The sequence below is a fragment of the Malus sylvestris genome, chromosome 11 (genome assembly GCF_916048215.2).
Source record: "Malus sylvestris chromosome 11, drMalSylv7.2, whole genome shotgun sequence".
NCBI classification, from domain to species: domain Eukaryota; kingdom Viridiplantae; phylum Streptophyta; class Magnoliopsida; order Rosales; family Rosaceae; genus Malus; species Malus sylvestris.
In genome coordinates this window covers 13,375,485-13,519,663 of record NC_062270.1, presented here as the reverse complement: position 1 = coordinate 13,519,663, position 144,179 = coordinate 13,375,485, and the positions used below count along the sequence as shown (strand labels likewise).

General features: G+C 37.4%; 6 protein-coding genes, 1 long non-coding RNA gene and 1 pseudogene across 19 annotated transcripts in view; 3 read left to right on the top strand and 5 right to left on the bottom strand.

Moving 5' to 3' along the window:
- Nucleotides 1-13,444: 13,444 nt before the first annotated feature.
- On the bottom strand, nucleotides 13,445-14,734 carry LOC126588336 (zinc finger protein ZAT5-like). Its single transcript, XM_050253415.1, has one exon. It carries the CDS (start codon nucleotides 14,554-14,556, stop codon nucleotides 13,576-13,578), a length of 981 nt encoding a protein of 326 aa, XP_050109372.1. The 5' UTR covers nucleotides 14,557-14,734; the 3' UTR covers nucleotides 13,445-13,575.
- An 18,358-nt stretch (nucleotides 14,735-33,092) lies between these two features.
- LOC126590051 (superoxide dismutase [Cu-Zn], chloroplastic) lies at nucleotides 33,093-88,323 on the bottom strand. Of its 7 annotated transcripts, XM_050255524.1 has the most exons (9): nucleotides 87,883-88,321; nucleotides 87,324-87,385; nucleotides 87,209-87,248; nucleotides 87,002-87,097; nucleotides 86,872-86,903; nucleotides 86,629-86,704; nucleotides 86,279-86,332; nucleotides 86,113-86,170; nucleotides 85,456-85,477 (listed from the first exon to the last, which is right to left on the bottom strand). In XM_050255524.1, exons 1-9 carry the CDS (start codon nucleotides 88,160-88,162, stop codon nucleotides 85,471-85,473), a joined length of 705 nt encoding a protein of 234 aa, XP_050111481.1. In that variant the 5' UTR covers nucleotides 88,163-88,321; the 3' UTR covers nucleotides 85,456-85,470. The 7 variants fall into 7 exon arrangements, with proteins under 7 accessions (XP_050111487.1, XP_050111485.1, XP_050111486.1 ...); XM_050255530.1 differs by lacking the exons at nucleotides 85,456-85,477; nucleotides 86,113-86,170; nucleotides 86,279-86,332; nucleotides 86,629-86,704 and adding exons at nucleotides 33,093-33,330; nucleotides 36,696-36,749; nucleotides 37,051-37,126 and having other exon boundaries at nucleotides 87,883-88,323; XM_050255528.1 differs by lacking the exons at nucleotides 85,456-85,477; nucleotides 86,113-86,170 and adding an exon at nucleotides 33,093-33,330 and having other exon boundaries at nucleotides 87,883-88,320.
- A 19,452-nt stretch (nucleotides 88,324-107,775) lies between these two features.
- On the top strand, nucleotides 107,776-110,222 carry LOC126588922 (uncharacterized). The gene is made up of 2 exons (XM_050254086.1): nucleotides 107,776-108,425; nucleotides 108,778-110,222. The coding sequence occupies exons 1-2, from the start codon at nucleotides 108,103-108,105 to the stop codon at nucleotides 108,788-108,790; spliced, it is 336 nt and encodes a 111-aa protein (XP_050110043.1). The 5' UTR covers nucleotides 107,776-108,102; the 3' UTR covers nucleotides 108,791-110,222.
- Nucleotides 109,013-110,222, top strand: LOC126590245 (uncharacterized; annotated as a pseudogene).
- A 1,317-nt stretch (nucleotides 110,223-111,539) lies between these two features.
- LOC126588921 (protein DETOXIFICATION 16-like) lies at nucleotides 111,540-115,101 on the bottom strand. Of its 2 annotated transcripts, XR_007611668.1 has the most exons (9): nucleotides 114,544-115,101; nucleotides 113,405-113,949; nucleotides 113,139-113,225; nucleotides 112,971-113,027; nucleotides 112,633-112,871; nucleotides 112,163-112,281; nucleotides 111,939-112,025; nucleotides 111,734-111,854; nucleotides 111,540-111,694 (listed from the first exon to the last, which is right to left on the bottom strand). XR_007611668.1 is itself a non-coding variant. In XM_050254085.1 (8 exons), the coding sequence occupies exons 1-8, from the start codon at nucleotides 114,823-114,825 to the stop codon at nucleotides 111,798-111,800; spliced, it is 1,473 nt and encodes a 490-aa protein (XP_050110042.1). In that variant the 5' UTR covers nucleotides 114,826-115,101; the 3' UTR covers nucleotides 111,540-111,797. The 2 variants fall into 2 exon arrangements, 1 of the variants encoding a protein (XP_050110042.1); XM_050254085.1 differs by having other exon boundaries at nucleotides 111,540-111,854.
- Nucleotides 115,102-123,242: 8,141 nt separating this feature from the next.
- LOC126588923 (uncharacterized) lies at nucleotides 123,243-128,867 on the bottom strand. The gene is made up of 5 exons (XR_007611669.1): nucleotides 128,689-128,867; nucleotides 126,776-126,790; nucleotides 126,566-126,647; nucleotides 125,227-125,291; nucleotides 123,243-124,801 (listed from the first exon to the last, which is right to left on the bottom strand). It is a non-coding gene; the product is annotated as an uncharacterized LOC126588923 (long non-coding RNA).
- Nucleotides 128,868-133,227: 4,360 nt separating this feature from the next.
- LOC126588920 (protein SOSEKI 3) lies at nucleotides 133,228-137,586 on the bottom strand. 3 transcript variants are annotated; one of them, XM_050254084.1, is made up of 7 exons: nucleotides 137,498-137,586; nucleotides 136,841-137,089; nucleotides 136,655-136,724; nucleotides 136,432-136,556; nucleotides 135,360-136,242; nucleotides 133,780-134,086; nucleotides 133,228-133,671 (listed from the first exon to the last, which is right to left on the bottom strand). In XM_050254084.1, exons 2-7 carry the CDS (start codon nucleotides 137,028-137,030, stop codon nucleotides 133,597-133,599), a joined length of 1,650 nt encoding a protein of 549 aa, XP_050110041.1. In that variant the 5' UTR covers nucleotides 137,031-137,089; nucleotides 137,498-137,586; the 3' UTR covers nucleotides 133,228-133,596. The 3 variants fall into 3 exon arrangements, with proteins under 3 accessions (XP_050110041.1, XP_050110040.1, XP_050110039.1); XM_050254083.1 differs by lacking the exon at nucleotides 137,498-137,586 and having other exon boundaries at nucleotides 133,228-133,669; nucleotides 133,779-134,086; nucleotides 136,841-137,490; XM_050254082.1 differs by lacking the exon at nucleotides 137,498-137,586 and having other exon boundaries at nucleotides 136,441-136,556; nucleotides 136,841-137,489.
- Nucleotides 137,587-144,084: 6,498 nt separating this feature from the next.
- LOC126588919 (DNA ligase 1-like) overlaps nucleotides 144,085-144,179 on the top strand; it is a 13,392-nt gene continuing 13,297 nt past the window's right edge. For all 4 annotated transcript variants that reach the window (XR_007611667.1, XM_050254081.1, XM_050254080.1 and 1 more), the window contains exon 1: nucleotides 144,085-144,179. This exon is cut by the window's right edge and continues 704 nt beyond it. The gene's annotated coding sequence lies outside the window, so the exon portion shown is untranslated.

Here is a 144,179-nt window from a genome sequence, read left to right as displayed (position 1 = left end):
TTAAAAATATTAAAAAAAAGAGAATTAAAAAATACTGAGGGTTATAATGATTTTATGGCGGTTAAATCCGCCAGGAAAAATCCGTCAGGACTTTATGTCGGATATATCCGACAGAAAGTAACTTTAATCCGACAGTAAATAAATTATGTGTCGGAAATCTTTTATCCGTTAGAATGACTTATTAACCGCCAGGATCGTCCAACACCTAAAGCTAATATTGTAGTAGTGAACCAACAGTTGAAGTCCAAACACACAAACGAAGTTACAGACTCCAAAAACATCTGCTGCATCCGCTGCTGCCATAGTAAATCTCGATCCATCTTTCCTCTTAATTTGTTATCACAATTAACATGAGTCCGTGACCATGAAAAAACCTAACCCACTAAACATAAGTTAACCGGCTGATTAAGTAGTAGTGAGTAGATACATAATATCTCACCAAACCAAATAATGACAGCCATAAGAACAATAAACAAAAAGATCACAACTTATGTGTCACACTCATGCAAGACCAGATTAACCCATTTTGTTTATAAATAATTTAGTTAAGTCCAAAGTGATTAAAAGTTCAAGTAATTAAGCCAGCAATTGGCTGCAATTTCAATTGCAACAAGAATGGCCGGCAAATACCCATTTGTGGACAGTGTGACAGCTAATTAGAGAAGTTTCATTAATTAATTTGTCTCTAAGAAAAAAATAGCGATATATATATGGGTTAGGATTCCGGACACATACTTTCGACACACATTTTTATGGAGTGTATTCCGTATTGTATTTCAGCAATATGAACCATATATATTTTAGGTTTTCTCTCAAAGATCATATCTACAAAAAACCACTCAAATCCGAAACCATATGATCATTGGATTAAATTTAGTGTTTCTTTGTAGAACCATATTTGTCTATTTTCTTCAGTACAAATGAACGTGTTAATGATTTTGGATTTGTCTAATTTTTGAGGATGTACTAAAATACAGACAGTTTGACTCATTGAAATACGTTACGAAGTGCGCTTTACAAAATAGATGTCAAAATGTATTCAAAAGTGCGTATTCCCGAATCCTAATCCTGTATTGTATATATAAATACATGTATGTTCATGTCAATGCCACTAAAGTATCCTTTTTGGGTGTCTTTGCTTTAGGTAGTTTAGCCTTGCATGCTGTGCCATTGGAGGAGCTAGAAGCCCGTGGCCATACAGCTGTGTGAAGTTGGAGAGCACGCCACACTACTATTTCAATATATCTAATTCAAGTATATGAAGTGAGAAGTGTCCACAAGTAGTCACACTTCATAACAAGGGAGCCAAAACTGACAAAAACACATCGTTTTCATAATGACATGCATGGATGGATCAATTTATGCGTCGATGTTGTGCTACCTCGCTGTGATTGGTGATGGTTTTTTTAAACTTTTTTTTTTGTGGTACTCGATAGTGTCTTAACTTTGTAATTGCATCAACAACGAAGTTTGTCTTTTCAAATACATACTTAAAAGATAGAAGTTAAATTCTATGACAACAAAAGAATGCTTTTTACTATAACTTTCAACTCCCGTGGGGTGATATGTCATATGTTATTATATAAGTGGAGTGAATTTTTTTTTTTAACTCTCTCCATTTGTATAATGACATATGACGTATGTGCCCCTATTTCGAGCACACTGAATAATCTCCCCTACTATAACGTCAATGACCAATGTAGAATCTCCCTCCACTTGTACATCTTTGTAGTTTTATTGAGCAAAAAATTTAAAGGCATCATGTAGCACCGCAACTTCGACAATGGAAATCGTAAAACTACCAAGATTTCTTGCACAAAATAAGATTTCCCCACTCATCACGAATAATTGTAAAGCCTCCGGCAGTACGTTGATTCATCACGGACTCATCCAAAATTTTTTTTTTGGGGAGGACTCCAATTAATCTTTTGATCGGTACTATACTACCACTGCCCTTGTTCACATCCTCTTCAAAAAAAATTATTTTCTAATACGAGCCGCCATAAGAAGAACGAAAATATATTTCCATGAGAATTAGAAAATATGAGGTCTTTTATATTTTTATATTTTTTTTATTTTTAAATTTCTAAAATGACTTTGAGTTAAAGTATCGCATCTTTACATATAAGCTAATTAATGGGGCATCTACTTTTTTATTAGGAAAAATAGAAAGAAAAAAAAAAGAAAAAAAAGAAAAGGCCTAATTTAGGCCATCTTTATGGAGATATAGATGTTTGGTATTCATAGGATCAGTATTCTAAGGGGGCGTTTGTTTGCCCTCACTAAATTTCCTTGGATTGGACTGGCTTAGCTGGGATTGCTAGCCAGTGTTTGGTGCGAACAAGGACTACCGTTAATGAGACTAAGTCGGACTCGCACCGACTAAGTCTTTCGTTAGGTCGTCTTAGCGAGGATCCCCAATAGGTATGGGATTGCTAATCCCGTTCCCAAATCTGATTCGTTTGCCCGTTGCATCGTCTGCAAGCGTTCTTCTCTGCAACACCGTTTGCCCACCCCCCATATCTGAAACAAAAGCCTCACCCACTGCCTAAATCTCAAAATCCAACCACAAAATTAAAAAAAAAAACGCAAAACAATAACAACAACCAAATCCAACCACCAAATTCAAAGTCCACCCCGTGCCAGAAAATTCCGAGATGGCTTTGCAGGCAGAGAAGCCAAATCATGTATCAGATGGAAGAGAGATCCGAAAATTTTTGGAAGAAAAAAAATGAGGAAGGTGGAGATGCTTAATGGCGGCAAGAGGGTGAAGATGATGAGCTTTTTTTTGAAGGATTTGTGATGAGCTTCACACCTGCGTTGTGCAGGAAAATGAGGGAGAAAAGAAGAAATGGACGGAGCCAGAAGGAGAAAAGAAGAGATGATTCCAGAGTGATAGTTTTCCAAGAGAAAAAAAGGTTAAAAGGTTGATTAAATAATAAAATATTATTATGTATGCATCAAATAATATAAAATATTACAATATATACATTAAATATTATAATATATTATAATATATGCATTAAATAATATAATATTATAGTTTGTTTATTATCCGATTTTATAGTCCAACACTGCACCAAACGCTTCACTAAGTTAGTCCATCTTAGTCTAGTCTAAGCCAGTCCAACTTAGTCCCAGCAGCTAGTCCAGTCCGAGACAGTCCGGTGCAACAAACGCACCCTAAAAGGCTCCGTGTAAGGCCGCGTAGCTACCCTTGCGATTAATCCCTAGTAGTTTAAAAAATATAAAAAAGGGCATCTAGGCATCTGCCTATCACGTCTAGGTAAACATCAGCAAGCTAGACGGGCTAGGTGGTTTTATGACTTTTTATGCTTTATTTTATTTTATATTTATTTAAGAAAATGACAGAAGGTGCGATTCTCACTTCGACAGAAAATAGATCACTTTCATTTTACGTTTTATGTTTTCAAGAAACTGTAAGATACTTGTCAAATACTTGAATGAACACTCATACATATATGCTTGTTTGGTAAAAAAAAAATAGAGGATTGCAATATTTTGTAAAATATTTGATGGTTTAAATATTAGTAATTAATGTATTTTTAGTGAATCATATTGTATGTGAAATACGAGTAGATTAATAGCTAGTCGCACTATTAACTAAGAGTAAGATAAACTAAGCATAGCCTTACGGCCTCATAATACAATTGGAATGGTTTTTTATTTATTTATTTTTTATAATGAGAATTTGACATTAGCTAAGCATAACCTTATTGACCTTGTTATTTTCTTCATAATAAACTATTTCAAAATCCATATGATTGATAATTTGGTAGAGTAGCCAATAAGGAGAATCTTTTATAAAAGAAGCAAAGTCACACTATTAATTAATTAAGTTAGTTAGCTCGTTTTGAGCATATAATGAATATTTAAATGTGGAGAGAAATAATGGGAGAGGATATATGACAAGGTAACCTCCCACCTACATGTGCCAATGTCAATGATTTCCCCCCTCTCTAACTGCATTTGGACACCTCCATTCTCACGCAATATGCCCACATGCTTCACTTCACACCATTCACCAAAACGTGCACTTAGCAAACTCTCCACAAGTTAAGCTAGTAGTGTGAAAGTAACACTCTCATTGAATTCATAATTTATAGACAAGCACATACCAACGACAAATTGTTGTAGACACGTAAATACTACTCACATATTGTCTATACATACGCAAATACGATGTAAATTTCATGTTAATAGCATGCGTAAAAGATTTTATAGTTCATTCACTTGCATTCGGCCAGGATTTGGCCTATGTTAACTGACGTCTTCGTAGATAATACTTGGACGAGTCTAGCTAGGGTTATATAACAATGCTTGACTACTCAAAGGATGAGCTGAAGTTCCTACTCAAAGTTGTTCGTTGCTGATTTATAGAACTCTATGTTTATGATCCAACCCGTTCATATTATAAATCACTCTATAAAAATTGCCTACAAAAAAAGTCAATTAAACTAAGTTTGTTAATTCATCAAATTGTACAGAAACAGATGAACGAAATTGGTAAAAGTATTACAAATTGTCTATGTATTTGCTATAATACTCTAAACGACCTTATTTTTAATTCACCTTTTGTAGAGATGATCTTTACATATTGATTTATAATATGAAAGACTATGATCATAAGCACAAAGCGTTTTAATTTGAACACAAAGAATTTTGAGTAAAAAATTCCTGCACATCATTGAACAGCCATTTCATTGTTTTTCTTGAAAATGTGACATATATGGAAAAGGAAATTCTTTGACATGTACATGGTAAAAGTAGACCTGGTAATTTCTTACACGACCCGTTACACACGACACGTAAAAGACACGAAAATAACGGGTTTCAGGTCAAGACGATAACTAATCAGGTCATTATTGGGTCACATAATAAGAACCCGTTAATGATGGGTCCTTAACAGGTTTACATGAAAGTGACATGCGGGTAACCTACTTCAACACGTTAAGAAAAATGTTATTTTGATGATTTTAATTTTTTAAACTACTAAAAAACCTTATTATAAATACAATAGCCATAGTGTATATGTATATATTGTATATTAAATATTAAATATGTATTATTGTATTATTATTCTATATAAATTTGAAAATTTTAATTTTATTCATTTATTTATTTCTATAGTATAATAGGCAAAGAGTGAGATTAAAAAAAATTATAAAACACATTAAAATAAAAATATCAAGTAATTTAAAAATACCAAACACATTAAAAAAATTATAATAATTAATTTACAAACGCGAAAAACGTTTAAAAAAATATGCAAAAGCTTGTGATCGCATCCTCTACGCTATGAGCATATAGGTACATCGTTGTTTGAATTTTAAAACCATACAAACCCTCATAAATAGTATTTTTAAGGAAGTTCAAAATAAATAAAATTCATAATTATTAATATACAAGTCTAAAAAATGTGAAAGCATATATAAACGTGCAAGGTTCTTCAACCTCGAAACGCAACTTCCTTCATTTTGCATATCCTTGAACATTTGGTAAATTATCACGAATGGTCCCTGAAATTGACTCACATCATCAACATGGTCCCTAAAATTGAAAATCAATCAATGTAATCCCTGAAAATGGTCATCGCAAATCAATGTGGTCATTTCGTCACAATTCCGTAAAAATTTTTGTTATGTGCTGATGTGACACATAATTGGGTCCCACAAATCTAGTTAATTATTGCCATGTAGATTAAAAAATATTTAAATATTAATAAAAGAAATTTGTCAAAATAAAATTTAAAAAAAAATTTCCGTGGTTTTCTTCGCTCAAGCTTGCTGCCATGGCATCCCTCTCCACCAAAAGCATCCACTCCCAGCAAAAGCAAAAAGAACCTATGGGGAAGGCGGGTTTTTCTGAAATCCTCCGCGACTTGTTAGAATTATTGGTGTGGGGTTGTCGATCTAGGCCTTTGGTGTGGCAGTAGGTCGGAGGATAAGGTGGGGAGAAAGGAGACGGAGAAGATGGTTTGATTAGGTGGTGAGGTGGTGCCGATTATGTTTCAATGGGTGATGGTGCTGATGTTTGAGTGCCAAAAATCGAGTCAAGGTAAGTAGGGCTGCCATGGCAGCCGAGCCTTCGTGAGGAAGATGATGGATATTTTTTTTTGACAAAATAATTGTTTTTTATTATTTAATTATTTTTTAATCCACATGGTAATATTTTAATTAGATTTGTGGGACCCAATGATGTGCTACATCAGCACATAACATAAATTTTGATATATTTGTGACGGAAGGACTACATTGATTTGCGACACCCAATTTTAGGGACTACATTGATCGATTTTCAATTTCAGGGATCATCTTGATGGATTTGGTAAATTTCAGAGACCATTTGTGACAAAAACCCTTTATAGTAATATACTAATTTTTTTCATTAGGCTCTTATTTTGGAGTATATAATACTTGAAAGGTAATTTTTTTTTAATGTTTTGGAGTAATATTTATGTGACAATGTGGTTGTTAGGAGTATTAAGATCCAATGGGTAGGAAATGGACAAGTGTCAAAAGATCATGAAGATAGTTAAGTTGGTTATATTGTTACTTAGAGTGTAAGCTACAAAGTGTGAGGATATATAGCTTGTAACAATTCATTTGTAACTAATAAGAAAAGATATAACAGTTCTCAACAGTTTTCTCTCTCTAATATCTTCGACATTCTTCTTCTCTCTCTATCTCTTTCTTCCTTCTTACTTCTATATAATTCTTTCCTTAGATAATCTCAGATGGTTTACATGGTATCATCGCCGGAACAAGCATAAAAGCTAATCTCAGATGGTTTACATGGTATCATCGCCGGAACAAGCATAAAAGCTTGACGGATTTGTCGATCTTGGTTTTCATTGCTTCCGCTATTGTGATTGGTTTCTGGTTTATTAGTATACTGTGATTGGATTTGATTCTTTTATGATATTTGAGGTATTTTCTCTATACTTCTCCATCCGGTTCTTCAATCTTCCGAACGTGCCTACCAACTGTTTGTGGTTTGGTTTTTGTCAAGATTTCGTGTGATTTCTTTACAATTTGCAACAATGGTGACAACTGCTCAGTTACAGATCTTGCAATCTCCAATTACTTCTTTGATTTCATCTGTTTCCAGTTCGGTTAATGTGAAATTGGATGAGACGAACTATTTAGCTTGGCATTTCCAAATGCAGCTCCTGCTTGAAGGTCATAGCATAATTTGTTTTGTTGATGGTTCAATGTCCTGTCCTGCTCAATTCAGTAAAGATTCCTCTGATGGTTCAACAATATTGTCTGGTGATTCTTCTACAAGGGTTCCAACTGATGATTACAAGATATGGAAGATGCATGATAAAACGTTGATGCAATTAATTACTGCAACCTTGTCTCCTGCTGCAGTTTCTTGTGTAATTGGAAGTACTAGTTCTAAAGAACTATGGACTCTTCTCAAAGACCAGTTTTCTACAGTCACAAGAACAAGTATCTTTCAACTCAAATTTGAGCTTCAGACAATTAAGAAGGGTAATGATTCTGTCACATTATATTTGCAGAAAATTAAAGAAGCAAGAGATTTATTATCTGCTGCTGGTGTATTTTTTGATGATGACGACATTGTGATTCTTACATTAAATGGGCTGCCTGCTGAATTCAATACCATAAGATATGTGATTAGGGGCCGTGAAACTGTGATATCACTGAAAGATCTTCGATCTCAATTACTTGCTGAAGAAAATTTACTTGAGAAAGGCTCTAATTCCCCTGTGTTATCTGCATTCATGGCACAAAGTAATAGTTTTCCTTCCAAGAATCAGTCTTTCTCTGGTTCTGGTACTACTCATGGCAGTTCTAATTCTACTGGGTACAAGGCATTCAATTACAACAATAAGGGTAGAAATCGGTTCAATTCCAACTTTACTTCGAAGTTTGGCAACAACAAAATTTTTCAACCGAACCATGCTCCTGGAATTCTTGGTACATCTCCACCAAGGGCTCAAAACTATGGTGTTCACAATCAACCATGTCAGATTTGTGGGAAGAATAATCATTTGGCTTCTACTTGTCGGTTTCAGAATACAACCACATTTCAAGGCTGTCAAATTTGTGGTAAAAACAATCACTTTGTTGATACCTGCACATATAGGAATGCAGTTGCTTCTTCAAGCTGTCAGATTTGTGGCAATCCTTATCATAATGCATAAACTTATTTTAAGAAGAATTCTAATTCACCAATGAATGCAATGCATGCTGCTACTTCTCATTTTTTAGTATCACCTGCACCTACACAACAACAAGTTTGGCTTATTGATTCAGGTGCAAATAATCATATGACTTCCGAGTTGAGCAATCTTTCCTTAGCTACTCCATATCCTGCAAATGAAGTAATCCAGACCGCTAATGGTGAAGGTTTAGCTATCTTTCACATTGGTTCCTCTCTCTTATCAACTCCAATGCAGCCTATAAAGCTCAATTCTGTCTTATATGTTCTGAAACTATCACAAAACTTGTTGTCTGTACATAGAATCTGTTTAGATAATAACTGCTGGTTGATCTTCGATGCTTTTTCATTTTGGATTCAAGACAAAACCACAGGGAGGACTCTCTACAAAGGGTTGTGTAACAATGGATTGTATCCCATCATCTCATCGTGCTCTCCTCCAGTCAACAATAAAGGCCCACCTGTAACTTTTCTTGACAAACAAGTCACTATCAGTATTTGGCATAAGAGGCTTGGTCATCCGTCCAATCAAATAGTTTCTCAGATGTTAAACACTTCTAAAATTTCTTGTGTTGCTGATAGTACTCCTTCTCTGTGTCAAACCTGTCTAGAGGGCAAGTTTAGTAAACTTCCATTCTCTCCCTTAGTTCCAAAGTCTGTAAATCCATTTGGTATTGTTCATAGTGATGTGTGGGGCCCTGCTCCTTGTGTGTCTTTAGAGGGATTCAAGTATTATGTGACTTTCATTGATCATTGTACCAAGTATTGTTGGATTTTTCCAATCTGCAATAAAAGTGACGTCTTCCCAACTTTTGTGTCATTCTACAATTTTATTTTCAATCAGTTTCATACATCCATAAAAGTTCTTCAAAATGATGGTGGTGGTGAATATACAAGTAAGGAATTTCAACAGTTTCTTCTTGATAAAGGAGTAAGTCACCAGATGTCCTGCCCTTATACACCAGAACAAAATGGCACTGCAGAGAGAAAACATAGACACATAATTGAAACATCCATTACCCTATTACAAACTGCTTCTTTACCATCTCTGTTTTGGTCCTTTGCCTGTCAAACATCAGTTTATTTGATTAATAGAATGCCTTCATCCATATTAGATCATAAATCACCATTTCAGTTGCTGCATAATACTCTCCCTGAGATCCACCACTTGAAAGTTTTTGGGTGTTCATGTTATCCGTGGTTACGACCATACACTAGCATAAAACTCGAACCTAGAACAACAAAATGTGTATTCTTAGGCTATGCTTCTAAGTATAAAGGGTTTCTCTGCTATGATGTGTCTAGTTAGAAAGTTTATGTGTCAAGACATGTGATTTTTGATGAAACTGATTTTCCTTACAAATCCTTGGTTCTCAAATATCAATCGGTTCCTTCTGCACCATTACCATCATTCATTCCTTCACCTATTCCCATACCTGATCAAAATAGTGTACTTGTCTTACCACCAACTCAGAATCCTTCCACCTTTGGTCAATCCCTTGATTCTCCTGACCCCTCAAGTTCCGATACTACATTGAGTCCTCTGTCAAATACTGATATGCATCAAGTCTCTCCTGAGCTCCAGTCCATACCCGAGGCAGCTACAAGTTCACACTCCGCCGAATCAGTCTCTAATCAATCCATTGGTGCAGCAGTTACACATCCCTTACCTCCTACACTTTCTGTGGTCTCTGAATTCCGACCTGAACACCTACAAGTGGTTCTATCTATCCCACCAATGAATCTCCACCCTATGCAGACATGGTCAAAGAGTGGTATCTCCAAGAAAATTGCTCTTTTAGCTGCTATACATGAACATGGAGGGGTTGATCTGAATCAAGTTGAGCCTGCCACATATAAGTCTGCATTAAAGTCCCCAGTATGGCATGAAGCTATGAAAGATGAGATTTCAGCATTGCATCATCAAGGTACATGGTCTCTGGTACCTCTACCAAGACATAAAAACTTAGTAGGCTGTAAATGGGTCTTTAAGATAAAAAAGAATGATGATGGTTCTATTGGGAGGTATAAGGCTCGCCTAGTAGCTAAAGGGTTTAATCAAGAAGAAGGTATTGATTTTGGGGAAACCTTTAGTCCGGTTGTAAAGCCTACAACAGTAAGATGAGTTTTAGCTCTCTCTGCACATTTTGGTTGGACATTGCGGCAATTAGATGTGAAAAATACTTTTCTCCACGGTATCTTGCAAGAGGAAGTATACATGACTCAACCACCTGGATTTGTTGATTTCAAGCATGAAGATTATGTGTGCAGGTTGCATAAATCTTTATATGGCTTAAAACAGGCACCAAGGGCCTGAAATGAACGGTTTACTCGATTTCTCCCATCCTTGGGATTCAAATCCACATATGCAGATTCTTCACTCTTTGTAAAGGTTGTTAACAGTTCTGTGGTGATTTTACTCCTATATGTGGATGACATTATTATTACTGGCAGTGGCACACAAGCAATTACTGAGGTCATTCATTCCCTTACCCGAGAGTTTGATATTAAAGATTTGGGACCCCTCCACTATTTTCTGGGGATTCAGATTTTACAGAAGCCAGATGGTTTATTTCTCTCTCAATGCAAGTATGTTACAGAGTTGTTCACTAAGGCTGATATGTTACTGTCTAAACCATGTGCTACTCCCTGTTTGCCATACAACAGATTGCTCAAAGATGATGGCAAACCTTATAATAATCCGGCCCTTTATCGCAGTTTAGTTGGCGCTTTACAGTACCTAACATTCACTCGACCTGACATTGCCTTTGCAGTGCATCAGGTGTGTCAGTTTATGCAAAATCTTATGGAGTCCCATTTCATGGCAGTGAAACGAATTCTTAGGTACTTAAAAGCTACTTAAGGCTGTGGCATTCATTATGTCAAGAGTTCCCTGGATATTACTGCATATAGTGATGCAGATTGGGCCGGGGATCCTAATGATAGGCGATCGACTACTGGAATGGTTGTATTTTTGGGATCTAATCCTATTTTGTGGTCATCTAAGAAGCAACAAACTGTTTCTCGCTCATCCACAGAAGCTGAGTATCGGGCTTTATCTACTACAACTGCTGAACTTGATTGGATTCACCAATTGTTACATTTTCTGCAGGTTCCAATTGTCGAAAAACCAATTCTCTTCTGTGACAACCTATCTGCTATAACACTGACCTTAAATCCTGTTCAGCATCAACGTACCAAACACATAGAGGTTGATGTACATTTTGTTCGCGAGCGGGTAGCAAAACAGGAACTGCAGGTGCATTTTGTCTCTTCCACCGAGCAGTTTGCTGATATACTTACCAAGGGCTTATCTGCTCCTCTTTTTCAAACTCATTGTGCCAATCTCAGGCTCACATTCTTTGCCCCTGAGCTTGTGGGGGGATGTTAGGAGTATTAAGATCCAATGGGTAGGAAATGGACAAGTGTCAAAAGATCATGAAGATAGTTAAGTTGGTTATATTGTTACTTAGAGTGTAAGCTACAAAGTGTGAGGATATATAGCTTGTAACAATTCATTTGTAACTAATAAGAAAAGATATAACAGTTCTCAACAGTTTTCTCTCTCTAATATCTTCGACATTCTTCTTCTCTCTCTATCTCTTTCTTCCTTCTTACTTCTATATAATTCTTTCCTTAGATAATCTCAGATGGTTTACAGTGGTATGCATATACTAATTTAGTACTATGTTTCCTCTTTTTTTTTTTGGTCAAATTATGTTTTTCATTTTCATTATTTATTGATTTAAAAAATATTTTTTTAACGGGTAATGGGTCAAATCATATTTCTTGATAATATTAACGGATCGATTTCAGATCAGATTATATTACATGTTTACTTTAACGAATGTTACATGACACGATCCGTTGAAATATCGGGTATGACACGAAAAATACCACACGCGAGGTCTAGGTGAAAGAAAGAGTACTAAATAGGAAGTCTAAATGATGGAGAACTTGATGATTTGAAAAGCAGTGAGCTATCACAACAAATATACGAGGGGATTGTGGGACCTAACGAAGCATACACAAAGAGAGTGGAGTGAGAGTGGAGATTGGATAAGTCGAAGCTAGCTAGCTAGCCAAACCCTAAAAACAAAGGAGAGTGTGTGGTGTGAGAGAGCTGGAGTATCTTTCTTTGGAATATCAATGAATGTGGCATGGTGTGGGCCCCACTAGGAGAGATGATGATTGATGATCTCAAATATAGTTGAAGTGACTTGCAAAATAAGGGATCACACAGCAGCACAGCAGCACAATTTGGTAAATTAGGTACAACTGTTTAGAGAGTCTTTGTGTTGTGTATGTATAATAATATGCGTTAGGCTTGGAACTAACTAAAAAACCTCAGTTAGATAGATTTTTTTTCTTGTACTCAGAATGCAAAGTGGTGCATCATATGTTATAATATAAGTAAAGACATGCGCACTGAAAATATATCATTCCTTCATTTTATATTATAATATGTGATATACTGATTTGTGTTCCGAAGACATGAAAATTTTCTCCCTAAGGTGGTCCGTAAAATTAACATAGAAATTGATTATTATTGTTGTTTATTATGAATTAAGCTAAAAAAATGAGAATGATAGAGAGATACAGGTGGATACATGTGGCATGGCAGTTGCCAACTCTGCTTTGCTATCCATTACTTCTTGTCATTTAATGGAACAGACTGTGAAGCGAGAGGGAGAGAGCTTTTATAGGTTTTTAGTTTTATTATTATTATCATTATTATTATAACACCAATTCAAGGAGGAGGAGGTGGAACCTAATCCATGACTTTTGGTTGTGGTGCTGGATGCTGCACTGCTGCCCAACCCTAGCCCTTTGCTGCTGCCTTCCCTCCCATGCCACCACATTTTCCATCTCTCTCTCTCTCTCTCTCTCTCATAGTGTTTATGTGCATAGTTCTCCCACTTAAAAAAGGAACATAGAAAAAGGGAGAAAAATTGTAAAAAGAAAAAGATGCCTCATCACTCACTTTTCGTGAATGAAAGGCAACCATGAACACTAACCACTTACTTACTCAAAGTATTCAACTTCAACCATTTAGATGATCCAACCATTTCTGAGTGACAAAGTAATATTCTAATTGAATTACTCTGATTTATATGAACAAGAATAAGAGGTTTGGTGCGAGAAATTTGTACTGTCATGACCAATTGACGTAATTCACATCTATTACATGATCTAACATATGGTAGTAAAAAAAATTAAAAAGTAGAAAGAATCGATCAAAGAATTTATATTCCACAAAAAATACCCAGCAACAATAAAAATTGAAAATAACAATGCTTATAATTCACATTGAGATGATCTACTAATAAAAGATTCTCTCTTTTTCTTATTTTTTTCTCTCTCTTAATACTGACAATCCACCAGAGCAGGGGCGTTGAAGACAAGGGTAGTCTGTTGGGTAGGCACAAACTGAAACTTAGACTCACTATGATGGTGATGGTGATGATGATCATGATCTTCTGGTGCAGGAAGGTTTAGATCCAGTGGGAGAACATTTCTCTGCAGTTTGGTACTTGTGCCAATCATTTCATTGCTACTATTACTCACAGCCACATGTGTAGCAGTAGCACCACCAGGTCCACCACTAGTAGAGTTACTATTGGTTGCCGCAGCTGCTGTTCTGTGCCTTCTCATGTGGCCACCAAGTGCCTGACCAGATGTGAATTCAGACCCACAGATTGAACACTCATGAATCTTAGGCTTGTTACCCATTTGGATTGGAATTGCAGGAGATGGGCTGCTCTTATATTTGATGAACTGCTTGCTTTGATCTTCAAATTTCTCAAAAGTTGTTGCTGTGATGGAATGGTGGGTTGGTGGCGCAGCCGCTGGTGGTGGCGATTTTTTTATTATCTCCTCCGTGCTGCTCATGGACTTCGGTTTTTTGTGACTTGCTCTGTGGCCACCAAGTGCTTGAAATGAAGGGAAAGTTCTGTTGCATGTTTTGCACTCATAGACAAAAAAACCAGCCTTGCCCATGTTAATATTTTGTGCTAATCTTTCTTCAATGATCTGCTTTGGATTACCATGATCACCCTGAGCCAAGAGGATTAGGCAATTTGCCATGTCCTCTTCTTCTTCCGTGCTCTCATAAATCTCACTAGAAGTTGTGGGAGATGTAAATGAATTTCCATAATAGTTGTACTCGTGATCTCCTCCTCCAATGGTACCATCGCCACAGGCACTCGATGAGCTAGAGGTCACCGCTGCGGTGACTACCCCATTCGGGGACTGAGGCCTCTGGCGCTTGGTACGCTTGCCTTTGATTGTGATCATCTGTGACGCTTGCTCATTAGTCACGACTAATTCTTCTTGGCCCTCCATGCTCACAGACAAAAACCCCAGAATTTGGTTTTGACCAAAGAGAGAGCTTAGAGAAAGAAAATTAGAGGTGAGAGAGGAAACCGTGAAAGAGGTTTGATGAGAACTAAGAAAAGGAAGGGCTAAGAGGGAGTGAGAGGGAGAGGAGAGAGAGCAATGAAGGGAAGCAAGGAAAGAGGAGTGAGTGCGGTTGTTATATATAGTGAATGGCAAGAAAGTTTTGTGGGGTCAAAAGCCGCCCCTCCGCTCACAGTTAACCATAAATAAGTCTGCCACCAAAATCTTCCTTGCGTTTCCAACCTTCGAAGTGTTACTACCAAGAAAAGTTTGTTCTACTTTCAAGCGAATATATTGTACGTCAACACATTATTTCAATTGGAGTCATGTTTTCTCCTCTACCATCATGAGAGGGTTAGAGAGAAAAAGGAAGAGATATATAAATTTACTGTTCATATTGTTCATCAAATCTCTTTTTAAAGTCAAATTTATATGTATATATAAGATTTATTAACGTAGTTATTCTTTATCATGATAAAAAAAATATTACATATGTAGTTATAATATAGGCAGTATAAATATATAAGGCGTGTAGTGTTACTCGACCGAGTATTAAAAGGTAGATGTGTAGACTTTTAATGATTAGGTGGTGGGTTTGTTGTTTTATAGCTAAACTAAAATATATGACTCGTCGGAGTGCATGGCAAAAAGTTTTGATTTCCTCCATTGTTTATTGCTTACACAATAATACTAAGAGTGTGTTACTGAGTTTTAGTGAGAGAAAGAGGGAGAGAGATCGAGGAAACTAAAATTAAATTTAGAACGGAGACAGTTCAAGAAAGGTTGGTACAAACGTTTGGAGTCGGTTTCACACTCTCTTTCCCATATCACATAGTAAGCCAACTAAGTCACGAATAAACACACCGATTAAAGCAAAGGAGGATTGCACGTTAAAAGCATGGCTACACCTCATTCACTTCATGTCTTGTTAAAGAAAAGTAGCACTACATCTTCATATATATTGAGTAATGGGAGATTCGGGTAGCTTTCAAGCAAACCCCTTATTACTTTTTTTTTCTCTCAACTATTCTTTCTATGTCACTTGCTCACTCATCTAAAGCTCGTGCCCAATGTATACCAATAGCCTACATATATAGCTCTAAATAGTACCTACATATATGAATGAGGCTGCAGCACCAACGAAGCGAGAAAGCTTCCGTTTTGATCGTAACATTGCTATGTAGTATTGTCAGTTCAGTCATACTATAATACTTGTCTTGTTTATTAATACTATACCTTAAATATAAACTTGTCGTCCACTCATTTTATGACCTACGGATGAAATTATTAACATCACGTGACAGTGTCATATTAACATCTAAAATAATTTATCATTAAGCCACCAAGCGCCCAGCCTAGCAAGAAAAGAAAGGGATCTATACATCATTTCAGTAGTGTGCACATGTAATTAAGTGCCCACGTCAAGTAGGCTTTGGTTAAGTGATATATAAGTAGGGCATGTTTATCATACAATACAAGTATATATGCAAACTGGCATTTTGTGACTAGCTAGTTATGTTATCTTGTTTAAAAGCAGTAGTTTGAGTGCACTTGCAGCTAATTAATTTGTGATGTCTACAAAATACCCTCTTTTTCATTTACTTGTTAATTAATTCAACCATTCATTAATTGTTCGTTTGGGTTTTTTTGTTTTTGTTTTTGTTTTTTGTTTTTGTTGTTGTTGTAAAAAAAAAAAAAAAAAGATTTTGTTAGATTAGACGTTAGATTAGCCATCGACGGAGCTTGAACTCACGCCGTTATGCAAGGGCTCAACACCCTTTCCATCACTGTGGTACAGGGCCACTTGCTGTTCGTTTGAGTTATTAAGAATTAACTAATGCATATGATTAAGTTTGAAGGTTAGTTAGCACTAGCGGTATTCTTCTCTATTTGTATGTGAGACATTTTAGATTCGACTTCCGTGAATGACGAGTTTGATACCAATTCTTATGGGTACCCATTGTTGTTGTTTTTTTTTTTTTTAAGTCTGAAGGTCAGTTGCCAATCAAAGTCATTTAAAACACAAGGCAGTTTGACAAACCAAAAAAAAATATAAACTCATGATTACATCTTATTGAAACATAATTAGTCCTATATAATTATTTTTCATGCTGAGAAAATTATTTACAGTTCAAGTCCATTGTTATTATTATTATTATTTTTTAATTTATCACTATTAAACGGAAGGGAGGAGGAGAAGTGAAGTTTATTAAGGGTAAAAATGTAATACAGTTAGTAATATAGTTAGGTAGTTAGTATTTGGTTAAAGTAGTTAGGATTTCTATATAAACAGTATGTGTAATCTTCATTTGATAAGTGAATACATAACCTATTTCTCTCTCTAAACTCTCTCTCCCTCCTATCTCTCTGTTCATCTTTCTATTCATCCTTTCTCCTTGTTTTTCCCTTCAATTCACAACCATTGCAATGTAGTTAACATGGTATCAGAGCCACCAGGCTCACGCCATAATTCTGATGGTTCTGTTTTTTCATTAAATTTCATCGTTTTCTAGTTTTATTTTCTCTTCACATTTTCATTAGAAATTTTGTCAAGTTCTTCGGTGCTTCCGCGATCGTCTTGTTTCTTTTGGGCTATGAACAGAGATTGTTGGTGATATTTGGGTCGTCAAAAATTGTTTCTTCAGGTCAAAAATTGTTCCACTCTAGTTCAGGTTTCTGCGACTGGGAGCAGAGTTTTCTTTGATTCATTGCTTCTTCTTCATGTTCTCTTGCTGATGAAAGGCGAGTGTGCGTGTTGCTCATCTGGGTAACTGCCGCAATGTTGTTAGGGGTAATTGATCACATGGATTAGTTGACATCAGAAGACCTATGTGCAGCCCAGGTGTTTGACGAAATGCCCAGCTAAAAAGTTTTATGTGAAGGTGATATGGAGTCATTTAGTTGATTCGGTGGTGATTCTTTCTCTTGTTCGTCTGGGAATTTCCCTTTTGTGGTTCTGTGGTGTTGATTGGAAAGTGGGAATTTCTCTTCCGTGGTGGTGATTCTTTCTGCTGTCAGGTCTTGATTGTTTGCCAAGGTAATTTGAGTCGGTGAATCTGGTTTTGAGTTGGTGCATCTGAGTTTTTTCTTGACATTGCTGGATTCCTTAGGTTATATGTTTCAATTCCCTGCAAAAGTGTGTGATTCTTTGATTTTGTGAAGTAGTCGATTGATTTCTTTGAGGCACGAAGCCATTATTCTTTGTTTGCGGCATGAAGCCATTTCAAGTTTGTTTCTTTGGGCACGAAGCCATTACCGTTTGTTTGTGGCACGAAGCCATTACCGTTTGTTTGAGGCACGAAGCCATTTCAAGATTGATTTTTTATTTTTATTTTTTTTGGCACGAAGCCATTTTTCTGTATAGATTAATTGATTGAAGTTTGTGGGCATGAAGCCATGTTTTCTGTAAAGATTAGTTGGTTAGAGTTGTAGCTGTTGAAAGGCTTGGTTTACAGGGGATTGTAAAATTCTCCATCTATTGTTGGCATTACTTGTTGGGCAAGTGACATCCTTTGGTGGAGAGGAGACTCCATTTTCCCATCTTTTGGTGAAAACAAGGAACTTAGAAGTCTTTGGATCAGACTTGACATAACCACCACAAAGAGATTGATTGTGCAATTGAGAGGGCTGCTGTTGTTCAACTTTGAATGGTTCAACTCAGTCTTTTGTTTTCTGGTTTCATAACAGTGATTGCAATTGTTCTTCCAATCTTAAACTGGGTTACCCCAGTTGAGATTGAGGGGGAGTATTAAGGGTAAAAATGTAATACAGTTAGTAATATAGTTAGGTAGTTAGTATTTGATTAAAGTAGTTAGGATTTCTATATAAACAGTATGTGTAATCTTCATTTGATAAGTGAATACAAAACTTATTTCTCTCTCTAAACTCTCTCTCCCTCATATCTCTCTGTTCATCTTTCTATTCATCCTTTCTCCTTGTTTTTCCCTTCAATTCACAACCATTGCAATGTAGTTAACGAAGTTTCAAACCTAGGATGCATGAGCGGAAATCCAAAACTTTATCTCTAGGATATTGGACCCTTATTAGCTCAAATGGGAACCTCCTATTATTCTAAAGAAGGGTTCTATTATCACATAAAAGTTGATGTATAAAAAGGGGTTAAGAGGGTTTGGAAACAGAAATATAATACGGCATCAGTTAGAACACTTCCATGTGAAAGCATATATATATTTTTTGGACCACGGAAATTGTATTAAAAAATATAAACAAGATTTCTTGGGGTATTTTACATAGTCGGTGATGAGATTTTTGAGGTAGATCATGTAGGAATCTGGAAGAAAATAGTACGTATATACCACCACTCTAGTGTATAATTGAATAACAACGAGAGAAATAAACATATATTGTCCTGCGTTGGTGTCAATTCTAAAAAAAGTAAATTTTGAAAATATGAGTGTGTTCACATTAGTTTTAAGATAAAATGATGAAATAATTCCTAATACATTACAACAGAGACTAAGTACTCGGACTAAATTGACCTAATCAAGAAAGTTGAGGTTTTATCTTAAAATTTATTGGCAATAGCACTAATAAGAGTAGTCCAACTCTTTAAATTAATGCTAGGTCTCTTAACCTTTTGATTTAGTAAAACATACTCCACGATCTCACATGCCCCTTATGTGTGGTGACACTCAAGCCAAATAAGTGAACAAGTATTATGTGATGTGGAGCACAAATGATCATTCGGCTTATCACATGAGACAACATGCTCTGATACCAAGAAAATTTAAGAATCCACCCTAAATTAATTGGCAATAAGAGAAATAGCTCAATTCTTTATAGATAAATACAAAGTGCTTACCTTGTCATTGTGACAACACTCACATTCTCACACTAGATTACCAACTTTTATCATGACCAAGATCATCAACTTCTTCATCGATCTTTATCATTATTATGGGCTTGTTTGGAACTGTTTTTAAATGACTAAAAGCGTTTTTGGTGAAAATGAGTTTGGAACCAACCTTAGTGGAAAAACAAGTGCTTTTGAAATCAAAAAATATTTTCTTTAAAATCATTGTTAATTATTTTAAAAACAGTTTCAAGCGAGCCATAAATCTTTGATTAAATTGATTTTTCAACTTAACGTGCATGGTTCCTTAACAACAAAATAAAGACTTGCTTTGCAACTTATTCAATTAACCTCAAAAGTGTTTCATTTTTCTTCTTGAAAATAGGTAGGTTCTTCTTGAAAATAGGACCAGGAAGAGGAAGGGGGGGGGGGGTTGGTGGGGAGGGGAGGGGGTGTGTTTAACATATTGCACGATTCTGGACTAGCTCTTACTAAGACTAAAAGTATAGAAGATTAAACTAATTCAATTGCAATACAAAAGCTTGTTATTAAGCTAGTTTTTTAGGGCATTTTTTTTACAGAGAATATAAGATGTTTAAGATGTTTTAATCGTTAAATCTTATTTAAAAAAAAAAACAAGATTTAACGTTTAAAATACTGAGTATATGATATTCCAAAACATCCTTGAATTTTTTAATTTTTTATTCGATGTTTGACTATTACATGGTTCAATTTTCATGACAACCCCGTTAGAGATTTTTTAAGGGAATTTTAATGAAAAATCATATTTTTACACTAAAAAGTCAATACTGATATTATTTACTTTACTCTTTATTTTGTCCTTATCGTTAAAACTCAAAGTTTTCAAACTCTTTTAATTAGTTTTCCTATTTTTTAAATTAACAATGTAAGTGGTACAAGTCACAACGAACTCTCTGTAAATGTTGAGGAGTAAAACTTTTAAAATCAAAGATAAGTCTGAGAATAATTACCAAAGTTTAGGTACCTTCTTCGGGACTTCATCTAGTGGTTCATGTACCTGTTGACCCAGTTATTTATTCCCAAGGAGCCCCCTTCCTCATCTGCTACATTATTTGTTTGATATGTATCATTTCTCATGTATGCTTTCCTCAATCACTATAGTTTTTCAACTAAACAACGAGAGTAACTTAGTCTTTAGAACCATATTTTTAGTTAATTAAGAAGAATGCATCTGTTGTGCAAATACATATTTGGCATATTACGTTATTAAATTATTAATTTAATAAGACTGCAAATTTAATCATAATTTTAGGTTTTTCTTTACATCACAACAACAATATTATTATTATTTACTGAAATCATATCGCACTCGTCTGTTTATTTTATTATAATTAAAGTAATTAACATAAATAATTATTCAAAGGTAACTTTTGTTGTGTACAACTAAATTTTGTATATATTCGACAAAAAAAAAAAAACTAAATTTTGTATATACAGGGTCTTTTGAATTGACAGTTACAAGATTGCTCCATTTTACTGAACTACTAATATCACTACAATACAGAGTTGGCCCATCAAAAATCCTAATTTCCTTTTTGGAAAACCATGAAATTCTTCTCAGGTTTTTATTTTTTTGTTGGTCTGAAAATATACTTATATATGATGTGTGATACACTGTCAGTCAGAGAATCTGTAAGGAACCCATCTAACCGACAAGCACATATATGCCTTTCTTCCTCTCTAGTCTGTAACGAGAACCTCCTTGCATTGAAAATTAGATCGACATTCCGACTGTGGTGTTGTTTTTTTTTTTCTTTTTCTTTTTCCTTTTTAAACAAACGATGATATTTACACTAAGGGAAATATGGTGGGCTTAGTCTCACAATGAGCTAGAAATAATGTGGTTCAAATTTGCCTTTGGCGAGAATCGAACCTGAAACCTCTCACTTACAAGTAAAGAAGAATATCATTAGACCGTAGTACTAAATGATCCATAGAATGGGTGCACCCATATTCCTATAGAAAAATAGGGGACAAAAACACCTTATTCATAAGATAAGGGGAAAAAGATGTTGAACAAATAATTTGTTTCGAATTTCCCTCTAAAATTAAGGACTAGTCCCTGAAACACCATATATTCCAAAGTCAATAAAAAGATATTTGGAAGCTTCTTAATACAATTTCCACTTTGTTTCTTATTCTTGGATTACTCGTTTTTCCAAACCTTGCCCCGAAACTTGTAGTCCGGAGTTATGGTACAGAAAAACGGCAGGAATATCTTCAAGGCTATTAAAAAAAACCAAAAGGTCCTTCAATTTGATTGTTGATTGGATTATACTACGTACCTAAAACTTGGTATGACATACCTGATACCTGAACAATGAAGGCATTCCATTAACATAGAGGAGTTGTCTATCCCATACTAATTCCTCTCATGTTCATTCTTTCTTATCTCAATACTATGTAAGTAAACATGCCCCAAGTGTTATTTATTCTTAAGTTCTATTATACGATGACTGTTCAAAATCACAATTACACCTTTAGGGTAGAGAAATTTTTGTGAGTATTGGACACACGGTCACATGGTGTTACCATTTCATGTGTCATAATACGAGTGAGTGACAAACTTGACATCTCCACACTACTAAACTATATTAATAAAATGCAAAATGCACATGCTGTAGTTTGAGTGAAATAATAACAATACCACGTGGAATGGTTTCAAGTAAACTGATAAATTACATGCTAGGGTGGCCAAATAGGAACTAAGTATATGCGCTTTAAATGATCCTTTTTGTGGGTGCGAAAACAACTCTTGTATATTTGATACATATAGTTTGATGGTGATTACATGCATTTGTGAAAGTTACCTTTATAACATCTTATACTTGATGAAAGGATGAAACTCTTGATTGTTTTCCTTGTAGAAAGAAAAAGTATACAAGGATATGACATCCAAATAGGTATTAAGGGGATCGAGCAGTGAGGCAATTAGCAGGCAAAGGAAGGCAGAATATTCTTGGCGTAACAGATACACGTGCTTAGTCGTGTGAGGCACGTAAGTTAAGTACTACTATGTGATGCTGCTAAGTGCTGCTGCTGTTGCTGTTTTTCGTAAAGCATAAAGGAAGGTGGTTTGTACCAAAAATAAGATATTTTCCTCTCTGTGCCAATCTGTACTGAGATTACTTGAGAAAGATTACGGAAAAATATGGAATATTTGAAGAGAATAATGGTATATATTTATGGTCCAATGGATGTAATTTGCAGTAATATCATCTTTAATTTATGTGCTCATATGCTAAATACAAAGGGTTTGGCTCAACTCATTAGTCATAAAATGACTAGGACTGAAAAATGTGGCTGCATCAACTTCAAAGATTTTTTCTTTAGAATCTCATTTGTCATCCAATCAATTTAGATTGAATATTTTGCCAGAGTTACAACCCTAGTAAAATATGTTCATATTTTGCATCAATATTCTCATGTCATTTTCTGCTTAATTATTATAACCCAACAAAATATTGGGGCATATATTTGGGTCCTGATTCGTATGTGAAGCCAAGGCACATTTATAATCACATGGCTCATCTAACTCAACCACTCAACCAAGATAAAATATGTTTAGAGGGACTTCTAACTCAAGTGGAAGAATATATATGTATTCTCTTACATATACTAATTAGTGCTTGATTCCTATCCTTTTTCATCACTGAAGAAGAAAAGGAACAGACAATTTTCATTAGGGGATGAAATATTCATTATATATTTTGAGATTTATTAATTATGTCAAAATTTTGAAGCCACCAGTATCTGCATCAATACTGACAAGGGATTTATGTAAATTTTCGGAATGGATTACACGATAAGGCATCGAACTAGAAGTCGACATACCATAAAGCATTTTGATTTTAATGTTTCTCGATCTAGTTGTTCAATCTTTACTTAAATTTTAAAAAGGAATGATATGAGATAATTATGCGGGAATGATACCTAAATTGCTTAGGTATGAGAAGAATCTTGATAATGATAGCTTGTTGAAATTGCAAATGGAACACATATTTTCAACAGGAAATCTATTTATTTTTTCATTCCTCGTGTGCTATGGTGAACGAGGATATGTCAGGAATGAAAATGATAATGGCTTTCTCATTCATGGTAAATCTATAATAAACATAAAATTTCAGAAAATGTTAGACGTTTATTGCATTTTTAAATTATTAAAAAAAATTCAAAATTAGTTATTTAATGCCAAAATTAGAAACATAGGATTGGTTTTGGTTGAAGTAAAAACATTTCAGTTATAACTTACACCCCTAACCATGTGGATTGCTTCTCATTTTGAAAGTCATTAATCCTTTTGTCATTTTTAAGGCATCAACAACCCAGTGATGACCGTCCATAGATTGATGAAAAGGTACCATACTCTCTACGCCAACATTACAAAGAGTTAGCTCAATATGTATAGTTTGAGTGGTCAAAGAAAGCTCCCCAAGAGAAAAAAAAAAAAAAACGAATAAAACTATAGCATGGTGCACATATTTATCCGGATTTATATTTGGTGATTGCAACTTGTTGGGCACGTTGTTTGGAGTTGGAGAAAAGTGTGTGCGTGTGTGTGGTGGGGGGACCCTAATAATCCAATTCAATAGTTTTGTCAATTGAGTAATAATGTGATATTCTTTACAAGGAAGGTGATGAAGTATTGTGGGGGACTTGATAGTCACTCCACTTTTTTTAACAGTTGAGATGTCACTGAGGGTGTGGGAAGCTTGTGACTTGTGAGCCACTCATAAACCCTTTTGCTTGCAACCAAGCACGTCCTCATACGAAAAAAAAACCAATAATAGCTAGCCAAACAACCACACTCCCCTTCTTATTTTAGGTTTTGTTTTCTTGGTTGTCAGTGAACTAACTGTCTTTGCAATTTGAATATATAATCCAAACAATGTGTCCCTCATAAAGTCTTCATGATATTTTGGTGGGTAGTGTACACCATGCCTGGACATTGACAGGCTAAGCAAACCATATGCACTAGTAGTGTTAAATTTATTTTACTCAATTTTTAATGTTGAGTGAGATAGGTGCATTTACTTACTACATAACTTACCAAAAAAGATATAAACCCACTTTTCTAAATGTCTTTCACATGAATTTCACTTTTATAGAGATGTAGATGTATTGAAACTAGCAGAAACGATGAAAAAATTTGTTTATGATAATTTGATATGTATTATTGATACATTTTCTAACAACTTAAACTTTTGGAATATAATGAGCGTTTAATATAGTATCAAAGTTTTGCTTGCAAATAACTCCAACCTTCCTGATCTCTCCCACATTTTTGATTATTTTCTTACAAATGGGGGTTTTATCTATATATGTATTAATACAAAAACTCGCTACCTTTTCTTTTACTTGACAAATCTTAATTATAGTCCAAATTAATTACTTAAATCTAGCTAATTTGGCCAACACTGCTAGAACAATCCAGCCCCCACTAGTTATGACGTAACTATATTTTAAAGATCAAGAATAGTAGGGCAACGATTCTTGGCACGGAAAGATTTATGTGGCCAGTTGGCTGAGGTAAGTAATGCAAGGGGGGCAAATGCATGCAGCCTTTAATTTGGTGCTGTTGCCATTGGATGGTGGAGGAAAGCAAAGCATGCATTCCAGTAGGAGGATGGCATAATTCAATCCAAGCCGCAGAGGCGATGTTAGTGGAGGTCCTGCTTGGAGAAGATAATATATATATAATGGATATAGAATTTACTCAGATTCAGACTCTGTATGGTTTCTGTTTTGAACTTTAACCTATTTTTGCAGGTTCCACACTAAACAAAAGTTACGTGGGCATGAGAAAAAGATAAAACCAACAAAAACGGATGACCTTTATTTTGCATCCTTCTGATCCGAGTTCATGTATTTAATTATCTGTTTGGTGTTTGGCGTAAGATGCGTATTTGAGATGATGAAAGAGACGACTTATGTAGGTAGTAATGCAGTAGCTAGTTTAGAAGTCAAAATTTGATTAAAACTTGATTTTAAGTCCTCTTAGCTTAATTAAGGTTTAAAAGTTCTTATAAGATAGTTTCAAGATACGATTAGTTAGGACTGAAAAAAAAAGTATAAAGATGAGAAGAAGGTGAAATGAATAAGTTTGTTTTTTTTATATACAAAAATAAAAATGAATAAAACTATAGGTAGCTTGTTAATTAAGTAATTACTCAAAGTGTTCGGATGCAAATTAAGTCGTAAACTAAACAAGTTTTTTTAGGAGTTGGTTTGCAATGCTAGGAAAATTTAAGAGTATCAGATACGACTCGTGGTAAAACAAAAATATTAGGTAGGAATTATTGTATCATTTTTACCTACCAAAAAGGAAAAAAAACATATATCATCTTCACAATACATTAATTATTTTTTTGAGAAAATGAAAAAACAGAAGAAAATATTCAATGGAGATACGTATTGCATGCAACTACTAACAAATTATTTTGATTACATTCCAACGTCACGAAAGATGACCCAGTGCAGCAATACAGTCTTTAACTACATACCAGCCAAAACCCTAATCAGAGCTTTAACGGTGCCAAAAGCAATCTGCCGAATCAGATCTCTCTCTCTCTCTCTCTCTCTCTCTCTAAACTCCCTTTCTGGTTGAGTAATTAGTGGGACTAGTAATAGTGATGACTTAGTTTAGTACTACTCTACTTAAAGTCTTGGTGTTTGATGGAAGTTATAACTAATGCAACATAGCAAAGAAGATTATAATCATAATTAATCATAAGATAAGGAGAATAAAATGAGTTGATCAGGTTTGATTAAAAAAAAAAAAAGAGTTGATCAGGTTTCTCTCTAACCACAACCACAAGGAATTTGTTTGTGCCAAACTTATATCTTATATTAATTAGGCTCTTACATACATATACTTTTATATAGTTCTATTCTATTATCAGTAAATAGTCTTATTTGAAGGACACTTTATGGGATTCATTATTTATGTTTTATAAAGATCTGAACTATTTTATATTTAACTTATCATCATTAAAAAATGTTAGATAAATATGAAACAATTTAGACATCCAATTGCAGTGAAGAAAATTGTTGAATATAATGCTTCCAAGAAACCCTAAAATGACTAATATTTAATCCTCATATAGTTTCCGATTTGAGAAATCTGTTGTGGAAAATATATCAAATGAAAGACTTAAAGATAGACAGTTTAGATTGTTAAAATACAACTAAAATTATCTACAAGATTGTTCCTCAAATAAGCTTCCATATTTGAGAAATTCAACTAAAGCTCACTAATACTTTATGTTTTATTATCCTTTGAGTACTACACTCTTAAAATACAAATTGTATCTTTGTACCAGCCTCATTTCATTGTTTTGACCACTTTGCCCAACCATAAAACAAGTAAATCCTAATCACAGTCCAACACGTTAATGGGGGGAAAGTAGTCTGAAAAATGAGTTTGATCTTTGTGTGGATTAGGCTTATGTGTTTACATTTTAAAGTGATTTCCAATTAATATATTTAAAAAGGTAAAAAGATTGAAATCCCCATCTTGTGCACGTCACGTGCCATTTCCGTCAATCTAAATTGACGGAATAGTAGACGTGTCGTTAAGTAAACTACAGTCACAAACTAGAACAATTTGGGTCTTTTACGACTTGAAATATACGGCGTACAGTACTGGCATGATACTTGCACATAATCTAGCATTCACAGCATCACTTTTGTGCAAGTCGTTAAATAAAAATATTTACGGCGTAACTGTTGTGTGTCGTATTTGACAATTTACACGACACACTTTCCTTCTCTTTTAAGGCATTACGTTATGTCGTAAAGTGATTTTTTTTATATATTTGGGTCCCTACCTTTTATGGCATGAATGATACGTCGTAAATAATAGTTTCTAGCTTCATGCCTAAACTTTCCCACTCTACACCTAACAAAAAATGCGCGGGAAATTATAGCGCCAGAATGAAATATCAAACAAGTGAAATTCTAGACCATTCCACTTCACTTTCCCCTTTCTTTCTCTCTGCCTTTTAGATTGCTCGTTTCTTTCACACCACTGTGACCCAATAGGATACCCATATTTATTTACCCAAACATCGAAAGTTTAGAACCCAAGAGATCCATTCCACCAAAACTCAAATCGACACCTAAATCTTCCTCTCCCAAAACACACGAGACTGCCGTTTTTCTCCCAGTGTTCAAAGGTTGAAGTTTTTTTATTTCAATTTTTTTATTTTATTTTTATATAAATTTGGTTTTGAATTTACAGGTACTTTTCTCTAGCAACCCTTCCACCTGCATATTCACACTCCACAGACTCCAATTTGGGTTTTATTTTTCTAAATCTATATGTATTTGTGCATGTCTTTATTATTCTGTGATTGAGGATTCTTTAACTTGATTTATTATTACATATGGAGGATTTCTTTATTCAGTTTTCTATTTGCTTTTTATTTTTCAATATTTTTCTTTTTGCTGTGAATTTGTAGGATGAAATTATTTTTCTGGGATGCTTCTATTTTTCTTGCTGTTTAAAGGTAAAATCTTTCTGGCTTGTTGCTTATACAAGTTAATAAAAAAAAAAAAAAAAAGGTTTAGTAATTTTAGGCTTCGTAGATGCTTTGAAATTGAACCATACATAATTGTTTAAGCTACCACTTTATACTCTGCAGTCAATTCCAAGAGCTATCATTTATGTTTTATGGAGAAGCAATTTTATTGTGTGAGGTTTTCTTTGAATCCAGAGTAGTGAGTGCCCTGTACTTGAGTGGCTTTAAAAATAAAAAACATAAGTTACTGGTTATGGGATATTAGGATATTAATGCTCTCAATTGTAATGTTTATCTTTTAGTTGCTCTGCATTGTAATCCTACATGTCCTGGAGGCTTATCTCCTCATGTTGCTTATGTATACCAATACTTGTATCACTCATATGAAAATCAATGAATCGATTGGTTTTACTAATGATGGAACTTGTGCTTATTGGTTATATTTGGTTTTTTGGGATCACTATCTAATCCATAGTTTGTAATACAATTCAATATTTTTTGTCTTTTTTGTGTTTTTGGGCTTCTACATTTGGATCTTTCTGAATGTTTGGTTAAATCATTTTTTTAATATTAATTTTCAATTACAGGTTGGTACTTGGTTGCTTGACTTCTAACCCTTTTTGTAGATTTTCTGGTTTAAAGTTTCAATGTATATTTCATGTATGTTTGTACAAGAGTGAGTCCGGGTATTTATGAGAAGAGAGAGGGAAAAGAGATGGGAAGGATGGCTACAACAAGTAGCTGACAAGAAAGAAAAAGGCGTGTTGCATACCTAAGACATTATCCCAATTAGTCTCCTCCCTTAAATCAAGGGAAAAGTGATTTACATACCCTTACTTTAAAGATTACAATGAGCCTTACCCTAGAGATTTACCCTAGGGGTCACCTTGGTAGTAGACTCCATATGCAACATTAGTCATATGCAGCATCATTGGATGTAGCATCACTGATGTAGCATCAATCATATGCAGAATCACAACACTTTTATTAGCTCATATGAGGAATTGAGTATTTTGGGTTTCACTATTTTTTTAGGAATGGTCTCTTCGTGTATGGTCAGGTCCACTAATATGGAAAAAATGGTCCAAAGATCCAAATAGCCTGGGCAACAAATAACATTTGTGAATCCATTTATGTCCTTTGCAGGTCAATCATGCTATTCGTTAGATCACCACCTATATTTCCAAATGCAGTGACAAATATATACAGGTTAAGTGATTTAATAACTTAAATAAGTGTTAATATCCCACTTTTAAGTGTATTGTAGGAAATGTATCAGCACTTTTTTTTTTCTTGTTATAATGTTTTTTTTTGTAAGTTATAAACTTATATGTGCATTTGAACAACATTTGGGTTACCTAATATTTTTTATTGAGTGAAACAATTTTTAATAGGTATGCTGGAATATATACATTCCTTCCCAAATCTAGAGCGGTAAGTAATGGCGCCCAATGAATTATCAAATCTGAGGCACCAAGTATTTAAAAAAATTTAGACTAATATTAATCTAGACTATTCCAATTCAGTTTCCTCTGAAAGTGTTTTAATTATGGTGTTGGGGATTTGTTAATTTTGCTCTCTCTGTATGATTTGGTTGGGATTGCAGAGTGACTTGGGTTTCTTTGTATGCATGTCCCGCACCTCCAGGTCACATGGGGTACTCAACAAGGTTCTACTTTTGCAAAGGAGGTTGAGATGTTACAGACTTACATTGATACTACAATCCAAATAATCTGTTTTGAAAATCCAAATAATCTGTGAGTATGTTGTAGTAATAGTAGTAGAATAACACTGGGGCATGGCCTAGTACTCCGTGAGTCTGTTGTAGTAGTAGTGTAGTACTTTGTTTAGTTTGTACTATTGGATAAAAATGATAATTTGATTGAGTTCCTTTGGTATGATTTATATTCACTTATTTATTCTATTTCTTTTTACTATTTTTCAGGTTGCATTCAAGTCTTTGGTGAATTTTTAAATGAAGAGGTTGCAAATGTAGCGGTAATGAGTGGAAAAGTTTATACTTAATTTTATTATTAAAGTCTTTATCAATTTCTAAGTTAGCATTTTGTTTTGACTAGCTCTTAACTTACCAACCGAATCCATCTCCTTTGACTAGCTAGAGTATCTTGGTTGGGCACTTTATCCGTTCCTAGGGCCTACTTTCCAAGGACGAAGTTGAGACAGGTTGGGAACTCTCTCTTTCTCTTTTTTTGTTTTAGTTCCCAAGAAAGTTGATTGGGTTGAAGAAAATGGAACAAAAAGAAATGAAAAAAAATTGAAATTTGTTGGTGTTTCTGCTTATGTTGAATTTGTAATATATTAAGACCCAAAAACTAGATAAATGGCTAACTTTGATGTAAATTGATAACAGCAAGCCACTAGGTAAAAAACAATGAGTCACCTTAGAGTTTTTTGGGATATCATAATTGATAACCATATCCACTGATCGAATATCCAATCTTCTACTTGCCGTATCAATTCTTGATGCATGAAATGTTAGAGACTCATTAATTTATATACTCGCAAGTATATGATTTTTATGCAGGTTATAAGGAATAGTAAAATTGTATAGGCATAATTTGTGTATATTTTAGTCATTTGATACATGTATGAGTGTAAAACAATAAAACTGTGAAGGCATACTTTGGGATTTAGGTTTGTATGACAATGATTAGGTTTTCTTTTAGTATCACTTTTCTTACTTGAGATTAAATGTGTATTTCTACATATAGCAGTGCAATAGATTTTCTTTTGCTCCATGTCCTTATGTCTATGCAGATAGAGATATCAATTAGTGTGGTTCAAGCATTAGGAGCAGTATTTCACTCTCAAAGGACTTCATTGGGAGGTGTTCAAGGAAAAATGAAGTCTTTCAAGTGACAAATTTCTTTGTTATTAGAGGCCTATTTGGTATTTCATGTGTAGTTTGATATTGACCTTAGCTATGTTCAACTTGTAATACATTTTGACAATATGATTATTTATGAAATTATTGTATTATAGTAAATGTGTAATTTTGTCGATTCTTATATATATATAAAATTAAAATAAATGTAAATTACTGTATGCAAAATCAGCAGTAATTGTTGATGCTAGTCTTCGTTTATGATGTACGATGTATGCCGTAATTGCTTTCATAGTATTACGACACTTAACAAACGTCGTATCAAATATAAATTACGGCACAGAGGTATGCCGTAATTGTTTTCGTAGTATTACGACACTTCATTAACATCGTATCTAATACTAATTAAGGTGCGCAAGGCATGCCTTAAAGAGCATTTATGATACTTCATTAACGTTGTATCTAATACCAAGAACATTTACGACGTGTTTTGTGTAAATTATTCACGGCTACTAGAGAACGTCATATTTGACAAAAATCTTTTATGATAGGGGTTTTTATTGCTTGGGGGCTCATGCCGTGAATAACCGTTTACGGCATCCTTTGTGCGTCGCAAAAAACCAGTTTTGTTGTAGTGAATTTGCCCTAAAATCATATAGACTCGAGTAAAATTTGACCTAAACTACTGAGATCAAAAGTGAAATTTAACCAATTTAAATTATTCCGTGATGCCTAAGTAAGATAGCTAGGTCGGGCAGTTCCTATTGATGAGATGTTTGTTGGATCTGGTACAGGTGTAGTAGTTTGTTGGCTACACTTACCAGAATGATGTCATGAATCAGACCAGTCACCACTCACCAGCTACGTGATGTTTAAAAATACTGGCTTAATTAGCCTACTAAGCCTACTGTGTCTGTTAGTTTAGGAACCCAGGTGTAAAGCAACTCGTGATTAAAGATGACTAATCACTATCAACAACAACAGGGTTGGATAGGGTTCGTGGTGTCAAGTGTCCCCTTAATAGAGGGTTCACAATGGAACTACGAAAATTTAGCATAGCCACAACAATGCTAACATTGTTCGGCTTGTAGCTCCGGTAATTAAAAACATTAATTTACTTTCATATCACAAGCCTTGAGTTCAAATTTACCGGCGTAATTTCACATAAACACATGTTGTTGGAAATTTTGAGTAGAAAGTTCATTATCCTATATTGGCCACTACCAAAATGTTCTCTCACTTTATAAGGCTTTGTCATTTATAGATAATGATTGGAGTGATGAATCATGGAGAATGAATTTGAGCTCAACCTTGGGGGTTGGGTTTTGGGATGTACTAATTATATATATATAATTAATTATCAAAAGATGGACCATGGAGAATGAATTTGGGCTCAACCTTGGGGTTCTACAATCCCAAACCTTCTTACTGAGAGAATCACAAAAAATTTGCTAGAAGTCAGTTTAAATATTAATTCGTTGTGTTCATATTTTGTTAATTTATTTGTTCGCATTTATTATTTATTAACATATATAAATTTGTCATTGATTGTTAATACTTATCCAACACATGTAAATATTAGGTTTTTCGCGAATTTAAGTTACTTGGATTTGTTAGTTTAATGGATTTCTCTTGAGAAAATCAACGGTACAGAGTCATTTAAACTCATGTTTACTGTTAAAGAATTTAATGTGGACTCCATTATTATGAGTTGTGACGAACTGCCGATGAATCTTTGACACATTGCACCTTTGTCAAGCAGCTGAACAGATTGTTATGCCACTTGAGGTGCCAAGAAGTAAAAACTTCAGCCTCATTTGGTTGTACATTTGAACCAAAAATAGAAAAAACAAAGTGCAAAACTGAGCCTCCTGCCCTTTTACAACTCTTCCCTTGTCCAAAATAGAAAGGCCAAAACAAAATTAACCCTCCCTCCCTTTCATGTTTCATCTTTTCCTTGTGCCAAACTAGATAAAAAATAAACGCAGGTTTCTAGCAGTTAGGTTTTCATATTCCATTCGATGACTAGCTACGCCATTCACAATCCAATTCCGGTGAACTTCGGAAAGAACACTATAGAATTGTGCTCAATCTTGTCAAACGGAAGTTCATTTATACGTCCTCCTTGCACATGGACCATGAAAATCTTCCATGTACCATTCTAATTTTATCGAATGCACATAGCAACTTCAGTCAACAACGCATACTTAACTCAAGAATTGTGCTCAATCTTATGGATGAAAGAGCATTATAAATCCAATTTAGCTGCTTTCAAAAGTCAATTGCATGTTCTTCATTCATATTGTAACCATAGCAACTCAAGTTTATTGAGATCAAAATACTCCACAAATGGTATGATGAATTTGTCCACAATGTTACATTACACCCTCAATAGATTAAGCTCTATATGAGAAACTCTAGAACCACAGCAGCCAATTCTTCAGAGCAAACTGATTGGCAAGGACGTTCCGATTACACCGGTGTCAAACCAACCACGCCTGCACGCACAAGATCATAACGAAAAGTGAAATTGAGAATTTAATGAAACCATGGAAACAAGCAAGAATATAGTGATTGTGGGATGAGACAAAAAGAAATTTTAACCCCTATTGACACTTGAGGCAGTATGCATCTGTAGAACTAAAGCAACTTATGTTTTGACGTTCTAAGCACCAAGGGTATCCAGAAAAACTCAGAAACTATATTCCCAATTATCATCTAGTTAACCATACTTCATCCTAATTAACTAGTATATGACTGAAATACGTGTCGCCCCGGATATTTTGATGAGGGAATTGGTTCCATAACCTGGAGCAAAACTAATAGTACGTTTAACTTGGTCCATAAAAGCATTGTTCCCCTGGGCAATGACATTCACAGTACAACAGATAAGCTCAGAAGTTAGGGAGCAGAGAACCATATACTGGACATATAGTACTAATTATATATATATAATTAATTATCAAAAGATGGACCATGGAGAATGAATTTGGGCTCAACCTTGGGGTTCTACAATCCCAAACCTTCTTACTGAGAGAATCACAAAAAATTTGCTAGAAGTCAGTTTAAATATTAATTCGTTGTGTTCATATTTTGTTAATTTATTTGTTCGCATTTATTATTTATTAACATATATAAATTTGTCATTGATTGTTAATACTTATCCAACACATGTAAATATTAGGTTTTTCGCGAATTTAAGTTACTTGGATTTGTTAGTTTAATGGATTTCTCTTGAGAAAATCAACGGTACAGAGTCATTTAAACTCATGTTTACTGTTAAAGAATTTAATGTGGACTCCATTATTATGAGTTGTGACGAACTGCCGATGAATCTTTGACACATTGCACCTTTGTCAAGCAGCTGAACAGATTGTTATGCCACTTGAGGTGCCAAGAAGTAAAAACTTCAGCCTCATTTGGTTGTACATTTGAACCAAAAATAGAAAAAACAAAGTGCAAAACTGAGCCTCCTGCCCTTTTACAACTCTTCCCTTGTCCAAAATAGAAAGGCCAAAACAAAATTAACCCTCCCTCCCTTTCATGTTTCATCTTTTCCTTGTGCCAAACTAGATAAAAAATAAACGCAGGTTTCTAGCAGTTAGGTTTTCATATTCCATTCGATGACTAGCTACGCCATTCACAATCCAATTCCGGTGAACTTCGGAAAGAACACTATAGAATTGTGCTCAATCTTGTCAAACGGAAGTTCATTTATACGTCCTCCTTGCACATGGACCATGAAAATCTTCCATGTACCATTCTAATTTTATCGAATGCACATAGCAACTTCAGTCAACAACGCATACTTAACTCAAGAATTGTGCTCAATCTTATGGATGAAAGAGCATTATAAATCCAATTTAGCTGCTTTCAAAAGTCAATTGCATGTTCTTCATTCATATTGTAACCATAGCAACTCAAGTTTATTGAGATCAAAATACTCCACAAATGGTATGATGAATTTGTCCACAATGTTACATTACACCCTCAATAGATTAAGCTCTATATGAGAAACTCTAGAACCACAGCAGCCAATTCTTCAGAGCAAACTGATTGGCAAGGACGTTCCGATTACACCGGTGTCAAACCAACCACGCCTGCACGCACAAGATCATAACGAAAAGTGAAATTGAGAATTTAATGAAACCATGGAAACAAGCAAGAATATAGTGATTGTGGGATGAGACAAAAAGAAATTTTAACCCCTATTGACACTTGAGGCAGTATGCATCTGTAGAACTAAAGCAACTTATGTTTTGACGTTCTAAGCACCAAGGGTATCCAGAAAAACTCAGAAACTATATTCCCAATTATCATCTAGTTAACCATACTTCATCCTAATTAACTAGTATATGACTGAAATACGTGTCGCCCCGGATATTTTGATGAGGGAATTGGTTCCATAACCTGGAGCAAAACTAATAGTACGTTTAACTTGGTCCATAAAAGCATTGTTCCCCTGGGCAATGACATTCACAGTACAACAGATAAGCTCAGAAGTTAGGGAGCAGAGAACCATATACTGGTTCCTTTCTTCCAATGTTGTGCATAGCTGTTGTATGCCTAATGTAAAGCCTCTCCATTATATGTGCAACGGCAACGTTATTACTAGAGACTATCATATAGAGCACTAACCGATGGAACAAATAATGAAGGCTAGGCTGCCGTTACTATAACCAGATTGAAATGCACAAGATAGTCAGTCTCAACCCAATCCCCCTTGCACCCTTTGTTTACTAACTATTTACTAGAACTACAATTTAATTGGAGAGAGAGGACTAGAGAGTGATTCTCCAAATGGTTCCCAAAACCTTCTTTATGAAGCTAACGATGAGAGAAATTAATCCTAGGACTTGATGAACCAATACCAAGACCATTACATAAGCAGAACGGCTTCATGAATGCACCCATTAGGATCTAGCCATTTATCAACATATAAGTATCTCAGATGACCCATACACAAACTATTTGCCCCAAACCCATGCCAGAGTGCCCAACAAAAGATGTCATACTTGAAGTCACCTATCAATTGGATTATGTCCTTCCAGTATTATAGACTGCAACGGCAATCCACACGTTGGGCCAAATAACAATTTCCACCCGTAAGTTGGGACAAAAAAGAACTGGAATTCATCACTCTAACATTTTTAATTAAATTAGTTTATTGACTATTGAGACAATTACAAAATTTCGGATATAATTCAACAGAAAAATATGACCAGTATATCTTTTTGCCTATTTATTTAGAATTATTTATATGTGATGCTAGTTCATCTTCACATTAGAGTACAACATACTCAACTCTCATCATCCATAAATACAAGTATAACAGCGATTGCTAATAATATCAAGGTTTCTCAAGACCCTTATTAAACATAGAAAATGCTTAGAGGTCTTGAAAGAGTTACTAATGCTATATTATAGTATACACACACACAGAAATACATGCATAAATTATACCCTGAATTTACCTAATAAAATTTTAATAGAAGGTATAATGTTTCCTGAGGCTCTCTGCATAACAAACTTGTTGATCACAATTTCACATTTTACAGTACCTTAACACAGGTAAGTCATGGACATTTTCTTTTTGTTTATCTCTCATCATAAAAGCATACAATAGAGGAAAATTTAATGTGCTACATCTAATGGAAAAATTACGCACAAAGGCCCATGTATAATGAAATATTACCCTATTTCCCGAGAAAAATTATTCCTCGTCACCAATTTATCAGATTCTTCCAACACAAACTAGATAAAGGAGCAACATACAGCATAGAATCTTTTTTTCAAACAGTAAAACAGAAAAGGGATTAAAAAGAAAAGAGAAATAAATGTGAAATCAAATTTTCTTGCTTACCACATGCCAATCTTCCACCTGCATTGCCAGTGCTTAGATTAAGTTCGTGTCCACCTACAAGTGCAAACCAAATGTGATTGAGGAAGTAAATAAGAAGAATGAGAAAGAACCATCAAGGGTAGTAACTTGCTTCTCTGCATTCCCCAACAAATAAAAAGGGAGGGGAAGGAAACAAATGTTTGTTGTTAAACTTTCTTGTCATTACCCACCCACATGCTTTGCTCAAAAGGATAAGAAGAGTTAGTTTCTAGTTCCAACCATGCGCAACCATTGCATATAAATTTTTCTCCACGCGTGCTTTAAATTTACTAACAAGTTTCTTCAACAAGTTGATTATAAACTACTTAGTACTTACCCTTTCCAAGGTCATCCTCAAGCTCATGAACAACAAGTGCTCTTCCAATTACAGAATTAGGACCAGTTAATGGTATCTACAAAATTTAGCCAAAACCAAAATATGAGTCATCAAATACTACTAAGGTGAATACAGTACCAAATGAACATAAAAATGTCAGACACCAAACTAAAACCTGTATGGAAATAAAGATAAACATGCCCTGAAGGTACACACATTCTTATGGGAAAGCATTACCCAGCTCAATGATTACCTGGTTATCCACGATTGTTGCCTCTGCCATCCCTGCATCCCCACAATATCTCTCTTAGTACATTAACTGGGTTGTGTTGAAATATAAGTGTTTTAGCTGAATAAATTTGTATTTAGCTTCAGTTTACAGATTTAAATGTGAGCCATTGGATTATATTCTAATTGGACAACTAAGATATAATCTTAGAGTTAGTGATTTGTGTTGATGATAAGTGAATTTTATATTATATATTTAACCCTATTCTTAGTATATTTTGGTTCATATTTTGGAAGAATTTTGATACTTTGAATTGTATTTCTAATATAGGACTTTTGACTTCCTCTGGAGCAAAACATGGTCAAATTGACGAATTTTGGAGTAATTCCAATTGGAGGACGTTTGTGAGTCACTTGGCGTGATTATATCAAAATATCAGATTTTTCCATCAAGCGGTTATTTTCTGGCAATAAAATAAAGGAGCGATGCACAGTGCTGCAATAGTGAATTTTTGGGCTTGAATTGCGTTTTTGGAGCCCAAGATGACCTCGGATGGGTTCATGGCCTTATGGAGATGTGTTCAGAACGTCTTGATCTCAAAACAAGCTAGCATGGGCCGGATTTGGAGGATATCTGAGACTAAAACGTGGCTGTACAGTTACCTGGCAGATTCTCCTAGTTTAATTAGGACTTTGTTTTCTAAGATATTTTATTATTATTTAGTTTTCTAGTTAGAATAAGAGACTTATGCTTTAGGGTTTGTGCGATGGCTTAGCAAATATATTGCTTGGCCGTCTACAGTTTTTCTCTTCACTTATTATTATTCAACTTCAGAGACAAAGAACTTTGCTAGGGTTCTTGGAGATTTTATACTTTAAGGTGCTTTCATTCCTTTTATTCTTAATAATATTTTTTGTGATTGCAATTATGAATATGCGTAACTAATTCTTCTTGCTAGGGCGATGCCTTGAGCCTTAGCATGAATATATAATTTTTATTTAATTGCTTATGATTGATTGCATGCAAACTTTGAATTATTGACCATTGTTTTAAACTATCTAACTATCTTGATGACTGGCCACCATTAGGATGTTTAGACAAGTAATTGGATGCAATTCGGTCGGAATATCACTGGAGGATTGAGTATTGCTTCTTGTGATTGATAATTGTAATTTCGTCTAAGGCGAATATCACGCTCTTAGGGGTTGCATGGTTCTTTAAAAGGTTTTCATAAAACTTAATGATCTTGCATGTTCATATTTGATCTGAATATCATAGACAGATTGCATGTTAGATATACATTTTTGCTTGAATATCACGAGGAGAATATATATTAGGAAAACCTAACCTTCAAAGTGGCATGTGTAAATCATGAGTAATTGGTAGAAATTCGTAGGATTGTTAGGTGATGGTGGAAACCTAGTGCTATCATAAATTGGTATTTAAAACTCTTTTCTTTTGTCATATTAGTTTTTAATTAAAATTTGTTTTTAATATTACCCAATTTCAGAATCTCTTTTCTCAAGTTTTAATTCTAAGTAGCTGATTAGGAATTGTTTTTATATAAATTATGAAAATAGTCCTTGAGGAGAACGACCTTGCATGAGCATCTATACTACAACATCCCTGTATTCTTGCAAGTATTTTGTGTGATTTTGCCCCTATTTGCATAGATGGTAAAAATCCTATCAAGAAATTGGTGCCGCTGCCAGGGATTGTTTTAGATAATTTTTGCTTAAACTTTTTCTGATTATTTATTTATTTAATTATTTTTCATCCAAAAAAAATTTCAAATTATTTTAACGCTTTCGTTTTATTGCAGATTTTGCAAACTGCATGGTCTAGACTAGATCAGGAACTGCCCAGATTGCACAGTTTGATCCAAAACCTGAACGCACACTGCACAGACAGAGGCGAGAAAATAATTTGGTTTGGGATTGTTCACTACAAGGCACGTTTCTGCAGGAATTGTTTGCTGGTTTTGTGGACAGTAAAATTACAATGGCGTTGCAATTGCCTGCAGAAGGCAGGCCACTTAGAGAGTCGTTGGATGCCCGAGCCAATGATGTTCCTAATTGTATTGTGTATCCTAAACAAGAAGAGGGTGATTCATTTGAGATCAAGCACCATATGCTTGAAGTTCTACCTACTTTTCGTGGGCTGCCTAACGAGGATGCGAACTTACATATTGCAAAATTCATCGTGGGTTGCAAAAATATTTTGATCAGGGGTTTTTCTGCCGAGGCTATTAAGTTACGTCTTTTTCCTTTTACTTTGAAGGATAAGGGAGAAATTTGGTTATTCACTCTACCGGCTAATAGCATTACTACTTGGAAACAATTGCATACAAGATTTCTGAACAAATATTATTCAGCATCCAAGACATTGAATTACAAGTGGGAGATTATGACATTCACTCAAAAGCCAAACGAAGAATTTCATGAAGCTTGGGAGAGATATACAGAGATGTATATAAAGTGTCCACATGCTAATATTGATCCAGATACACAAATGAATATTTTCTTTTGATGGGCTTAATCCTACATCTAAAAACCATGTTAATGCATCAGCTGGGGGTTAATTGTCAAATAAATCTGCAAGAGAAGCGTTTGAATTATTTGATATGATGGCTACGGAATCTCAACAATGGGCAGCAGAACATTCATAGAAAATGGGCATTTTTGAGTTATCAGCAAGTTCTCCTAATATGTCTGCACAAATGGAAAAAATGGAGAAGAAAATTAATGCAAAGTTTGACATTATTTTACAACATATAGCAAATTCTACACGGCAGCTGCCACCTGCAGCAACAATTTGCATTATCTGCAGCATGGCTACACATGACATATTGGGTTGTCCACATAAAGAATTTTACCTAGAGCTTGTGGAGCAACATGTTAATATGATGAACAACTATCAAAGGCCTAAGAATGATGCATATGCAACTCATTACAATCCAGGATGGAATGATCATCTTAATTTCAAATGGGGTGACAATCAAAATAATACAAGACCATTCCAATAAGCACAAAAACCTTTTGTACCATCCAAACTATCATTGGAGGATCAAATGGCTAAATTGGCAGCAACAACACAAACATTCATGGAAGGCAGCAATAAAAGATTTTAGAATATTGAGGCATCAATTAAAAGTTTAGAGTTACAATTTGGGCAGCTAGTTGCATAGATTTCAGATAGAGAAAAATGAAGGTTTCCTAGTCAAACGGTGCTTAATCCAAGAGGTACAGAGGATTGTTGTGCAATATGGACTTTAAGGTGTGGCAAAAGTTATGACAACTGTGAAAATGGCGTTGAACAAAATCTGCCAGCAGTGAAAATCTCTACAGAATCTGCAAAAACAGTGGCAGAACCTGCCAATTTTGCAGCAAAACAGAATCTGACTGGTGCAGAAATTGTCCCAAAACAGGTTCCTGAGCCTGCTTAGATACCTCCATTACCATATCCGGAACGATTAATACCGAAGGCTAAAGATCAGCAGTTAAAAGACTTCATACAAACATTGGCTAAAGTTCAAATTACTTTACCATTGTTGGAAGCGATTAAAAAGATTCCTTCTTATGCCAAATTTTGGAAAGATGTTTGCACTAAGAAGAAAAAGCTCGTGGAAACAAAGAAAATTGTGCTCACAAAATAATGCAGTGCAGTTCTACTGCACAAATTGCCTCCAAAGAAGAAAGATCCAGGAAGTTTTACTATTTCTTGTAGTATTGGCAATTCTGATTTTAAAAGTGCGTTAATTGATTTAGGTGCTAGTGTAAACTTAATGCCTTATTCTGTTTTTAAACGTTTAGGTGAAGGTAAGTTGAAGCCAACCTCCAACATTATTCAATTGGCTGACCGTTCAATTACCTATCCTAAAGGAATCGTCGAAGATGTTATTGTTAAGGTTGACAATTTATATTTACCAACTGATTTTATGGTGTTGGACATGGATGAAGATTTGACAACACCCATCATTTTGGGATGACCCTGCATGGCAACAGCCTGGACTCTTATTGATGTTGAAGCAGGAACGTTAACACTAAGGGTTGAAGATCAAACAATTGTTTTCAATTTGTTTGAAGTCACCACACATTCAGGTGATAAGCAAGAATGCATGCGTGTTGATGCATTAGATGGTTTGCCTAGTGCCAAATTTATGACCACATCATTAATTGACCATTTGCCCATAAAGACTCAAGATGTGATTCGTGAGTGTAATAGTTAAGTGCAGCAGCAAAAAGTTCAGTTGGTTGAAGTGCAAAAATCAAAAGTAGAACCAACTTTGTTTGAAAACTATTTAAGCCACTAGATTGACCAAAAACATCCAAATGTCAAGGGCAAGAATAAAAAGTTGCAAAATATTCCAAGTTGTAAAAAAATACGGCTTAGTAGAAAGGTGTGGTTGTTAAATTCTAGTTTCAAGTGAATTTTAGGGAGACAAGAGTCTCGATGGAAGAGACCTTATATGGTCAAGCAAGTTTTTCAAAATGGTAACGTGGACATTGAACTAGAAGGCAGGGGTTGTGTGCTCAAGGTCAAAAAGTCTATACTAAAGCTATTCCTAAGGAAGTTTAGTGCATGCAAGTCACTGACTCTGAAGGAACCGGTAATCTGACCACCAGGCTTCTGCAACGTCTAGCTACATACTTTAAATAAAGCGCTTATTGGAAGGCAACCCAATTTTCTAACTTTTTCCTTACTTTGTTTCATTTTTATTTCATTACTTTCAATTTCTAGTTGCATTTAAATTCCTAGGTTGTCATTTAGTGTTAATTAAAAATAAAAAAAAACAAACAAACTAAAACATGAAATAAAAATTAAAAAATTCAAAAAAAAAATTATTTGCTTTTACTTGTTTTATTTTTGTTTACTGATAATATCTTCTACATTTTATGTCTGATTTCAACACTTGATTTTTATGTAGCCAGCAAACAAGAAAAACAAGAATTCATGCACAGAGAGATTATTTTAGACAGAATCATGCATCCAGTAGCAGATCGACATCAACATCAACCCCATCTGTAATACACAAGCAGGGATGGGATGTTATACCTTTATATTTTGCTACGTGGCCATTCTTCCTTGTAGGCCGATAGTTTGGTCAGTCCAATGTGTTTTTGCCAATCTGGGGTCATTCCTGCAACACAACAATCATGTGTATGAGTTATAGTGGAAATGTTCGTATATCATCAAGTTTGTGGTACTTCTGGGATTTGTCGCTTTTACATTCGAAAGTGCTACGGATGCCACAGATGCCAGTATTTAAGTTTGGGGGTAAATGAGGCAGCATTTTTGCATTTGGGGGTCATCTCTGGTGGAGAACAAAATTTTTACCTCTGCATGACTCGGGTCTACGATGTCTTCCATGTTTGCCTTGTCCTTGCTGCTGTTCAGCTTCCAGCTTGAAAACCTTTGCACACAAACGAGACACATAGATTATACACTTGCAGGATGGAGTTATATGAGACATGGAAATCACCACAATACGCTGTTTGAGTGAAGATGTGCACTTCTGTGGGATGATTGGAGTTGCATTGTGCTCTCATTTCTATGGCAGAAACTAGCTAGTTTCAGATTTTTGCAAATAAGAGTGCGCGGTGTAAATTGGCTCAGATTTGCAAGTTTGGGGGACTTCATACGGATAAAAACACATGCATGTGTTAGCTCTTGCTACATTTTACCTAAATACATAAAGCTGAAACGAAAGTAACATAAATTGAGGAGGATTTTTACCTTCAGCATCTTAGGTTTTGGAAGGTTATGGAAGGCTACGAATACAGCGCTTAGAGAGGATGAAAGAGCTGCTGTGAAATGGAGGTTTGAATTGATGGTTGGGTTTGAGAGTTTTGAACATGGGAAGAGCTTCGAGAGAGTCTCTTCAGATTTTCTAGAAAGAGAGAAGGAAAACTCTTTTCATTATGGAGAGAAATGAGGGCTGAGAGAAATGAATGTGTTCTTTCAGTTTCTAAAATACAAAATAAAAATGAGAGAAACTTCAGGTATCCAAAGCATTCAGCATGGTTAAAGTATCGTTCGTTTGGAATCCTAAGAGGTTCAATGCACTGATGCTTGCCACGTGTCAAAGGTTACCCGTTTCCCCGTGATTTGTCAGACATGTGTGTTTTGAAAATGAAAAAAAACAGAGAGCCGTTTGGCTTTGGTTTTGATGACAAGTAAAGAGCTTTGGGCTCGAGGAAGTGCAACAAGGAATCCAAGGTGTGGTAAACAATCAATTAGGGTTATGATGTACGTGTGTGCAAGTGTATGAGTCAATGCCTCAACTAATTGGGTTGTTATGTGTTTGCATGCCATTTTCTTCAAGGCCCAATGTTTGTCATGTCCAGGTGAATCTTTTCCTTTTTTCCTGTTTGTTCTATTATTTATTTATTTTTAAGTTCTTTGTTTCGTTTCTATTTTCCTTTTTCTTTTAGGTTATTTGGTCTAGACTTTTGTTTTATCTTTTGGAGTTTTGTTTTTTTTAGTTTCTATTTATTTTCCACACCTTGAGGACAAAGTGTGAAATAAGTTTGGGGGTGGGAAAGTAAAATTTTAGGATTTTTGTTTTTGTGTCAGTTAAATTTTTTTTCGCTTTTAAGTTAATATCCATAGATTATTTTAAACGTTAGAACAAATGGACAGGGTGAAGATTAATCCCCAATAGAGTCTTTTCTATTTATCGTTGTTTGGACACTAATTCATGAATTATACTTTGAAATTTGCATATCACACCAACATGGTTTGTGGGGAGTGAGATTGAAACACTTACTTTTTCTCTAAGTGTATTTATATTTTTGTTCTATATAAAATAGAGTTAGTATGTGTTATAAAGTAATAATTGTCTCATCCGAGGTTTTGCCTAGTAACTGGGCCAGTCCTGCCTAATCAGCAGTGACTCTCACGTCAAACGGTAGAGTTTTGGCATGAGGCAGGGTGGTTAGTTGGTTTCGTAGCCTTTCCAACTCGGGTTAATAAGTCCTTAGGGGTGTTCTACACCTAGTGCCCTAAAGCCCTAGTCGTTTGAGAATCATTGACCTAAAGCTCGCTACATGGGTTGGATAGAAAGCTACATGGGAATCATTGACCCTAAACATTGCACGACCATTACTGTTATTGAAAAAAGAAAAAAAAGAAAAAAAATTATTATGAAAAAAAAAAGAAAAAAGTCCGAAAAGAAGAGAAAGAAACATATATGTGAAGTTAGCGTGTGAAGTATGAATAAAGGGATGAGAGGTAAGAGTTTTGGTCGAGTCTCCTTAACTATGTTGGTTCACTTTACACCAAAGGAAATTTGTGAATTCTTTTCTAATTGATTCTAAATGGCTTAGACTCTGTGGTGGGATTGGTTGGAACTTTTGAAAAGATGTTCTGATTTTTAACATTTTTTATGGATTGCAACTTGAAAGTGAGAATTTGGTTTTAGCTAAGTTTTAGTTTTAGTTAAATGTCTAGTTTGTTAGTTTTTATTTTTGTTTTCTCATTTTATTTTGCTTGAGGACAAGCAAAAAGCTAAGTTTGGGGGTATTTTGATAAGTGAATTTTATATTGTATATTTAACCCTATTCTTAGTATATTTTGGTTTATATTGTGGAAGAATTTTGATATTTTGAATTGTATTTCTAATATAGGACTTTCAACTTCCTCTGGAGCAAAACATGGTCAAATTGATGAATTTTGGAGTAATTATAGTTGGAGGACGTTCGTGAGTCACTTGGCTTGATTGTATCAAAATATCAGATTTTTCCATCAAGCGGTTATTTTCTGGCAATAAAATAAAGGAGCGATGTGCAGTGCTGGAATAGTGAATTTTTGGGCTTGAATTGCGTTTTCAGAGCCCAAGATGACCTCGGATGGGTTCGTGGTATTCTGAAGATGTGTTCAGAACTTCTTGATCTTCAAAACAAGCTATCATGGGCCGGATTTGGTGGATATTTGAGACTAAAACGTGGCTGTACAGTTACCTGGCAGATTCTCCTAGTTTAATTAGGACTTTATTTTCTAAGATAGCTTATTATTATTTAGTTTCCTAGTTGGAATAAGAGACTTATGTTTTAGGGTTTGTGCGATGGCTTAGCAAATATATTGCTTGGCCGTCTACAATTTTTCTCTACGCTTATTATTATTCAACTTCAGAGACAGAACTTTGCTAGGGTTCTTGGAGATTTTCTACTTTAAGGTGCTTTCATTCCTGTGATTGCAATTATGAATATGCGTAACTAATTCTTCTTGCTAGGGCGAAGCCTTGAGCCTTAGCATGAATATGTAATTTTTATTTAATTGCTTATGATTGATTGCATGCACACTTTGAATTATTGACCATTGTTTTAAACTATCTAACTGTCTTGATGACTGACCACCATTATGATGTTTAGACAAGTAATTGGATGCAATTCGGTCGGAATATCACCGGAGGATTGAATATTGCTTCTTGTGATTGATAATTGTAATTTCGTCTAAGGCGAATATCACGCTCTTAGGGGTTGCATGGTTCTTTAAAAGGTTTTCATAAAACTTAATGATCTTGCATGTTCATATTTGATTTGAATATCACAGACGGATTGCATGTTAGATATACATTCTTGCTTGAATATCACGAGGAGAATATATATTAGGAAAACCTACCCTTCAAAGTGGCATGTGTAAATCATGAGTAATTAGTAGAAATTCGCAGGATTACTATGTGATGGTGGAACCCTAGTGCCATCATAAATTGGTATTTAAAACTCTTTTCTTTTGTCATATTAGTTTTTAATTAAAATTCTTTTTTAATATTACCCAATTTCAGAATCTCTTTTCTCAAGTTTTAATTCTAAGTAGTTGATTAGGAATTGTTTTTACATAAATTATGAAAATAGTCCTTGAGGAGAACGACCTTGCATGAGCATTTATACTACAACATCCTTGTATTCTTCAAGTATTTCGTGTGATTTTGCCCCTATTTGCATAGAAGGTAAAAATCTTATCTCATAGGGTAGATTGCATGAAGGTTGGATTTGAGTTTTGTATCATAAAGAGACAATCTCTCTCTCTCTAATGGTAATATACATTTCGCACGGTTTATGTGAGGTGTGAATGAAAAAAGGAAAACTTTATGTGAGAACCTTCTCTTAGCAACTCTCTGAGATTTTTTTCAAGAAATCTTCATCACCATTTTCGATTCATTTCTTACCACAGAGATCATAGTCTCTGAGATTCTAACATGGCCTCAGAGCCAGGTTTGGTCGCTTAACACTGGGGAATTGAATCTGTGAAGGAACAATTTAAAATTTGAAGAAATTGGTTGCGAGATCTGTGTCTAACATGGCAGGATTTGGAGGTGGTGAGTTGAGAACGCCGATCTTCACCGGTGAGAAATATGAGTTTTGGAGCATAAGGATGAAGACTATTTTCAAGTCTCATCGATTATGGGAGTTCGTTGAAAAAGGAGTAAAGTGCTCAAATTTGAAGGGAGCTGATGAATCTGATGCAAAGAAGGAGAATGAGGAATCGAGTGATACTGCAACTCTCATGGAGAAGCTCATGTAAGATGCCAAGGCGCTGGGGCTGATTTAGGGAGTAGTTTCCAATGAGATTTTCCCTCAGATCTCTCACGAGGAAACCTCTAAGGGGGCTTGGGATATCTTGATGCAAGAATTTCATGGCAACAAACAGGTTAGAAGTGTTAAATTACAAGGTTTTCGTAGAGAATTTGAATGTACAGAATATAAGATGATGAGTCCCTGTCTGTTTATCTTACAAAATTGTTTGATCTGATAAATCAAATGAGAAGTTATGGAGAAGAACTGTCTAAAGAGAGAATTGTGCAAAAAATGTTGATTAGTTTACCCTCTGCGTATGATCCTATATGCTTTGTGATTGAGCACTCAAGGGATGTAGAAGTGATTGAGGTTCAAGAGGTAGTTGCCTCATTGAAAAGTTTTACACAGAGATTGAAGAGACATAATGAGAACAAGATTGAGAGAGCATTTGCAAGTCTAAGTGTGAATTCCAAACCTGCCAATTCTTCTAGAAATCAAGGCAATCGATACCATAAGAATTGGAAACCAAAATTTTAAAAGTGGGATCAAAAGCCTGCTTATCAATTTAAGAAGCAAATTGCAGCTGTAAAAGGTGGTAGAAACCTTTGCAGGCACTGTGATAAATACCATTATGGAGATTGTTTTCTTAAAGGCAAACCAAAGTGTTATTGTTGTGGGAAAATTGGTCATATTGCAAGGGACTGCAATAATAAGAAAGGTGCTCAAGGTGTTCAACAGCTAAATTTTGCAACTCAGGTTCTTCCCACACCAACCATGTTCTATGTAAATAATGCAGTTGACAAGAAGTTTATTGAAGATGGATGGTATGTGGATAGTGGTTGTAGTAACCACATGACTGGCAGAGAAAATGTGCTAGTTGATATCGACAAAAGCATAAATGCAAAAGTAGAAATGGGAACTGGACAATTGGTTGATGTTATTGGAAAAGAAAGTTTGGTGGTGGACACTATGATGGGAATAAGGTATATCAAAGAAGTAATGCTTGTCTCAGGTCTTAAGGAGAATTTACTAAATGTAGGGCAGATGACGGAGCATGGATACTTTCTGATTTTTAGAGATAATAAGGCTGAAATCTATGATGACTGGTCTCGTTCTAATATGGTTGCTAAGGTGCCAATGAGAGGAAACAAAAGTTTTCCCTTGAAACTTCACACAGATTTGCATTTTGCATTAAAAGCAAGTGTGAGTAAGTCAACTTTGATCTGGCATAGAAGAATGGGGCATCTGAATGTCAATAGTTTGAAGTTGCTACAGGAGAAAGAAATGGTGCTTGAATTGTCAAAAATTAAGAACACCAATGAAGTGTGTGAGGGGTGCATTCTTGGGAAACATTGTAGAGATTCCTTTCCAAGAGAGACAACAAGTAAGACCACTATTCCACTGAAATTGGTACACACTAATGTTTGTGGACCAATGCAAACTGTTACAAAGGCTGGAAATAGGTACTTTCTCACTTTTATAGATGAGTGTACTCGGATCTGTTGGGTTTACTTTCTGAGATACAAATATGAGGTGTTCAATGTCTTTAAGAAGTTTAAGGCTACTGTTGAATTGCAAAGTGGGTATAAGTTGAAGAAACTGAGAAGTGACAGAGGAGGAGAGTATACATCTATTGAGTTCAACAGGTTTTGTGAAGAAATAGGAATGGAAAGGCAACTCACTGTGGCATACTCATCACAGCATAATGAAGTGGCTCAAAGGAAGAACAAGACCATTGTGGAGATGGCTAAGTGTATGATGTTTGAGAAGAAGATACCTCTGGAGTTTTGGGCTGAGGTATTTAACACTGCAGTATATGTCTTAAATAGGTGTCTAACTAAGGCTTTGGACAAAAAAAAAAAACTCCATTTGAAGCCTATAGTGGAAGAAAGCCAGGAATTAAGCATTTAAAAGTGTTTGGTTCTCTGTGTTATGCACATGTCCCAGAACAACAGAGGTAGAAGCTTGACTTGTCTAGCACAAGGTGTGTGTTTTTGGGGTATGGAAGCTGTGAGAAAGGTTACAAGTTGTATACCATTGAATTTGGGAAGGTAATTATATCTAGAGATGTAGTATTCAATAAGGAAACAAGTTGGGATTGCAGTACACAGAAGGAATGTAGTATTTCAGTTCCACTCACTGAGATGTTTACTGAGAAAGAAAATGAGACTGGTGAATCAAGCTTAACTTGAGCTGAGATGTCAGAAATGAATGGTAAGGCACCAAGAAACATTGATGAAACACAAGTCAGAAGTGGTACTACTGGACAAAGTGAAAGTTCAGGTCCACAGGATTTCGATCATACTCCACTGAAATATAAAAGCATTGTAGAAGTGTATGAAAGATGCAATTTGTACATTATTGAACCTAAAACTTTTGAAGAAGCTGTTAAGGATGAAGGATGGCAGAAAGCAATGGAGAGTGAAATTGCAATGATAGAGAGAAACAATACTTGGGAGTTGGTTAGTAGACCATCTGATAAACCAGTAATTGGTGTTAAATAGGTTTACAAAATCAAGTTAAACCTTGATAACTCAGTGCAGAAAAACAAAGCCAGATTGGTTGCAAAGGGATACTCTCAAAAGCCTGAAATAGATTTCAATGAGACTTTTGCACCAGTTACTAGGCTTGATATAATCAAAACATTGGTTACATTGGCAGCACAGAAAGGGTGGAAATTGTTCCAAGTAGATGTGAAATCTGCATTTTTGAATGAAGTATTGCATGAAGAAGTGTATGTTGATCAACCTCCTGGATTTGTGATCAAGAACAAGGAAGATGGAGTTTACAGACTCAAGAAGGCATTATATGGTCTTAAGCAATCTCCAAAAGCTTGGTATGAAGAGATCAACTCTTACTTCACTAAAGCTGGTTTTCAAATGAGTCTTAGTGAAGCAACACTATATGTAAGGATTGCATAAAGTGGAATACTCATTGTTTCTTTGTATGTGGATGATATCATATACACTGGAAGTTTACAAGAGTTGATGATGAAGTTCAAAATTGAGATGATGAAACAGTATGAAATAACTAATCTCGAGATGCTGCACCACTTCTTGGGTTTAGGTGTGATACAAACTGACACTTGCATTTTCTTGCACCAGAAGAAATATGCAAAGACACTATTGGATAAATTCGGTCTCAAAGATTGCAAATCAGTTGCTACTCCTTTTGCAGTGAATGAAAATTTGTCTAAGTCAGATGGAAGTGAACAAGCTGATGAAAGCTTATATAGGCAGATAGTTGGAAGTTTGTTATATTTGACTGCTACAAGGCCAGATATCATGTTTGCAGCAAGTCTGTTAGCAAGATTTATGCATGGTCCTACTAGAAAACATATGGGAACTGCTAATAAAGTACTTAGGTACATTCAAGGCACACTTGATTATGGTATAACATATGAGAAATGGAAGGAAGCAATGCTTATTGGCTACTGTGATATTGATTGGTCAAGAAGCGAGGATCATATGAAAAGCACATTTGGATATGCATTTAATCTTGGTTTAGGTGTATTTTCTTGGGCATCAGTCAAGCAAAGCAATGTTGCACTATCCACTGCAGAGGCTGAATATGTTAGTGTAGTATAAGCCACTTCACAAGCAATCTGGCTGAGATTTGTTCTCTCAGATTTTGGTGAACAACAGGTTGACGCTACACTAATTCTATGTGATAATACCTTAGTTATAGCCATAACCAAGAACCATGTGCATCATCATAAGACAAGGCATATAAACAGAAGATTTTATTTCATTCGAGATGCTTTGCAAGATGGAGAGATCGATTTACTATACTACAAAACTGAAGAGCAAGCTGCAGATATTTTTACCAAGGCATTGGCTAGTGATCGATTCGAATACTTGAGAAGAAAGCTTGGAGTAATCTCAGCTAAACACTTAAAATGGAGTGTTGAAATATAAGTGTTTTAGCTGAATAAATTTGTATTTAGTTTTAGTTTACAGATTTAAATGTGAGCCATTGGATTACATTCCAATTGGACAGTTAAGATGTAATCTTAGAGTTAGTGATTTATGTTGACACATGTAACTATCTTATAGGGTAGATTGCATGAATGGTTGGATTTGAGTTTTGTATCATAGAGAGAGAATCTCTCTCTCTAACAGTAATATACCTCTCGCACGGTTTGTGTGAGGTGTGAATGAAAAGAAGAAAATTTTCTGTGAGAACCTTCTCTTAGCAACTCTTTGAGATTTTTTTTCAAGAAATCTTCATCACCATTTTCGATTCATTTCTTACCACAGAGATCATAGTCTCTGAGATTCTAACAGGTTGTGGTATTGAAAAGAACAAGTTTGTAAAGGGAATTAAAATATGAAATTACCATCGGTATTAGCAACTATGTTTCCCAGGTCACCCGCATGACAGACTTCATCCTCAGGAGCACCATGTGTCAACTGTTTAGGATTGAAATGTGGTCCTAGTAAGGGAAAAAGAAATTCATTAGAATGGCATCAAAATAAAATCACAAATATAACTACATAATACTATAACCATAAAATTTTAAGCTTGAAATGATATAAAGCCCTACCTGTGGATATGCATCCATTTTGTCGTATCACCATACTCATGCTACACAAGAAAGAAAAACACTTAGAAACAAGTTTACTAATCCAAAGATGAAGAACCTAATTCAAAAACACTCACTAAGTGAAACCCATGAGGCCCGGGGGTAAGTCCAGTAATACGAACATTCACGGTTGTAGGACTTGATAACAGTAAAACACAATCACCAGTAAGCAGTCATTACTCCATCAAGATTATGAGTTCAGATAACACAAGATTTTGAGCATAGAATCAGACCACTCACACACAATTAAAGGAACCATTGAAACAGCATTCAACTAAATTAAATATAATCCAAGTTTGGGAAATTTTGAGTACTCACATTTTCAAATTCTCAACTCACAGAAGTTAAAACTAGAAAAAAAGAAAATCTATAGATTAAACTCTTGCCTTGAGTCCAAACAAGTTACTCACTACCCAAAATCCAGAATTCAATTTCAATTAACTGCGAAAATATCGAACAAACACATAATCTTTTCCACATTTCGATTCTCTTAGACATAAAACAATATGAAATTAAACCTAGCAGAGTTGACCATTTAAAGACATAAACCAATTTTCCGAAAACCCATGTCGGAAAAAGGAAACAGATATCGATAACACAATCATTTACATAAGGGGGTAGAGTTATATAAAGATACCATTGTTTTCTTGGCTCAAGGTGACGACTCATTCGACATTGGAAATGCCCTTGAGGACAGTGACGACCATGGCGAAGCCAGGAATTGAAGGGGGGGAGGGGCGAAGTTAAAAGAGTGCAAGGTTCAAAAGAATAGCAACAACCAAATCATTTTATATAGTAATGTCTTCCATAATTTATTAATATAAACAAATTACAATTGTTGCCGACTAGGTTTCATATCATGAAAATGTCGCATAATAGGCTCATTATCAATAAAAGCAAATACATCTCTGTCTATGTAAACAAGCATGCTATCACTCAACCATTGATCTCCCATTTTGTTACGCAATGGTGTTTTCACAATCTTCATAGCAGAGAAAGCTCTCTCCACAGAAGCGGTTGCAATCGGTAACACCAAAGCGAATGTAAGAAGCTTATACACTAATATGTAGCTTGCACACCTCCCGGTCTTCACCAACTCCTTTGCAAGATCAACAATTCCTCTCAATGATGAAAACTCACTATGCATCTTCATATCGTGAATGTAATTGTCAAGTTGAATTGGAAGATTCATGAGGTCTATACAATCAAAATCTTGAGGATAAAGTTGAGCTAGACGAACAATTTTTGCTTTGTCAAAAGATGCAAAATTATTTACCGGACTCAAACATACTATACAAAGAAGCAACTCGGTGTTTACCTCATTGAAGCGATCATTCAATTCCTTTAATTGTGTATCAATGACTTGAAAATAGAGGTCCACACGGTAGTAATGGAAGTTTGTGAGTCTTGGAGCTTTACGCCTTGATTTTCCAGGTACAAAATGCAAATCCTCCATGTTAGGAACGACAATATCATGCTCTTGACAAAACTTTTGTACATCATCAAGCAAGTCCCCAAAGTCATCATCTCTCAAGGATTGTAGTCTTTGCTTGCATACTTCCACTAACGCCATTGCATTCACAATATCTTGATCTTTCTTTTGTAATGCTTGTGATAACTCATTTGTAACTCCCAATATGAGTCTCATAAAAAAAAGGTGAAACACAAAATCAAAAGTTTGTATGTTATGGAATAACTGACTTGTTTCACCAAAATTGTCTTGGTTGGTATCATCTTTAATCCATTCAAGCACCTCCACCACGGCTTCAAACATGACAATAATACTAACTATAGTACCATAATGTGAGTTCCAACGTGTATCACAAGGATGCATGAGACTATTTTCTTAATTTAACCCTCTACCCGTTTCAAGATCACCAATATCAAGAGCTTTCTTAATTTGTTCTTGTTGTTTCTCTCTAAATGCATCACGATGCTTACCCGATGATCCAATTGTATTGACCAAAATACTAGCATTGTTGAAGAAAATGGTGACACCCTCAATTCCCTTTGTAACGACTACAAGAGCTAGTTAAAGTTGATGTGCAAAACAATGAACATAAAATGCTTGAGGATACTTGTTCAAAATCTTTGTTTTAAGGCCATTTAGCTCACCTTTCATATTACTAGCTCCATCATAGCCCTGTCTTCGTAACTTGGACATACTCAAATTTGTTGTAGCAAAGAATCTCTCAATAGCCTTTTCAAGCGAGCTACTAGTTGTAGAAGAGACATGTTGCACACCCAAAAACTTTTCAATTGCTTCTCATTTTTTGTTCATATAACGCAATACCACTGCCATTTGCTCTTTAGTTGAAGAATCACGTGATCCATCAACCAAAAGAGAAAAAAAATTCACCTTCCATATCTTTAGTGATTGCATTTATAGTTTCAATGGCACAAGCACGAACAAGATCTTTTTGAATATCAGAAGAAGTATATTTAAGATTCTTGGGAGCATTCTCAAACACAAACTTCCTAACTTGCTCATTATGCTTGGAAAGAAATTGCATAAGCTCCAAATAATTACCTCTATTGTTTGATTTCAACGATTCATCGTGACCACGAAAAGGCAAACCTTGTCCCAACAACCATCTTGTGCACTCAAGTGAGGCACTCAATAAAGTATGATAATTATTGCGAGCTTCATCGGTTTGCTTAATCACAAATGTTTCAATGTGTTGTTTTTGTGTCATCAAATCTTTAGCTTGTTGTACAACTTTATTATGAAGACTTCCAACACCTTCCTCATGGGCTCGAAAATTTTCGGGTCCTTTCCTCTAATTTGTAAACCCTTTCTCAATGAAGACATCACTTCCAGTGCTACCCATTTGATCGAAATCACATTTGAAAAGATAGTAATAACGACAAAATGCAGCATCTTTTGATATACTATACTTTAACCACTTCAATCTATCAAACCAACCGGTGATAAAACATCTTTTGTTGCTAACTTTTCTTGGCATAATGTGGTCTCTAGGTTGACAAGGATCATTTTGGAGATACTGTCTACGAATTGCTTCACGATAATTAGGTAGATAATCAAGCATTCGATGTCTATATCCAGGGTTTGCATGAAGATTAGCCATTATTTCATCCAACTTAGTGGGCTCACTTTGTTGTGAACTACTCGGAATATTCAAAAGAGGAATTCTTGGAATATTTGATGGAGGAGGAGGATGACTACTTGGAATATTTGAAGGAGAAGGACTACCCGAAATGTTTGAAGGAGGATTTAAGCATTGTTTCTTATAGTATCGTTCCATTAAGTAACTGTAAAATGGAAAGAAAAAAAATTCTTAGACTCTTAATCCTAGAGTAGACTATACTAATATGCATAATAACCCAACCAACAATTCAATTAATCAATACCAATAAGCATATAAATTATTCAATAAATAAAAAATTCATTCAACTAATCATATGAATACAACTAATCAAAAATTCAAATTTTAATTTTCACCCTAAAAAATAATTTCATAATTTCATATCAATCAATAATCATAGAATCATATCAATAATCAATAACCAATAACCATATTAGTGCATTACCATATGATTCTATACTAATTAAACAAAATTCATATTAAATAATTAATTAGGGTTGGGGATTATAAATTTAGGAATTAAAAAATTTACGTTTGAAATTGAAGGCTAGAAGTTGGCTTAGTAGCTGGAGTGGCTAGTGTTAGCAGCAAAAAGGCAACAGAAATCAGCCAATAGGGATTTATTTTCCATTCCATTGGGGTTGGGCATTGCTGGGATTTTAGGAGCAGCTTTGCACTCTCTCTATCTCTAATTGGCGAAGGGAGAAATTTGGAATGGTAAAGCATGACACGCATGCTGACTGAATGAAGGAATGGGGGACACGCCACGCAGTCCCCCCAATACATATATTTTTTTTTTGGTTTTTTTCAAACATTGAAAGTTTCATGTGGAGGGGCCTGACTAATTTGAAATAGAGATGGGACATGGAGGGCCTGACTTTGGGACACGCGGGCCAGACTTTAAATTTTTTATTAATTTTTTTTACCAGGACCAAAACGACGATGTCGTTTTGGCCTAGATTTAAAAAGAAAAAAGAGAACCCAGTCTGCTACTGCACGCAGCAGAACCAGTTCCGGTGCCAAAACAGACATGGAGGGGCTGGGTTTTCCGGTGAGGGGATGGGCGAAACCTCGGCTGCAGCTGTGTTTTCCGGTGAGGGGAGGGGCGGTCGGCACTCCTCATCCTTCTGTGGCTTTGCCACTGGTGACGACTTTCTTGGTTGCGACGAAGACTGTAAGAGGCTTAGGGGTGGTGGCGGAGGCGGCGAAGGACATGGATTGGGATTTAAGTGGGAGCTTGAGGGAGATGCCATGGAAGAAGGAATGAGGAATTAAGTGAAGGTTAGGGTTTTGGAGTTGGGAGAAGAGAGTGGGGGATGAAAGCATCAGTCTGAGCTGCCATGGTCGCCAAAGCTGCTTGCATTGTTAGTTTTGGATTGGTTGGTGGTTGGGAGTGGTTGAGATGATAAAGTGAGAGTGAGGAGTTGCCACTCAGGAGCCTTGGTGTTTTATCTGGGACTTTGGTTCCTTCTGTTCAACATTTTTATGAACATTCTGGGTTTAACAGCGCTCGGTTTTCAGCTCTAAAAGTGGTAACCATACTTTTTATTGTTTTTTTTTTTTTAAAAATTCATATTAAATACCATTTCGGAGTCGATTGTTTTATTTATTTTTATTTTTAATTTTGGGATAGTGAAATCGAATTTTGAGCTTCTGGTGAACACGTCACAATTCTTAACCAATTGAGCTACACTTCATTTGGTCAAATTTTTAGTTTAGATACCCGCAAAAGATTTGCTGCTATGTCTTTATTATGGAAACATAAAGTAGTCATACTTAATCAAAGCATGTCAGGTGAATTGTAGTATGAGAATGATAAAGTTAACTTTAACGGCATGAAACAAAACTAAAATCTCAACCCAAATGGGCAAAAGCCCTTAACAATCATCCCATAAAGGCTAGATCAATTGTCAAACACTTAAAAAACCAACTAAAAAAAACCCTAACTGCTCCCTTTTTTCTCTCTTTTACAGAACCCCTAATTTCCCCTGCTTTTGACGCCGACTTCTTCCTTTGGTTAGGGTCGGCAAGCCCCCTTGGTCTTCTTGCTTGTTTTCTTCTTCTCTTTAGTCTTTAGTTTGTGTCCTACATTGCTAATTTTTCTTTGCTATTTCCCATGCATTTTTTCACCGGTTTTAGCTATGAGTTTCCCATTTTGCTACCTTACTTTTCTTCTCCTCCTCCCTTTTGCCCTTGTTTCACTAACTAATTCTATTTCTGCAACCCTTTTCTCTCACATCCATCTATCCCTTTTTCCCTTACCGACACCTCTATCTGCGACCTCTCCTTCACCTCCTTTTATTCTTACTAAAAATCAGATCTTCGAGTTTTGGACTTGATTTGGGATGTAAATCTTTACTTTACTACCTTTGCTTTACCAGCATGCTGGAAATTTTGGGCTAAGTGTTCTACGACTTCCGTCGTATTAAAGGTATTTTACACATCCCCTTGGCCCTCCCCACCCCCGTGTTATGTCAATTTGGTTTGCATTTTATAGGTGTTGTGGTTGGCGGACAGATTTAGATAGTTTGGTCTGTTGCAGCGCTCTAAGATTTGATTTTTGTTGTGAATTTTCTTTCTTTTTTTTTTGGGTTACTTTAGTTGTGCTTGACTCTCTGCGGATCCTCCTTCACTATGTTTCCTACTTGGTTGTCACTTCGATGGTTGCTAGCGAGAGTTTGGCTGAGGCGGGCTACTTTTCCAGGGTTGATTTAGGTTGTTTTTTTCTTTGTCATCTGTTTTAAGTATCAGGCCTTTGTCATTGTGGGATTGGGTCTCCCACTTTTTGTCTTAGACTATTGTTGGCTTTGTAATTTGCTTTAAGTTTAATGAATTCTAACTTTATGTCCAAAATAAAAAATAAAAAAAGTTGCCAAACACTTTAAGAGAATAACTTGACATTTAAGTAGGGATCACTCCTCTCCCGAGAGAAAAGGTCAACTACTTCGTCGTAGCTCAGCCCGAAAAAAAAAACACCCTAACAAGTAGGGGAACGCTCCTTAGAGTGTCCCTAAGGCCTCACACTTTCTTACATAACTCCATGCTAAAGACTACCTCCTTCATGTAGTGTTCAAGATATAGTAAAACATTCATATGTCTCCTGCTAGTCATCCACCAAAGTGAATATTCTTGCACTTGTAGAGGAGATATTATCCACACATCGGCCTACATAACATATGTTGTTAGACTTCTCCTTTAGTAATAGTCGTGCCATTTTTTCTAAAACGTCTTCTAACTTAGGCATTGGAGGCCCTTTGACAAACATCATATTGATATTAGTCAAATAGTTTATGGGTTATATTTTTACTAGGTTTTCTAGTCAATCTGCTTGGACATAAATTTGCATAATTTTGCTCTGAGAATTCTTAAAAATATTCAACGCGTGAGTGAAGAAAGTTAGTTTGATTAAGTTCTTATTTACCGACTGTTTTTTATTTCTTTTTCTTTTTCTTGTAGATAATCACGAGCAAGACTCACAACATGCGTTTTTCTAAGAACACTATGAGGGCTACATAATAACTTTAGACACGCCCTACGTAGTGCTATTAGAGTCCGACTTTGCCATCCAACAACACACGAACAAGCTGCACTTGCAGCAGGACACACAACCCAACCTACGACAACAGTGTGACTTGTTGCAAAAGGCCCTACATTGCAGGCCATGATAGCGTAAACCACACAACGCAAGCCACTATAGCTCGTGTTGTCATGACCAAGGTCGTGACACACCTTAGAACAATTAATGTGTGTTTGTTTACACTCACTAACATTCACTAGACTAGACTGGACTAAACATTAGGATAGTCCCTTGATTGTTTGTTGCAAGGACTAACTTAAATGAGACCAGGCGAGACTCGCCTAGACTAAACGCTTCACTATGCCGTCTTAGGGAAGCCCCTTAAAATCGGGCAGACTACTAAGACCAGATCTTCTTCGCCCTTCCCCGCTTCGCTTCTGTTTTCTTCTTCTTGGAAAACTCCTCTTCGTGCGAGGTCCTATAGATCTGTGGTCCGTACAGGCGAAGAACATCAGCAGAAGCTCTTTTCTGCTTGGAAACTCATTTTCTAAGAAACCCATTTCGTAGGTTTGCGTTGAAGATGAGAAGGATCTCGAGATTTGGATCGTCAATTTGAGATGCAGGATTTTGTCTACTGGGTCTGTGCAGGCAAAGAACATGGCAGAAGCCGTTTTCTGCTCATAAAATTATTTTTTGAGAAACCCATTTCGTGTGTTAGCGTTGAAGATGAGAAGAATTTCAAGATTGGGGTCTTGAATTTGAGGATCATGATTTCAGATTATTTTTTTGATTTGCAGAATGCAAGCCTCCAAAAATGGTTGAAGATTTTCTCAAGTCATCACTTCCCAATGTTTTTTTTTCTCTTCAGTATTACTTTCATTTTGGTTGGTTCTCTGATTGTTTAATTTGTATATTTTTTGTGTTAATCTAATTGTTTGCTAAGAAAAGTTGATGGGAAAGATTGAAAATTCAAGTTTTTGATTCCTTGGTATACTGCGTAATATTGTTTTTATTTATCAAGTGCATTTTAGTTTGTTAGACAAAAAAATGGAAAGTTTTCCCAATTAAAAATAAAAAATAAAAAATAAAAAATAGTCTTATCTAATCCGACACTGCACCAAACGTTTCACAATTCTAGTATTGTTTAGTCTATGCCAAGCCAATCCAGCTTAGTCCCTGAAGCTAGTCCAGTCCGAGATAGTCCGGTGCAAAAACGCACCCTTAGGGGTCGTAGAGGACCTTGCAATGGGTGTTACTATTTTTCATTGCTTTAATTATTTCTTAGTGAATGACCTTGATATAAAATATGGTGGCCCCGATGCCAAATTGACACCACTATTGTAAAAGTTATGGGAATGAATGTCCACATGCTTTAGCTAAAAGTGAGGAAGACTTGAGAATAGTAGTGTAATTGTTGTTGTATGATGTTTTTGAAAAAGGAAATCGTTTCCTTTTTTTGGTTCTTCACGGATGTGGCTTTATATAAAGAGCACTTTGTGTGTGATCACAATACACAACAAAAGAAAAGAAGTGAAAGCAATAATATCAATATCCCTCCTTCCTCTCTTTACCTGTAATATTTTTGTATAATAGTTACGAAACTAAACAATGTGATACATTGCACCCTATTCGCTCCTATCCCTAGCAAAGGTTATCTCTTTAACTTTTGCCTATTTATAACACGTTATCAGCATGACTCTTTAACCCTAACTAGTTCTTATTTCCCTTTGTCAAAAAATGCTTCCTCCAAGGATCTTATTGTTCTTCTTCCTCCTCTGCCTCACTTGCTTGATGTACCCTTGCCAAGATCTGCTAGCACTGTGCCTGCTTCTAGTTCTCAATATAACAGTTACTTATAATTTTGATTTCTTATTTGGTGTAGCTCTTGATTACTAACCCAATGTTCTTTTATTTTAATTTTACTACGATCAAAGATGGTGCGGTATAATCGCCCATCTTGAACTGCATATTTAATTTTACTGCAATTTTAGGTGGTGCAGTGTAATCGCCCACCTTGCTCTACATATTTAAATTTTCCTACTACTTGAGTGGTGCAGTATAATCGCCCATCCTACGCTATATTGTTTCAATGAGAGTGGTGTGGTACAATCGCCTTGCTCATTAATCCAAACAATGTGTCCCTCATAAAGTCTTTGCAATTTTAGGTTTTGTTTTCTTGGTTGTCACTGAACTAACTGTCTTTGCAATTTGAAATATATAATCCAAACAATGTGTCCCTCATAAAGTCTTGATGATATTTTGGTGGGTAGTGTACACCATGCCTAGACATTGACAGGCTAATTAAGCAAACCATATGCACTAGTGGTGTTAAATTTATTTTACTCAATTTTTTATGGTGAGTGAGATAGGTGCATTTACTTACTACATAACTTACCAAAAAAGATATAAACCCACTTTTCTAAATGTCTTTCACATGAATTTCACTTTTATAGAGATGTAGATGTATTGAAACTAGCATAAATGATAAAAAAAATTGTTTATGATAATTTGATATGTATTAGTGATACATTTTCTAACAACTTAACTTTTGGAATATAATGAGCATTTAATATAGTATCAGAGTTGTTTGTACCATACTTAGGGCCTCCGTATTTAGATCTCGCATAAATACTTGGGAGACTCAAATGTAATTATGTAATAAAGGAAGGGGCAAATATGTAATAAGTGAGGAGCCCTTATTTTATAAAAGGACTCCTCACTCTCCTCATTGAGAGAGGCCAATCCTTAGGCCTGACCCTCACCCTCTCAAAGTCTCACATCCCCTCTCATATTCAGAGAAGCTCATCCTCACATAAGGAAGCTCTCTTGTGAACACGGAAAATTCCTGAAACGAAATAGACAAGAACAACGTGCACAAAATAATATTTGTGTTTGATGATTTTGGGTTACAATCTCTCTCAAATTTGATCCTCTGATTCGATCTCCGTAAGGTGTTGATTTGTGGATGTTTCGTTGATCCAAGGGCCGTCGAGGCTTGATCTTGGATGAACTGTTGGAAGTTTCTTCAAGGGGCCGTGGGCTTGATCTTTGAAGGTGGATTTGAGCGGATCTTCAAGGAGTCGTTAGGGCTTGATCTTGAGGATGAGTGTTTCTTCAAGGGCCGTTAAGGTTTGATCTTGAATAACGGTGATGAACGGATCTTCAAGGGCTTTTGGACTTGATCTTTGAATCGGTGGATGATTGTTGATCCAAAGGGCCGTTGGGGCTTGATCTTAGGATGAACGATGAACGAAGAACACTTTCTTCGAGGGCTGTCGGGGCTTGATCTTGAAGAATAATAATGAACGGATCTTCAAGGGCTTTTGGGCTTGATCTTGAAGATGGATGATTGTTGATCCAAGGGCTGTCGGGGCTTGATCTTGGGATGAACAGTTGTGTGGATTTATTGATGTTGTTGATCCAAATGGCCGTTGGGGCTTGATCTTAGGATGAACAGTTGTGTGGATTTGTTGATGTTGTTGATCCAAAGGGCCGTTGGGGCTTGATCTTAGGATGAACAGTTATGTGGATGGGGCTTGATCTTAGGATGAACAGTTATGTGGATTTGGTGATGTTGTTGATCCAAAAGGGCCGTCGCGGCTTGATCTTAGAATGAACAGTTGTGTGGATTTGTTGAACACTTTCTTCAAAGGCCGTCGAGGCTTGATCTTGAATTGGTGGAAGTTCTTCAAGGGCCGTTGGGGCTTGATCTTGAAAGAGGATTTGACGAAGAACGAAGAGGGCTTTCTTGATCCTTCGGGATTTGCTTGAATTTGGGAGGTTGGATGCTTGAAAGCTTTAGAGTTTCAAAGCTTCAAGGATTTTGGATGTGTGGGGAGTATTCTCTTCCATTTTGGGAGTAGAGAAATGTATTTGTGACTTGGTTCATGATACCTTGATGTAGAAGCCTATTTATAGGCTTTGAGAATGAATCACCACCACAAAATATTTTTTTCTTTTCCAAGCACCATTGCCTAATTTCCCACTTAATACAATTTTAAACTTGAAGTGGTAATTTTATGGCCTAATTTTCCACTTAATATCATTTTAAACTTGATATGTGCATGCTTTGTCATTGCCCAAAATGAGAAGAAAAACTTGTGTAATCCTCCAAGGGTATTTCTTTTTATTTTGTTGAGTCACACACCATGTGTACAATTTGTATGACACGTGGCATATGCCATGTATGCCTTGACACGTCAAAATTTTAATGCGTTGGTGAACATTTATTTCACCGCAATTTCGATGTCTACATCTCTCTCCCTCTCAATCCTCTCACAAACAAAGAAATACAATATCAGTGTGGGTGTAGCCCAAACATTGGGGTGAACCACGATACATCTTGTGTTATTTACTTTCTTGCAGATTCACGGTCGGATTTACGTTGTTCCAAGACCTCCGGTTTTATGCATCAACATTTGGCGCTGTCTGTGGGAATCGACACAAAAAACTATGTTGGTTCTCTTTCATTTTTTCATCTCACCACCGTGAAGACCTCACCACACTCCACCGTGAATCTGCACAACCCGAGATCCTACTCGACCTGCAACCAGGGATTTCAAAGAGACCAGAATATGCAGATGCACAGGAGACGCCACAAAGCCGCCAACCAGTTTATCTTCCTCAACAATCTAGCTAAAACCGAGCACACGTCCATGTGACTTATGAAGGAGGAGAGGACGACATCGGAGCGTTTCCAGCCGAACTCGCAGAGGGCCTGACCCAAATCCGCATTTCATGAAAACCCAATTTTTCACGGGTAGAGGACAACGTCATAGAGGCGGGAAGGCCGCAAGAGCCTAGTGTGGGCTACACCGAAGACTGGGCTCGAAGGTCGTGGCCCCACCGACATGGGCCTTGTCAAAATCAGTAGTGGTGTGATGAGTTCGATGGCATAAATTCAAATTCGAGAGAAATTTGGGATAATCTCACAATCCCAAGACTTCATCATCTCAAAAAGATGTTCACTAGCATCAAAGATCGGAGATGGTGATTATTTAGGAGAACTCTCTCTGCAACTGCCTCTCTCGCCTTATCCCTTCACTTTTCCACCTCCCTTCTTCAAAATTCCCCAACCATAGCTGGAAATCCCAGAGCCATTGTATCATGGTGGAGCATTCCGAGCATCAACACCTCCCACTGCGCCCTCACCAACGCCGCGGACCACCACGAACCGCTATGGACGACCGCGTAGCTTAGCTTCAGCAGCGACCGTGGAATTCGGTACAATTTCACCTGCGTTTCAATGGCGAAAAAGGAGAACAAAGGAACGAGTTTTTGCCAACCTCAGCTTAGCTGTTGAAGCATCATTTGGCTGCTCTCGCATGCGTGCCAAAAAACGGTGCACTATTTGCTGTCGGAGCCGTTGCTGGAGCCACCGCTGAGAGCGTCACGGCTCTACTTGACCACATCAAGATTCTTATACAGGTTTTCTGGGTATTGGAAAGGCAACCTTCCTCAGGTTTTCTGCTGGTTAAATTTCTCATTTAGTTACAAATTAATTTTGAAAATTCGCCAGAAAAGCCGAGAAAATCATTCACCATGGGAAGCAAATTGGGAAGGAGGATAGTCCACTTCGCTAACCCTTCGATTCTCTATTTTTCTACGATCCATGATCACTCACCTTAAAGACAAGCTCATTTGCTCAAGCTCCGACTCCGGCAATCTCTCTAGTGAGCTTCACTATTTTGCTTGGTTTGTTTCTTCTTCTGGTGGTGGGCCAAACGACGTCGCATTTGGGCTTCGGTTCGCACGTTGTAGACGTCAACATTCTGCTGCCTCTCAGAATGACTCGTTCGGTCGAGTATCGGCTCCAGGGGAGTGATGATTGCTTCAAATGGGTATAGATGGAGGAAGGATGGTTAAAAAGCAGTGAAGGTAAAGCAGGTTCCTTTAAACACACAGCTGGAAAATGGTCCGGCACCACGATGATAAAGGAATTCAGACATAATGATGCCAAGCTGTTTGTCATCCCACTACAAGGTCCCAGCACCAACCAGGCCGAAAGCAAAAGAAAAGAGAAAGCAAAAGCAAAAGCAAAGCAGAAAAACAAAAGCAAAAGTGGAAAAGCATGGCTACCCACTAAGACAATGGCAGAAAGCAAAAAAAAAAAAAAAAAAGAAAAGAAATGAAAAAGAAAAAGAAAAAGCAGACGGGGTGATGACATAATTATGAGCGTGACCCATTGAGCAGGCCCTGCCCCCCGCAAGCACATGCTATCCCACTACCCAACCATCTGCCATACCCACATTCTACAACAGCTTTTTATTTTTGAATGATGTAATTTATTTTTCTTATCTTTCGGAGACATCTGTATAAACCCCATCAGAGGGTAATAAAAATAAAAAAAATAATAAAAAAAAAACGGCAAGCCCAAAATAATGGGCTGCAATGTCATGTGGAGGGTGAAGGCCCGTATGCCTAAAAAAGTCAGGCCCTCTATTATCACCAACCAGGTGATCAAAAGTACGCCCAGTACTCCAAAATTATTGGGCAACCTGCCGTTATTATCACCAACCAGGTGATTAAAAGTACGCTCAGTACTTCAAATTATACATGAGCATTACTCATGTCAATCATACATAAACATTCATGAGCATTACTCATATCAATCATACATAAACATTCGTGAGCATCACTCATGTCAATCATACATAAACATTCATGAGCATCACTCATGTCAACATCCATGAGCATCACTCATATCAATCAACATAAACATTCATGAGCATCACTCATGTCAATTAGCTTCAAAAGCTTCATTTACAAAAGCTCTAGCTTCAAAAGCTTCATTTACAGAGCTCTAGCTTCAAAAGCTTCATTTACAGAGCTCCAGCTTCAAAAGCTTTACTTGCAAAGCTTCACTTACAAAACTTCAGTGCAAGGTATACAAATACCACCTCCAAACAACCGCCACTTCGGCCCTTACATGGATTGAATTTGAAGTCTCCAGCTAACAGACTCTATTGACCGAAGACTTGGGGGACTACATTATGTACCATATATTGGGCCTCATGAAAAATACTTGGGGGACTTAGCCCAGTATTTATGTACTAAGGAGCGAGCCCTTATTTTATAAAAGAGACTATCTCACCTTCATTAAAGAGCACCCATTATTTATGTACTGAGGAGCAAGCCCTTATTTTATAAAAGGGATTGCCTCACCTTCATTAGAGAGCATCGCCGCGAGCATCACTCCTAACCCATCACTTATGTATTGAGGAGCGAGTCTTTAGTTTATAAAAGAGACTCCCTTACCATCAGTAAAGAGTATATCCGCCTGCTGAGCAACCGCCTCGCCGCGAGCATCAACTCTTAGCCCATCACTTATGTAATAAGGAGCGAGCCCTTATTCTATAAAAGGGACTCCCTCACCTTCAATGCCACAAGCCGAGCCAACCAAGGCAACAAAAGCAAAGCAGCCTCACAACATGTGCTACTTCTAGTTGAGCATCATTTCAGATTGGGCATCGCCTCATATCGAGCATCAGTTCTAAACGACATCTAGTTACTTCACACATGGACTGAATTTCAAGTCTCCAGCCAAAAGACTTTCTTGACTGAAGGCTTGGGGAACTACTGTTTGTACCATACTTAGGGCCTCCGTATTAGATCTCGTATAAATACTCGGGGGACTCAAATGTAATTATGTAATAAAAGAAGAGGCAAATATGTAATAAGTGAGGAGCCCTTATTCTATAAAAGGACTCCTCACTCTCCTCATTGAGAGAGGCCAATCCTTAGGCCTGACCCTCATCCTCTCAAAGCCTCACATCCCCTCTCATATTCAGAGAAGCTCATCCTCACATAAGGAAGCTCTCAATCCTCTCACAAACAGAGAAATACAATATCAGTGTGGACGTAGCCCAAACATTGGGGTGAATCGCGATACATCTTGTGTTATTTACTTTCTTGCAGATTCACGGTCGGATTTACGTTGTTCCAAGACCTCCGATTTTGTGCATCAACAAGAGTTTTGCTTGCAAATAACTCCAACCTCCCTGATCTCCCACACATTTTTTATCATTTTCTTACAAAATGGGGTTTTTATCTATATATGTATTAATACAAAAACTCGCTCTTTTTCTGTGTGCACCTTTTATTTTACTTGACAAATCTTAATTATAGTCCAAATTAATTACTTAAATCTAGCTAATTTCACCAACACTGCTAGAATAATCCAGCCGCCACTAGTTATGACGTAACTATATTTTAAAGATCAAGAATAGTAGGGCAACGACTCTTGGCACGGAAAGATTTATGTGGCCAGTTGGCCGAGGTACGTAATGCAAGGGGGGCAAATGCATGCAGCCATTAATTTGGTGCTGTTGCCATTGGATGGTGGAGGAAAGCAAAGCATGCATTCTTGATCTGTCCAGTTGGAGGATGGCATAATTCAAACCTGATCAACTAATTTCGCCAACACTGCTAGAATAATCCAGCCCCCACTAGTTATGACGTAACTATATTTTAAAGATCAAGAATAGTAGGGCAACGATTCTTGGCACGGAAAGATTTATGTGGCCAGTTGGCTGAGGTAAGTAATGCAAGAGAGGGGGGGGGGGGGGGGGCGCAAATGCATGCAGCCTTTAATTTGGTGCTGTTGCCATTGGATGGTGGAGGAAAGCAAAGCATGCATTCCAGTAGGAGGATGGCATAATTCAATCCAAGCCGCAGAGGCGATGTTAGTGGAGGTCCTGCTTGGAGATAATATATATATAATTTACTCAGACTCAGACTCTGTATGGTTTCTGTTTTGAACTTTAACCTATTTTTGCAGGTTCCACACCAAACAAATGGGCATGAGAAAAAGATAAAATCAGCAAAAAAGGATGACCTTTATTTTGCATCCTTCTGATCCGAGTTCATGTATTTAATTATCTGTTTGGTGATTGGCATAAGATGCGTGTTTGAGATGATTAAAGAGACGACTTATGTAGGTAGTGATGCAGTAGCTAGTTTAGAAGTCAACATTTGATTAAAACTTGATTTTAAGTTCTCTTAGCTTAATTAAGGTTCGAAACTTCTTATAAGATAGTTTCAAGATACGATTAGTTAGGACTGAAAAAAAAAAGTATAAAGATGAGAAGAAGGTGAAATGAATAAGTTTGTTTTTTTTATATACAAAAAAATGAATAAAACTATAGATAGCTTGCTAATTAAGTAATTACTCAAAGTGTTCGGATGCAAATTAAGTCATAAACTAAACAAGTTTTTTTAGGAGTTGGCTCGCAATGCTAGGAAAATTTAAGAGTATCAAATACGACTCATGGTAAAACAAAAATATTAGGTAGGAATTGTATCATTTTTACCTATACCAAAAAGGAAAAAAAAAAACATATATCATCTTCACAATACATTAATTATTTTTTTTGAGAAAATGAAAAAACAGAAGAAAATATTCAATGGAGATACGTATTGCATGCAACTACTAACAAATTATTTTGATTACATCCCAACGTCACGAAAGATGACCCAGTGCAGCAATACGGTATTTGACAACACACCAGCCAAAACCCTAATCAAAGCTTTAACGGTGCCAAAAGCAATCTGCCGAATCAGATCTCTCTCTCTCTGAACTCCCTTTCTGGTTGAGTAATTCGTGGGACTAGCAATAGTGATGATTTAGTTTAGTACTACTCTACTCAAAGTCTAGGTGTTTGATGGAAGTTATAACTAATGCAACATAGCAAAGAAGATTATAATCATAATTAATCATAAGATAAGGAGAATAAAATGAGTTGATCAGGTTTGATTAAAAAAAAAAGAGTTGATCAGGTTTCTCTCTAATCACAACCACAAGGAATTTGTTTGTGCCAAACTTATATCTTATATTAATTAGGCCCTTACATACATATACTTTTATATAGTTCTATTCTATTATCAGAACCTTTAAATAGTCTTATTTGAAGGACACTTAATGGGATTCATTATTTATCATTTTAAGATCTGAGCTATTTTATATTTAACTTATCATCTTTAAAAAATGTTAGATAAATATGAAGCCATTTAGACATTCAATTGTAGTGTAGAAAATTGTTGAATATAATGCTTCCAAGAAACCCTAAAATGACTAATATTTAATCTTCATATAGTTTCCGATTTGAGATATCTGTTGTGGAAAATATATTTAATGAAAGACTCAAAGATAGATAGTTTAGAATGTTAAAATACAACTAAAATAATCTACAAGATTGTTCCTCAAATAAGCTTCCATATTTGAGAAATTCAACTAAAGCTCACTAATACTTTATGTTTTATTCTGCTTCGAGGACTACCCTCTTAAATACAAATTGTATATTTGTACCTGCCTCATTTCATGATTTGACCACTTTGCCCAACCATAAAACAAGTAAATCCTAATCACAGTCCAACACGTTAATGGGGGAAAGTAGTCTGAAAAATGAGATTGATCTTCTCCATATTTATGATCTTTGTGTGGATTAGGCTTATGTGTTTACATTTTAAGGTGATTTCCAATTAATATATTTAAAAAGGTAAAAAGATGGAAATCCCCATCTTGTGCACGTCACGTGCCAATTCCATCAATCTAAATTGACAAAATAGTAGACGTGTCGTTAAGTAAACTACAGTCACAAATTTGCCCTAAAATCATAAAGACTCGAGTAAAATTTGACCTGAACTACTGAGATCAAAAATGAAATTTAACCAATTTAAATTAAGAAAAACTAATTAAAATAGCTTAAAAACTTTGAGTTTTAACGATAAGGACAAAATAAAGGGTAAAGTGAATAGTACCAAGATTGATTTTTTAGTATAAAAATGTGATTTTTCGTTAAAGTGAACAGTACCGAGAATTTTTCGTTAAAGTTCCCAAATTAAAATACCAGGAGCTTTTCTTTGAATTATTCCGTGATGCCTAAGCAAGATAGCTAGGTCGGGCAGTTCCTATTGATGAGATGTTTGTTGGATCTGGTACAGGTGTAGTAGTTTGTTGGCTACACTTACCAGAATGATGGCATGAATCAGACCAGTAGCCACTCACCGGCTACGTGTTGTTTAAAAATACTGGCTTAATTAGCCTACTAAGCCTACTGTGTCTGTTAGTTTAGGAACTCAGGTGTAAAGCAACTCGTGACTAAAGTTGACTAATCACTATCAACAACAACAGGGTTGGATAGGGTTCGGGGTTCACAATGGAACTACGAAAAATTAGCATAGCCACAACAATGCTAACATTGTTCGGCTTGTAGCTCCGGTAATTAAAAACATTAATTTACTTTCATATCAGAAGCCTTGAGCTCAAATTTACCAACGTAATTTCACATAAACACATGTTGTTGAAAATTTTGAGTAAAAAATTTATTGTCCTACATTGGTCATCACTACCAAAATGTTCTTTCACTTTATAAGGCTTTGTTCTTTATAGATAGTGATTGGAGTAATGAATCATGAAAAATGAATTTGGGCTCAACCTTGGGGGTTGGGCTTTGGGGTGTACTAATTAATTTTATATACACTAGCATATGGGCACACACAAAATGTGTGAGAAAATTTTTTGTTTTTGGTTTTTGAAATAGAATGAGAGATGAAGAGAGTGATAGAGAATGTGAGAGCGAGAAGTTTTTAATTTTTTTAATTTTTTTTAATTAGAGATATATTAGGATTACATGTAGGTGATGCTTTGAAAAAAAAAATAGCAAAATTTGGTTGTGTGAAATTACATTTCTGCCCCATATTTCTTATTCATGTTCTGTTTTAATTAGAGGGTTAAACTGGTAATTTCATAGAATTTTGGTTGACAAAGAGTGTTTTATTAATTAGTAGATATATATAAAATTAATTATCAAAAGATGGACCATGGAGAATGAATTTGAGCTCAACCTTGGGGCTCTACAATCCCAAACCTTCTTACTGAGTGAACCACAGAAAATTCGCTAGAAGTCAGTTTAAATATTAATTCGTTGTGTTCATATTTTGTTAATTTATTTGTTCGCATTTATTATTTATTAGTGTTGATGCACAAAATTAGTGAGGACTTTGGTACGTACAATAGAAAGTGTTAAGTTTGTGACCTTCGCTAGATTGCTCCGGTCACTAGTGTGGATAAGTATGTTAATGGATAGAGACAGGGAAGCAAACACAAGATGTACGTGGTTCACCCAGATTGGCTACGTCCACGGAGTAGAGGAGTTCTCATTAATTTTGAAGGGTTTACACAATTACATAGGTTCAAGCTCTTCTTTTGTGTGTACTAGTGAATGATTTAGTACAAATGACATTCGGAAATATTGTGAGAGAATGATCTCTATTTATAGAAGAGAGTTTCTAGTTTCACTCTGACATTGACAAGTGCCGTTTTGTGATTGGCTTCTGATGTTGACACGTGTCGTGCTATGATTGGCTTCTAATGTCGACACGTGTCGCGTTGTGATTGGCCTCCTGGTTGGAGGGAAACTCTTCTGGGTCCTTGACAGTATAACGTTGACCGGTGCTCAGTAGTTTCAGGATTGGTCAAGTCTGATATAAACAGTGCTTCCCTAAGTTCCCGAGTGATGGAAACTCCTCGGTTAGGGACTTGCAAGATCCAAGCCATTGAGTAATCACGAAACTTCTAAGTACCGAAGTGTGGTATCATTTTCACTTGCCTTATATGTCTCATATGTAGATATGGCATCTTCTCTGGAAGTACTTTTCCTCCATCCAGGGGTGGCATCTTTAACTAATGAAGATGCACAAGGTAATGTATCAATTTCACTTGAAGCTTACTTGTAGTTTCAGGCTTGGTCAAGTGCGATACAAACCCTATAATAGGACTCCCCCAAGTCGCTGAGCCAGGAAATTTGCCGAATGAGGTAACAAAAAAGGTAAGCAATCAGACTTCCAAGCAAGCAACCTGGATCAGAGGTTCGACTTCGGCTTCCGGTTGATTATTCTCATTCTCCTTGTGTCGTAAACAGCAACAAGGATAAGGAGAAGAAAATGGAGAAGAGATGATATGAGATACTTTTGCTTTTAAAGAAGTAAATTTCCACATGCTTATTCTTGAACTGGGCTGGAGTGTTTTCTGGTTTCCTCCAGAGTATAAGGCCAACTCAAGAATTTGAGGGTCAAAACAAGTCCATCAAATCTAGAGTACATTCGACCCTGATGATATGGAATACTTTTGCTGTTGACAAAGTAATGGATGTATCGGCAGGTGTTCTGTTACGCTTGTCTCCACATGCTTCCTTGTATCCTTCTCACTTGCTCTATCTGTTCCTCAGGCAAATGTGATATCTTCTCCGGAAGCATAAGATGTTAAAGATGAGTAATCGAGAGCAATGCCAGGTAAGTAATCAGGCAAGGGGTTCTAAGCAGTCAGTTCCTGACTAGAAGCTTGATTCCAAGTGCTGACTGATTGCTCTCTTTCTCCTTATCTTGCAGGTAAGAACAAGGCCAAAGGAAAAGACATGGAAAAAGCATGATATGAGATACTCTTACTTTTAACCATGATGATATGAGATACTCTTGCTCTGGTGTGGCTTGTTTGCAGAGGTATTATCAGGGGGAAAATAAGCTGAGTATTTCGAGAGACTCTGCTGAGAGTGCCCTCTCGGATGTGAAGAAAAGTTGAGCATTTTTTTTTATTTGCAGGTCTGCCTGGCTATAGAGGATGAAGGTTGACATATATAGGAATTGTCCCAATAACGAGTGGTAACGTTATTTCTTTACCTTTCTCAGTCATAGCAATGTAGTGGGAGCTGCAAGATTCACGTGTTTTAACTTTGTCAGAGCACTTTGAAAAAATGGTCTGTGGTATCTGGAAAGCTGATGTTGCGTGTGAAGATTACAGATAAGCTTTATCCAAAGAAATCTGGCTCTCGAAGTTCAGAGAGCGGTGCCTCTTCAATTTTCAAGCAAGCAATCATGTCGGGAACCTGGCTCTCGAGATTCGGAGAGCGGTGCCTCTTCGATTTTTGAGAAAGCAATCCTGTTGTGAGTCTGGCTCTTGAGATTCGAAGAGCGGTGCCTTTTCGATTTTTGAGAAAGCAATCCTATTGGGAGTCTGGCTTTCGAGATTCGAAGAGCGGTGCCTTTTCGATTTTTGAGAAAGTAATCCAGTTAGGAGTCTGGCTCTCGAGATTCGGAGAGCGGTGCCTCTTCAATTTTTGAGAAAACAATCATGTTGTGAGTCTGGCTCTTGAGATTCGGAGGGCGGTGCCTCTTCGATTTTTGAGCAAGTAATCCTGTTGGAAGTGTTTTCTCGAATGTGAGTAAAGGTTGAGCATTTTTACCAATCTACCTTGTCACGAAGCACAGAGGTTGACACATATAGGGACTTTCCAATTATCAACCAGTGGTGTTATTCCTTTACCCTTGTGGGTAATAGTAGGGTAGCTGGACCTTCAAAATTTATGTGTCTAAACTTTGTCAGAGATCTTTGGCAAAGTTATCTGTGGTACCCGAGAAGCTAATGTTACGTGTGGAGAGTGGTGCCTCTTCGAAATCCGAATAGTGGTGCCTCTTTGATTTTTGAACCAACGGCCATGTTGCCCTTTCTTTTATAAGGGCATCAATTGTGTGCAAGAAGTACATTCAAAGAGTTATTGCTTGTAGGAATTTTCCCTTTATTTTTGTACTTCAAAGATTTATTGCACCTCATTTCTCTTTCATCATTTTTTAGAATGTCTGACCCATCCGACCGTCATTTTGACTTAAACTTTGGTGAAGAGGTAGCCATGCCTTCTCAAGACAACATATGGTACCCATCCTTCTTATCCCTTACCGGTCCTCTTACCGTTGGGGACTCTGTAATGAAGAATGATATGACCGTTGTGGTAGTGGCCAGGAACCTTCTCACTCCAAAAGATAATAGACTACTTTCTAAACGGTCTGATGAGTTGGCTATTAAGGATTCTCTAGCTCTCAGTGTTCAGTATGCAGGTTTTGTGTCTAATATGGCCCAACGCCTATTTGCTCGAACCCGCCAAGTTGAATCATTGGCAGCTGAAGTGATAAGTCTCAAACAGGAGATCAGATGGCTCAAACATGAGAATAAACAGTTGCACAGGCTCGCACATGACTATGCTACAAACATGAAGAGGAAGCTCGACCAGCTGTAGGAATCTGATGGTCAAATTTTACTTGATCATCAGATGTTTGTGGGTTTGTTCCAAAGGCATTTATTGCATTCGTCTTCTGGGGCTGTATCACGTAATGAAGCTCCAAATGATCAACCTTCGGTGCCACCTTCTTCTGGGGTTCTGCCTAGTACTGAGGCTCCGAATAATCATCCTCTGGAGCCTCCACTTTCTAGGGCTCTGCCGACTGCTGAGACTTCTTCTGAGCAACCTTTGTGGCCTCTTGTTTGTTTATTTTGATTCATGTATATGTACACATTTGTAACTTATCGAAGATATCAATAAACAAGTTTTGCTTCATTTTAACGTATTGTGTTAAATACACCAAGGCCTTCTTCACTAAGTTCTTTGAATTTTTCCTTTTGTTGAAGCTTGTATGTTGAAGCTTTGTGAGTGAACCATGTAGGTTGAGGTAGTGCTCCCTTAATTTCCCGAATGAGGAAAACTTCTCGGTTGGAGACTTGAAAAAATCCAAGTCACTGAGTAGTCGTGAGACTTCCGAGTATCAAGGTGCAGTAGCATATGGTAGAAGTCCCCCAAGTCTCCGGTCGAGAGAGTTGACGAATGAGGTGTCTTGCTAGTAGCCAAGTTTCCCAAGTAACAAAACTTCACCATTTTCCTTTCTAAGTGGTAGCCCAAAACTTCTCCTTCATATATATTTGTTATGAAAGTTGTTAGGCCCAAAGAAGATGAGGCCTAGGAAATTTTGTTTTTATTTTGTTTTTTGATTTTTTTTTTCGAATTTCAGAAATTTTGAATTATCGAATTTCCAAAAAAAAAAAAATATATATATATATATATATATTTATATTTTAAGCTTTATAGGTGAAGCTTTGTAGGTTGAAGCTTTGTTGGATACTATGAATTGATTTTGCTTCACACTATCCTGATCAAGATAGTGTGAAGCTTTTATAGGTGAAGCTTTTGTGTTGAAGCTTTTGTAGGTGAAGCTTTTGTGGTGGGTGAAGCTTTTGTTGGTGAAGCTTTTGTGGTTGGTGAAGCTTTTGTGGTGGGTGAAGCTTTTGTAGGGGAAGCTTTTGTGGGTGAAGCTTTCGTTGTGGGTGAAGCTTTTGTGGTGGGAAGCTTTTGTGGTGGGGGAAGCTTTTGTGGGTGAAGTTTTTGTGGGGGAAGCTTTTGTGGGTGAAGTTTTTGTGGGGGAAGCTTTTGTGGTGGGTGAAGCTTTTGTTGGTGAAGCTTTTATGGGTGAAGCTTTTGTGGTGGGTGAAACTTTTGTGGGTGAAACTTTTGTGGTGGATGAAGCTTTTATGGGTGAAGCTTTTGTGGGTGAAGCTTTTGTAGGTGAAGCTTTGGAGTTGAAACTTTGTAGATGAAGCTTTAGAGTTGAAGCTTTGTAGGTGAAGCTTTGGAGTTGAAGCTTTTGTTGGGTACCATGAATTGATTTTGCTTCACACTATCTTGATTAAGATAGTGTGAAGCTTTTGAGAATTTGTAGTTGTCCTCCATTGATGAAGTTTTTGTTGGTGAAGCTTTTATGGGTGAAGCTTTTGTGGTGGGTGAAGCTTTTGTGGGTAAACTTTTGTGGTAGGTGAAGCTTTTGTGGGTGAAGCTTTTGTGGGTGAAGCTATTGTGGGTGAAGCTTTTATGGGTGAAGCTTTTGTAGGTGAAGCTATTGTGGGTGAAGCTTTAGTAGGTGAAGCTTTTGTAGGTGAAGCTTTGGAGTTGAATCTTAGTAGGTGAAACTTTGGAGTTGAAGCTTTTGTTGGGTACCATGAATTGATTTTGCTTCACACTATCTTGATCAAGATAGTGTGAAACTTTTGAGAATTTGTAGTTGTCCTCCATTGATGAAGCTTTTGTTGGATTTCCCTTTTTTTTTCTTTTTCTTTTTTTGGAAACTAGAAATTTGAAAATGTGGGAGAGACAACATATGCAAATTTTACTTCCACATTGTTGAGCAAGAGATTGTGATGCAAGCCACACCTTGTAGTAGTCGAAGGTTTGGATGAACCATATAAATTGAATTTTCTTCGAACAGTCTTGAATTTGCTTCGAAGGTTTGAGAATTTTAGTTGCCCTCCATTGATGAAGCTTTTGTTGGCACCATAAATTGGTTTTTCTTCACACTGTCTTGATCAAGAGTGTGTGAAGCCTTTGAGAATTGTGGTTGCCCTCCATTGATGAAGCTCTAGTTGGCACCATAAATTGGTTTTGCTTCACACTGTCTTGATCAAGAGTGTGTGAAGCTTTTGAGAATTGTGGTTGAACTCCTTTGATGAAGCTTTTGTTGGCACCATAAATTAGTTTTGCTTCACACTGTCTTGATCAAGAGTGTGTGAAGCTTTTGAGAATTGTGGTTGCCCTCCATTGATGAAACTCTTGTTGGCACCATAAATTGGTTTTGCTTCACACTGTCTTGATCAAGAGTGTGTGAAGCTTTTGAGAATTATTGTTGAACTCCTTTGATAAAGCCTTTATTGGCACCATAAATTGGTTTTGCTTCACATTATCTTGATCAAGACTGTGTGAAGCTTTTGAGAATTATTGTTGAACTCCTTTGATGAAGCCTTTGTTGGCACCATAAATTGGTTTTGCTTCACATTATCTTGATCAAGAGTGTGTGAAGCTTTTGAGCATTGTGGTTGAACTCCTTTGATGAAGCTCTTGTCTGCACCATAAATTGGTTTTGCTTCACACTGTCTTGATCAAGAGTGTGTGAAGCTTTCTACGAGTTGTAGTTTTTGCATTGTTACAGAGGGGAAATGTCTGAAGCAGATGTAAGAGGGCTGAATAGCTTGATCTTCGTATGTCATGCACTGACGTTGTTGTTGGCTTGTAATAAGACTTTGTTGGCGACTATAACTCTTGTTGGGTATAAGTGCTCCCCTAGTTGAGTTGTCAAGCTTGAGGGTTTTTTATTATTTGTGAATGCTAGGAGTTCATATGTACAAGTTGTACCACTCGTCTTTTGGTAGGTGGAATGAATGGTGAGTTTCTTTCATCACTTGGTTGGTGGTACAAAGGTGAGTTCCTTTATCACCTTTCATCACATTTCATCACCTGGTTGGTGGCACGAGTTTGAGTTCATTCTTCACCTGGTTGGTGGCATGAATGGCAAGTTGCCAAATGATATTAGAGTACGGGTTATACATTTCATTACCTGGTTGGTGGCATGAAAGAGATTACGGGTTGTACATTTCATCACCTAGTTGGTGGCATAAAGATGAGTTCCTTCTTCACCTGGTTGGTGGCATGAATGGCAAGTTGCCAAATGATATTAGAGTACGGGTTGTACATTTCATCACCTGGTTGGTGGCATGAAGGAGAGTACGGGTTATACATTTCATCACCTAATTGGTAGCATGAAGATGAGTTCCTTCATCACCTGGTTGGTGGCATGAAGATGAGTTCCTTCTTCACCTGGTTAGTGGCTTGAGTGGCAAGTTGCCAAATGATATTAGAGTACGGGTTATACATTTCATCACCTAGTTGGTGGCATGAAAGAAAGTACGAGTTATACATTTCATCACCTGGTTGATGGCATGAAGAAGGGTATGGGTTGTACATTTCATCACCTGGTTGGTGAGAATAAGGGCAAGGTGTCTAGGCACATTGTAGCAAGTGTCGAATGACACAAAGTATGCAAACCCTTTCAAAGCACAGTTGGCTTATGTATGAATGTGTTGGAATGTATGATTGAACGAATATATTGTGAAGTTGTTCGTTTATTTGTATAGTCTTGTTGACATATACTTAGACTTTGTTTCATGTTGAAGCTTTGAACCCGAGTGTTTCATTGCTAGGAATGTAAGAAGATTAGGATCGAGTTGTCTAAATCACCTCTTTATTGAATTCATGCCAAATAGTCTTCGTTACATAGGATGCCGAACGACTAAAGCTTAACACTTGTACAATGTGAGTTTACTTATAATAGTACTTCAAATGATCAGTGTTCCATAGATGGCCAATGGTCTTGCCATCGGAGCTTCTAAGCTTGTAGGAGTCAGGGCGACTGATGCCAACAACTTCAAAAGGTCCATCCCAGTTTGGACTAAGTGTTCCTTCACTCGGGACTCTGTCGCAGAGTAATCTTTTCTTCAATACCCAGTCCCCAACTTTGAAAGAACGAGGTTTGAACCTTGAGTCATAGTAGTTGGAGATGCGCTGCTTGTAAGCGACATTCCTCAAGTGAGCCTGGTTTCTGTGTTCCTCAACTAGATCTAAGTTGAGGGTAAGTTGTTTGTCATTTTCACTTTGCATGTAGTTCTGGGCTAGGAACGTTGCTTGCTCAAGCTCAACTGGGACAACTGCCTCTGTACCAAAGGCAAGTGAGAATGGGGTTTATCTTGTTGATGTCCGATACGAAGTGCGATATGACCAAAGAACTTGGGGTACAAATTCTGGCCAACAACCTTTAGCCTTGTCCAAGCTGGTTTTCAAAGTTCGCTTGATTATTTTGTTGATGGCTTCAACTTGTCCATTAGACTAGGGATGAGCTGGGAAGGCAAAACATAAGTTGATGTTGAACTTAGAGCAGAACATCCTAAACTTATTGTTGTCAAACTGTCGCCTGTTGTCAGTGACTCGCATTGGGAATGCCGAATCTGCAAAGGATGTTCTTCCATACGAAGTCTTCTATTTTTACCTCAGTAATGGTTGCCAAGGGTTCTACTTCGGCCCACTTTGTGAAGTAGTCAACTGCAACGATTGCATAGCGAACCTTGCCCTTCCCTGCAGGCATTGGGCCTATCAAATCAAGTCCCCATTGGGCCAAGGGCCAAGGGTTGATCATAGGAGCGAGCGGCTCGGGAGGGGAGTGAGGAATAGTTGCGTAGTGTTGACACTTATCACATGAGCGGAATATTCTGATGGTATCTTGGTGGAGTGTTGGCCAGTAATATCCTTGGCGAAAAGTCCTGTGTGCTAGGGATCGAGATCCAACATGATCTCCGCAGACTCCTTCATGTATTTCCCGAATGACAGTTTTCGCCTCTGCGGGCGTAAGGCATCTTAGGTATGGTAGGTTAAAACCCCGCTTGTAGAGTTGGTCATTAATGATTAAGTAATGGGTAGCCTTGTATCGAATCTACTTAGCTTGGACTTTATCATTTGGAAGGGTGCCATGAGCAAGGAATCTATAAATCGGGGTAATCCAACTATCCCCTTGTTGTAAGTTGCACACTTCCGCAGCCATGGTGATTAGTGCTGCCAACAATTCGACCTGAATTTTTCTCCCAATCTTGTCTTCTATCGCTGAGGCGAGGCGAGCCAAAGCATCTACATGACTGTTTGTCGCTCGAGGAATTTGGGTGATCTGGTAGTGGAAGTGCTTGAGCAACAATTGTGTTTGTGCCAGATATGATGCCATGGAGCTATCCTTAGTGTCAAAGTTATTGGTGACCTGGTTAACCACCAATTAGCACTCACTGAAGATATCAATTCGTTTAACCTCAAGGTGTTTGACCAAACGTAAGCCTGCTATGAGGGCTTCATATTCGGCCTCATTATTTGACGCCTTGAATTTGAAACGAAGAGCATACTTCATCGCCACTTTGTCAGGGGTTGTAAGGACTAGTCCTACTCCACAACCCTATTGGTTGGACGAGCCATCAACATATAGAATCCATGATGGGACTGTTGGTTATATTTTCTGAGCTTCCGAGGGTAATGAAACCACTTCTTTAGGCGTAGAAACAATGACAACAGGATATGTGAAGTCGACGACGAAGTCTGCCACTGCTTGGCCCTTCTCAGTTGGCTTTGGTTGGTAGGAGATGTCAAACTCACCTAATGTTATCGCCCATTTGATCATTCACCCGGAAGTGTCAGGACTTTGGAGTATCTGTCGAAGAGGATGATTGGTAAGCACGATGATGGAGTGTGCTTGGAAGTAAGGGCGAAGTTTTCAAGCAGATATGACCAATGCTAAAGCCAATTTCTCAATGTTGGAGTATCATGTCTCCGTATCTTGTAAGGCCTTGCTAACATAGTAGACAGGTCGTTCGACATTACCATATTTCGAATGAGAACGGAACTTACTGCTGAAACCGATACCGATATATAGATAATGAGAGTGTCACCAACCTATGGTTTGAAGAACAGATAGGCTTTACTCATGTAGTCTTTGAGGTTCTTGAATGCATCAGTACATTCATCAGTCCATTTAATGTACTTCTTACTTCCCTTAAGTGCTTTGAAGAAAGGAGCACATCTGTCTGTGGTCTTAGAGATGAACCTAGTTAAGGCTGCCACCTTACCAGTAAGGCTCTGGATGTCTTTTGAAGTTACCGGTTCTTTCATATCAAGGATTGCTTTGATCGTCTTGGGATTAGCCGCAATGCCTCGTTGGCTTATTATGAAGCCTAAGAATTTGCCAGAGCCTACGCCGAAGGCACATTTGTTGGGGTTCAACCTCATTCGATACCTCTTCAGAATGGTGAAAGTTTCAGATAGGTTGGTGATGTGTTGGTCAACACGTTTGCTCTTGACTAGCATATCATCAACGTAAACTTCCATGCTCTTTCCAATCTGTTCGGTAAACATTGAATTGACCAGTCTCTGATAAATCGATCCTGCATTCTTTAGGCCGAAGGGCATGACTTTATAGCAATATAGTTCCCTGTCAATAGTGAAGGCTGTGTGTTCTTGGTCCGGAGGGTTCATGAGGATTTGGTTGTATCCTGAGTAAGCATCCATAAAGCTCAGGAGCTTACACCCTGCCATAGAGCCTATAAGTCTGTTTATGAGAGGAAAAGGAAAGCTATCATTCAGGCATCCTTTGTTTAGGTCGGTGTAATCGACACACATTCTCCACAAGACCTTTTGAAGCAGAAGACTTTCTTTGGTCAGATTTTTCTTAACAAAGACAACATTTGCTACCCACGTTGGATAATTGACTTCGCGGACGAAGCCTATGCCTTTGAGTTTTTCAACTTCTGCCTTCATTGCCTCGTACCGTTCAGCGTCATAAGATCTTCACTTCTATCTCACTGGCTTGGTTTTGGGGTCAATACTTAAACAATGACAGATGATATCAGGAGAAATGCCTGACATGTCCTCGTATGACAAGGCAAAGACCTCGGTGTTCTCTTGCAAAAAAGAGATCAATGCCAACCGAATGGGTGGTGACAAGGTGGTGCCAATCTTCACCATGCGATCCAGATAATCTTTTGAGATAGAGACCTTCTCCAACTCTTCAGTGGGTTGTGCTTACTGGGTGAAAGAGTTATCTCGAGGATCGTCGGGTTTACTGTTGTCACCGTGAAGATCCAAGTTGGCTTCGTCTGGGCTGGTCTTTATAACTTGGTCATGTATAAAAAAAGGTTTCCTTGGGCACAGGCAGATGTTGTTGCTTGACCGAAGTGTTTTAACATGAGCGTGCACTAAGTTGATCTCCTCTGATGTAACCATTGCCATAGCGGGTTGGAAATTTCATCAACAACATATGTGTAGATACCATGGCCTTGAGATCATTGATGCCTGTGCGTCCCAAGATGACATTGTATATCGTTGGGCAATTAACCACCAAGAAGTTAGTGGTAATGGTAGCTGTGTAAGGGCCTGTACCAATGGTGAAAGGTAAGTGTATGCTCCCCAAAGGTTGCACGATATCACCGGAGAAGCTTATCAGAGGAGAAATCGAGCGATCGATCAAGTGTTCAGCTACATTAAGTGCCTTGAAAGCTTCATCAAACATGATATTGACCGAAGCTCTCGTGTCTACCAAGATTCGTCATACTTCAAAGTTGGCTATGTGAGCTTCCACGATCAGTGGGTCGTTGTGAGGGTAGATGATACCTCTTTCTTCCTCAGGGTAGAAACATATTGGATCCCAGTTAGGCTTTTGATACTTGCCTCCCCTGATGTCTTCCAAGTGAAACATTTGGTGGCCAGACCTTAAAGCACGTTCATATTTTTCATGGCCCTGTTGGAAGATTTAGATATGGGTGTGCCACCACTTATGGAATATATCACATTCACCTGGCGTTGGTTACGATTACCCTTTGGAGGGTGAAGGAGAAATTGATCAATTTTTCCTTCACGTGCCAAAGCTTCAATATGATCACGAAAGGTGATACACTTCTCGCCGTCATGGCCGTTATGCTCGTGGTAGCAGCAAAACGTGCATGTGTTCTTCGTGAGCTTGTAACCCGACTGCCTCGGCATTAGCTTTGGTATCATGTGTGCTATGCTGGGGTAAATGGCCACGCATGTGGCATTCAAGGGTGTGTATGTCTCATACCTCGGGGTAAAGCCTGTCCTAACACGTGCTTGGCCCACTATGTTGACCGCCTGGGGGCGGGCATTATCGTGGCGATACCCTTGGTTATTGCGATAGTGTCCCTTACTTTTTTTACTAAAATGAGACTGGTGAGGATGGAAATCTTTCCTTTTGCCCTTAGATTGATATATCTGTTGACTTAACGAAGTATTAAGTAAGGCAGAGGGAGGCACCGCTGCCCTTTGGAAGGTCGAGGTCTTCTCATTTGGTTGGATCTGGCTTCCATTCCCTACTTGCTGATAAGGGGTGGCTGTGTGGAGTTTCCCTTGGTATGTCCTTGCCTTAGCGGAGGCATGGTTATAAGCCTGGGCCATCACCTCAGAGTAAGTCTTCCAAGTGTTGGCATTGATCATGTACTTAAAGAAACAGTCACGTAGCCCTGCCGTGAAGGCTTTGAATGCAGTCTTGTCGTCTGCCTTAGCACAACGGGAATACTCATGGCTGAAGCAGCCAACATACATACGTAATGACTCGTCTGGCTTCTGGCGAATAGTGTACAAGTCATCCACAGAGTGCAAGCGATCGGTCTGGAAAATGTGTTGAGAAACAAACAATTTCCTCAATTCCTCAAATGAGTTTACCGTCTTAGGTGGAAGACGGCAATACCAGTTTAGAGCTCCACCAGAGAGGGTAGAGGGGAAGAGAAGACATCGATCTTCATCCGTGTGCATCAGTATGCCATGGTGGACTCAAAAAGGTTAAGGTGTTCAATCGGGTCCTTCTTTCCAGTATAGAGTTGCAAGCCAAGCTTCTGTTTTGTCTTTGCTTGGAGAGGGTGTCAAGGATCCTCCTTGTAAGAGGGCCAGGCCTAGGTTGGTTCCAATCAGGTATCTCAACTTGTCGTTCGACCTTCAACTTGTATACTTCCTTAAGAAGTTGTAGGACAAAAGGGTCATGAGTGGTGTCATGTACCACTGGAGCTTTCTTTCGTAAATCTCCATCTCCTCTTGGAAGTATGAAGGTTTGATCAAGACCATGTGATTTTTCCCTGGACTCGCCGTATTGACTTCTAAGGTAAGTCTGTCGGAACATCTCTGAGTCCCCTATACCTTCGTGTTTCTCTATGACTTGTTGCCCTTTCCCCAAATTAGTAGCCGGCCTGGGACATGGGAGGGTACCGAGTCTTTTAGAGACCCTTGGGTCATTGATCTTCGAGCTTACATGGATGGGATTATCTCGACGTTGCTTTAAGAAGTCTCGACAGTCGCGAAAGATGACTTTCGATCCTTCCACTCCTTCTGCAAGGAGGTGCCTTCCTCCTCTCCTCCTGCTTCGGGTCGAAGCAGCTGGGTTGAGAGAAGTCTCATGTTGGTTGCCATTTCGATGAGTAGCTCGCTCCTCAACGGGAATACCCATGTCGAGGGTAAATAACCCTCCGTGTTGGGGGGCACCCAGTTGATAGTTGACTTCCACAAGGGTGATGAGCTCGTGTGTTTTAGTATATCTAGCCTCGTGGAGCAACTCGAAGACCTTCTCATACTGCTCTTGGAGGATCTCATTCTTCATCGTTATCTTGTTGTTATAAGCCTCCAGCTCATCGACTTTAGCTTGAAGAGCAAACTTCTTTTGTTCCTTTTTTCGTTGCTTCGCACCAGGTGCAAGAGGGGTGTCATTCTGTGTGTTGTGGCTTCATTCACTCCCCATGTTGGAAAGGGATGCCTGGTCAAAAGAAAGTGTACGAATGGTGAAAACCAGTTTAACAAAGCTGAAGAGAGTGGGAATAAGTGTCGTTCTCACAAACGGCGCAAAATGTCGATGCACAAAATCAGTGGGGACTTTGGTACAACAGAAAATGTTAAGTTTGGGACCTTCGCTAGATTGCTCCGATCACTAGTGTGGACAAGTATGTAAATGGATAGAGACATGGAAGCAAACACAAGATGTACATGGTTCACCCAGATTGGCTACGTCCACGGAGTAGAGGAGTTCTCATTAATTGTGAAGGGTTTACACAAGTACATAGGTTCAAACTCTCCTTTTGTGAGTACTAGTGAATGATTTAGTACAAATGACATACGGAAATATTGTGAGAGAATGATCTCTATTTATAGAAGAGAGTTTCTAGTTTCACTCTGACATTGACACGTGTCGTGTTGTGATTGGCTTCTGATGTCGACACGTGTCGCGCTGTGATTGGCCTCCTGGTTGGAGGGAAACTCTTCTGGGTCCTTGACGGTATAACGTTGACTGGTGCTCAAGAGTTTCGGGATTGGTCAAGCATGGTATAAACAATTAGCATATATAAATTTGTCATTGATTGTTGATATTTATCCAACACATGTAAATATTAGGTTTTTCACGAATTTAAGTTACTTGGATTTGTTAGTTTAATGGATTTCTCTTGAGAAAATCAACGGTACACAGTACACAGTTATCTAAACTTATGTTTACTGTTAAAGAATTTAATGTGGACTCCATTATGAGTTGTGACGAACTGCCGATGAATCTTTGACAAATTGCACCTTTGTCAAGCAGCTGAACAGATTGTTATGCCACTTGAGGTGCCAAGAAGTAAAAACTTCAGCCTCCTTTGGTTGTACCTTTGAACCAAAAATAGAAAAAACAAAGTGCAAAACTGAGCCTCCTGCCCTTTTACAACTCTTCCCTTGTCCAAAATAGAAAGGCCGAAAAAAAAAACTAACCCTCCCTCCCTTTCATGTTTCATCTTTTCCTTGTGCCAAACTAGAAAAAAATAAAACGCAGGCTTCTAGCAGTTAGGTTTTCATACTCGATTCAATGACTAGCTACGCCATTCACAATCTAAATCCGGTGAACTGCGGAAAGAACACTATAGACTTGCGCTCAATCTTGTCGAACGGAAGTTCATTTATACATCCTCCATGCACTTGGACCATGAAAATCTTCCATGTGCCATTCTAATTTTATCGAATGTGCACATAGCAACTTCAATCAACAACGCATACTTAACTCAAGAATTGTGCTCAATCTTATGGATGAAAGAACATTATAAATCCAATTTAGCTGCTTTCAAAAGTCAATTGCATGTTCTTCATATTGTAACCATAGCAACTCAAGTTTATTGAGATCAAAATACTCCACAAATGGTATGATGAATTTGTCCACAATGTTACATTACACCCTCAACAGATTAAGCTCTATATGAGAAACTCTAGAACCACAGCAGCCAATTCTTATAGCAAACTGATTGGAAAGGACCTTACACCGGTGTCAAACCAACCACGCCTGCACACACAAGTTCACAACGAAAAGTGAAAATTGAGAATTTAATGAAATCATGGAAACAAGCAAGAATATAGTGATTTACGTTTTGACACCTATTGGCACTTGAAACAGTATACATCTGTAGAACTAAAGCAACTTACGTTTTGACGTTCTAAGCACAAAGGGTATCCAGAAAAACTCAGAAACTATATTCCCAATTATCATCTAGTTAACCATACTTCATCCTAATTAAGTAGGATATGACTGAAATACATGTGTCGCCCTGGATACTTTGATGAGGGAATTGGTTCCATAACCTGGAGCAAAACTAATAGTACATTTAACTTGGTCCATAAAAGCATTGTCCCCCTGGGCAATGACATTCACAGTACAACGGACAAGCCCAGAAGGTAAGGAGCAGAAAACCATATACTAGTTCCTTTCTTCCAATGTTGAGCATAGCTGTTGTATGCCTAATGTAAAGCCTCTCCATTATATGTGCAACGGCAACGTTGTTACTAAAGCCTATCATATAGAGCACTAACCGATGGAACAAATAATGAAGGCTAGGCTGCCATTACTATAACCAGAATGAAATGCACAAGATACTCACTCTCAACCCAATCCCCCTTGCACCCTTTGTTTACTAACTATTTACTAGAACTACAATTTAATTGGGGAGAGAGGACTAGAGAGTGATTCTCCAAATGGTTCTCAAAACCTCCTTTATAAGGAACAATGAGAGAAATTAATCCTAGGATTTGATGAACCATTACCAAGACCATTACATAAGCAGAACAGCTTCATGAATGCACCCATTAGGATCTAGCCATTTATCAACATATAAGTATCTCAGATGACCTATACACAAACTATTTGCCCCAAACCCATGCCCGAGTGCCCAACAAAAGATGTCATATTTGAAGTCACCTTATCAATTGGATTATGTCCTTCCAGTATTATAGACTGCACCAGCCATCCACATGTTGGGCCAAATAACAATTTCCACCCGTAAGTTGGGACAAAAAGGAACTGGAATTCATCATTCTCACGTTTTTAATTAAATTACTTTATTGACTATTGAGACAATTACAAAATTTCAGATATAATTCAACAGAAAAATATGACCAGTATATCTTTTTGTCTATTTATTTAGAATTATTTATATGTGATGCTAGTTCATCTTCACATTAGAGTACAACATACTAAACTCTCATCATCCATATATACAAGTATAACAGCGATTGCAAATAATATCAAGGTTTCTCAAGCCCCTTATTAAACATAGAAAATGCTTAGAGGTCTTGAAAGAGTTATTAATGCTATATTATAGTATATACACACACAGAAATACATGCATAAATTATACCCTGAATTTACCCAATAAAATTTTAATAGAAGATAAAATGTTTCCTGAGGCTCTCTGCATAACAAACTTGTTGATCACAATTTCACATTTTACAGTACCTTAACACAGGTAAGTCATGGACATTTTCTTTTTGTTTATCTTTCATCACAAATGCATACATTAGAGGAGAATTTAATGTGTTACATCTAATGAAAAAATTACGCACAAAGGCCCATGTATAATGAAATATTACCCTATTTCCTGAGAAAACGATTCCTCATCACCAATATATCGTATTCTTCCAACACAAACTAGATAAAGGATCAACACACAGCATAGAATATTTTTTCAAACAGTAAAACAGAAAAGGGATTAAAAAGAAAAGAGAAATAAATGTGAAATCAAATTTTCTTGCTTACCACATGCCAATCTTCCACCTGCATTGCCAGTGCTTAGACTAAGTTCGTGTCCACCTACAAGTGCAAACCAAATGTGATTGAGGAAGTAAATAAGAATGAGAAAGAAACATCAAAGGTAGTAACTTGCTTCTCTGCATTCCCCAACAAATAAAAACGGAGGGGAGGAAACAAATGTTTCTTGTTAAACTTTCTTGTCATTACCCACCCACATGCTTTGCTCAAAAGGATAAGAAGAGTTAGTTTCTAGTTCCAACCATGCACAACCATTGCATATAAAATTTCTCCACTCGTGCTTTAAATTTACTAACAAGTTTCTTCGACAAGTTGATTATAAATTACTTAGTACTTACCCTTTCCAAGGTCATCCTCGAGCTCATGAACAACAAGTGCTCTTCCAATTACAGCATTAGGACCAGTTAATGGTATCTACAAATTTTAGCCAAAACCAAAATATGAGTAATCAAATACTACTAAGGTGAATACAGTACCAAATGAACATAAAAATGTCAGACACCAAACTAAAACCTGTATGAAAACATGCCCTGAAGGTACACACATTCTTATGGGAAAGCATTGCCCAGCTCAATGATTACCTGGTTATCCACAATTGTTGCCTCTGCCACCCCTGTGGCCCCACAATATATCTCTTAGTAGTTAGTACATTAACTGGGTTGTGCTATTAAAAAGAACAAGTTTGTAAAGGGAATTAAAATATGAAATTACCATCGGCATTAGCAACTATGTTTCCCAGGTCACCCGCATGACGGACTTCATCCTCAGGAGCACCATGTGTCAACTGTTTAGGATTGAAATGTGGTCCTAGTAAGGGGAAAAGAAATTCATTAGAATGGCATCAAAACAGAATCACAAATATAACTACATAATACTATAACCATAAAATTTTAAGCTTGAAATGATTTAAAGCCCTACCTGTGGATATGCATCCATTTGTCGTATCACCATACTCATGCTACACAAGAAAGAAAAACACTTAGAAACAAGTTTACTAATCCACAGATGAAGAACCTAATTAAAAAACACTCACTAAGTGAAACCCATGAGGCCCGGGGGTAAGTCCAGTAATACGAACATTCACGGTTGTAGGACCTGATAACAGTAAAACACAATCACCAGTAAGCAGTCATTGCTCCATCAAGATTATGAGTTCAGATAACACAAGATTTTGAGCATAGAATCAGACCAGTCACACACAATTAAAGGAACCATTGAAACAGCATTCAACTAAATTAAATATAATCCAAGTTTGGGAAATTTTGAGTACCCACATTTTCAAATTCTCAACAAACAGAAGTTAAAACTAGAAAAAAGAAAATCTATAGATTAAACTCTTGCCTTGAGTCCAAACAAGCTACTCACCATCGAAAATCTAGAATTCAACTTCAATTAACCGCGAAAATATCGAATAAACACATAATCTTTTCCACATTTCGATTCTCTTAGACATAAAACAATATGAAATTAAACCTAGCAGAGTTGACCATTTAAGGACATAAACCAATTTTCCGAAAACCCATGTCGGAAAAAGGAAACAGATATCGATAACACAATCATTTACAGAAGGGGGTACAGTTATATGAAGATACCATCGTTTTCTTGGCTCAAGGTGACGACTCCTTCGACACTGGAAGTGCCCTTGAGGACAGCGACGGCTTTCTTGGTGGCGGCGACGACAGTGAGAGGCTTAGGGGCGGCCGCGGAGGCGGCGAAAGACATGGATTGGGATTTGAATGGGAGCTTGAGGGAGACGCCATGGAAGAAGGAATGAGGAATTGAGTGAGGGTTAGGGTTTTGGAGTTGGGAGAAGAGAGTGGGGGATGAAAGCATCACAGTCTGAGCTGCCATGATCGCCAAAGCTGCTTGCATTGTTTGCTTTGGATCGGTTGGTGGCTGGGGGAGGTTGAGATGATAAAGTGAGAGTGAGGAGCTGCCAATCAGGAGCTTTGTGTTCTATCTGGGACTTTGGTTCCTTCTGTTCAACAGTTTTCTGAACATTCTGGGTTTAACCGCGCTCCGTTTTCTGCTCTAAAAGTGGTAACCAACCCTTTTATTGTTTTTTTTTTTTTTTTGGATAAATTACAAAAAACTGCCTCAACTATTAGGTAGGGATGGGCAATGGTTATGGCCAAGGTATTAAATATCGATGATATCGGAAATATCGGTAGTCCGAAAATACGAAAATATCGATGGAAATATCGGGATAATATCGATATCGATAAAAATAATATGGAAACCACGGAAATTGTAAGAAAAACTTGGAAATTTTTATTGAAACTTTGCAGAATGTTTATTTAGTCAATTATCTATTAGTTTATCATAAAAAATTGGAAGGAAATGCATTGCATGATGGATTTAACATTATCAAGTTGATTATATAGCGAGCTGGCAAACATTGTGAGTGTAGAAAATATGTAGTAATTAATTAAAGAAGTTTAAACACACCATAATCATTTATATATAATGAATTAGTACAATATTTTACACTTTATACATTGCATGGTAAGATACATGAGTAACTTAATACCACATAGAGTTCCTATGAGGTTCAAATTTTTCACTATCTTCATCATCTCTATGTGTAGAGTGAGTATATTGTGAAGAGTAGTTATCAAATGATAAATCCCCAAAATAGTTTTGCATGTAATTGTTAACATGTCACCCATATGGATCCGAAATTGGTTGACTTTGTCCATAAGCAAAATCATTTGAAGATTGAGTCTCGGATTGTTTCCATGAGTCACTCGATTCTATCCCAATAGGAATGGGATATGAAGGGTAGGGAAATGGTTGGTTATGAGTATAACCATAGTTACTACTTCACACTCCAACAGAGTCCGAAGTTATAGATAACGAGTCATCTTCTTGACTTGACAAAATCCTCTTGCCTCTTTCTCTACGAGTATAGTTCTTCCCCATGGCACCAATTCCTGGTCCTGCCTGCCTACTGCTATGGTCCTCATCCTGTGTTGCATGCGTAAAGTTTGCCTCACCAGTGAAGGGGCTCATAAATCCGGGAGGTTGTCCAACATAGTTTCCATATCCACCACCACTACCTCCAGCTCCACTATATCCTTCATCATTCCCACCTCCGGTGGTAGGTGAGTCTCCTCCTAATCTTGTACTAGAGCTATCATTAGTATCAGCACGATGTTGTGGTTGTGTAGGATTGGAAGAAGGTGGAATTCCAGTGTTTCTTGGTCTTGGGCGCAAAAGTTCTTCCAAAGAGTCAGCGTTGTTAGATCCCACCTCCTCCGCTAATACTCTTTCTACATTTATCCCTTCATTACGTGCTTCTTCAGTAACTCTAGGAGCTGGGTTGCCTTCATCATCATCTAAATGAAAAGGTCAAATCCATTGATAAAGTTGGTTACCCTCTGTATCATCATTTTCAACAACAATATCAAACACATCTAGTGGGTCACCACGGTCGACATGATCTATTTCTGCTTCCTTATCTCGAATTTGAAGCTTCATGTTGTAGTAGCAATAAACTAATTTTTCCAACCGACTATGAGCCAACCTATTTCTTTGCTTTGTGTGTATGAGTGCAAATGTGCTCTAATTTCTTTCACAAGCAGATGAGGAAGCTGTTTGTGATAATACTTTGATTGCTAACTTTCTCACAGTTGGTGCATCGGTCCCATACATGATCCACCATTCAGCTACAATGAAAAACAATGTTGATAAGCCTAATAACTCCAACAAATTCTATTATAAACTTATCGTGAAATATGTTTACACTCACTAGGAGACATTTTTGTTCGAGCAGCAATTGATGTTGGTTCTCCAAAAGTTCTTCTTGCATCTTTAAACCATGTTAGCTGAATTCAATAAATCGTGTTAGTTTAATCCAACAAAGTAATTATTATAATTTAAGTAATTGTGTACCTCATTTCCAAATTGGCCAATTGCTGGTGATGCAGGGTCTAATTTAGAGTATACATTATGTACAGCACGTATAAGGGTACCATCATCTCCAACACCGGGTCTGTATTGGTATCAAGGATTCAAATAATATGTTGTTCAAAGAAACACATACTCTAATAAGAGAAATAATACTTATGCAACTAAAGAAATGAATTGCAAATTATGACATAATTTATACCTGCTGCATGCAAATCGTGGTATATTATCTTTATGACCCACCTTGCACCATGTTTTCTTTCCAATTCATCCTTCACTTCACGCATCAACTCATATATTGCCCCCATAGTAGGATACACTTCTGTGTCAACGATCCGTAAAACTTTGTAAAGAGGTTCAAACACTTGGCACACATGTTCTGATTGTGTCCAAAAAGCATAATCAAGCATTATACTTTCCATCATACGACCTGCATTTGAGCGGTTCAAATTGTGGTTGACCCAATCGTTACTAATGAATAGTTGCTTCAACCCTGCTTTCTTCTTAAGTAGGATGTCTAATGCAATATAGTTAGTGGTGAATCGAGTGGTAGCTGGACGAATAATGTCTCCTTTGCAAAATTTACGCATCTTTGCCAACAACCAACCGTGATTGTAAATATAATTTGTGATCGTTCTAGCTCTTTTTACCACAGTAACAACATTCTCTCTCTTCCCCATTGCCTCAAACATGAGATCAATATAATGTGTTGCACATGATGTCTAAAACACATTATGATCCTTCATTAACTTTTTTTCAGCTTTGACAAATACAGAACCGTTGTCGGTAACGACTTGGACAACATTATACTCTCCCACCTCCATGATTACATCCCTCAATAATTTGTAAATATACTTGTAGTTCTTTATATGGTCTGAAGCATCAACAGACTTCAAAAAAATTGTCTTTCCTTTGGAGTATACCATGAAGTTTATGATAGACAATCTGGTCGAGCCAGTCCATCCGTCACACATGATTGTGCAACCATTAGTTTCCCACTTTGACCTCAACTTGTTAACATACTCGCCAATGTCTTTATACTCCATATCCAAATATTTGTTTCTTATCTCATAGGGAGTGGGAGGTTGTACTCCAACACCGGCATGTTGACATCCCACTGCCATATTTTTGAAATGATGTGATGATGCTTTCTCAGCAGGGATATTTTCATAGATAAAGAACTTGCTAATTAGACGCCTCATTCCCTCCTTCACATTACCTCCAGTGAAATAACTCCAAACACTCTTTTGACGTGTTTTGGATGACTTATATAAACTTGGGGCTATTGGTGGTGTTGGTTGTGATTCTCTAAGACTGCCTCCCCGTCTTATTTGTGCACCACCACTTGTCCCAGAACCTTGTGCTCTATTAGGAATTTTATGAAGGTGTTCTCTTTCCCATGCTGACTGTTTGGAGGCATGTAATGCTTGTTTCAAACTGCGTCGTTCTTCAGGTCCCATGTCATCATCACATTCGTCCTCATCGTCATCATCATCACTGTCAACCGCTGGGCCAATAACTTCTCCTCGTAGCTCAGCTCGAATATTTTCCATTCTATGTGTTATCTTTTCCTTCTGCTGTTTTTTATTTTTTAATAATGTGGTGATGAATGCCTTCACTTCTGGGGGGACATTATCGCATCGTTGGACATTATGTGCTGGATCTAATCCACTAAGATGGTACTTAAGTCGTGTCACTCCGCCACTCTTCATTACCCGACCACAATATTTGCCAATTGTACCATGTTTGTTTCCGTCTATTGGGTCTCCATGTTCCCAAGCTGGATCACGTTTAGTAACTCCACTAGACATCTTAAACGTACCTATATTTATTTTTCATGAAAATTAGGCAATTATTTTTTGGCCAAAAAATATAGTAGTGACAGAAACATATTAAATAGGAAGTAAGGTTATTTTACAGAAGAATTAAATAGGTAGTAAAGAAAATGATTGTAAGAATTTAAGTAATTATAAAAATAATATGAAATAATAAAACCTAATATTAATGAATAATAATCCAATTTGATAATAAAATAATAAATAACATTAAACATATTAAAATTATTCTAGGGAATCATTATACAACATTACTTAATTATTTCAAAAAATTAACATGCAAGTATAAATTACAATAATATAAATATAAGTTCGTAAACTTACCTTAAATATGAAACCCTTTGTGTTGAACCTCTGGAATAGATCTAGAATGACTCTGAAAGGGGTAAAGGAAGAAGAAGAAACGAAAATGTGTAATAGAGGTTTTAATTTTCGAATGGTCAAAAAATGTGTGATGATCTGATACTCCACCTCTGAGAATGTGAAAGAATAACACAGTGGCACATGATTTTGAATGGTCTGAAATTGTAAAAGTTGTCCATGGTCTGATACTCCACCATTATTTTTGTCCATATTCTGAAATTGTACAAGTTGTAATTGTAAAAGTTGTCTGGGTTTTGAATTATTTAGATGCTTTTGAATGAAACCACCATTATTTTTGTCCATGGTAAAAAAATGTGTGATCATCTGATACTCCACCTCTAAGAATGTGAGAGAATATCACGCGCGGCACACGGTTTTGAATCTTGATGCATGAAACCACCATTATTTTTGTCTTGTCAAAAATTGTACCATTCCTAAAAGCTGTAAAAGTTGAATTATTTAGATGCTTTTCTTTTCTCACACTGTTACACACCACCTACACACACACGCACGCGCCACCGACACACACACACGGGGATCACACACGCCACCACACACACACAACAACACACACACGACTCGTCTCTGGATCCTTCTCTCTTCTCCCTATCCCTTATCCCACAAACACACACACAGATCTCATAGATCTCTCAAATTCTCGATCTTTCTCTCTTCTCCATTTTCCCATACACACGCACAGAGACCTTTCTCGATCCTTCTTCCACATGGTATTCTCCTCCTCCCTCGCCTTCCTCCTCGTCTGCGTATTCCGCCTCGTCGGCGAACCCAGGAACTCTCTGGCGAGTTCTCTTGATCCTTCTCCGCCTTCCTCACCTATCCTATCAACAACAACCCCACCTCTGTCGTTGACTCCAACGACGACCACCACGACCCCCAATCGCCCCCAAACCTCAACCTCAACCTCCACAACAACCACCCATTCTCCTCCTCCCCCCGAAGCCTGCCCCGCCGGCGCCGCACCCACCTCCGTCTTTGTTCCACGTCTGCTTCAACCAAGACCACGCCTACTTCGTCGTGGGGACAGACCACGGGTTATGGATCTACAACTGCGATCCGTTCTGCGAGCTCTTTCGCCACAACTTCGACAACGGCAGGGGAATCAGCGTCGTTAAGGCGCAGATCTTGGGTTTAAGCATGGATTGCAGAGAGATCTGGGCAGCTGGGACGACGCAGCCTCGGCTGCCTTTTTGACGACGGATCCATGACGACTTTTTCGATAATATCGAATATATCGCGATATTATTGATATTATTGATAATATCGCGATATTTTGACGATAATGAGATGGATACGTGGGAAAATATCGGTGCCTCTGAAAAACGATAATATCGGCGAAATATCACCGATATTATTGATATTTAATACACTGGTTATGGCAGGCCAGTAACCGGGATTATTTATCCATATCCGTTTATTTTCATACCCGCATAACCGTTTACCCGTTGGGTACTTGTCTAAACGGTTATACCTATACCCATAACCGTTTATAAACGGTTAACCATACCCATTTATCCGTAACCGTTTAGTACCCGTTTACCCATTTATCATTTTTAAACCCGTTCATCCTTTCTTTTTTACCATTTACTCATTTTTCACATGTCTATGTGTTTTTTTAACAACTTGAAAATTAAAAAAGAAAATTTTTTCATAATTTTGTCTTTCTAACAATTAAACACCGTTATAGGTACATTCATAATACATTTCCGCATTTCAATTTTTTAAATCCATATACCATTCCAATAATTGAAATAATAGTTTACAGACGATATTTTTAAATATTAGCAATGAAGGTTGTTGATGCACAAAATCAGTGAGGACTTTAGTACAACAGAAAGTGTTAAGTTTATGACCTTCGCTAGATTGCTCTAATCACTAGTGTGGATAAGTATGTAAATGGATAGAGACAGGGAAACAAACACAAGATGTACATGGTTCACCCAGATTGGCTACATTCACGAAGTAGAGGAGTTCTCATTAATTGTGAAGGGTTTACACAAGTACATAGGTTCAAGCTCTCCTTTTGTGAGTACTAGTGAATGATTTAGTACAAATGACATTAGGAAATATTGTGAGAAAATGATCTCTATTTATAGAAGAGAGTTTCTAGTTTCATTCTGACATTGACACATGTCGTGTTATGATTGGCTTCTGATGTTGACACGTGTCGTGCTATGATTGGCTTCTGATGTCGACACGTGTCGCACTGTGATTGGCCTCCTGATTGGAGGGACTCTTCTGGGTCCTTGACGGTATAACGTTGACCGATGCTTAGTAATTTTGGGATTGGTCAAGTATGGTACAAACAAAGGTAATATAAAATTTGCTAAGTATTCTTGGGTTACGAAAACTGTTAAAAGACAGTATTCTTAGGTTATTTGACTCGGAATATAAAATATTAACATAATATATATAATGGACCATGAAATTTAAAGTGGTTAAGGAAAACTATATTATATTAGCTATAGAAATCATGCACTATAGTCAATAACATTGATCTAAGTTTTGTCCGATAGGGAACATGGTTTGTGTTAATTTTACATATATAAAATAAATGGGTAAATGGTTACCCATTTATAACCGCGGTTAATACCCATAACCGCCCATTTAAATTTGGCGGGTAAACGGTTATACCCATAACCGTTTATTTATCTGAACGGTTACCCATAACTGTAACCGTGAAATTTAAATGGGCGGGTAACTGCGGTTACTCATAACCGATGGTTATTTACCCATCCCTACTATTGGGTCTTTTATAGTTTCATACCTCATCTTTAAAAAGTTTCAATGTCATACTTTTGTTTACGAATTTGTTGCAATATTCTATCTCCGTTACGTTATCTGTCAATTCCTATATTATATGCTGACGTGGCTTATGCTGGATCCCACCCTCTCCACATATGAACTTCCACGTAGGCATCCGATACACGTGGATCATCTAAAAGGATGACACGTGTATATCACAAAAAAATTTAAAATTAAAAAAAGTAATTTTTTTTTAAAAGTAATTTTTTTTTTAAATCAAATATTTTTAAAAAACTTCCCTCATGAATCGTGCAATTCGAATTGAAGCGTAAAGCCCCAACCCGTGCAATTCCCTTCCATTTCTTTTGTTCCAGTTCCCAAATCAAAGAACCCTAACCCTAACTTCATATCACCCGCCCCAAAATCGCCGTCCAAATCGCGATCAATAGTTCATTGAGCGAAAACCCTAAGTTCGTGTTGTCGTCGCATGTCTTCCTTTTGTTCGTTTTGGTGTAAACCCTAAGTTCTTCTGGTTTTCGAAAGATTTGATAGTATTTCGAAGGATTAGAAAATGGGGTGGAATGTGCGCAAGGATCCCGAGCAAACGACGCCTACCTACTGTAAGTACAAATTTCAGTTCGTTTTGTGCTTTGTTGCATCCCTTTTTTTATTCACCTTTTTTTTGGTTTGTTGATTCGAAAATCTTTGTTGGTGATTTCTGGGTTTCATTGAGTTTCATTGATTATTTAATCGAAATGCTTACGGATATGTTGTAGAATGGGGGTCGTGTGGATCCTTTGTTTATTGTTGTCAAGAAAAAGGTTGTTTGGGTGTTGGTGGTCCAGGGGTCCGGTGGGTGCTTTGTGTATTGTTGTTGGGGCCTCGAGGAAAAGGTAGTTTGGGCGGTGGTGGTCTTAGGGGTCCTTTGTATAATTGTTTAACAAATGTTGAAATTTGGGTTCTTTCTTTTGTTTTCTTTATTCAAATGTTGGATAATGGAAAGTCCTTTAGGTGTTTTGTTTATTGGAGATTGGTGGATTGTTTTCAAATTTATTCAAAATGCTCACTGATTTGTTGGATAATAGGGTCCTTTTGGGTCCTCTTGTGCTTTTATTTGTGATGCTTTTTGCTTTACTTTGTTGTTGGTTGTTGAATTGCAATTGTTTACATTTGGGGTGGGTGTGGTCCTAAGGTTTGTTGCCTACACTAACTAGGGTCCTTTTAGTGTTTTTTTGTTGGTAAAGAAGATTTAGTGTTTTCTGTGTTTAGGGTTTAGGGTTTACGGCTTAAGGGTTAGGCCTTAGGGCTTAAGGGTTAGAGGTTTAGGGCTTAGGCCTTAAGGCTTAGGGGTTACGGGTTACGGGTTAGGCCTCATGGCTTGAGGGTTGGGGTTAGGCCTTAAGGCTTAGGGGTTGGGGGTTAGGCCTTGGGGCTTAGGGGTTAGGCCTTGAGGCTTCGGGGTTAGGGGTTAGGCCTTAGGGCTTAGGGGCTTGGGAGTTAGGCCTTAGGGCTTAGGGCATTTCTCTGCGATGTGCATTGTGCTTTGCTTTGTCCACATTTGTGGTGGGTTGTGGTTTTAGGGCTTTAACTGTTTTTTATTTCTTTTTTGTTGTGAATTTCAGGTTATCCAGAACTATTTTCCATTCATTTGCACCATGGTGGGGAGCTCGGTCATGAATACTACTATGGGGGGAAAGTTGCATATATAGATTATTGCGACAATGACTTAATGTCACTCCCTGTTATAGATGATATGGTGGAAGCTATAAGATATAGTGAGATGTTCATGAACTATTACTAAAAGATTCCCAACATGGACATTAGTAATGGTTTGAAGCCTATTCAGAGTGATGTCGACATACAAAATATGTGCAACTTTGTTCTAAGGGCTCGAGTGTTAGACATGTACATTGAAGAATTGTCTGCAGAAGAAGCCCTTACCAAGGAACAACAATTTATAGTGTCTATAGAGTGCACCTGTAACATCCCACATCGCATAGGGGAGTGATCCTTAAATGTATATTCCCAACCCTACCTAGTATGAGGCTTTTTGGGAGCTCACTGGCTTCGAGTTCCGTCGGAACTCCGAAGTTAAGCGAGAAAGTGGCCAGAGCACTCCCATGATGGGTGACCCACTAGGAAGTTGCTCGTGAGTTTCCAAAAACAAAACCGTGAGGGCATGGTCAGGGCCCAAAACGGACAATATCGTGCTACGGTGGTGGAGTGGGCCCAAGAAGTGATCCACCCCGAGCCAGGATGTGACAAATGGTATCAGAGCCAATCCCTGGCCGGAAGTGTGCCGACTAAGACGTTGAGCCCCTAAAGGGGGTGGATTATAACATCCCACATCGCCTAGGGGAGTGATCCTTAAATGTATATTCTCATCCCTACCTAGTATGAGGCATTTTGGGAGCTCACTGGCTTCGAGTTCCGTCGGAACTTCGAAGTTAAGCGAGAATGTGGCCAGAGAACTCCCATGATAGGTGACCCACTGGGAAGTTGCTCGTGAGTTCCCAAAAACAAAACCGTGAGGACGTGGTCAGGGCCCAAAACGGACAATATCGTGCTACGATGGTGGAGCGGGCCAGGGAAGTGATCCACCCTAGAGGCCAGAATGTGACAGCACCGATCCAAGCACAGTGATTATTGAGGAATTAAGTGAGGAGGAAGAGGATATTATGGCAATAACCTGTAAACTAAGAAAAAAAAGGGTTGCTAGCTATTGAATGACCCTTAGATAATAAGGGGGTGTTTATTGAAGAAGAAGTGACAGTTATGTGCTCGGATGAAAGTTTTCACCAAGAAGAGGTGGCTAGTACAAGTGTGGCTGAGGAAGAAGATGTACAAGTTGCTCGAGAATGAGGTTTACAAGATGTATAAGTTGATGAACAAGGTGTACAAGTTGGTGAACAAGGTGAAGAAGAACACAGTGATACCTTATTTGATGTACCTGTAGATTTTGAAGGAGATCAAGAAGAAAGTGAAGAAGAAGATCCTGAAGAAGACAGTGACTTTGTAGAGAGTGACTATAAGAGTGATGAAGATAACCCAAATTTTGCTAAGTATGATGTGATTTAGGAAGCAGATGAGGTGCAAAGAACAGGAAGGCAATCTCAGAAAAGGAAAAAAAGGCAAACTGAGGATAGCAATGAATGAGAAGAAGAGCAAGTAAATGAAGGAGAATGGGAGAGACAAGAAGAGGAAGGACAACAAGAGGTTGAAGAAGCTAGAGATGGGGAGGTGAATCTAGTTCATGAACTAGATTATAATTATGATAATCTGGAAAGTATACACTCTGAAGATGAGGAAGGAGGCCAAAAAAAAAACATTATATAGAGTTTAATAAGAAAACGGATATGAAGAATCCACAGCTTACTCTAGGGCTTATTTTTAGAGACAATGTGCAATTCAAGAGAGCCGTCATGATGTATTCCTTAGTGAAAGGATATGGTGAAATTCATTTCCATATGAATGAGAAGTTAAAGATTATAACCAAGTGTGCAAAGGACTGCCCTTGGATGTGTGCTGCTGGCAAAATGCATGGATCAAGAAGCATCCAAATCAAGACATTCCTTGATCACCACACATGTGGGAGGACTTGAGCAAATAAGAACATGACTGCTTCTTTACTCACAGACTTGTACTTTGATCGGATAAAGCTCAATCCCACATGGCATGTCGAATCTTTTTTATCCACTGTGGAATTTGAGTGGAATCATGGGCATACAAAGATGAAGGCTTATAGGGCATTGAATAAAGCTTTCAAGATTATTGTAGGGAAACATCAGAGCAATATACAAAATTGTGGGATTTTGTTGAGGAAGTAAGAAAAACTAACCCTGGAAGCACTGTGAAGTTGAAGTTGGATGGAGAAACGTTTCAAAGGATATATGTTTGCTTGGGGGCATGAAAAGAAGGCTTTAAGGCAGGATGTAGACCTTTGATAGGTTTAGATGGGTGCCACTTAAAGGTTTTACATGGAGGGCAGTTGCTATGTGATGTTGGCATTGATCCAAATGATGAGACATGGGTTATTACTTATGCAGTGGTGGAAATGGAAAATAAGGCAGCTTGGGTGTGGTTCTTACAACTATTAGCTGATGATGTGGGTATAAAAAACCAAAATGGGTGGACATTTATCAGTGACAAACAAAATGGGCTAATTCCAGCATTTCAAAAGGTCCTCCTAAGATGCCACCATAAATGTTGTGTGAGGCATTTGTACACAAACTATAGGAATTTGTTTAAGAGGAAAACTTTGAAAGATGCTCTATGGGCAGTTGCCAAAACAACAATGGTTCCACACTTCAAAAAGGAAATAGAGGAGGTTAAGAAGCTAGATGAGAAGGCCCACAATTAGTTAGTAAAGAAACTTGCAACCATGCAATATCTGTCATCCATTTCAAGAGAGAAAAACCTGAGGATTATGTGGACGCATACTATTCAAAGGCACGGTATTTGGAAGTTTATTCTCACTTAATAATGCCAATGAATGGTATTTCATTGTGGGAGGATACTGAAAACCCACCAATCTTGCCTCCATTATATACAAGGCAACCTGGAAGACCAAGGAAGAAAAGAAACAAAAAGGCTACTGATTTGGAGAAAGATGGTGAACAAACACCCACAAACCCACCAAATAATCCTGAAGGTCCTCCTAAGCCACTTAAGCTAGAAAGGAAAGGGCAAGGTGCTTTGAAGTGTACTATATGCAAGCAAGAAGGACATAATTCACGGACCCATCATCGACATCTTCCTCAAAGGGACAAACAAGTAACATTTTGTACTTTCTTTAATCTTTTAATCCTTTAATCCTTTAATCCATAATCCTTTAATCCTTAATCCTTTAATCCTTAATCCTTTAATCCTTTAATCCTTTAATGAATGATTTTATACTTTGTTATAGGCATCCATATCAGCCCAAGAGAGAGCATCATCATCAGCTGAAGCTGTACCTAAAAAGAGAATAAGGAAATCTAAGGTACAAAACCTAATCTTCTCCTTTGTAGTTTACAACAAGAAGTTTAGTTTAGAACCTTACTTTGCATCTAACATTTTTGTAATAAACATTGAAATTAGGCATCACCATCAGGGGATGGTTCATCTGCAAATCCTGAAGCTCATTCACCGAGAGCCACCAAGCAAAGAAAGACAAGGCAAACCAAGACCTAAAGATGCCAGAAATTGTAACAAATTATTGTTTTTCACTTCATGTTTTATATGCAGTAGGAATCTAAAATTATGGTACATGGGTTCTGGAATTAGACATCACAAACATTGAATTTCTTTTGGTTTTTTTAACTGATTTGTATCCTTGAAAATGCATTGTTTTGCACTATTTTGATAGATGGATTTCAGTATGTTGTTTGGATCAGTGCACTGTGCATTTTGGGATATTTAAGGATGTCTAATGCATATCTTTGTAAATCTTAGATGGATCAATGATGCTATATGAATTACAGTTCATCTTTTGGTCTTTGCAAATGTTTTGTTTCAAGTGGACTTTGTGTTCATTTTTGGTTATATCATGTGTTTATGTAGGATTTGTGTTGATGTGGGATCATATGTTTATGTACAATTTCCATGTGGTTTGGTTTTTCTAGGTTGTATTATCTTCCAAAATTGGACCCCTTTAAATTTGCTGACGTGGACGATTTTTGGCGAGAAATAATTATGTTGAAAAAAAATTCTAGTTTTTTTAAATGACGTGGAAATTAATTTGGCGGGAAATCTATGTGGCAGACCATGTGGAAGTTCATATGTGGAGATGATGGGACGTGGCATACGCCACATCATCATATAACGGACCAACTGACAGCCGGTGTAACGGAGGTAGCACATTGCAACAAAATTGAAGATAAGGTATGACATTGAAACTTTTTAAAGATGAGGTATGAAACTGTTAACGACTTAATAGTTGAGGTAGTTATGTGTAATTTACCTTTTTTAAAAATTAAAAAAAAAACTTCAGATGAATACGTGACAATTCTTAACCAATTGAGCTACACTTTATTCGGCCAATTTCTTAGTTTAGAAGCCAACAAAAGATTTGCCCCTATGTCTTTATTATGGAAACATAAACTAGTCACACTTAATCAGAGCATGTCAGGTGAACTGTAGTATGAGAATGATGAAGTTCCCTCTAATGGCATGAAACAAAACTACAATCTCAACCTAAATGGGCGAAAGCCATCAACAATCAGCCCTTAAAGGCCAGATCAATTGTCAAACACTTAAAAAAAACAACTAAAAAACCCTAATTGCTCTATCTTTTCTCTCTCTTATAGAACCCCTAATTTCCCCTGCTTTCGACGCCGACTTTTTCCTTTGGTTGGGGTTGGCAAGCCCCCTTGTTCTTCCTGCTTTTTTTCTTCTTCTCTTTAGTCTTTTGTCTGTGTCCTGCATTACTCAGTTTTCCTCACCGTTTCCTGTGCAGTTTTCACCGGTTTTAGCTATGAGTTTCCCATTTTGCTACCTTACTTTTCTTCTCCTCCTCCCTTTTGCTCTTATTTCACTAACTAATTCCATTTATGTAGCCCTTTTCTCTCACATCCATCTATCCCCTTTTCCCTTGCCAACACCTCTATTTGCAACCTCTCCTTCACCTCCTTTTATCCCTACTAAAAATCTGACTTTGAGTTTTGGACTTGATTTAGGATGTAAATCTTTACCTTACTACCTTTGCTTTACCGGAAAGCTGGAAATTTTGGGCTAAATGTTTTGCAGCTTCCGTCGAATTAAGGGTATTTTACACATCCCCTTGGCCATCCCCACCCCCGTGTTATGTCAACTTGGTTTGCTTCTTATAGGTGTGGTGGTTAGCGGACAGATCTAGATAGTTTGGTCTGTTGCAGCGTTCTAAGATTTGATTTTTGTTGTGGATTTTCTTTCCTTTTTTTTGGGTTACTTTAGTTGTGCTTGACTCTCTACGGATCCTCCTTCACTATGGTTCCTACATAGTTGTCATTTCGATGGTTGCTGGAAAGAGTTTGGTTGCGGCAGGCTGCTTTTCCAGTGTCGATTTAGGTTATTTTTCTCTTTGTCGTCTGTTTTCAGTTTCAGGCTTTCAATGCCGACTCAATCAGCAGCTCGTATCTTGTATACATGCAAGTCATGACTACTGCTGTGATTATTTATGTTTATGAATATGTGAAGGGAATAGGAAAATAAATCAATAAATGGTTAAGGAAATTTCAGTGGGAAAAATGTGAAAATCCGTTCCTGGATTTGAATATGAAAATAAGTATTTTGTAATCGTATTCGTAATTACGACGTATTTATAATATTTCGGCGGATATTTGTATCGATAAGTAATAAAAAGACAAAAATACCCCTAGTTGGCTTAACGTAATTATACGATGATGTATTTTATCCTCATATATTTTATCAGATTTCTTGACGTATTTGGATAGAGCTCGACCTCACGAGCGTGTAGGCACAAACCATTCATGAAACAGAATTATAATGAAAGAGTTATTAACGTTTAAAGTTAGAGACACTTCGGTAATTTTCCTATAATTTGGAATGCTCCGAAAAATCTGGAGCATGCCACGTGTGTGGCTGTAATGAAGAGGGAAGGAGAGAAATGAGAGAAAAAAGGGAAAGGATTGGGGGAGACTGGCCAATGAGGAGAGAGAGAAATGAGGGGGAAGTAGAGGAAAGAACCGGATCCTTCATTGACCCGCTGACCCGACCCGATTGGAACTCTCGATTCCAGCCACCGTTGATGACGAGACCAGTGCCAAACTGATCCTTACTTCGAACTCAGTTGTTCTCCCTCCCATTTACACTCGAGAAATTGAAGAAAAAGGGTTGATTTTAAGAGGAACCGCATGGTGGGTGCGGCGAGTTTAGGCTTGATTCGCTAAACCTGAAGCTAACTCTGACCATTACCACCATCAATAGTCTCCCCTCAATGTTTGGAACAAATCCCAATCAATGGTTGGGGCATTGACGTTCATTTTGAGGTCGAATTGAGAACACCTATTTCTAAGGTTTTCGGTGGTCCAAGGATGATTTCAAGTGTTTCCGGGCCGAATTGGACTTCGGCCTAGGTATGAAAGTTGTTCCTCTCATTGAACTCTACTTTCTTGTAAAATGTGGTAATTTTTAGAGTTAGTTGGAAAATTGGGTTTCATGGCCGACATTGCCTTTTCATGCAGATTTTGATATTTTTAAATCCGTATTTGGTACCTATGTGATGTAATTCAATTGTGGAAGCATAATGGTGAATATTGCATTTCAAGAATATTTTCGGAAATGGATAAAAGGTTGAATGGTAAACTATGAATGGCTTAATCATGCTCAAGGGTACGTAGACAGTCTGACAAGGGATGCAGCCCTAAATAATCGAGAATTAATTTTTTTGAGAAGTTGTTTTAATAGAAGTAATTTGGGGATTTAATTGATAATCAAATCGTATGTTTTGAGAAGTGAAATATGGATATAGTTTTGTGAGGAATTAAGGAATTGAAGTAAGGAATCGTGATTAATTGTTGTTAACAAAACAAGAGTTTAGTTTGGGTCTATCACCGATATTATTTCCCAAAATAAATATTTCGGGGCGGGGCGTTACATATTTGTCCATTTTCAAATTTTCATTCAAGATCAAGCATCTACGGCCCTTGAAGAAAAAAAAATTCATTTATTTCAACATCAATCCTCTACGGCCCTTGAAGAAAATTTCATTTTTCACTTAAGCCCTTGAAGAAAAATTTCATTTTATTCAAGATCAAGTCTTTACGGCCCTTGAAGAAATGTTTCGTCCAAGAAATACACCTCAAAGGCCCTTGACGAAATTCTTCATCTCAATTCAAGAAATACGCCTCAACGGTCCTTGAAGAAATGTTTCGTCCAAGAAATATGCCTTAACGGCCCTTGACGAAATTCATCATCTCAATTCAAGAAATACACCCCAACAACCCTTGAAGAAATGTTTCGTTCAAGATTAAGCCTCTACGGCCCTTGAAGAAGCAAGCTAATTCAAGATTAAGTCTCAATGACCCTTGAGTTAAAGCATTCACATTGCAGGACTTCAAAACATGTTTCCTGCATGTGACAAGCACATGCCTACAACCCACCTTGAAGTTAGGGCATTTGTAGACATATAAATTTCGTTGCATAAAAATGATGCATCACAAAGCTCCACGTGGCATATGACTAATCGCAAATGGACAAGCCATTAATGACATGTGGCACAAATCAAGCAAAGGAAATGTAAAACATTCCCAAAATTTAGAAAAAGGGAGAAAATCCCCCTTAAAATCGACAATGGGCCCAAAATCTCTCAAAATCGGAACGAAAGCCAAAGCATCTTCACAAAATAAGCAAGAATTGAAGATTGCTCATAAATGAGCAACAAGGCCTATAAATTTCGGCCAATATGAGGAAAATGGCTGAAATTAAGACACAAAACATGCCTAAATTCTCCCATGAACAAATCAAGACACAAATCAAAGCCAAATCCATCCAAAGGCATGGCTTTGGAAGTTTATAAATACAAGAATCCAAGACACACAAAGGGGTCAAAAATTACACATTGAGATGAACCTTTGCACAAATCTTTAAAGACTAATAGGCTACCAAAGCTCTCTTCGCAGAACGTGCAACCAAAGCCGAAGTTTTCTTTCGACCAAAGCCGAAGCAATCCCCTTGAAGAATCAACAAGCACTCGTGATGATTCCTTCAAGACTTTATTGCTAGCTTAAAACTTGTAATGACGTTCGATTCAAGATCAAGTCATCAAGACCCTTGAATCAACGAAATCTCACATCTACACTACCTTTTGCCGCAGCCCTAAACCTGAGGTTAAGACTATCCATGCATTGTTTCAAGCTCAAAACTTGAACTAATCGATCAATTGTTCGTCCGAGATCAAGTCATCGCAACCCTTGGATCAACAATCTACACCATCTACATCAAATTTGAAGGTTGAATCAGAGGAAAATTGTAAACAGAGATTGTAACCCTACAAATTCAAATCAATACAAATCTATTTCATACACGTGTTCTCGTTTCATTCGTTACAGAATTTTCGTGTTTACACCCAAAAAGACTTAAATTGCCTGAAACAACTAATAAACCACGAGGTATGCTCTCAATCAAATTAAGGCAATCATTATATAGGCTTAAACAATCTGGACAAATGTAGTATAATCGTTTCAGCGAGTATTTGATCAAAAAGGGATATACCAACAATGTTATTTGCCCTTATGTGTTCATTAAGAAATCAAATTCTGGATTTGCTGTAGTGGCAGTATATGTCGATGATATGAACTTAATTGGAACCTCTAAAGAGCTCAATAAAATTGCTGAATATCTAAAAAGCGAATTTGAAATGAAAGACCTTGGGAAAACAAAATATTGTCTCGGCCTGCAAATCGAGCATTGTGCTAATGGAATTTTGGTCTATCAATCAACTTACATTGAAAAAATCCTGAAGCAATTTAGCATGGACAAGGCTTTTCCACTCAGCACGCCAATGGTCGTTTGTTCTCTGGACATTAAGAAAGATCCATTTTGTCTAAAAGAAGATGATGAAATGGTCATTGGTCCAGAAGTACCATATTTGAGTGCAATATGTGCTTTATTATATTTAGCACAATGTACTATATCAAATATAGGTTTTTCAATCAACTTGTTAGCAAGGCATAGCTATGCTCTAACAACTCATCATTGGAAAGGAATCAAAGATGTTTTACAATACCTTCATGGGACAACAGACATGGGTCTTTTCTACTCAGAGAAATCCACAAACGACCAGAACCTTGTTGGATATGCAAATGCTAGTTTTCTCTTCGATCCGCATAAAGCTTGCTCACAAACTATATATGTGTTCACTAATGGAGATACGGCGATCTCCTGGAGCTCAACAAAGCAAACGTTAGTTGCTACATCTTCCAATCACTTGGAAATACTTGCTTTACATAAAGCTAATCATGAATGTTCTTGGTTAAGATCAATGATTCACCACATCCGGAATTCATGTGATCTACGTTCAAAGACAAACACTCCAACTGTCATTCATGAAGATAATGGAGCTTGTGTTGCCTAAATGAAGGAATGATTCATCAAGGGCAATAAGACTAAACACATATCTCCAAAGTTTTTGAATGCACATGAGCTTCAAAAGGCTAAAGTTATTGAAGTCAGACAAATCCGTTCCAATTAAAATCTGGCAGACATATTCACCAAATCTCTACCAAAGTGCACGTTTCAGAAGTTAGTGCATGGTATCAGATTATGTTGACTTACCAATCAGTTAAATTTGAAGAATGCGGAATCAGGGGGAGCATCCATGATACATGCGTGTTGTACTCTTTTTCCATCGACTAGGATTTTTCCCACTTGGTTTTTCCTATCAAAGTTTTAACGTGGCAACATAAGCATATTTAACACTATATCAACAATCCAAGCAAAGTTGTACTATTTTTCCTTCGCTACGGTTTTTTCCCACTAAGTTTTTCCGAGCAAAGTTTTAACGAGGCAACTGATATTGATATGTGGGCATCCAAAGGGGAGTGTTGTAAAAGTTTTGGGAATAAATGTCCACATGCTTTAGCTAAAAGTGAGAAAGACTTGAAAATAGTAGTGTAATTGTTGTTGTATGATGTTTTTCAAAAAGGCAATCATTTCCTTTTTTTGGTTCTTCACGGATGTGGCTCTATATAAAAAGCACTATGTGTGTGATCACAATACACAGCAAAAGAAAAGAAGTGAAAGCAATAATATCAATATCCCTCCCTTCCTCTCTTTACATGCAATCATTTTATGTTATAGTTACGAAATTAAACAGTATGATAAACTGCACCCGCTTCGCTCATATCCCTAACAAAGCTTATCTCTATAACTTTTATCTATTTATAACAACCACCATGAAATGGGGCTCTTCGATGGCTTTTAACCATGCCAAGATCGCTCAAACAGTGGTTGGACATAAAAGTAGTGGCTGAACTAATTTTAGTGGATCACGGGTCAAAGTCACCCAGAATGGATCACGTGTTCGGACTTTCTATTTTTGGTAAGTATGAGATTTTCTTCTATTTATAATATTTTTTGTCAAATTACAAAGATGCCCTTAAATTTAAAACGATTGTAACTTTTTTATAACTCCTCTTCATTTGTAAAAGAAGTATCAAGATTGTAACTTCATTATAACCCAGTTAAACACCCACCAATTAGAAATGATGTTAAATGGCATTGATTACACTACTTTTGTGATATCGTGCTAATATTATAAGAATATATGTTTAATTTGGTTTCGTGTTGTAAATAATAGATATGTTTGCCTACATGTATACAGTAAAGATTCATATGCTAAATAGTGAAGTTTTTGTAAGTTTTCAAGGTACTTTCTCTATAAATAGAGCACTACAGGTGTTCAAAACACACGGATACAAAAAGCAATAAGAGAAGAAAGATAAGTTAGAATATTTTCTGCATTCTCCTATTCCTTATTTACCAGCAATCATTCTGTTATAGTTAATAAATAAAACAGTGTCACATCTTAAATCCGTTTTACACTCGCTCTTAACAAATGTTATTTCTCTAACTTTTGTTTATTTATAACACTTCGCTGATTTTCATATTTGAATTATTGATACCAAACGTTGCGACATACAAGTTTTATTGTAGTCGGGGACCTCATGTGTATTACAAATTTACAACTTTGTGTATCCTCGCCGAAACCCAGAATCCATCTGTCTCTCTGTTGTCAATGGAAGTCCAAAGAAGCCAAACCAAATAACCAGAGTCCCTGGAGCTTCCAATTTGTATCCATGGGCACCCCAAATCCAAACCCGTCATCCATACGGGCCCTAGTCCGCCCACCTCCTACACCCACCACCACCACACGGTCCACACGGTCCACACCCACTTCCTATTCACCCTCCCAAACCCTTCCGCTTCCCTCCTCCTCCCCCTCCTCCGACCCTCCCCCTTCCGATGGTGTTGTCGTCGTGGGCTTCATTGGCTGAAGCCCCTATGACTCTGCCCAACTCATCAACCGGATTATCGACTCCAACGTGTTTGGGTCGGGCAATCTCGATAAAAGCCTGTGTCTTGAGAAAGAGGAGCTCAGGAACTGGTTCAGGTGGTGAAGAATCAGTTACTTCCATGAGCAGAAAAAAGGCATTCTCTTTTAGCAGTTCTGCTCTACCCGGTGCCCCGCCTTGGATGATGGGTCGTCAGATTCTGTGTCGGGTTTTGACTCTCCGGTGGAAGAGCACGAGTTTGGGGACCTTCAGGCGCTGCTCTTCATGTTCTCTGTAAGTTGTTCTTCTTTGTTTTTCTCCCTTTTTCTTAGAAGCAGTATTTTTAGTCCAGATATTGGGATTTTGATATGTCATAATGTTATATAAAAATGAGCAGAAATGGATTGTATCATTATGTAAAAACGTAGAAGTATTGCGAAAAAAATGTGTGAAAATTTCGCTGACAAAGAATTTCCATGGGCATTATACTGTATATAGTTACTAGTACAAGAACTTAGCTGTACTCAGTATATGACCAATTTTCTTATTTAGGCAGTTAGAATTTTGAAAAGGAAGTTTTGGGGTTTCAATCTATAGGGGATGTGAATGGTTGATTTAACTGTGATTAACCCAATGAGTAATGCAGGTTTGCCATGTAATAGTATATATTATAGAGGGATCGCAATTTGATTCACAACTCCTGCAAAAGTTTCGAGTGTTCCAAGCGGCCAAGAATGATTTGGCTCCGTTTGTGAGATACAGAACTGTGCAGCCAACACCGTCCAGGCCACCTTCATCATTGTCATCCTCACGGCCTACTACATCCTCTAGCTTCACTAGCAAATCTTCTCAAGGTATAAGTGGTGGCATCTTGACTCGCAATGCTTCTGCCATTTCGCTTATGTCAGGTTTCGGTTCCTACACTTCTTTGTTTCCAGGACAGTGTACGCCAGTCACACTGTTTGTTCTCACACACCTCATTTTACTTCTCACACACCCCTTAATAATTTCTGTCCGTTGATCTTCTTCAATTCATCCGATCCGACAGTTGAAAATTAAAAAGGTGTGTGAGAAGTAAAATGGGGTGTGTGGATATCACACCCCTGTTTTTATTGGTGATCTCTCTGATGTGCCAAATCCCGGTTCTAATCTGGAGGAGTCGGTTCATACATCCTCACTTAATCAATTGTTTAGTGTGAGCAGTTTAGTAAGGCCAAGCATGCCTGTTAAAGGTTTGGGTTCAGTGGTTGGGCTTGCACGCCCTGTGAGTAAATCTGAGAGTAGTTTTAGGAAGAAACTGCATTCATCCCTAGAAGCACAGATTTGTTTTTTAATTAAGAAAAGCAGAACACTCTCAGGTTCTGAAAGCAGTCATGGGGGGTCAAGAAGTGGGGGTGCAAATTCTGCACCTTTATTCTCCCTTGATGCATCAAGGGCTGTTCTTTTGTTAGATAGGTCTACAAATCAAAGAGGTGAATCCCTTGAATTTGCCACAGGACTCGTGGAAGATGTTTTGAATGGGAAGGCAACATTAGATTCTCTTCTGCTTGAAAGTCATGGTCAAAATGCAAGCAAAGAGGATATCATATCAGTCAAGGATTTTATTTACAGACAATCTAATATTCTATGAGGTAGGGGGATCGGTAAATAATTCTAGTAGTGGTTCAGCTGCTGGTGTTGGTATGGTTGCTGTTGCTGCTGCATCAGCTGCATCTTCATCTGCTGCACCAGCGGCATCTTCATCTGCTGCACCAGCTACTTCTGGAAAGCAGATGTCTACTCCTGAACTTCCAAATTTCCAAATTTGGTTATCTTCCAGTCAACAGATTCTTCATGGAATTCTTTCTGCAAAAGGTGGGTGCTTAGATGAAACTGAAACTAGCAAAAGAAAACCTCACCTAAGAAACACAGTTCCACAGCAGGCTGAAGGAGTTTCTTCAAAAGGTACGGATCTTGTAAATTTGATGCCCAATTTGCAATTGTTTCATGCAAATAAGGGAGTTTCAAAATTACCCCAAGTAATTATAGGACATTGTATTCTGTTTAAAAGTTTGAAATTACAACACTAACTGGGAAAACATTCCACACAAATCCGGTACAATGTCATCTGAGATTCATCACCTTCAGTTTTCTGATGTGGCTTGAAATGTCTTCTTTAAGAAGAGAGAATGCTTTACAAAATTATGGATTAGAACCTTAATTTTATTTTTTTTTTTAAATTCTACATATTTTCGCCTCCCCATATTATTTCTTTCCCTTAAAGGACGCAATCTGAAGGGATGGCGACTTCTGCTTCTGCACCAGCTTTACTATGACCACTATTCTAAAAATTCCCGCCTAGCGCCGTCTTGACGCTCGACAATTGGTTACCGTCCCGATTAATGCTTAGACATTTGAAAATTAAGAAAAATGATCTAGACCAACTGAGGCACTCGCCTAAACTGCCTAGGCACTCGCCTAGCCCGTCCAGACCTGCCTAGGCACCTACCTAGGTTGTGACTCATTTAAACAGAAAATAAATAACTTTCAATTTGCATTTAATTTTATTTTTTTCAATAAATTGTTAGAGACTTGTTGAATACTTAAATGAGCACACACTATATGTTTGTTCCCCATGTTTTCATTATGTTCAAATACTTCATAATACATATGTCATTCTATTTTTTAGTTTATGATGAAATTATATATATTAAGTATAAATAGACACTTATTTATGGGAAATTTGGAAAAGTAACCAAATTTTGGATCCCATATAGAATTATAGCCACCATTTTAGATTTATGATAATTATAACCCAAAATTGATATAAAAGTACTAATATACCCTTTGATACACCTTTATAATTTTGTATCAAAATAAAAACTCAAAAAATGGACAATTAAATCCTCTTCTACTACAAGTTCAGAGACAGAAAACATATCGAAATCAGATAATGCAGAAGAGAAATGCCAAATGAAAACTGATACAAAATTTGCAATGGACAAAAAGCAGCTAATAATAGGTAATGATCTTCTTTTTCATGCTTGCTAGATGCCCCAAACTTGTAAAAAACAAAAATTGCTAAATGTAAACGAATAAATGTGTGTTGTGTGGGGCAATAAATATATATATATTGACATGTTCTCCAAGTGATCTTAGCCATGAGTGTTCATGGCTTCCCAGACCATGCTCTTCGGGACTGGATTCAACAAAAGACCATTTTTGAACGACAATAAATAAATTTTTCTTATCACACACAAATCAAACCGAGAAAATACTTTTGTTCACACGGTCTATTTTTTTTCTTTGGAACCCAAAAAAAGAACTCGGTAAGACATTGGGATAATCTCATATTTGATTTGGGTTTTTTGGATTTGTTTTTAAACTCTCTCCTTATCTCTCAATTTCTGTTTTAAGTGTATATTAGTATTTACATATCAATTTTTAGTTATAATTATCATAAATTTAAAAAGTGGCTATAGTTCTATATGGGGTTCAAATTTTGGTTATTTTTCCAAATTTTTCCTTATTTACACGAAATATAATAGATTTACTTAAATCCGTCTAGTCCGCCTAGACCCCACCTAGCCACCTAGGCGCCCACCTAGACCCCACCTAGCAACCTAGGCGCCCACCTAGACCCCAGCCTGCCGCCCAACTAACGCTTAACGTCTTTTAGAACTTTAATTATGACATATCAGCCGAGGTCATTGTGTTGTACACTCTGTCAGAAGCGTTCTTCACCTACAAAAGGAATGAAAAATAGATCATGAGATGAATGTAAAATCAGACTGACTAAACAAAACATAACATGACAAAGTAGCTTACTTCTTTCTCCCAATCTGTGCATATGATTATGATCGAAAGACATAGTGCCTGCACGAATAGAGCCACGATAATTCCAGTCCAAAGACCCTGTGAAGAACATAAACGTTAATTTGAAATTAATACTTGTGTTATATGTCCATAAAAGATTGAGAAAGTAGAGAAACTAAAACTAAAAAAGTAGGGAGGGGTTTAAAAAAATAGAAGGATAAGGACTATGATGTTACCTTCCCTCCAATGTGCAGGACAAAAGCTAATAATACTGCAACAGGAATGCCCATAAAATAGTAAGCTCCCAAATTAACATACGCCCCAACCTTTTGCTGCCCACTTCCTCTTATGACCCCTGAAATTGTAAATTAGTGTCACTTCTCTTCCGTAAATATCGGCTACAAAAACTTGGAAAATTGGCTAAAATGACCAGAAATCAAATCATAATTTTGAATTGATCAAAATGAAATATCGACCACATATTGATTGATCATATATCAACAACATAGAGATAAGATATCAACAACACATTCAGTATATATGAGTTGAATGAAATTCAAAATCCTTGCGACAGAAAAAAATGTAAAGTTTTGACTTCAGTTTTAGCAGTAGGTTATACTGGTATCACATAAAGTTTCCGAAATCCAAAATTAGAACAGAAAAATCTATTGCTATGAGAGAAGAGATTGTGCAAACCGGAACAAACCTGAAAGCACAGATTGAAGTCCATCAAAAAAGTGAGATACCGCAACCAAAATCAACATTTCTCCCACATAATTCACAACTTCAGTTTCATTGCTGTAACAGTAGCCCCAAACTTTTCGACCCAATATCAGGACAGCACCGATCAAAAAGCCTTCAATAACCACAATGGACAGTGCAACACGTACTGCTAGAATTGCGAGTCGGGGTTGACTGGCACCCAATTGATTTGAAACCCTTGTGCTGTTGTGTATAAGTAATTAACAGAAAAGAGTTTTTAAGACAAGTATCCAACAATAGAGGCATAAACACTTCGATGCGAATTTAGGGTCTTAAACTCACCTTGCTGTACCACTGAATGCCATTGGAATCATGTACACCATTGAACATGTGTTAAGGCTGAAAATGTAATCAATCCGTTAGTAATTTCGCTGTTTCAGCTTCATCTTTGTCAGCTGTATATAAGAGTTTATATTGCTCCTTGCTCAGTAGAGCATAAATATTGCAAACCTGATTGAGAGGACTGAGGTTTCTAGCTTTGGATTAGGAAGGAAACCGGATAAGAGGACCATCAATTCGAATGACCAAATCTCCAAGCTGTTCACAGACATAAAACCAGCAACCAATTACACTAGGTGCTAACACTTCATAATTGCAAATTTTCTGCTGACCAATTATCATTACAGAAGAAGGAATAGATAGTTTTATAGATAGCTTCACTACAGAATGCGTCGACAAATGATTACCCGATCATTACAGCAGAAGGAAATGATTACCTGATCATTACAGCAGAAGGAATAGATAGTTTTATAAAATCGGGAATTCCACGGAAGGCCTCCTTTGAGAATCCAGTCCATGTGTGTTTACAAGAGGGAGAGACTCTAACATAAACAACTAACAACAATGCATTGATCCAATATGAGATGGAGTTTGCCAACGCCGCACCTCTATATCCAAGGCTAGTCTTGTATACCAGAAACCAACAGAGAAACAAGTGCAATAGCGTTGCTGTGCCTGTGCTAGCAATCATGGGAACCACATTGTTTTGAGTTTGCAAAAATCTAGAATGACATTGTTGGATTGCATATGCAAAAAGACATGGAATCAGGAAACGAGCATAATTTCCAGCAGCAGCTGCTATTTCAGGATCTTGACCCAAGAATGTAAGAATATGACCAGCATTGAACCATACAGTTGCCAAAGGAATGCAGACCAGGCCAAGAACAAGCATTGCTCTCTGTAAGTGTATACCAAGCATGTGATACTGTTTTGCACCATAGGACTGGCCGCAGAATGTGTCTAATGCACTCCCCATTCCTATCTGTTCAACAAATTAAGGTTGAAATGAGAATAGTATCATAATATACATATTGAAATTATTTGGAGGGATAATCTGATAGCCTGTACTAGACCTGTCATTTTAAACCTGACTTGACCCACCCCTTAAAATTAGTATTTGGACCTTCATGTTTAAAATATTGACTAAAATATGTGTAACTTGTATTGGAACGCAAAAAGAAACAAAAAAGAAGTTGTTAACGGGTGAAACAGACGACCCATTAGCTTAACATGTTGGGTTTGAATGTTGTTAGCTTAACGGTCGGTTTCGGGTGACCCGTTAGCCTAACGGGTCGAGTGAAACCGATCCAAACCTAATAAACCCAACCTATTTACAGGTCTAGCCTATACGGCACACTCTGCTTTGTATTTCAATGATCTGAACCGTCTACTTTCAAGGTTCTCTCTTTATCTCTTTGTTTTGTAAGTGCGAATTTCCAGAATAAAAAGCAAAAAGTTATCCCACTACAGTTGTCTATTATATACCATATGATGACTCGTGATTTAATTACTAGTAAAATCAATAAGAATATAAATTATATCAAATAATCTGAAATAAGTAGAGAAGCCATCTTACTATCAAGCTCAAACCAGTGACTGAAGCAAATGAAGTGGCCATGGAAGCACCTGCAAGTGCCAGCTCTCCAAGGTGACCAACATACATGACCGAAATCACCTGCATACCAAATAGCAAGAAATTTGAGGACACAAGTGGCCCAGCCAACAAAAGCTGCTTCTTTACTTCCTTGATAACCTCATCCTTGCTCAGCGGTCCTTGTTTTCTTTGTACTTCAAGTTCTTGAGGAAGAACTGGAATCAAGGGTGACTCGAGACCCGCTGTTTGTACTTCAGGATCCATTTGGGTATTTTGTTTTGTTTCTTTTCTTCAGAGGGCAAACGTGTGAGAATGCAGCTAAGACCGAGTCCAACCCTTAAACTAATATTCAATTTTTATGTTCTAAACCTACATTCTCCAACCGTTGAGTCAAACATAAGTTTTAACCCAAAATTTATTTTTGGGACAAATGTAGTCAATAATTCTCCTAGATTATTGGGCTAGACCATGTATTTTTTTTTATTTATATTTATAAATTTATTAAATCCTATGACTAATATCTAATATAATCAAATTTAAACAACAACAAAGCCTTTTCCCACTAAGTGGGGTCGGCTATATGAATCATAGGACGCCATTGCGTTCGGTTTTGTGTCATGTCCTCCATTAGATCCAAGTACTCAAGTCTTTTCCTAGGGTCTCTTCCAAAGTTTTCCTAGGTCTTCCTTTACCCCTTCGGCCCTGAACCTCTGTCCCGTAGTCACATTTTCGAACCGGAGCGTCAGTAGGCCTTCTTTGCACATGTCCAAACCACCGGAACCGATTTTCTCTCATATTTCCTTCAATTTTGGCTACTCCTACTTTACCTCGGATATCCTCATTCCCAATCTTATCCTTTCTCGTGTGCCCATACATCCCACGAAGCATCCTCATCTCCGCTACACCCATTTTGTGTACGTGTTGATGCTTCACCGCCCAACATTTTGTGCCATACAACATCGCTGGCCATATTGCCGTCCTATAAAATTTTCCCTTGAGCTTCAGTGGCCTACGACGGTCATACAACACGCCGAATGCACTCTTACACTTCATCCATCCAGCTTGTATTCTATGGTTGAGATCTCCATCTAAGTCTCCGTTCTCTTGCAAGATAGATCCTAGGTAGCGAAAACGGTCACTTTTTGTGATCTTCGCTAGATTGCTCCGGTCATTAGTGTGGATAAGTATATAAATGGATAGAGATAGGAAAGCAAACACAAGATGTACGTGGTTCACCCAGATTGGCTACGTCTACGGAATAGAGGAGTTCTCATTAATTGTGAAGGGTTTACACAAGTACATAGATTCAAGCTCTCCTTTAGTGAGTACAAGTGAATGATTTAGTACAAATGACATTAGGAAATATTGTGGGAGAATGATCTCGTAACCACGAAACTTCTAAGTACCGGAATGTGGTATCGTCTTGACTTGCCTTATCTGTCTCATAGGTAGATGTGGCATCTTCTCTGGAAGTACTCTTCCTCCATCCAGGGGTGGTATCTGTAACTGGTGGAGATGCACAAGGTAATGTATCAATTTCACTTGAAACTTACTTGTAGTTTCAGGCTTGGTCAAGCGCGATACAAACCATGTAGTAGGAGTCCCCCAAGTCGCCGAGCTAGGGGATCTGCTGAAAGAGGTGACAGACAAGGTAAGCAATCAGAGCTCCGGCTGATTGTTCACATTCTCCCTATCTTGCAGGCAGCATGAAGGATAAAAAGAAGAAAAATGAGAAGAGATGATATGGGATACTTTTGCTTTTGAAGAAGTAACTTTCTACAGGCTTATTCTTGAACTGGGCTGGAGGGTTTTCTGGTTTCCTCCAGAGTATAAGGCCGACTGAAGAATTTGAGGGTCAAAACAAGTCCATTAAATCTAGAGTACGTTCGACCCTGCTGATATGGGATACTTTTGCTTTTGACAGAGTAGATGTATCGGCACGTGTGCTGTTACGCTTGTCTCCACATGCTTCCTTGTATCCTTCTCACTTGCCCTATATGTTCCTCAGGCAGATGCGGTATCTTCCCTGGGAGCATAAGATGTTGAAGATGAGTACTCGAGAGCAATGCCAGGTAAGTAATCAGGTAAGGGGTTCCAGGCAGTTAGTTCCTGGCTGGAAGCTTGATTCCAAGTGCTGACTGATTGCTCTCTTTCTCCTTGTCTTGCAGGTAAGAACAAGGCCAAAGGAAAAGACAGGGAAAAAGCATGATATGGGATACTGTTGCTTTTAACCCTGATGATATGAGATATTCTTGCTCTAGTATAGCTTGTTTACAGAGGTGTTATCGGCGGGAAAGAAAGCTGAATATTTCGAAAGGCTTCGTTGGGAGTGCCCTCTCAGATAAGAGGAAGGGTTGAGCATTTTTACAGGTCTGCCTGTCCGTTGGGGATGGAGGTCGACATATATAGGAGTCTCCCTAACATCAAGTAATAATGCTATTTCTTTACCCTGTTTGGTCATAGCACGGTAGTGGGAGCTGCCAGCTTCACATGTTTTAACTTTGTCAGAGCACTTTGAAAAGGTGGTCTGTGGTATTTGGAAAGCTGATGTTGCGTGTGAAGATTACAGACAAGCTTTATCCAAGGAGATCCAGCTCTTGAAGTTGGGAAAGTGGTGCCTCTTCGGTTTTCGAACAAGCAATCCTGTCGGGGATCTGGCTCTCGAGATTCGGAGAACGATGCCTCTTCGATTTTTGAGAAAGCAATCCTGCTGGGGGTCTAGCTCTCGAGATTCAGAGAGCGGTGTTGCTTCGATTTTTGAGAAAGTAATCATGTTAGGAGTCTGGCTCTCGAGATTCGGAGGGCGGTGCCTCTTCGATTTTAGAGCAAGCAATCTTGTTGGGAGTGTTTTCTCGAATGTGAGTAAAGGTTGGGCATGTTTGCTAGTCTACCTTGCCACGAAGCACAGAGGTTGACACACAGGGACTTTCCAATTATCCAACAGTGGTACTGTTCCTTTACCCTCTCTTCGATTTTTGAGAAAGTAATCATGTTGGGAGTCTGTCTCTCGAGATTCGGAGGGCGGTGCCTCTTCGATTTTGGAGCAAGCAATCTTGTTGGGAGTGTTTTCTCAAATGTGAGTAAAGGTTGGGCATGTTTGCTAGTCTACCTTGCCACGAAGCACAGAGGTTGACACACAAAGACTTTCCAATTATCCAGCAGTGGTACTGTTCCTTTACCCTTTGTTCGATTTTTGAGAAAGTAATCATGTCGGGAGTCTGGCTCTCGAGATTCGGAGGACGGTGCCTCTTCGATTTTGGAGCAAGCAATCTTGTTGGGAGTGTTTTCTCGAATATGAGTAAAGGTTGGGCATGTTTGCTAGTCTACCTTGCCACGAAGCACAGAGGTTGACACACAGGGACTTTCCAATTATCCAGCAGTGGTACTGTTCCTTTACCCTCTCTTCGATTTTTGAGAAAGTAATCATGTTGGGAGTCTGGCTCTCGAGATTCAGAGGGCGGTGCCTCTTCGATTTTGGAGCAAGCAATCTTGTTGGGAGTGTTTTCTCGAATGTGAGTAAAGGTTCGGCATGTTTGCTATTCTTTTACCCTTCTTGGTCAGAGCGATGTAGTGGGAGTTGCAAGCTTCACGTGTCTCAACTTTGTCAGAGAACTTTGGCAAAGTTATCTGTGGTACCCATGAGCTACTGTTGCGTATGGGAAGTGGGTGATTGAACAGTACGATGCATGTGCTTTCTACTTCGCCAGAAATCTTCGACAGAATGCCCATAATTTCCGCAAAGCTGAGTGTGCGTGTGACAGGTGCTGACAAGGCTGGAAAAGTAGGTGCCTCTTCGATTTCTGAGATCGGCCCTCGTGGTCTCTGAGCAGCCCAGCTTTTGAGAAAGCAAGCCTCTTCGATTTCTGAGATCGGCCTTCGTGGTCTTTGAGCAGCCCATCTTTTGAGGAAGCAAACGCCTCTTCGATTTTTGAGATCGACCCTCGTGGTCTCTGAGCAGCCCAGCTTTTGAGAAAGCAAACGCCTCTTCGATTTCTGAGCAGGCGCCTCTTCGATTTTTGAAGCTTCGTCGAGTGCAGATTTTTATAGGGGCTGACATTAAGTTCCAAAGCGCACTTGAATATCCACCAGTAGAAGCTCCATTCTTGCACTTCTAAGATCTTGATTTGTCCGACTTCTTCTCTCTTCAACACCTTTGAAAATGTCTGGTCCCTCTAACCGTCGTTTTGACTTGAACCTTGTTGAAGAGGCAGCCCCGCCTTCTCCAGACAACATATGGCGCCCATCCTTCGTCTCCCCTACTGGTCCTCTTACCGTTGGGGATTCCGCGATGAAGAATGATATGACCGCTGCGGTAGTGGCCAGGAACCTTCTCACTCCCAAAGATAACAGACTACTTTCCAAACAGTCTGATGAGTTGGCTGTTAAGGATTCTCTGGCTCTCAGTGTTCAGTGTGCAGGTTCTGTGTCTAATATGGCCCAACGCCTATTTGCTCGAACCCGCCAAGTTGAATCATTGGCGGCTGAAGTGATGAGTCTCAAACAGGAGATTAGAGGGCTCAAGCATGAGAATAAACAGTTGCACCGGCTCGCACATGACTATGCTACAAACATGAAGAGGAAGCTTGACCAGATGAAGGAATCTGATGGTCAGGTTTTACTTGATCATCAGAGATTTGTGGGTTTGTTCCAAAGGCATTTATTGCCTTCGTCTTCTGGGGCTGTACCGCGTAATGAAGCTCCAAATGATCAACCTCTGATGCCTCCTCCTTCTAGGGTTCTGTCCAGTACTGAGGCTCCGAATGATCCCCCTCTGGTGCCTTCTCTTTCTGGGGCTCTACCGACTGCTGAGACTTCTCCTAAGCAACCTTTGTGAAGGCTCCCTCTTGTTTGTTTATTTTGACTCAAGTATATGTAAATATTTGTAACTTATCGGGGAGATCAATAAATAAGCTTTCCTTCGTTTCAACGTATTGTGTTAAATACACCAAAACCTTCTTCGCTAAGTTCTTTGAATTTTCTTTTGTTGAAGCTTGTATGTTGAAGCTTTGTGAGTGGAGCATGTAGATTGAGGTAGTGTTCCCTTAATTTCCCGAGTGAGGAAAACTTCTCGGTTGGAGACTTGGAAAATCCAAGTCACTGAGTGGGATCGACTATATGAATCTTAGAACGCCATTGTGTTCTGTCCTGTGTCATGTCCTCCGTTAGATCCAAGTACTCTAAGTCTTTTCTTAGGGTCTCTTCTAAAGTTTTCCTAGGTCTTCCTCTACCCCTTCGGCCCTGAACCTCTGTCTCATAGTCACATCTTCTAATCGGAGCGTCAGTAGGCCTTCTTTGCACATGTCCAAACCACCGTAATCGATTTTCTCTCATCTTTCCTTCAATTTCGGCTACTCCTACTTTACCCCGGATATCCTCATTCCTAATCTTTTCTTTTCTCGTGTGCCCACACATCCAGCGAAGCATCCTCATCTCCGCTACACCCATTTTGTGTACGTGTTGATGCTTCACCGCCCAACATTCTGTGCCATACAGCATCGCCGGCCTTATTGCCGTCCTATAAAATTTTCCCTTAAGCTTCAGTGGCATACGGCGGTCACACAACACGCCGGATGCACTCTTCCACTTCATCCATCCAGCTTGTATTCTATGGTTGAGATCTCCATCTAATTCTCCGTTCTTTTGCAAGATAGATCCTAGGTAACGAAAACGGTCGCTCTTTGGTATTTCTTGATCTCCGATCCTCACCCCTAACTCGTTTTGGCCTCCATTTGCACTGAACTTGCACTCCATATATTCTGTCTTTGATCGGCTTAGGCGAAGACCTTTAGATTCCAACACTTCTCTCCAAAGGTTAAGCTTTGCATTTACCCCTTCCTGAGTTTCATCTATCAACACTATATCGTCTGCGAAAAGCATACACCAAGGAATATCATCTTGAATATGTCCTGTTAACTCATCCATTACCAACACAAAAAGGTAAGGACTTAAGGATGAGCCTTGATGTAATCCTACAGTTATGGGAAAGCTTTCGGTTTGTCCTTCATGAGTTCTTACGGCAGTCTTTGCTCCTTCATACATATCCTGTATAGCTTGGATATATGCTACTCGTACTCCTTTCTTCTCTAAAATCCTCCAAAGAATGTCTATTGGGACCCTATCATACGCTTTTTCCAAATCTATAAAGACCATGTGTAAATCCTTTTTCCCATCTCTATATCTTTCCATCAATCTTCGTAAGAGATAGATTGCCTCCATGGTTGAGCGCCCTGGCATGAACCCGAATTGGTTGTCCGAAACCCGTGTCTCTTGCCTCAATCTATGCTCAATGACTCTCTCCCAGAGCTTCATTGTATGACTCATTAGCTTAATACCCCTATAGTTCATGCAATTTTGTACATCGCCCTTATTCTTGTAGATAGGCACCAAAGTGCTCGTTCGCCACTCATTTGGCATCTTCTTCGTTTTCAAAATCCTATTGAAAAGGTCAGTGAGCCATGTTATACCTGTATCTCCCAAAACTTTCCACACTTCGATTGGTATATCGTCTGGGCCTACTGCTTTTCTATGCTTCATCTTCTTTAAAGCTACAACCACTTCTTCCTTCCGGATTCTACGATAAAAAGAGTAGTTTCTACACTCTTCTGAGTTACTCAACTCCCCTAAAGAAGCACTCCTTTCATGTCCTTCATTGAAAAGATTATGAAAATAACCTTTCCATCTGTCTTTAACCGCGTTCTCTGTAGCAAGAACCTTTCCATCCTCATCCTTGATGCACCTCACTTGGTTTAGGTCCCTTGTCTTCTTTTCCCTTGCTCTAGCTAGTTTATAGATATCCAACTCTCCTTCTTTGGTATCTAGTCGCTTATACATATCGTCATAAGCCGCTAACTTAGCTTCTCTCACAGCTTTTTTCGCCTCTTGCTTCGCTTTTCTATACCTTTCACCATTTTCATCGGTCCTATCCTTGTATAAGGCTTTACAACATTCCTTCTTAGCCTTCACCTTTTTTTGTACCTCCTCATTCCACCACCAAGATTCCTTTTGGTGTGGGGCAAAGCCCTTGGACTCTCCTAATACCTCTTTTGCTACTTTTCGGATACAACTAGCCATGGAATCCCACATTTGGTTAGCTTCCCCCTCTCTATCCCACACACACTGGGTGATTACTTTCTCTTTGAAAATGGCTTGTTTTTCTTCTTTTAGATTCCACCATCTAGTCCTTGGGCACTTCCAAGTCTTGTTCTTTTTTCTCACTCTTTTGATATGTACATCCATCACCAACAAGCGATGTTGATTAGCCACGCTCTCTCCTGGTATAACTTTGCAATCCTTACAAGTTATACGATCCCATTTCCTCATTAGAAGAAAATCTATTTGTGTTTTTTACGACCCACTCTTGTAGGTGATCACATGTTCTTCTCTCTTCTTAAAGAAGGTGTTGGCTAAGAAGAGATCATATGCCATTGCAAAATCCAAGATAGCTTCCCCATCCTCATTTCTCTCCCCAAAACCATGGCCACCATGAAAACCTCCATAGTTGCCTGTCTCCCTGCCCACGTGTCCATTTAAATCTCCTCCTATAAATAACTTCTCCGTCCGAGCAATTCCTTGCACCAAGTCTCCAAGGTCTTCCCAAAATTTCTCCTTCGAACTCGTATCCAACCCTACTTGAGGTGCGTACGCACTAATCACATTGATAAGTTCTTGTCCTATTACAATCTTGATTGCCATGATTCTATCTCCTACCCTCTTGACATCTACAACATCTTATGTCAAGGTCTTGTCCACGATGATGCCAACACCATTTCTCGTTCTATTTGTGCCCGAATACCATAGTTTAAACCCTGAGTTTTCTAGATCCTTTGCCTTACAACCAACCCACTTAGTTTCTTGTAGGCACATAATATTTATCCTTCTCCTCACCATAACTTCTACTACTTCCATAGATTTTCCCGTCAAGGTTCCTATATTCCACGTTCCTAAACGCATTTTGCTCTCTTGAACTCTACCCTTCTGTCCTAGCTTCTTCACCCTTCCCCGTCTAATAGGATCAAAGTACTTCTTTTGTGTGTCCCGTGTAAAGTTGATAAGAGCATATGCTCCCAAACAACTTTGAGTGGAGTCGTTCGAAAAGAAGTTTCTATAGCCCCCTTGCTCATTTAACACTGCATCCGGATGCCGATGGAGATACAGCGCCGCTTGCTCACTTATCACTGTGCTTGGGCCACACAGCGCGCCACTTACGGGTGACGCCCTAGCTTTAGCGCAATTTCGTTCTGGATTCATTTTCATAAGGATTCGACGTAATCATGGAGTGCCGGTTGTCGACTACCTGACGCCCTCCCCCTCCTCCTTTATCCGGGCTTGGGACCGGCAATGTAAGATAAACTTACACGGCGGAGTTAATATAATCAAATTTAAACGATTAAAAAAAAAACGGTCTAAATTTAAATCCAACGACTAAAAATAATTAAAAAAGTATTCTTTGATGTGTTTCATATTATATCATAGTGATCTACGAGTTTCATAGTGTCGGTTTAGTGATTTTTCACTTATCATAATCTAAATATTTTTAAGTTAAAATATTCATAAAATTAAATTAGAATGATGTACATAATAGTTGGAGCAGAAAAACTATTTATGAGTTAAAACCTAAATTTTCTAATTTAAGTACTCTTATTTTAGTAAACACTAGTAATATGATCGCGCAATGCTGCGGGACTTGAATGCATCAGCCTTAACTACATGAATAAGACAAATTTAACCTGAAAAACATTCAATATAATCATGAACGAACAAAAATGATAGAAAACACAAAGTCCACTGTTGCTGCCTTGGCAGCATCTTGAACGGGAAGAATACCAATTAACCCCTTCTGTTCCGGCTGCCATAACTCATGCTGCACCAATTTGACACTACAAATCAAATTCCCCAATTTTATCAATTCGATAATCCACCAGTTAGAAAAATCCAACTTACAAACCGCATAACGATCAATTACCTAGAAAAAGGAAAAAGGAAAGTTGGCATTTGAAATTAACTCTGGCAAAATTGAAGAACAAAATATGCAAAATTTTTGCAGTAAAAAGTAATAACGTTTGATTCTTCAATGTTTCACCCATAAAATTCCAAATCTATCAATGTTTCACCATAAAAGTCCAAATTTATAAACACAAAAACGAAGAACAAAGAAAAATTACCTATAAAACCGTGTGCGTGGGCATGCTTCACTGGCATCTTTTATCAAACAGGTAGCGGGCATTAAGCATTCAATTTGACATAATCGAGTTTATCTACACTTGTTTATCCATTGAACAAAAGAGACACTATGAATGTAAATGTTGTTTTTAAACTCGAATCAGAAGCGTATAAGTACTCTTAACATATTTTGGAAATTTTATTTCATCAAGTGATTTCAAAATTCAACAAATTGAATAAATCAGCACACAGAAGAAATATGAAAAATTACATTTAGAAGAACTGGAAGACAAATTTACATTTAGAAGGAATAATACCATCCCAATTAAGAGGACCCCATAATTTATCAATAAACAAATAAGCATTGTTAAAAACCCAAAATTACCCAATTGGAATAATGATAACAATTGGACAAGGCAGAAGAAACCGTAGAGAATCAACAGTTCAGAGTCCACAACCTGATACTTTTACTGAGTTCATACAGCTAAAGGAGCAGTCCAATTACTAAATTGCAAAGAAAAATCTTCAAAAAATAGCATCCAATAGCACATCAGATAGTAAACTTGGAATTAACTACAGATTCTACAAGACAGCATTTAAGATAGATGTGTAAACAATACGGAATCAAATCTCCACCTAAATGGGTTGTTGGAGAACCTGCAATCCTTGAAATTGTTGTAATTCAAATCCAAGTGGTTAAGATGCTTCAAATGAAGCAAAAAGGATTTATCTTACCACCCAACCAAGTATTACCGTTGTCGAAATCCCAATCATAGAGGTGGAAATCCTACTGAAAATTGGGATTAGTGAGGCGAAGTTGAAGGATCTTGATATGTCAAACGACAATTTAAATGAAGATATATCCGATATGTTTGACAGGACTCTTCCCAGTTCAATATCAGGTCTCATCCCAGTTTAACAGGACTCTTCCAGAAAGTATTGGTCAACTTAAATTGCCAATTAAATTAGATATATCTCATAATTCAATGAAAATTAAACATACCAGGTGAGCAATACCAGACATTCCAGCCTTCAAGCGACTGGATATTGTCTCCATGTTCAACTAAACCTCCACAGATAACTGCAAAAAAACCGATGAGAATCATTTAGAAACGAAGAAAAACCGATATTAATAAATAAAAAAGAAGTCGGAGAAAAAATAGAGAGGAAACAATTCCTTTTGCAGAGCCATCCTCTTGATTTACATAGCTAAAAGGTTGCGTTTAATGGCAATTAAACACGCATTTAGTTCCTCCATGTTTTTAACATAATCTCTTTTTATATTTGCAAATATAACTTTCAAAACCGAAACTCTCTCCAATTTCACACAAAAATGTAAATTTGCACGGTAATTACTACAATTTGAAGCAAAATTGAAGTTACCCAATACCGCAATTCAACAATTAACAAAAAAAAACCAATATTGCCAACGAAGAAAACAAAACGCAAACGAATGAAACCCGAAATAAAGAATCTACACTTTGTAGAGAAAGATAACAACTTTACCTCCCTCCATGCACAGTACTTGAAATTCCAGATCATGGGTTTGTTGGGTGGTGGCGGTGATTTTGCTGCAAGAGAGAGTTGGAGAAAATGGACAAAAATGTTAGTAAAATGAAGAACAAAAACCATTAATCAGACAACCGAAATTCAGTTTTCCATTAGCATTTTTCCAAAAGAAGGCAATCAATTGCTGACACATGTAAAAAATCAAGCAAGTTGAGGAGCAGAAGCAGGTGACGGGTGGACGATACAGAAGCTTTTAGAGAAGATCAAAATATATAATCTAGAAAAACAAATAAAGCAGCCAATCCGAAGTTAAATAAACAGAAAGAAAAAAGGGGAGAAAAAGACAACCTGAATACAAAGTGTTCCACATGCTGTATTCAAATTGATTACACAACGATTACATATCTGAAATTGATATCAACTCACCTAAACACTTAATTTTCTATATTCTATTAGGTTCAATTTTTAATTTTCTATATTCTATTAGGTTCAATTTTTTTCTCTCTTTGTTTTTTCATTTTTACCATACCAATCTGTGCATTTTTCTGTCAGTATGCCTTAACTTTTGAGTCACTATATACACCTACTATATAACCCCCCTCTCTCTCTCTCTCTCTCTCTCACTCTCTCTCTCTCCGGCTATCATTTTAAGGGCTGGTTTGGTATTGTTGTGCTTTGAAAAAAAGCTGATGTGAGAATAAGTGGTTGTGCTGTGAGAATAAGTGGTTGTGCTGTGAGAATAAGCAGCTGTGAAATAAAGCAACAGAGTGTTTGGTAAACTTTTTTGTAAAAGTGCTTTTGGAAAAAAAATCAGTCTGATATTGGGTCTTTTCATTAAAAGAGCACTGTAGCTCCGTGTGCTTTGAAAAAAAGCCAGTTTTCCAAAGCCGCAAATAGCAGCTTCAACTTTTTCCTTTGATTTCAGCTTATTCTCACAGCAGCTTCCAAAATAAGCCCTTTTTTTTTAGTTTACCAAACACCTAAAACCCTCACAGCTTTTTTTCATGGGTGCTTTTTTTTTTAAGCACCTCACTCCCAAACCACCCCTAAATAGCTCTATCATAAACCCATGCTCACTTTCACCCAACAACTAAAGAAACAGAGGAGAAAGGAAGACACCACATTTAATTAATTCATGATTTTGTCTAATTATCAAATCATCCAAAAGCACACAGAAAACCCACAAAATTAGAAAGGCAAAATTTAAACACAACCCCCAAACTTACAAAAGAAAATTTTAAACACAATATTCATCCCTAAATTGAAAACCACCAATCCAAAAAAATAAATTAGATGCACTAACAAAGCTAAAAAATATGGCCAATATCAAACTCACCTTGATGCCCAGTGGATCTGGAACCATGGTTGGAGAAGAAGAGAGAATGAAGCTTGCTCTAAAGGTCACCGAGTATCAGGTTCTGAGTGGGAGGTGAAATAAATTTTTTTTTTTTAAAAAGGAAATTTCAATCTATTTGTAAATCCAAAATCACAAAACCCCATATTTGAGCAAAACAAAACCCCCAAATGTAAGACTCGAAAAACTTACAGGATTGACGATTTCCTGAAAACCAAGCTTTTCTAGGTTAAAATTTTCTTCCCGAAGGCAACAGATCTAACATTCTTGGAAAGAAAATTCGATCATGAATTGAAAGAAAAAAAAAAGTGAGAGTGAGAGAGAGACAAACCTTCATACGAAGGCTAGCGATCCGGAGCTCGAGAAATCTGTGGAAGCAAATGGAAGAGCCCTGATTTTCCATCTTTCTTCCGTTATAGGATGAGAGAAACAGAAGAGATGGAGTTGTGGCTAGGGGTGGGCGCGGTTCGGTTTGGTGCAGTTTTGAATGAAACCAAAATCAAAACCACAAGTTTTTACGGTTTGGTTCGGTACTATTTTGAGGCTAAACCCGAAATGAAACCAAATCATTTGGTTCGGTTCGGTTTGGTTTCAAACGCTTTTGGTTTGGTTTCATCGTTTGAAAAAATTATTATAGTTACTTAGTTGATGACAACAAAATTCACATCCACAAGGACCACAACAAAATAATTCAACTTGAGGCAACCAAGTTAATAAATTCATGTTCACAAATCCAAAATACAAGTGCGGTTTGAAGAGCACTTTTTGGCTTACTAAGCCAAAGCCTTCTCACAGAAAGTCAGAAATTGTAGATGATATTGTCAAGGACTTGCCCAACAGACAGTCTGTTTAATGACTTCCTTGCCTCGGTGCATCACAAATTCACGATTAGCGTAAGTTTAGGATCTGATACCATCACAAATTCGCGTTACCTAATTGATGACAACATAATTCATACAATGCCTTCAAGAAATTTTCATCTAGAAACACCCACTGGAAAAGTTGATAAATTGAGCAATCGATTGCAAACAATGCCTTCAAAAAACTGCAAAAGCAATGTAAGGCATCTGCTACACAAACACACATACAAAATATATGTATACTAAATTAATGTATGCACAATTGCACATTAAATTTTTTTGTGTAAAAATTTACTAAAATTAATAAATTATACTGGGCAGAAACCTAACTACCCATTATTCTCATGTCACCAATATGCAAATATCATATATGCTTTCAATTGACATTCTAATGTTCATGAACGAAGAAAAATCGAAGAATAACCAACGAAAAGCCAAATCACCCTTTTGATTCAAAACCCAACCCTAAACCTAACCCTAAAATTAATCTCAAATCTATAAGTAAATTTAACTAAAACAAGTTATAAATCATAGTTCTTACCATATTAGCACTCTGAAATTTAGAAGCTAGGAGCTGGAAATCCTTGAATGAAGAGGAAAGGAGGCCGGAGGGGAGACCGAGAGAGAGAGAGCGTCTAGAGAGTGGAGACTGGAGACTGGAGACCGAGAGAGAGATGAATAAAGTTGAGAAAGAGTACACAGAGTCTACGGACTAGAAGAAAGAAAATAAAGGGTTATGTAGCCATGTTATGATGTGGTTGAGTCCATACGAAATGTATGGACTCAATGAAAATAACCAATTAGAATTTAACATTTAATAAAGGTATGCGGTTTTGGTTTTGGTTTGGTTTCGAAGGGCCGAAATTGAAACCAAACCGTTTTTTCCCTATTCGGTTCGGTTTCAAACCGAAACCGTTTTGAAACGGCAAAACCAAACCGTTCGATGTGGTTATATTTGGTTCGTGTTTTGGTTGCAGTTTTCGCTTTCAAGTGCCCACCCAAGATGAAATAAATAAAAGGAAATTTCAATCTATTTGTAAATCCAAAATCACAAAACCCCATATTTGAGCAAAACAAAACCCCCAAGATGTAAGACTCGAAAAACTTACAGGATTGATAATTTCCTGAAAACCAAGCTTTTCTAGGTTAAAATTTTCTTCCCGAAGGCAACAGATGTAACATTCTTGGAAAGAAAATTCGATCACGAATTGAAAAAACAAAAGTGAGAGTGAGAGAGAGACGAACCTTCATACGGAGGCTAGCGATCCGAAGCTCGAGAAATCTGTGGAAGCAAATGGAAGAGCCCTGATTTTCCATCTTTCTTCCGTTTTGGGATGAGAGAAACGGAAGAGATGGAGTTGTGGCCACTAGGGTTTGAGAAGGACAGAAACAGGAAGAGTGAGAGATGAGAGAGGGCTCGCGTAGAAAGAGATGAGAGGAGAGTGCACGCGTGTAACCCAGCGATCCGTGCTAAACCAAACAGACAAAATTACCCTCTGAACTTTTAGAATTACCCTCCCAACCCAGCCCCATGTGGCTGGTATTGTTGTAAATATCATGAAATCGAGTGGCTCCATGCTAAACCATATGGACAAAATCACCCTCTGAACTTTTGAGAATTACCTTCCCGACCCAACCTAATTTGGCTGGCATCGTTGTAAATAGAGTGAAATCGAGGCACATTTGTTTTACTGTAGCCATGAACAGGCCAATTGCTCTCCAACTTTAGAATAGATAATATAAAAATGAAATATCAGTGGTTCAATTTCTATTTCCTTTCATCAAGCCTTTTATGCAAAGAGTTCTCTGTTTTTTTGAAAAAAAAATATATATGAGGATTAAGTGTGGGACCCATTCCATATCGAACTTTAACGATCTGAACGGTCTATTTTGTAAGTCTCAATTCATAGATCATTCTTGCATAAATTCAATTCAATCTGAAATCATTTGCCTATTTAATTATCAAGATGAAATTTCATTGTTTCTTATATAATAAAATATTCGTTAAATTCTTTGAATCCAAATAGATGTCTTAAATATTTCCAATTTGGCTAATATTTTGCAATAATAATTTATAAGGTGCAACTTAAAAAATAAACGATTCGAATCATTAAAATTCAATGTAATGTAAACTATACTTTTAATTTCCATTTTTATAAAAAAATGAGAACCCTTTCTCTTAGAACCTTCCTTCCTCTCATTCCTATAATCAAATGTCCTAGGATATTTCCGATTGATGTTCAGTCAAAGTTGGAGCCTCTAGCTGAGTATCCGATTGTAAATGCGGTCCACAGTGAGTGATGCTGACATCTAGTTTTAGTATAGCCTTTGCCATCTTTTGTCCAGGCACATGCCCTATATCTAAAATGTTGAAAAGTCAGATGAAATAAGCTTTTTAGATGAAAATAAGAATTTATCCCGCCCGATGCTGCGGGTCGAAAACTTATCCAATAAATTTAAAAATTAAAGAATACATTCATCCTCATATACATAAACATTAACAAATACGTGATCAATCAGTTTGTCAAAAAAGTCTCATTCATATTGCACAAAAAAAGCACAGAAGATGCTAACAACAATTACAACAAAGTATTTTCCCACTAAGTAGGATCGGCTATATGAATCTTAGAATGCTGTTGCACTTGGTTTTGTGTCACATCTTCCGTTCGATCCAAGTACTCTAAGTCTTTTCTTAGAATCTCTTTCAAAGTTCTTCTAGGTCTTCCTCTGCCCCTCCAGCCCTGAATCTCTGTCCCATGATCTCATCTTCTAATCGAAGTGTTAGTAGGCTTTTGTTTCACATGTCTAAACCACCGTAACCTATTTTCTCTCATATTTCCTTCAATTTCGGCTACTCCTACTTTACTTCTGGTATCCTCATTCCTAACCTTATCATTTCTTATGTGCCCACAAATCCAACGAAGTTCAATTTCAGCTACTCCTACTTTACTTCGGGTATCCTCATTCCTAATCTTATCCTTTCTCGTGTGCCCACAAATCCAACAAAGCATAATGTGAAACCCGTCCCACATGGATTGAACTTTATGCCAACGCGAATCTGACCCTCTCTTTTTTCCGTCTATAATTTTTTAGTTAAATAGGCCTATGACAAAAATATTTTTTTTAATTAATAAATATTTTTATCAATAAATTAATAAATTATTCTTTTATTAATATAATATCTCTTTAAAATGGTTATTTAATACTACGGTCTAATAGTATTTCTCTTCACTTGCAAGTGAAAATTCTTAAGTTCAATTATCACCAAATCCGAATTGAACCACATTATTATTAGCTCATTGTGAGATTATGCCCACTTTCATCCCCTTAATGTAAGTAATCGTTTGTCAAGCAAAAATCTCTCTCAAATAATTATCTTTCTTAGTCTCAAAAGTATTCGTTTATAGAAATTTTAGAGTATCTTTCTAAAGCACTGACTGAGAATGACACTTTCTCTAATATACAACAAAATTGCCCAATTGAATAAGAAGCGTTTTAAGATTATTATTTATTTTAGCACAAATAATATTCCACACTAAATATGAAAGTGACGATTTAAATTTCAGACGCACTAAGTTAAAAAAAATATATATATCATCGTAACCGAGCAATCTATCAATTGCAATAAGCTTTAGATTTGTGCAAATTATTGTGTGATTTTGGAATGAAGATCCTCTTTGGATCCTTTTTGTGAGGATCTTGGTGATCCTCAAATCGTGTCCGTTCATTGTATATCGTGCAATCAGTTTTCGTCATATACTATTCATATTTAATTTTAAATAAAAATATTTAAAATGATTTCTGACTGCATGATGTATGATAAATGTACACGATTTGAGAATTTCCAGGATTCTCATTCGTGATTTTGTCGTGCATGGTAGAAAAATCTTGACGGGACAGCCAAGGCTCTCTTAAACGGACAAGGATTGTCTGCCCTCCCACTTCCGGTGCCCTCCTGTGCCCTCCTGTTTGTGTGGTCACGGTTAAGCCACGTCAACATTTTATATTACTATTCATTTTTGTCTTATTATCTCTATAAAAAAAACAATATAAAATGTTGACGTGGTTTAACCATGACCAAACAAAACAGGAGGGCACGGGAGGGCACCGAAAGTGGGAGCGTAGACAATCTTTGTCCCTCTTAAACACAAACTAAGATCCAACACGTGCAATCACATTGCATGTATAGTCACGAGAAAGGACTTTACTACTTGATAGTTGATATGCAACGCAAATACTCTCTAGTCCAGTCCAATCCAGTCCATGTCCAGTCCAGTCTCCACCACCCTAACATGCAAAACACCGAGACAGGCCGCTGGAAGACTGACTCACCCAACAGTCGCTTTTATTATAAATGGCTTTTAGTCAAAATAGTTTTTAAAATTGACATAATTTTTTATTTTGATCCATAAAATTTGAAATTGATAAAAGTGATCTCTGAAGTCTATTCATCGTCAATCATTTTAGTCTTTCCGTGAAAAAATTTATTAAATAGGGACCGAAACAACAAAATACCTTCAATTTAATAAACAAGTCAAAATAATTTGTCAAAAATTGAGAGTATTTTTGTTTTTTTTTTATTTTCTTATTTAGTGGAGATTTTTCACGAAAATGTCAAAATGATTGATAATAGACAAACTCAGGGACCATTTTCATCGATTTCAAATCTCAAGAACCAAATTGAAGAGTTATGCCGATCTTAAGAACTATTTTAACTAAAATGCCTTGTAAATCCAACCTTGTTGGCCTAAGAGTAATAAAACAAAAAAATAATAAAACCCTGCACTTGGTGTATAAAGAGAAAAACCAAACATTATTCTCAATCCCATCCCTCACGGCTTCCACTGCCTTGAAAAAGCAAAAGAAATTTCAAGGAAAAGTCCCCATATACAGTACACTTCATTTATTCCCACAGACCCTACTACTTACATGTATAACCACCATACGCTGCACATGACCCGGACTGAGCACATAGAGCGACTCGAACGATGTAAACCTCAATATCGCAATCAGATATCAATATCGTATTAATAATAACACTATACTAACGTATTGGTATAAAAAACCGACATCATAGCAATAATATGATGCAAACCAGCATATAGATATGGGGACTCAACAATTTCAAGCTAATTTTACCAATATGTGTCGATATTTGGAACTAATATGTCCGTGTAACATGGTTGATATGATGTTTATACTCGAATGGAGAATTCGGAAAGTCTCGAACGTGACCAGATTTGGTACTTTTTTTTTACAGCCCATACCCCATTTCCTGGAAAGCTACTTTGTCCTAAAAGAAGAGATCTAGTTTGTCAACAAGGGTAAAGTTGCTTTGAGCTTTCGAAGGACATTTTTTATTTGAGAAATGAGAGTCAAAAGTACCTTTTGTCCAAGAGTCAAACCACTTTACAACAAGACACAAGGAATCCAATGAGATGTTGGAACCCAATTAGTATAGTAAACCCGTTTTCACACCAGTACAGTAAATCCGTTTCATGTAAGTTGCGCTCTTAATGCAATACATTGCTCAAGCTGAATGACTGAATTTGAATGTTTAGATGAAACAATCATGTCTGACAGGTTGAATCAACTCAACATTAATGCATTGTAGATTTCGCCAAAATGAGTGGTGCCATCTACACACATTTTTCTCCGCTTGTTAATTTCTGTCATTTGATCTTCAATTCTGACAGTCGAAAATTAAGAAGGGTATGTGAGAATTGAAAATGGTTGTGTTGATAGCACCATCCACGGGTCGTAATTTCCCAAAGAAAAAGAGAGTGAGAGATTGAAACACATCTTTGGTAATAGCAGGCAGCACCTAAACCATGCTGCTGCTAGAGAAACTGTTCTAAAATTAAAGCAGGGCAGTAAAAAGGAAGATTTTGAAACCCTAGTTACATAAAAAGGGGAAAAGAAAACCCATTTGAACAACCCCACCCAAAAATTCAACTCCATATCTCAGGAAATGGAGTAGGTCCACCAACAACCAGGACCATCCCCATTGCAAATAAGTGATTTGCTCCTTTCTTTTTACTTTTCAGATATACAAAAAAATTACCTTTTGCCTTACCCGCCAATAAGTTTACATCATTTGAACTTCAAACCACCTGAAAAATTACCCCTTGCTTTTATCTTCAGCACTGGTGTCTACGAACTGCCAACCGCAGTGGTATCGAAAAGTGCTCTTGATTGGATTATAACCCGAGCTCCAGAAGCAAGCCTGTTTTGGCGGAAAACAAACAAAATGTCAACCAATATTGACAAGAACAAAACTGGATTATGGTAATAAATTTGAACAGGGTGAAAATGGGGAGGACTCGGCACTCAACTTTCTTCGATTTTGATCACCTTCTCCTTCTCCTTCTCTTCTCTAAACGAATCTAACCTTTTCGATTGCTTTTTAAGAGATGAAGGGTCTGTGATTCTTTTGCTACCTCCATTGGATACGCTGTGGGTATTGATATGTGCACCATCAACTCTATCTGAGGAGTTCCTTGGCTTATCGGAAATGGGGAATCTCATAGATTCACTTCGTGGATGCTTGTTCAGTGAAGCTTTGATTGATCTTGGAATGCATTTCGAACGTCCTGATGTAGACTCCTCTTTGTCCTCTACTGAATCCAGCTTCTTACAACTTCTGCAAGTTGATAAGTTCAGCATTTGAACCATAAAATAGTTACAACTGCAAGTATGATGCTATCGGAAATATGGACAGTTGCCATTTAAGCGATGACCACCCTTCCAAACAGATACAAATAATTCCCAATCCACAAATTCCAAAGAGGCTAATCCTTTCTTATTACCCACATAACTTTTATAACAAAAACTCCAGAATACTAGGACAAACTTATCCCCAAATAAGAGGAACTCCAAAAGATGGCAACTAGGTGGACCTGGGACATGTAGCCCCATGAATTTGTTTCAGCTAGCATCAGAAATGAATCGGATCATTTTATCAAAAGAAAGAAGTGAATCTGCGTCATTAATTGTTCAGATCAAAGAAAAACTCATGATTTGACATAATTTTTTATTTTAGCGTCAAACTGTGATAACATCTGATCTAACAGGTTTAGGTTTTATGATTCATTAAAATTTCAGTAGAAGCACATTCATCATAAAGAAGAGAAACCAAAATATATCACACAAGCAAGACAGCACAAATTCAATGAGATTAACCTTACCTATATCCAGAGACAAGGGGAAAATTATTTAAAACATGGAGGATTACAAAAGTCATAAAAGTACACATTTATAAAGTTAACTTACCACAGCTAAACTCTTTACTTGACAAAAAAAAAGATTTCCCGTCTACCCTAATAAACCGAAGCCAACTTAAACTTGTTACTTCAAGGTTTCCCGTTGCTTGAACAGGCCTAACTTAGATGTTCAGAAGTGAGAAGCCTAATTGAACCGATCATGCTTTTGATAAAGCACTTGCATCAAATTTGTGCTCTCTTGTTTGTGTGATATACCAAACCTTTGAGTTAAAAATTCACTTGCATCGACAACAATGAAGCAGCATCCAAGGGACCCAAGCTCAAGTTGATCAACTTAGAACACAATTTGGAAGGTTTGATGGCCCTAGATTTGTGGATCTTCGTACGTATGGACCCATCTTAAAGCATTCAAATTCTATAATTGAGTCAACAGATTTAAGAATTGACATTCTGGTAGGTAGTAAGAAACTTCCTAACTCTGGTTGAATCCCTGGCTTTCACCATCAAAGTAAACTGTATAAGTTCCCTAATAAACAGCCCTGCACCTCAATTTTTACCATCCTAAGTATGATTTTGACTAAATTTACTTCAATCTTACTACTAAATGTTAGGAGATGACCCTAAAATACTCATGGTTTAAAACAAAAGTAAACTTCTAAAAGAACTGAAAGATAAGTTTAGGACTAGGCTAACCTGTCAGCATTGTATGAAGATGATCGTTTTAAAGCTGTACGTCCATCTTCCTCCTTGAGCATTTTAGTCTCAATCAAGCTCCCACTAAAATATTCTTTATCTTCCAATCTCAAACCCATTAGCCTTGGATTCTCTGATAGGCAGTCCAGCTCTCCCAGCATTACTTTAGTGGAGAATAATGGGGAGCGAAAATTGGAATGGGAAAACTGGGCCTTGTAGGTTGGAATAAGACCAAAACTGTGATCCTTCACTGATATTGAACCACACGAGATGAGTTGCATAAGTACATTAGTAGCCTTAACCCTTGGATTGTTTTGCATCCGTACGTCTTCCCCTTCAACTATTCTAAAACTATTGAGTTTACTAACATCAGCCCTAATAAGGGATTCCAAAGTTTCAGTCTTCCCACCTGATGAAGATGGGCTGGGGGAAGACCGAGGAGGGGAAACTGAATCACTGCAAATCGCAGAGTTCTCTTTCACACACAGCACTCGATTATGATAATAACTGCAATCCGGTTCTAATGATCCATCATCTGTGGAAACACCCCTTGTACATGTTTCTGATGCTTTAGGTTTGTTCCCATTTTCTTCAGTCTGTGTAGAAGCATCAGCCAAACCATCACTCTTGTAAACCTTGTACTCTGTCAAGCTGAGTGAACCGCCCCACGAAGAATTCTTTCCAACCGTAGACTCTGGAGATGCACTGGAAGAGCCTTCGGGATGTTGAACCAGAGGAGAGAGCTCATATTCTTGAGAAAGCTTTGTTTCCTTCCCATTCAAACTTGACGACGATGAAGAATCATCTTGGCTTCTAGAAGATGCTGGTTCCGGTAATTGTTTCAAGCTCTGGATTTTTATTTCTGCCAACGGGCTAAACCGACCTGGACAGAAACAATGGATGAATAAACAAATTATCCACATTTAGGATCTTAAATTTCTTATCCATGGAATCGAAAATTATGGTGAATACTGATTAAGCACTTATATTTTCTGAGTGCAATTAAATGACAAGTTTGAAATCATTCACTACAATTCCTAGCAACCAAACAAAGAGAAATTGAATCACGTACCGCATTTACCTGAATTCGATTCTTCAAAAAGCTCAGAACCTTTGAGTACGTACTCATTTCCATGGGCCGGAGGAATCAGATCATCTTCAGAGAGATCATGCCAGACATATCCACCCTTATAGCTTCTGCACTCATTCAACCAAACCAAAGTAATTACAAAACTGCCTTAAAAGATACCATTTTCAAAAACTTGGGATTAAAAAAAAAAGGACTAGAAATTCACCTCTTAGAAGACCATGAATACATGGTAGCCATCCCTCTGCCCCTCAGAGCATTAAGCCTATTAATCACATCTGCAACCAAACAAAATTACGATTCACAAATAAGTCCTCAACAAATCCAGAAAATCAAAATACCCCACCAAGAAAAACCCCAGAAATTCATTTTTTACAATTTGAACTTTGAATACCTCTGAGGTAGAGCCCTTGGGGAGAGGTTACAGGAACCTCCATGAAATGGGGGTGTTCAAGCTGCCGATTTCGAGAGAGATAGTAAACCACAGGAACTTTGCGGTTCTGATGGTACCTGGGCGACTTCTCAGTCCACACTTTCGCCCTCTCCGGACTCACTTGGCTATACTTCTTCATCCTACCCTCCATTGCTTCCTTCGTTTTCTGAAAAAAATTAAAGCTTTTGGCTTCTGGGTCGTCACCAAAACCTGCAAAACCCAGTATGGCGGATTTGCGGCTCAGATCAGTCAGAAAACCGCAGAAAAACAAATTGTGGGTTTTTGAACGGTGGAGTAAATCGGATAGAAGAGGTAGTGTGAGAGAGTTGGAACCCTTGAAACCAATCAGGAATCTAAATTTGGTATATGAGAATGGGAGAGACAACGAGACAAGAAAACACAGACAGAAAGAAACAAAGAGAAGAAGCTGATCAAAAATGGAGGAAGTGGAAATGGACGCCCGCATTTAAGGCATTTGCAGAGAGTTTGGCGACACACAGTGACTCTGCAGCGTGCAAGCATATATGCGTCTGTATATATGTTGTATTTACGACTGCGTGTAAAGTGTTTGATAAAATGCTTCAAAGAGAAAAAAAAAAAAAAGGCACAATTTAGTACCGGAGAAAAAGAACAGTGGCTGCTTCGGCTTCAACGGGACGACTCTCTCTCTCTCTCTGCTTTTCCATTGGTTTGGTTAGCTTTTGCCATGTTTGTATTATTTTACATGTATATATATATATATATATATATATATATATATATATATTTTTTTTTTTTTTTTTTTTTTCTGTACAGTTTTAACTTTGACCCTATTGTCATGTGAAAGCCAGGGATGATTAAAATTCTTTCTGATGACAGTGAATGGTCTTTATATATACAGATGAAGTCAAAAATGAAGTCAAAAGTTTCACCTTGCTTCTATTTAACTACAACTTGGAGGGTAAATTATTCAATCTTGTCATGTTGTCAATATAAAACACGAGAAATTTTTCAGTATGCTGAGAACACAATCTGATACATTAAGTATTATAATATAATTGGTTGAATTTTTTTTTTCTTTCAAGTTTTTAATCAATTGTATTATGAAACTTAGTGTGTCAGACCGTGTGTTTGACACGAAATCAAATAGAAATTTTTCAGTATACCGGGAACACAATCTGGTACACCAAGTATTATAATATAATTGGTTGGAATTTTATTTTTTTCACACTTTCAATCAATTGTTTTATGAAATTTAGTATACCGGACCGTGTGTTTGACACGAAATCAAATTGTTTAAGATAATTTGTCAACTTGGTCGGAGATTCGGAGGGTTTCCGTTATCATTTGTTTCAATGTGTGTGTTATAAGTTAAACTGAGATTGCCAAAATTGTTACTCTATAATAACCTTCACGAGCTTAGATGTCAGTTGAATGATGATAGCACCTGCATTAAAGATGAGACATTAACATTAAGGTAATCGACGAATTGTTAGAATAATACTTTAAAATAAGAAATTATTTTCGCAAATCCATTTTCTTATTATGCACACCTCTATTTATTTTTGTCTCTTGATTGTCTTTTAGATTATTCAATTCAAGTAGATGATGTTTTACCTCAGTGCCGAAAAATAATCATATTTGTGCACCCTAATACGAGTTTGATCTTCACTGATTTCTCCCTCTCCCCCTAACAACTAAGTATCTAGCCTATTAACGTTATCGTTTCATTAAAAAAAAATTGTATTCAATTCAAATGTCATAATATATAATAATGTGTAAGAGGAAATCACTTCCCCATTCCCCCTTTAAAAAACAATGGTCAAATATATGTGGTAGGAAGTTTGTAAAGACAATCTCACAAATCTTGCATAACTTTTGGTGAATATCTTTTTTTTTTTTTGTTCTATGAACAACATAATACAATATTATTGCTCCCTTATTTCAGAATCGTCGTTCTTTATCATTTTTTAATTAATCTTTTGGCCAAATAATGTTTATAATGTTTTTTTTTTCAACAAAAGATATTATCTGCATTAAGAAGGTGAGAGAGTAGGCTAGGTCTCACAACGAGTTAACAATAATGTGGTTCAAATTCGTCTTTGGCAGGAATCGAATCTAAACCATCTCGCTTACAAATGAAAGAGAATACGATTAGATCGTAGTAAAAAGTGATAATAATATTTGTAATGTTCTTCAACTTTTTAAATTAATTGATGATCATCGCCATATGGTCCAAAATATTAGAAAATTCAAAATCCCACAAGACATGGCACCGAGTAGCTTGTTAACGAGGGCATTGCTGTATTATCAATGTCATTTATCATGTGTCATAGATTGGGGCCTTCAAACATTTTATTCAATTAAGTATTTGTTTGTAGGCCTCATGTTGTATCTAGAAATTTTACAAACCATAAATTGATTTTATTGATAATCAAATACGGATAGAAACATTAACGTTAGCAGAAAAAATATTAAATATGGTTACGGGTTCAAAGTTATCCTATTGAAGGACACGTGCTGTCTTGCTACAAGTTCTAGGTGAATAAGATAATTTCATTTTTTTTTGTGAACAAACGAAACGATATAACCTACATTAAAAGTGAGGGGAGTGATTACTTAATAGTACAATCTGGTGATATTTATCTTAATTTAGAAGTGAAATGTCTTATATTTGAATATTATGGTTGGTGAATTCGATACCAATTAGGTTGCCGATTGTGTGGTATAACCGAACTTTTCCCTCCCCTTAGTGTAAAAAGTGTAAAAAATGTGAGGGGGGTTGGACTTAGTTTCACAATGGACTAGTTATGATATGGTTCAAATTCGCATTTTGCAAGAATCGAACATAAAACCTCTCACTTACGAGTGAAGAGGAATACCACTAAACCGCAGTACTAGATGACAAAATAATTTTTTAATTTAAAATAGATTAAAGATAAACAAAATAATTTTTCATGTTAAGAAACTTAGACATGAAGAAAGTTCTCCTAAACTAATAAGTAACTCATCTTCTATTTTTTCTTTTCTTTTCACAAAGATAAGCCAATGTTATAGCATCAGCCAATGTTATTGTATCAGCCACTAAAATATTAAGGAGTCAAATGGGTTCAAATTGATCCCACCTAAAAACACTCTGTTCTCTAAACACAAGGGCAACCACTTCATGAGTAGCTTTACTACACATCGAGGAGAGAATTTAAACACGACATACCCTTGATGGGAAGCCAGAACACAAATGTTATGGATGATTCCCTTTATACATGGTGCGTGATGTATATTGTGAGTAAGGTAGTTCCAGAACCACTCGGAGTATTGAAAAAATACATGTGAACATTACATAAAGTTGATTGTGCCCTTTGATGCTTAATTAAGGATATCCATACATGTGTCTTATAACAATAGCAACAGTGCAACAACTAATATATTATATGTTCCCATCAAATGTTTAATGTAATATTTGTTAGGCATTATCTAGATAAGTTGTGTCAACACTAGACAAATTCTCTCAATATCATTCATCAGATTACTTAAGCATAGGTTGATATTCATTGAAATGTGTGCAACATGGTTTGACTGAAGACAACAAGCACACAAAGTGAACTACTTTTTTGCGTGCTTGGGACTCTGTTAAATGAGCTTCTTTTCCCCCTTAATCTCTAGTAACGGAAGTTTTCCGGTTAGAAAGTTAGAAGGTTAATGAAATTTAGAAGTTCTATTCATATGTTTTTTGGTTGTCAAAACAATGCAGTTAAGGACAATTACATGGGCAGGTCTGTACTTCTGCTTCTAAGTGCTAGACTTGATATCATTTTGTCCCAACGCTTTTAGCACGAATATTGTTAGGTTCTAAAGGCACTTAAAATATTTTTCTGAGATTCTCTTGCATTTTTGCTGAGGAATAGTTCCATAAACATTTTCACTATAAACATTTTTAACCATTTTAAAAACACTTCCAAACGAACACTAAATCTCTGGAGCAAGCCAGATCATTGAAGTAGGTGAAGAAAGTTAATTTGAAATACAAGATTGTATTCTATGGATATTTTTTCTCACACACTTCTGGGAAGTTCAGATTGCCAACATGTACAAAGATGGCACCGAAGACGACAGCAAAGATGATTAGGGTACAAAGTGCTCATATTCTACTCATTTCTGGAGATGGCTTCTGTGTAAAGAGATATGCAGACATGTTGATACAGCACGTGTAAGTATCTCAATGTGAACTTTTAAAACGATAGAAGGTGCAACATATCTCAAATATTTTTGTTAAAACGATAGGACGTTTGCAAAGATAACTTTGCAACGGAATAATTGTCTCTAATTCAAATTGAGAACGCTTGGGATGGTTGCCCATGTGTGCAAACATGGTTGACTCCGGCCATTGATGTGGCTGTCTCCACACTTACATCAATGATTAGGAATCATCCATGATATCACCTTATGACCTTCCGCGTTTCTTTGCCCGTTCCTCAATTTTTGTACTAGTTTATGGTCATTCGTTCTATAAATATGTATGTTTAATCTATGAATAAACACCAAATTGTTACGAATTACACTAAGTTGTTCCGCTATTACTTTGGTATTAGCAATCTTGAGATTTGTTTTGGTTTTGTACAGAGTGACATTAAGATTTTCACATGCTAATTTTTCTCTACATAAATTGTAGATCGTGTTTTTAAGTGCAAATGTTGAAATATGAAATTCTTTTCAGTGAAACCCTTGTATCCAAGTAGGGTTGTAGAGACTAGAAGATAATGAGGATGCACTGCTTCTTGCTTTTGAGGCAAATTGGAAAGATTGTTTGGAAACGCTTTGTGCTATTTGAACTTTATCATGCTTAGAGCAAGTCCACCATTGTGGATTGCTCGGGGGACAGGCACTAGGAAATGGTCTGAGGCCCGATGGACAACCCTCCAGCCTTGGAGAGCCCGAGTGAGGGTGGGAGCCCAAGCACAAGGGGGGTGGGGAATTGAAAGGCCTGCAGCCCGAGGGCCAGGCATTTTTTTTATTTTTTTTGTGTCAGCCCGAGGGCCTGCAGCCCCATTTCCATGTTTTATTTTATTTTACATTATTTAAACAAACAAAAAAAACTAATATTTTATTACCTATTGTTAGGGGGAGGGCTCCAAGGGTGGAGATGCAAAAGGTAATTACTGTTCATTAATGACAGTTACTATTCATTAAAGGCAGTTACTGTTCAATATGATGGATTTAATAGTGGATTACCAGGGAGGATGGCTCTAAGGGTGGAGTTGCTCTTAAAAGATCTCTTTCTTGGCGGCTAAGACAGCTTGGAGCAAAATTCAATCCAATTTCCTAACTGAAGCATTTATGACTCTCTAAATTATAGAGCACTAGGGGTGGGTTCAAAAAACCGAAAACCGAAAAAAATCGAGCCGAACACCGAACCGAAACCGAAAAAAACCGAACCGGAAAAAAAACCGAACCGAACTAAGTGAACCGAACCGAACCGAAATAGGTTGGTTCGGTTTCGGTTTTGATGGTCCAGAAACCGGACCGGACCGAACCGAACCGATTTATATAATTATTTAATATATATTAATTATATAAATCATATATAAATACTCAAAACATAAAGGCAAGGTGTTTCGAACTCCTTACCTCTTTTAAGAGTGTTTGTTTCAGCCAACTTGACAACAGGCTTTCTGTTGCTACAATCGTACTAGTATAATATTTATACTGATTTTGGATCTTTAATTCATTATAAGATTTCCAAACACAAAACCCTAGCCGCCCCATTTACTCTCCCATTTCATCTACTCCTAGTTCTGTCTTCGCAGTCTCTCTCTCTCCCATCGGCGAATTCTTAGCCTCTCTCTCTCCCATCGTCAAATTCTCAACCTTTCTCTCTCCCACAGTGGAGCCATTGACCTTCTCGCGGGTGATTCACTCGATGTGGATGACCCATTTGCGGCGGTGAACCTAGACGACCTTGCCCTCACGGCTCTTGAAGGGCCCGCAAACCACCTGGACCTCGTTTTCCTTATGCACCAGGAACGGATGTCGGAGGAGAGAGGCGTGCGCATCAACACGCGGCGCACGCTGGATGACACGGTGAAGTGAGTCTTGCAGGCAGTGCAGGTTTGGTTCTGTTTTTGCTTTGTTTTTTCTGAAATTTGCTTATGCATTCACTTTTACTTTGCTTGTTCTTATGGAAGATTAGTATTAGTTCATTTCATACTTTTGTATCCGAATAAACCAACGAGTCCCAATTGTTTATTTTTGAGGTTAATTGATGAATTTTTGAACGAAAATTGGCTAATGTTGTTATTGGATTTGTCTATGTGGTAAAGATCTTTGGTTTTTGGGTCTTTACTCTTTATTAAAACCCTTGGTTCTCGTTTGTTTGGCTGTGTTCGAACAGGTGCGCTGGATGTTGCAATCGGCGAGGCGTCGGTTGGTTGGTGGCGAGGGTTTGTGCTAGTAAGGATGCTCGCCGGCGGGTGCTTCAATGGAAGCCTAGTTTTATTTTTTATTTTCTTGTTTGTATTTTATGGCCTGGGCCTTTACTGTTTGTTGGGTCTTTTGGGCTAATATGGCAGTCCCCTTTTGGGCTAATTTACCAATATCCATATTTAAAAAAAAATGGAAAAAACCGAACCGAACTGAAACCGAAACCGAAAAAAACCGAACTGAAAAAAACCGAAGAAAAATCGAACCGAACCGAACCGAACAGTAACTTCGGTTTGGTTTTCAGTTTCGGCCAAAAACCGAACCGAAATGAACCGAACCCACCCGTATAGAGCACGCCACAAAACCAAAACGAAAACGAAACTCGCAATTGTAGCAAATTCATCACACTTTATCACACTAAATTCAACATAACTCTATTGAATTACAAGACTAGACTTATATATAGTGTGAAAACTAGAGGTCGGCAAGCAAATAAAAAATCCGAAAAAAACAACCAAACTTATGAGATTGTCGATTTTTCGAGGTTGACAATTTGATGATCATTTTTTTTATTTTTTATAAATTGAGGGTTACACATTGTTTTAATATTTATTTCACCATATTTCATTTGAATCTTGATTGACAAGATCAATCATTATCCTTATAATATTCAACTAAAAACAGTTAAACTCCAAAGAAATCAATACTTTTAGAACTAGTATTATTTTCTAAATAATCGATTATGACGTTTGGACTGCCAATAACAATTACGAGAATAAATTAAATACATTCTTGTGTTCTTGATAGTTAGTTAGACGCCTCAACGAGATTTCCCGCCATTTATCTCTTGAGTCTCACCCCCTCACTTTCCCAAGTCCTAAATGTCTTTGTCTCCGCTCTCGCC

What these genes read in the sequence shown, in the direction of transcription:
- LOC126588336 (XM_050253415.1), bottom strand. Translation starts at nt 14,556, where the DNA reads ATGGAGGGCCAAGAAGAATTAGTCGTGACTAATGAGCAAGCGTCACAG.
- LOC126588920 (XM_050254082.1), bottom strand. Translation starts at nt 137,345, where the DNA reads ATGCGGGCGTCCATTTCCACTTCCTCCATTTTTGATCAGCTTCTTCTC. An exon ending in TCTTCATACAATGCTGACAG is followed by an intron (nt 134,087 to 135,359) that starts GTTAGCCTAGTC and finishes ATCAACTTGCAG; the next exon opens with AAGTTGTAAGAAGCTGGATT. An exon ending in AGGTGATCAAAATCGAAGAA is followed by an intron (nt 133,672 to 133,779) that starts AGTTGAGTGCCG and finishes TTCCGCCAAAAC; the next exon opens with AGGCTTGCTTCTGGAGCTCG.
- LOC126588921 (XM_050254085.1), bottom strand. Translation starts at nt 114,825, where the DNA reads ATGGATCCTGAAGTACAAACAGCGGGTCTCGAGTCACCCTTGATTCCA. An exon ending in ACTTCAATCTGTGCTTTCAG is followed by an intron (nt 112,282 to 112,632) that starts GTTTGTTCCGGT and finishes TTACAATTTCAG; the next exon opens with GGGTCATAAGAGGAAGTGGG. An exon ending in GCACAGATTGGGAGAAAGAA is followed by an intron (nt 111,855 to 111,938) that starts GTAAGCTACTTT and finishes TTCCTTTTGTAG; the next exon opens with GTGAAGAACGCTTCTGACAG.
- LOC126588922 (XM_050254086.1), top strand. Translation starts at nt 108,103, where the DNA reads ATGGTGTTGTCGTCGTGGGCTTCATTGGCTGAAGCCCCTATGACTCTG.
- LOC126590051 (XM_050255524.1), bottom strand. Translation starts at nt 88,162, where the DNA reads ATGCAAGCAGCTTTGGCGATCATGGCAGCTCAGACTGTGATGCTTTCA. An exon ending in AAATGGATGCATATCCACAG is followed by an intron (nt 87,098 to 87,208) that starts GTAGGGCTTTAA and finishes TCCCCTTACTAG; the next exon opens with GACCACATTTCAATCCTAAA. An exon ending in AGGTGGAAGATTGGCATGTG is followed by an intron (nt 86,171 to 86,278) that starts GTAAGCAAGAAA and finishes TCCTTTATCTAG; the next exon opens with TTTGTGTTGGAAGAATACGA.